General features: G+C 39.0%; 1 protein-coding gene and 1 pseudogene across 1 annotated transcript; one reads left to right on the plus strand and one right to left on the minus strand.

The window, feature by feature from the left end:
* The first annotated feature begins 236 nt into the window (after nucleotides 1-236).
* RGS9 (regulator of G protein signaling 9) lies at nucleotides 237-102,157 on the plus strand. The gene is made up of 17 exons (XM_043999581.1): nucleotides 237-478; nucleotides 18,686-18,782; nucleotides 41,495-41,545; nucleotides 43,338-43,447; nucleotides 43,696-43,747; nucleotides 44,669-44,727; nucleotides 45,493-45,569; nucleotides 49,601-49,682; nucleotides 52,550-52,612; nucleotides 69,708-69,737; nucleotides 70,623-70,684; nucleotides 78,936-79,049; nucleotides 83,152-83,267; nucleotides 86,100-86,187; nucleotides 88,123-88,261; nucleotides 94,298-94,383; nucleotides 98,666-102,157. The coding sequence occupies exons 1-17, from the start codon at nucleotides 422-424 to the stop codon at nucleotides 98,832-98,834; spliced, it is 1,452 nt and encodes a 483-aa protein (XP_043855516.1). The 5' UTR covers nucleotides 237-421; the 3' UTR covers nucleotides 98,835-102,157.
* Nucleotides 32,537-32,890, minus strand: LOC122752699 (annotated as a pseudogene).
* Nucleotides 102,158-144,179: the final 42,022 nt, after the last annotated feature.

The raw sequence follows: 144,179 nt of genomic DNA on the forward strand, positions 1-144,179 counted from the left end.
CTACAAATCCTCTCGTATCCTCAGCTCCTTCCCCCTCCCCCATTACCTCATTGGAATGCTGATGTAGTCTTGACGGGGTACACTCCCTCCCCCTTGTGGCCAGATGGCACAAGTACAGCTCATGCTAATGAACACAGAACCACTTGCTGATTGGGTGGGTGCCTTATTCCACAGCTGCTTTTCAAGCAGCTTGCAGAGAGAGACTAAATCATAGCAGCAGCAGCAGCAGCAGCAACAGCAGCAACAGCAGTAGCAGCAGCAGCCAGGACCATTTACCACCCTACTCTTTATCATTACCTCTCCCTATCCCTAGATGATAAGATTTCTTGTCTTCTAATTTTTTTTTTTTGGTCTTTTAAATTTCTTTTTAACCACCACACCATCACTTACTTACTGGTTCTGAGGCTGTTCAGTTTCCAGGATGACAATCAAACATCAAGGCCAGCAGTACAGGCCAAGAATGGCATTCCTCAGAAAGGTAACCTCTGCCTCTCATAACTTGGTGGGGAAAAGGTGGGAAATAAAACCAACTCTACCTTAGGAGCCAAAGCCTAGACAATACCTACAGGTTTAGAAGTTGTGGGAGGGGGAATAGAGTGAGGAGTAGTTACGGTCCCAGTAAAAAGGTATTTATTTTTAATTGTTACCACTATTGATTTTTGGTAAATGTATTGTAAAGCGGTGTATGTTTATTTGTATGTGTTTAAAGAAAAATCTATTTAGATTTCCAAACTGACTGGGTATACAAAAGAATCAACACACAGAGCTCTTGTTTAGAACAGTGTGTGGATGAAAACAACCTGTTAGATGAGAAAACTGGGTATTAAGGAGCATCTCAGCATATCTGTATTGGGGGAAGGTTTTTCCCTCCTTGTGTAATAGATACTTTACTACCGGAGGCATTTTCTATTGAAACTGGTTGTTCCCTGATCTGAAATACAATATTTGAAAGTTTTTTTTTCATTTACAATACCCTGTATAGGTCATTGCAACAAGGCATTTCACAGGGGCATTGATTATATTTGAATCTGTATATGTCTGTTCTTTTGTGTCAGCAGTGGCTCCCTATACCATTTCTCTCGAATTACAAAGGTGTGTGGGACTAAGCAACCCAGAAACTAAGCATTGTCCAGTTGTATACGTGGGTTTGTTGAGTCCCTTTGAAGGAAGAAGTGTTATGCTTGACCTCATTTTGTTTCAGCTTCTGTTAGAGAGGGGTTTAAGAAAACTGGAGTGGAAAGACTTGAAGGGGATTAGGCATTAATCCAACCTTTCTCCACCTACCCCCTCTCCATGGCTTTTTCTGTGAGTGCTGCTCATCTTCTTAAGCTTATCTTTCAGAACAATATTATCAGAATCCTCTGTGATAGACAACAGCCCCTTGCTTCAGATTGGTGATGGAGTCCCAGTTCCCCAAACAGTCAGTTAGAAAATATGTCCAGCTACTCCAAAAAACTCAGGAACCCATCTCAGCTGGTGAATATAGAAAATTCATCAATGAAGCAAGGTGATCAGACTATTAGTCTATCTACTTATATCTCAGAGATTCTTACATTGTATATTTTAGTATCTTTAATGCAGAAGGAAATCAGTACCCAGCGATTGTTTTTTTGTTTTGTTTTGTGTTTTTTTTTTTTTTTTGGTGAGGCAATTGGGGTTAAGTTGACTTGCCCAGGGTCACACAGCTAGTAAGTGTTAAGTGTCTGAGGCCAGATTTGAACTCAGGTCCTCCTGACTCCAGGGCCAGTGCTCTATCCACTGTGCCACCTAGCTGCCCTCAACCCAGCCATTTTAAAAACCATTTTTGAGGGCTCTATGTGTGTATCTATTATCTTTGTTCTGTTTCCTCCTCATTGAAAATTTCCTTCTCCAGCCCTACCTCCCAGTTGAGACTCAAGATCATCATCCTATCCTTGTACTGAAACCCCAAATTAAAAATTAAAATTCTTGTTTTTAATTCTAACAGGCACATTTTAGCTTCCAATAAGTTATTAAAAAACTGTCATGTGGAAGATGGATTAGACTTAGTGTGCTTGGCCACAGAAGGCAGAACAAGGGGATATAGTTGGGAATTGTAGAAAGGTTAAATCTGCCTATGAACTATGTAAAAGAAAATCTTCCTAGCAATTAGAGCTCTCTAAAAATGGAAGAGCTGCTTTGGGAAGTTGTGATTCTCCCCTCACTGGAAGGCTTTCAGTGATGACTGCATAACCACTTTTTGGGATTGTTATAGAGGCAATTCCTATTTGAGAATAAGTTGGTCTAGCTGCTTTTTGGGATCCCTTTAAAATCTGAGGTTACTTTAATTCTTGTTTGGTTCTTTTGAAATCCTTTGATGAGTTATGATTCTGGGCATGGTATTATCTTATTTGTTCTCTTAGTCCCTGGTTCCTATACTTGTTTCCTAAGCTTTTTCTTTTTTTCTTTTTAAAGAGAGCTTAGCTAAATTGTCAAGGACAAATAATCTTTGCAAAGCACGGAAAGGAGACAAATAGTTTTAAATTTAATTTTTATTATTTTTTCAATTAATAAGCATTTCTTTTCTCTCACTCCAACTTCCAATAGAATAATAGCAAAAAAGAAAAGAAAATTAAAACCCTTGTAACAAATATGTATACTCCAGCAAAGAAACTTCCCCTAATTGTCCATGTACAAAAAAATTTGTATCAATATGAAATCTTTGTCCACTTCCTCTTTGTTCAGAAGATGGATAGCATGTTTCAATATGAGTCCTTTGAAATATTGACTGGCTATGGCATTAATCAGTCTTTCAAAGTTTTTTGGATACATATATTGTTGTGATTGTATAAATTGATCTCCTTGTTTTCCTCACTACACTCTGCATCAATTCATACAAGCCTTCCCAGGTTTCTCTGAAACTTCATCATTTCTTATAGTATAGTAGCATGCTATCACATTCGTATATCATAATTTGTGTATATATTCCCCAATTGATGGGCACCCCCTTAGTTTTCACTTCTTTGCCACCACAAAAACAGCTGATATATATTTGTACATATAGATGCATTTCCTTTTTCTCTGATCTCTTTTCAGTATAGACCTAATAATGGCATCACTATTAGTGATATCACTATCACTGTGTCACAGATTATGTAAGTTAGTAATTTGGAGGAACATAGTTAACAAATTGCTTTCTAGAATAAATAGACCAGTTTCACAACTTCACCAACAGTGTGTTAAAGTACCCGTTTTCCTATAGTCCTTCCAGAATTTGTCATTTCCATTTCTTTGTCAATTTAACAAATCTTATGGGTATGAGGTGGTACCTTAAAGTTGTTTCAATTTGCCTTTCTTTAGTTATTATTGATTTGGAGCATTTTTATATGGCTATTTGGATTGGATTAATTTAATTTTCTGAAAAATATTTGTTCATATTCTTTGACTATTGAGTGGAAATTGGCTCTTATTCTTATAAATTTGAATAAATTCATTATACATCTTAGAAAAATCTTTATAAAGGAAACTTGCTTGTAAATATTAACCCCATTTCCTGTTTCTTCTAACTTTAGCTGAATTGGTTGTTTGTGCAAAAACTTTTTAATTTTATGTAATAAAAATTGTCCATTTTATCTTCTTTAGTTTCTAATCTCTATCCCCTGATTTGTCCCCTGTTCCCCTCTTCATCAATCTGACAAGTGATTTCTTCATTGCTTCTCTGATTTATTTATGTTACTTTGTATGCCTAAATCATGTATTCGTTTGAACTTAACTTGGTAGATAGTGTGAGATGCTGGTTTATATCTAATTTTCTCAATATTCCTAGAAGATTTTGTCAAATAATGAGTACATTTTTACCCCAATAGCTGAGTTCATTGAGTTTGACACTAAACTTGCTCTTTCATTTTAATTTTGTTAATCTTTTCTTTGCCTTTTAAGGCATTTTGATGTGTAATTGGGGTTTTTAATTTGTGGGTCGTCTTGTTTTTTTAGTTGCATGCCCAATTCATCGATCTGTTCTTTCTTTTATAGGTAAAAGTATTTAAAGATATAAATTTTCCTCTAAGGACTGCATTGTCTATAGTCCCCAAATTTTTGTTTGTTGTCTCATTGTGGTCATTATCTTTATTAAAATTAACTATGATTCTATTTTATTTTCTATTATAGTTTTATTGTCTAGTTTTTCTTAGAATTCCTTTAACTTTTCCTTTAAGTACTTAGATGCTATGCCATTCAGTGCATATGTATTAGTATTGACATTAATTCATTGTCTATGCCGTTGTTTCTTAAACTTTTTCCAATTGCAACCCCTTTTTTTTTCTGAGAAATTTTTATGCAACCCTGGGTATATAGGTATATAAAATACTTATACAAATCAAACATTTACTGCCAAATTTTTTTTGCAACCCCCACATTCAGTTATGTGACACCCTGTGGGGTCATGACCCACAGTTTAAGAAACTTTGTTCTATGATAACTTTTTTTTTTTTTTAGCAAACTGTAGTTCTGATTATCTCTTTTAATAAAGTTCATCTTTGCTGTTGCTTTGTTTGAAATCATAATTGCTACCCCTGTCTCTTTAACTTTAGCTAAAGCAAAATATATTTTGTTACTTGTATATTGTTGGATTGTTTTCTAATCCAGTCTCCTGTTCTCTTCCATTTTGTAGGTGAATTCATCCCATTCACACTCATTTCTGATAATTATTGCATACTTACTTCCATTCTATTAGCTTCCCCCCCCTTCTCTTTGTTTACTATCCATTTTTTTTTAGCATGTATTTTTTTTTTTTTGGGTGAGGCAATTGGGGTTAAGTGACTTGCCCAGGGTCACACAGCTAGTAAGTGTTAAGTGTCTGAGGCCGGATTTGAACTCAGGTACTCCTGACTCCAGGTTCAGAGCTCTATCCACTGAACCACCTAGCCATCCCTTATCCATTCTTTATAAAGAAGAGTATGGTGAGAGAGAGATGGAATATGCTTAGCACCCATATTCTAAGTTTGGTATAATCTGCTTCTGTTCCCTTGCCACTCCTCTTTTCTCCCTTGCCTGTAGCTCAATCCTAGGTTCATATCCTTCCTTCCTTCCTTTCTTTTTCTTTCTCTCTTTTTAAAATAAACATTTTTATTTAAAGTTTTGAGTTCCAAATTCCATCCTTCCTTCCCTCCTCCCTCTTTAAGGTGGTAAGCAATCGGATATAGGTTATACATGCACAATTATGTAAAGCATTACAACATTAGTCATTTTGTATAAGAAAACTTGAATAAAAGAAAAAAATGAAAGAAAGTGAAAATAGCATGCTTCAGTCTGTGTTCAATCAATATCATTTCTTTCTTTGGAGGTGGATTGTATTTATTTCATCATTAGTCCTTTCGGATTGTCATGGATTATTGTATTGCTGAGAATAGTTGTCATTCACAGTTCTTCATCAAACAATATTGCAATCAGTATGCATAATGTTCTGTTCACTTCACTATACATCAGTTCACATAAGTCTTTCCAGGCCTTTCTTTTTCTTTTCTTTTTTTAAGTAATAAACATTTTTTATTTATAGTGTTGGGTTCCATTTTTTATCCCTCCTTCCCTCCCTCCCATCCCTCCTCCCTGAGGTGGGAAGCAATCAGATATGAGTTATACGTGTATGATTATGTAAAACATTACCTTGGGGCAGCTAGGTGGCACAGTGGATAGAGCATCAGCCCTGGATTCAGGAGTACCTGAGTTCAAATCCGGCCTCAGACACTTAACACTTACTAGCTGTGTGACCCTGGGCAAGTCACTTAACCCCAATTGCCTCACCAAAAAAAACAAAAACAAAAACATTACTATATTAGTAATTTTGTACAAGAAAACTTGAATAAAAGAAAAAATGTAAGTGAAAAATATCATGCTTTAATCAGTTCCATCAATATCAGTTATTTCTTTGGAGGGGGAGAGTATGTTTCATCAATAGTCCTTTGAAATTGTCTTAGATCATTGTATTGTTAAGAATAGTTAAATCTTCTTAAGTTCTTCATCAAACAACATTTCTGTCTCTGTGCATAATGTTCTCTTGGTTATACATCAGTTCATACAAGTCTTTCCAGGCCTTTCTGAAATCATCCTGCTCGTCATTTCTTATAGCACAATAATATTCCATTACAGCCTTCCAAACAACCACAGCATGTTTAGCCATTCCCCAACTGATGGGCATTCCCTTGATTTTCAATTCTTAGCTACCACAAAGAGATGCTATAAATATTTTTGTATAAATATGTTTCTTTTCGGGGATATCTTTGGGATATAAACCTAGTGGTGTTTCTTTATTTCTTTTTAAACCTCACTTCTCAATATACCTTCTATGCTTAGAGTTTGTTTTGCTTAAGACAAGTTTCTTCCTTAATGTGCCCTCCTTAATGTACTCTCCTCAATTCTCCCCTTTGTCTCCTGTTTTCCTGTTGAAGAATGCTTTTTTCACCCTACTGTGTGAATATTCTTCCCTTCTTTGACTTAGTTTGGATGATAGTGCAATTCAAGTGTCACCTGTTCTTCTTAATCTTTCCTCCATGTTTGTATAGCCTTTTAGTTATGTACTCGTTATGTGAGATAAATCTCCCTCACCCCAGTATATTCCTTTTTTCTTCTCTTTCTTTTCTTCTTGTATTGCCATAAAATCTTTTTTTTTTTTTTTTGCAGGGCAATGGGGATTAAGTGACTTGCCCAGGGTCACACAGCTAGTAAGTGTCAAGTATCTGAGGCCGGATTTGAACTCAGGTACTCCTGAATCCAGAGCCGGTGCTTTATCCACTGTACCACCTAGCCACCCCCAGCCATAAAATCTTAAAAACCAACCAACTAACCAACCAAACAAACATCCAAGATACTCTAAGTCCCTTTATCTTATGAGATTTTCTCTATGACTGTTGATGATAATAGAGTTCTGAGGGAAAACAAGTATCATCTTCCTTATTAGAAAGTAAACAGTTTTTGGGGAAGCTAGGCAGTGCAATGGATAGAGCACTGGCCCTGAATTCAGGAGGACCTGAGTTCAAATCTGGCCTCAGACACTTGACACTTACTAGCTGTGTGACCCTGGGTAAGTCACTTAACCCTCATTGCCCTGAAAAAAAAAAGTAAACAGTTCATGCTTGTTTAGTTCCGTATGACTGTTCACTCATATTTGCTTTTTTGTTCCCCCTTTTAACTCTCTATATTTTGAGGTTTCTATGCAGTTTTCATTTTTTTCTTCATAAAGAATGCTGGGAAGTTCTCTATTTCATTAAAGATTCATTTTTGCCTCTTCTGTGGGATTACTAATTTTGCTTGCTAAGCTATTTTTTTTTTTTTTTTTGCAGGGCAATGAGAGTTAAGTGACTTGCCCAGGGTCACACAGCTAGTAAGTGTCAAGTGTCTGAGGCTGGATTTGAACTCAGGTCCTCCTGACTCCAGGGTCGGTGCTCTATCCACTGTGCCACCTAGCTGCCCCTCCGTGTACTTTTGGAGGAATTGGCTTGGTTGCTCATGGCTCTATTTTCTATTCTGCTGTTGTTTTATTGGGGGTATTGAGTATTAAATTATTCTAGGATCTTGGTCATGGTTAAGGCTGGGAAACTTCATGCTTTCAGGGAAAGCAAAGTCTGAGAGCTGATTTCCTGGCTTGAGCACTACAAGTTTCTGATCTGGATTTGGGTCTGAACAATATAGCTGTGGACTTGGAGCTTCAGTAGATTGCAGCTGGATTCAGTCACTGTCAGTTAGAAAGCTCTTCAACTTCAGAGTGACAGAACTGTAGGCTCCAGTTTGATATGGACTTCCTCCCCTAGTTATTATGCTGCAGGCTTCACACTGAGCTGGGGCTGGATCTGAGAACCTGAACTGTTCCTGAATTCAGAGCCAGACAGTTGCTACTTTCTTCTTTACTTTCTTCTCGATCAGTACACAGCCTAGGATCTGCAATCACTTCTTGCCCTGAATCCTCTTCCCCCCTCCCCAGGCTCAGGTGCAGATCCTTTTCTCAGTCAACACTGAAGCTATGAAACAACACTGAGTAGTAAGTGACAGGGTTGCCAGTTCGCACATGTTCTTACTCCCTGCACAAAGTCAGATGAGATCTGGAACTGTCCTTTGGCCTATTTCACAGCTGCTGCCAATCATCCAAACACAATGAAACAGATAAGTTTGATTAAGGTAATGGTCATGATTAAGGTAAAAAAGTGTTCAATTAAAACAGAAGTTGGCTTTCTTTTCCTCTCATTATCATATCATATGACCCAATAATATTCCAAAACATTTATATCCCATAATTTATTTATCCATTTCCTCACAGGGAGGTGCCACCTTAGTTTCCAGTTCTTTGCCACCACACAGGATATTGCAATAATTTTATTGTAATACATGTGGGCATTTTTTCTTTCTTATAGCTCTTTGGATTATAGGTTTAATAGTGTCATAACAGGGTCAAAAGATATGTCTAGTCAAGTAACTTTTGGGGCATAGTTCGATAACAGTTAAAATTAAGGTAGACTGAGACACAAAGTTCTGAACATAATCAATTTGTTAGTAAAGTGTGAATTTACCAATAAATAGGTTCTCAGCTTCCCCAGGAGAGATAAAACTCTGAATAAGGACAGCAGTCTTTATAGTTTTGGGGAGTACAGAAAATAGCAAGGCTGGCATTGTAGATGGAAGAAAATGTGATTGGGTAGAAATTAGGAATGAGTGCTAGCAACAAGCCCCTCCTCTTCTATGACTAAGAAATGTTCACTGTTAGAGTCCAGCTGCATCTATAAGAACAGAGAGAAAGCAAACCAGACTTCTTTGGATAACAAACCAGACTTGGTTATCCTTGAAGGATAGCTTGGTGGTGTAAAGAGATTGTATACACTATTTAAATTCAATAGTGATAAACATTACCTACCTTTTCAAGGCATGGCATTGAACCAATGTGATGATGCACTGGTCCACTTTAGTTCTTTTGTTCAAAGTGTGGTAGTGTAATGATTAGAATGATGCCACCTACTGGAGACTTGCTGTGGGAAAGCTCCGCCATGAGGAAAATGCCTCAGAGGCATTGTGGCTTTTCCTTGGCGTCAGGAAATGACTTTTACTCATGGGTACTGTCTATCAAGGCTACCAGCCAATCAACTTGAGGAGCCTCCTATTTTCTGGGAGGAGACAGGAAGGAGGAAAGGGAGCCTGCGCGGAGAGCTCTCTCTCTTTTAGGTTCCTGACTTAATGGTGGTGGTGGCAGCAGAGGACTTCACAGGAAATTTGAGGAAAGATAGGAATGCCAGGCTGTTGGAATTCTGTTCTCAATCTTTTTCTTTCTATATTCCAATAAACCCTTAAAAACCTAAACTCGTTTTATCAGTGATTTTAGTCAGTTTCCCCCAAACTGGGGGAACAGATTAGAATCCACATTTAGAATCTTAAATTACACAGTTGTCTATATACATTTATAACTATCCATTCTTTTGGGGCACTATCATTATAGGTGATAGACTGCTGGACTCTGTGATGATGTTATTGGCCATTTAGTTTATTGGTTTGTTAACACCTTATGATTCCATTTTAGGCTTTATGGACTGAGCAGGTGGTCAGAGATCAACTCTTCTACACTGTATGCTGTGCCTCTCTTAATGTATCTTAGAATAACATTAGCTTTGGGGGACTGCCATATTATATTATCGACTCATTTTGAGCCCGAAATCTACTAAATTCCTCATTTTTTTCATAAGGGCTCCTGTCTAGTCATATTTGTTCTGACCTGTATTTGTGCAGTTGTTTTGTAGAACTCAAGTGTAGAACTTAATTTATTCTTATTTTATTTCAGCTTATTTGATTCAGTACTGTTCTAGCTTGGAGTCCCTTAGGCAGTTGGATGTTGGACATCACATCCCTCTGGCAACTCCTGCGGGGGCACTGGTGCCAAAATGTATTGGCTCTGCCTTTCCTTTGGCAATGTTGCGGAGAGGGAAAATCTGCTGCACGGGCAACAGCTTGTTTTCCATATTGATCTGCCCAGGCCAGCGCCCTGGAGAGGGCACTCCAGCTACTCCTCATAGGGTAGATACAACACACAGCCACACTGTGGTCTGTGGCTCTTCAAGGCTCTGATCCATGGTCGTCAGTGACTGGTGGAGGCCTACTACTACTACTACTATTCTAGCTTGTGGAAATCTTTCATGAATAAAGATTCAACCATGCAGTAATGCCATTATTTCTCTAAACTTAATGTTACCTGCAAATTTGACAAATATGCCATCTGGGATTTCATCCACCTTATCATTTATTAATTTATTTTTTGTGGGGCAGTGAAGATTAAGTGACTTTCCCAGGGTCACACAGGTAGTAAGTGTCAAGTGTCTGAGGTCAAATTTGAACTCAGGTCTTCCTGAATCCAGGGCCAGTCCTTTATCCATTGCATCACCTAGCTGTCCCCTCATTCACCTTATTGATAAAATGTTGGACAGATTTATGGGATGCTGCATTAGGGAGTATCCTCCAAGTTGACCCTGATACCTGAATATTTTTTTAATTAATTGATTAATTAATTAATTAATTTTTGTGGGGCAATGACGGTTAAGTGACTTGCCCAGGGTCATACAACTAGTGAGTGTCAAGTGTCTGAGCCTGGGTTTGAACTCAGATCTGCCTGAATGCAGGGCCAGTTCTCTATCCATTGCGCCACCTAGCTGCCCCTGAATAATTATCCTTTGAGAACTGTCCTTTGACCACTTCCAAATGCACCTGTCTCTATTATTATCCAGTCTATATCTTTCCATCTCACCCATAACATAGAAAGAAAGACTTCTTCAAATACTTTGCTAAAACTTAAGCATACTCTGTTTTAGCATTCCATGATCCACCATGTTGATACTCTGTCATAAAAGGAAATGAGAATAGTCTACTGTGACCTGCTATTCATGAAGCTGTGTGTGCTAGAATTTTGCCAAGAATAGAAGGCAAGTTCACTGTGGTATTACTTGCTAAATCAATCTTCTATTCTTTTTTTAACTGAGGAATCATTTGCCCCCTATAATCCTTTCACTTTTTCCCAGCATCTTTCAGAGATGACCAATAATAGCTCAGTAATTACATCTTTCAGTTTTTCATTGCTCTACAATTTAATTTATCCAGGTGTGGTGATTTAAACTCGTTGAAAGCAGCAAGATACCTTTTGATTGTCCTTTTGCTTAACTAAGGTTTATACTCACTTTGCGACATTTCAAACCCCTGATGTTTGGTATATTAGGAACAGATGCACTGAGAGAAAAACTGGATTCCTTTTTAAGCTTGAATAATATACCCTCAATCTCCAGCTTAGGTGGGGCCCTTCTAAGGGCTAATCTAAGTATTATTTATTCATGTCTTCAGAAAAATGTATACAGGCAACTTAACACTTCAGTGAATGGGAATAGGGTTTTCTCTCTCTCCACTATTATGTACATTGGAATTAATGGCTAGATTAGACCATCAAATCCTCCATCTTCATGGACAGGATCTAGTGCAGAAAAAATGTACATTAGACACAAGGAAAATTTTCTTGATAATGAAGGTTGTTAGGTTCTGGAAGGGTGATGTGTAGGAGGCTGTGAAATTTCCTTCTCTGGAGGTCTTAATAAATAAGGTAGATCCTCATTTGTCTGAAATATTCCAGGCATGTTTCTATTTGAAAAGGGATAGTTTAGACCAAAGCTTTTTAAACTGTGGGTGGGGGGTGTGAAAAATTTGGCAACAGTAAAAGGTTATGTATACCCATTTTATATACCTACATACCTGGAGTCATGTAAAAATTTATTGGGTGAAAAGGGGTTGAGGGTGGAAACAGTTTAAGAAGCCCTGGTCTAGATTGTCTTGCAGGTGCTTCCCAGCCTTTGGGACTCTGTGACTTTGATACACCTTGCTTTTTGGAATCCTAAATAGAATTCCTAAGGAATAAAGTTGTAGGAAAAATCTATTAAAGTCCTTATGGGTAGGATCTCTTAACTATTTCTATGCTACCCACTTCTCTTCTACCTCCTTCCCTATGTCAAAATGTGGCACAAATGCTGAAAAGGAAAGCTAATCTCACTTTGTTTTTAAAAGGCTCTTTAGTTCTTAAATATTTTTAAGTTTATAGGAATCTTTAATAAGTGTAATTTTTTTCCTTTTGGAGAGAAAAAAATGAACTCAAGAGTCTAACTCAAAAACCAGGTGCATCTCCCTGTGTCACTATTAACCATTCTCCTCCCTTATGAGCAGAAAGTTGTGGACTCATTAATGTGACTTCTTACCTGGACAGCCGAAGTATATAGTGAGAAGGAGAGATAGATGTGGAAGGTACATGGTGCTGTGGATTACATGATGTGGAAAGAGAACTCGATTTGGAGTTAGAAAACCTTGGTTCAAATTCTGGCTCTGACATTTGTTATTTGCGTGACTTTGGGCACACACATCACCTTCTGGGCCTCAGTTTCCTTATTTGTAATATGAAGGGATTGGACTAGATGGGTTGTAAGGTCCCTGCCAGCTGAGTTCTATCCAATTCCATATATATACATATGTATATGTATATGTATACACATATATCTCTATATAAAATATATATATATATACACATATATCTATATATAAAATAGCTAGTAAACTTGTTCAAATTACAAATTCCCTTAGTGTTTTTAAAAAGACTTATTTGCTTGAAGGGGAGGCTGAACAGTTGGCCTCTCTTGGTAGGAGTGTCTTTTGTATCCAACTTAATTCAACAAGCTTTTGTTAAGCATCTAATATGTACCAGATGCTTGGGACACAAAGGCAAAAATCAAATAGTCTCTGACTTCAAGAAGGTTACTAATTAGAAACAGCACATGCATAGATAAGTAAATGTATGTATGTATATATATATATATAAACAAACTACCCTCCTGACAAACTGGGATGGTCCTGGTCACTTTCTCCTTCACTACCATCCCTGCTCATCATCTTTCCTGGGCCCAGAGATATAAGGGAGGGTCAACCAGTTGAATGCTTTTTCCTGTGGTGACCAAATTCTTAGTCACAGCTCCCCCTGAAACTTGCCCAAACACTAAAAAAAATTATTTTTCAGAGTTGCAACAACAACAATAATGAAAGTAATTTCAGTTGGGGGGGGGAGCACTAATTACTGGGGAAATTAGGAAGTGCCTCTTGTAGAAGGTCCCACTTTAAGCTTAGCCTTGAAGGGCACTAGGGGTGCCAAGAGTCAGAGGAGAGAAAGCATTCCAGGCATATGGGACAGATAAATGCAAAGAGGAAGAAGATGGAGTGTGTGTGTGTGTGTGTGTGTGTGTGTGTGCGCAATAAAAAGGACAGTTTGGATGGACAGGATATAGAGCATGGAGGGGGAATAAATATTATAAGCCTGGAAAGATCAGTTGGAGCCAATTTGTGAAGGACTTTAAATGCCAAAAAAAGGAGTATCTATTGGCAATAAAGAATTCTTGAAGCTGATGAAGCAGAGGAATGACACAGTATCTTAGACTAGCAGCTGGTGCTACCTTCTAGCCTACTCTCCCCTATGGGTATTATCAGTTTGCTTCTTTTCCCTGTGATTGTGTCATTGACCTAGTGGCCTGAAAGTCTGCCAGATCCTGTCATCGAGGAAAGCCAAGGAACAACAGTTTAAAATGGAACTAAATGAATAGTTTTCTGTTCCAACCTCCCTCCTTCCCCTTCCCTGCCCCGCTCCCCATCCCAAAGCTTTGATGAAAACAAAACACATTTCTAAATTAGGAGCCAATGGGAGTTGTCTGGAAGCCAAGAGTGTCTGTTTACATATTAGCTAACTGTCTGTAGCTGTTATCCAGGGAGTGATGAGACAGAGACAAGAAGGGATGTCTTTGCTAGCATTTGTTTACACACCCAGTTACAGTGGCAGAATTCCTAAACTTGTATCATCATTTGTATGGCACTTGATTTGGTTCCAGAGACCCATGTAATAAATCCTATACTCAGCATCTTAAGATCATAAATTTAGAGCTGAAAGGGGACTTCAGAGATTGTTCAACTTCTCCCTCATTTGATAGATAAAGATCCCCAGGACATAATCTAACAGTTTATAAACTCTTGACTTTCCCAGGGTTGCCAATCAAAATAGCAAGTAACAATTTCTTTGAGCTTCAATTTTATCATCTGTAGGGGCAGCTAAGTAGCTCAGTGGATAGAGCACTGGCCCTGGAGGCAAGAGGACCTGAGTTCAAATCTCACCTCAAACACTTACTAGCTATGTGACCCTGGGCAAGTCATTTAACCCCAATTGCCCATCTCCAGTCATTCTGGACCCAGATGGTTCTGGAGGAGAGAGTGAGGTTGGTGACCTTACATAGCTCTGTAAAATGGGGCAGCAATGTAGTACCATAGCACATAGAGTACCAAGCCTGCAGTTAGGAAGACTCTACTTCCTGAGTTAAAATCTGGCATCAGACACCTATTAGCTGTGTGACCTTGGGTAAGTCACTTAACCCTGTTTGCCTCAGTTCCTCATCTATAAAATGGGCTGGAGAAGAAAATGACAAACCACTTTGGTATCTTTGCCAAGAAAACCCCAAATGGGGCCACAAAGGGTCAGACACAACTGAACAACAACAACAACAAAAATGGGGCTAGTAGTAACACATACCTCATTGGGTTGTGATGATCTAATGATAATAAGTGTAAAGAGCTTTGCAAACTTTACAATGCTATATGTAAATATGATAATTTATTGTTAATTAACCCATGCTTTGGCTATTATTTCAGGTTTATTTTTTAAGTATATTTTTAGTAATAAAAGGAGTTGCTTTAAAAATAATCTGAAGAAAAATATTTGTAAATCCTTTACTTCCTTCTAGGCTCAATTCATGTGCTAGCTCCTTCCGTAAGCCTTTCCTGATCCCTCTAGTTATTAATGCTCTAATCTTCTTCAAATTATATTTATTTATTTGAACACTCTTATCTCCTCTTCTTCTCCCACCTCATAAAATGTAGAAAAAACATTTGATAATTTTTCATTTTCTCTCTGTATCACCAGAGAACAGAGTAGTGCCATGAATTGAGCCCACTGGTGATGAATCTGGCTATGCTTCCCTAGACTGGTCTTCAGGAAGCACCCATGGTCTGTTATTGGGACCATTTTTAAAGCATTCCTCCCAGAGAAACCCTCTTAGAGGTTACATGTTGCTGGCTTAGCCTATGGGAATCAAAGATTGCCTCTACACCTGTGTGACATTGGAGTAGACCTATTTGTAGGAGTTATTAAAAATTAATGAACAAAAAATAAGATAATAAACCATTTCCTTATAGATGTAAAAAAAATATGCTTTATTAAAGCCACAAGTAAAAGAAACCTGATTCTGAATATTTGGCATCACACAAAGAAAATATCCTTCCCAAACTCTATGATCTAGCCAAATTGGCCTTCAAACTGTCATGTATTCCTCAAACATAATATACCACCTACCATTTCCATTCCTTTGAAGTGGCCTTTCCTTATCCTTAGAACACACTCCCTCTTCAACCTTTGCCTCATAAAATACCTACATGAAGCCTTCCCTGACTCTCCCCTCATCTACTTTGGATTTTGTTGTTCAGTCATTTTTCAGTTGTGTCTAACCCTTCATCACTGCCTTTGGGGTTTTCTTGGCAAAGATACTGGAGTGGTTTGCCATTTCCTTCTTCAGATCGTTTTACAGAGGAGGAAACTGAGGCAAACAGGGTTAAGTGACTTTCCCAGTGTCACACAGCAAGTAAGTGTCTGAGGCCAGATTTGAACTCATGAAGATGAGTCTCCCTGATTCCAAGACCAGCACTCTATCCATTGTTCCACCTAGATGACCTACTAACTAGCTTCTATTTATTTTGTTTGTTTTCCCCCCAATACATACATAGACCTATAAACATGTGTTGGCTCTTCCAATAGAATGCAAGCCTTTGAGAACAGAGATTGTTTCATTTTATTAATCTGTATCCCCAGTGCCTAGCACATAATAGATGCTTAGTAAATACTGATTTATCTTCTTTTTTTTTTTTTTTTTTTTTTGCAGGGCAATGGGGTTAAGTGACTTGCCCAGGGTCACACAGCTAGTGAGTGTCAAGTGTCTGAGGCTGTGTTTGAACTCAGGTCCTCCTGAATCCAGGGCCAGTGTTTTATCCACTGTGCCACCTAACTGCCCTACTTATTGATTTATTAATGGATAAATCTCAGTTGCACTTTCCCACAAATACATACAGCATCAGCGGGAGTAGACACATATGGATTTCACAAGTAGAGAGGCAAACCTGTAGCCAAAGCACAAATGGGGAGGAACAACTGATATCTCTGATATTGCAGGACTGTTTGAGTCCTTGCACTGGTTTCACGGACTTGGATCTTGCTGATTCGATTGGGTGTGGGTACAGAGTAGTCACCATAGCCTCTTGCTTATGGCTTCTCAGAAATCCTGGTCTAGGGTGCTCCTATCCATTTTCTTCTAGAAAGATCTGCAACTATTACTCTGGAATAAATAGGAGCCTCCATGATTCTGCTTTCTCTGTGTTGACTCTGAGGATTGTCTTCTCTAGGAGGAGCATGGTACAGGGCCCTGGCTCTCCTGGAATTGACAACTGCTCAACTCCAAAGCTTGAATCCTCCAAGTGCTTTTGCTGCAAAATGCCATTGCTGATGAGATGAGAAGAGAAATCCCTGCTTCTCCCAATGTCACTCTGAAAAAAACAACACCAAGGGGCGCAAGGCAAAGGGGGACAAAGTGAACTCTTAACAGCTGTGCCCTTCTCCATAATTGGTTCTCTTCTAAATTCTTACCAAAGATCAAATGTTTTAGAAAGGTCAGTTCTGCCCCTCACCCCACCCCTTCAAAACTTTCAAGTCTCAATCTCCAGCTAAGATTCCTGGTCCTTTTATATGTAAATGTGCCCCTTGGAATGGAGAACTTTTGAAAACTTGAAAATATAGCTTCTTAAAGTCTGAAAGGGGCATACTCAATGTCTCTGTTACCTGTCCTTAACTACTGTAACTTCATCAGGAGGATTATGGGGACTCAGTTGATTAGAGCTTTCCTATTCAATATCTTGCTATAGTTATTAGAGCTTTGAACCTTTACATCTCCCCTGTTGGAGCAGACTCGTTTCCATATTCACTTTCAGCTGACTGCTATCAAAAGCAAGGCTCAGATGGCCTCTAATGCACTCAGGCTTCCTATAAAATAAACTCAGAACTCTTAGTCTATTGCTATCTCACTGTAGAAATGTTTTGATGTTTGGTTAAGTTATACCAAGTCAAGAAGCATTTATTAAGTGCCTACTAGGTGCTAGCTATTATTCTAAGTGCTGGCGATATAAAGAAAGGTAAAAAACAAAACCAGTCTTTGTTCTTAGGGAGCTTACTTCCAGTCTGATGGGGGAAACAATGCAAACAACTATGTACTAAGAAGGTATATAATGGATAAATTGGAGATAATCTCAGAAGGAAGGTACTAAGATTTAAAGGAAGACTGGAAAGGCTTCTTGCAGACAGTAGGACTTTAGCTAAAACTTTTAAAAGTTAGAAACTAGGGGGCAGTGGATAGAGCACTGGTCCTGGAGTCAGGAGGACCTGAGTTCAAATCCCACCTCAGACACTTGACACTAGCTGTGTGACCCTGGGCAAATCACTTAATCCCAATTCACACACACACACACACACACACACACACACACACACACACACACAAAGTTTGAAACTAAGAAATTTCTCCTTACCTCTACCTTATAGAACACCTCCTCTTTCCAGATGCCTCTGAAATATGCTGCTACATGAAGCCTTTCCTAATCTCATCAATGGTTATCTGGTATTTTCCTCTCAAAAGACATTGTATTGTATACTTGGCAGTTAGGTCATTCAGTGCACACCTGAGCTCAAATCCTGCCTCTGACACCAGCTGTATGATGGAGAGCAAGTTCCTTAACTTCTCTCAGCTTTAATTTCTTAATCTGTAAAATGGGAATAACAATAGCACCTGCCTCCCTGGGTTGTTGTGAGGATCAAATGAGTTAATATGTGAAAGGTGCTTTGTAAACCTACATAAATGCTAAGTATTATTACAATTACTAACTACTTTGTATTCGCTTTTAAATATTTACTCTGTATTTACATGTATATACTCCGTATTACATGTATACACACATGCACATGTATATATGTACATGTGTATTTATATACACAGAAACACATATACACCCTTGTTGTCTACTCCCCTTATAATGTAAGTTTCTTGGGAATAGAAATTGTTTTGTTCACAGTATTTGTATTCCTAATGCCTAGACAGTGCCTGACACATAGTAGGTACTTGATAAATACTTGATTGATTGTAGAGAAATTCACTAAAATCCTACTCCCAGGCCTTAACATGCTAGGGGTAACCCTGGTTTCTCCAAGCCTGTGTTGGTAGAGTGTATGCTTTGAGAGGTCCTCCCAAGTTGTCTTCAAGTACAGCTCAAGTGACAGATGATGTCTGTCATCTGAGGACCAGATGAGCTGGTTGGGAAAAAAATTACTAATTCTTTTATTTATGTTTTATTAAAGCCAGAAGTATTCTGGCTATCTGGCATCACACAAATAAAATATCCATATAAGTATGCCAAATATCGAGAATCAGCTTTCTTTTTCTTCTGGCTTTAATAAAACATACACAATTTAAACAAATTAAAATTTGAGTAAATAGACAAGAAATGCTTTGTTGGGATTCATCTTTTGACCTCCCTCCATTCTGTCTTTCAGATTGAATCCTTGGTGAAGGAGATGCAGAACCCAGAGACTGGAATCAGAATGCAAAGCCAGAGGGTCATGATCACTAACATCCCTCATGCAATGACAGGTAAGGACTGGCAAAGACTTGAGGGTATTCTGGAGCTAAGGTGTGTGCCTGGAGCAAAATGTATTCTTGTCACACCAGTTGGATTAAGTCATAAACAGGAAGTGATAGAAGTCAATTCTAAAAAAAGGTTTTGATGTTGTAATTCCCAGTGGTAGGAGTGGAAAGAGATAACTTAAATGTGTCATTTCTTGAAACCACTTTTCCTAGAAGGTCACCATTTAAAAAGAAATTATATTTTATTTAATGCAATTTGTTTTTGTGGCAAAACCACTTTTCAATAATCTGTTAATTCCTTCCTCTTTGCTCTTAGAACAAAACCAAACCATTGACTAAAACTGACTGATGCAGTGATCACAACTGACAGAGAATGTAACACTCTGCATTCATAGTCTTCCACTTAATTTTTTTTACTGAAAAATTATATTGTATTCAAATATCAAATATCTGGAACCAATTCTGATAAATTCTGTTTTCTTTCTGTACTGTCACTTTTTTTTTTTTTGGCGGGGCAATGGGGGTTAAGTGACTTGCCCAGGGTCACACAGCTAGTAAGTGTCAAGTGTCTGAGGCTGGATTTGAACTCAGGTACTCCTGAATCCAGGGCCGGTGCTTTATCCACTGTGCCACCTAGCTGCCCCATGTACTGTCACTTTTAATATTATTGCAACAATGAATATATTGTTTTATTGCTTTTGTTTTTTTAACTCTGCATTCATTCAGGATGTCTTCCTATCTTTCTCTTAATTCTTCATATTCATTGCTCTTTATAACACAGAAATCTTCCACTATATTAATATAACACAATTTGTTCTGTTATCCCCAAATTGAAGAGCACCTACTTTATTTCCAGTTCTTTTACTGACATAAAAATGCTACTATGAATATTTTGTTCTATATGGAATTTTTTTGTTTGTTTCACTGTAGCCATGATAACTAATATTTCATAGCCAGGTTGCTAACTTCTGTAAGGGAGATGAACTTTAAAGAAATACGGTGTACCCCTTTGTGTTTCAGTTGGATTTAAGTCCATGGTTTTTGAGAGCCATGACATGTTGTTTCAAGGTAGAGTCCCACAACACAGGATTAATTTTGGTAGCACCATTTGTGTGTAAGATTTTCTTTGTTAACAAGACCATTAGTGAAGAATTGCTTATGTTTTCCTTCTTAATTTGTTATAATTTTCATTTTTCATTTTTGACATTGGTAATTTGGTTTTTTCTCTTTAAAAAAATACCCTAATGGTTTATGTATTTTGTTAGTTTCCCCTACCCCTCCCCACCCCTCCCCCCCCAAATCCCCAACCCAGCTCCTAGTTTTTTTGTTTTTTAATTAATCTCATTGTTCTTTGTTTTCAGTATTTATATTTGGTTTTCAGGCAATTTTTATACTTAATTAGAATTTCTTGATTTTATAGGTATTTTTAAAAAGTTGTTTGTGCAGTTCATTGATGTTTTTCCTTTCTTTTTTTATTGATGAATGTGTTTAGAAATATGTTTTTCCCTAAAGACTTCATTGACTATTTTCCAATGTTATTTCATTCTTGTAATTTTCTGTTAATAATATTTTATTCTTATAATTTGTCCTTTCACCCACATATTCTTCAAGATTAATTAGTCTTTCTACCTGAATATTTCAAATATCTTTTATTGATTATAATTTTTATTATATTGTGATAAGTAAAGGATATTTAATATTTCTTCTTTTTTGTATTTGCTTATAATGCTGTGTGCTCTAATATATTATCAATTTTTGCAATGGTATCAAAGACACCTTAGAAATGTGTATATTTCTTTTGGTTCCAATTCAGTAATCACTAGAGATCTATCATATATAACTTTGCTAAAATTCTATTAAATAACATTTCCTGTTCATCTTTTTTGTTAGATTTGTTTATATCTGAAAGGGGTGCATTGAGGAACCCAACTATTATTGTTTTGCTATCTATTTCTCTCTATAATTAAAATTCCTTTAAGTACTGTGGTAAAAAAAATATGAAAGTTTTTTAACAGTCGGTTAGGATAACTGAAAGACGCCAGTTTTTTTTTTTTAAGGACCACCCTTTTGGGGAGGAGACCAATGGCATGAACTACGCATGCCAGTCTGCCTGCTGCGCAGGTCAGACTGCCTGCTAGCACTCCACTTCCAGGGTGCGAGCTTAAAAGGCAAGGAGAGAACGGAAGTGGGAGTTTTTTCCTGCTCTGCTGGTCTCCTGACTGCGCTGCACAGACGGTCTCTCTCCCCCCAAAGGTGGCCTTCGGCTTTTTGGTGAGTTTTATACAGAATATAGACTAAGCCTAGACTTAAGACGATTTGTATTGTATTTATACTTTCCTATCCTTCTAATCAACATCACCTTGTGACTACCATAAAAATAAAAGTTCTATCTAGAAAACCAGAAGCTTCTTCCATTTACTAGTCTGGGAGATAAATTAAGGGAAAGGTTAAGTAGGGTAGATTTATGATCTAATATCCAATTTTAATCTCACAGTACTTAGGTCCTATACTATTTAGTGCATATGCATTAAATATTGATTTTATTTCACTATCTATGTTTCCTTAAGCATAATGCAGTATTTTATTTTATTTTTTGCATTTTAAAAACTCCTATTTGTTTTTAGCTGTTAATTTGATTTCTTGATTGCTATGTCAGCTTTAAAAAAAGTAGCTTGGACAATAAATTCTTCTCTAAGCCCTCATTTTAGCTCTGTGTGAATCTTTATGTTTCAAGTGTGTTTCTTGTAACCAATGGATTGTTAGATTGTGCTTTCTAATACATTCTGCTACCCATTTCTATTTTTATGGGTGAGTCTATCCTATTCACAATCACAATTTTGATTGTTAATTGTGTTTTTTCCTCTATCATATCCTTGCATTTCTTTGTTTCTTTTTGCCTCCTTATTTACAAGGAAGAATAAAGTAGGGAAAGAAATGGAATGGGATCATCTCTAGAAATCTGTAATTGAAATGGTGTGTTCTCATTTCTCTCTTCACTTGGCCCAAACTCAAGTCATGGGTTCTTATACTTTTTTCCCCTCTCCACTGAATTTTTCCTTTATGATCAATCCTCCAAAGTTGAAATTTGTTTTGCTTGTAATGATTCCCTCCCAAACTCTGTGCACTCTCTGCACCTGTTTACTTGTTGAATTTATCAAACCCAAATTCTTTGTGTTTTAATGTGTTTGATCCTGATTTGTCCAGGTCAGATGATACTGAGTTTCATCTAATATCCACTCCTCCCTCCTTTTCCTTCTTTTCCCACCTCTATATGCTTTTATTTGGGGGAAACCCAATTATGAGAAGTAATAAGTTCTAACTCTTCATTTCTCATTTATTCTCTAATGTATTCCTTCCCTCCTTCCTTTTCTTTCCTCTCAACATCAAACAATATTAAAAGAAAAAAAAATCCCTTGTCCTGTATTTGCCTTTCTTTACTTTTCATGATTCTTGAAGACAGAGATTCTGAAGAAAAATTTGTCTCCCCCCCATTAGAATGTAAGCACTTGATTATGATTTAGTATGTTCTAGTGACTCAAGTGGAATTCTCTTTCTGGATTTCTTTTGTCTCCTGTGGTTAAGTATATCAGAAGTTCTCCCTAGCTCTGATCTTTTAATCAGGAATTCTTTAAAGTTCTCTATTCTATCCAAGATTCATATCTCTGCTATAGGAAGATACTTTTTAAGACATGTTATTCTTGGCTATGAGTCTTTTTCTTTTTGGAATATTGCACCCTAAATTTTTTTTCTTTCTACTTGTTGCAGTATGGTCTTGTGTGATCTTGACTCTGGTTTCTTGGTAGTTGAATTCTTTTTATTTGAAGTATTGTTTTTTAATCTAGAAGCTCTAGATAGAAATGGTTTGTGTAATTTATGTAAGATTCTTCCCAAAGTAGGCCTTAGTGCATTTAGTCTATCACCATTCTGCATCTCCATGACTAAAAACTATGCATTTAAAATTTAGATCATTAGAATCATACAGCCTAATCATCCCCCAGGGCCCTAAGCTTGGAGAGTACAAATAACACCCAAGACATTCTTTAGCATGACCACCTGTGTATGCTTTTATTTGAGGGACAGAAGCCATATTTTGTGTCCAGCGATAAATTATCTAGACCTTAATTCTAACATAACAAATAAATTACCCAAAGAGAACAGAATATGAGCCATACTGGAAAAAAAAAAAAGGAAATCAGTTAAAACTATAACCATACCTTGAAGTTAGAACAGCTGTGGTGTGACCCGGCCATTAACTGGTGAAATTCACAGTGAAACTTGTGAGTAGGACAGCAATCAGGAGCAGAAAACCAAAACCAGAAGCACTTGAAAAGTCTCTCTGTTTTAAAACATTTGTACAAAATACTAGTTGGAAGCAAAAGACAAAGGTTTATAAACCCCTTGCTTACAATTTTGTCCTTAGCCTGAGATGATATTTACTCTTATCTTGCTCTGCTCTGCTCTGTTCCTTGGTTCCCTGTCAGGGAATTCTCCTCCTAGGTGAGGAGCACCCTCTGGTCCCAGAGTGTAATGATTTCCCAATTTATCTGGGAATTTTATTACCCACTCCCTTACCTATGGTCTAGGGAGAAAGATTAATTGGATAATACACTTTCCCCAGTATCTGTTCTCCCCACTCCCAGCCAAATCCCCTCCATCCTCTCTCATATGATCAGGGTTCACTGCCTCTCTCTCTGCTGCCAAATCCTCTGTAGTTTTCAGGGAGATGACTTTCTCAAACCAGAGAGAAAGATAAACATGAGACAGAGGGGAACATCTTGTATGGTGCTAGAGGGAGAATGGGTCCCTTGCTGAAAGAAAATGATAGTGATGTCTGTCAAGACACAGGCTGTCCACAGAATTAATTTGTCCAGCTGAAGAAATATCTGGTTTAATGGGTAGTGATGTGATCCACCTGAATACATGCCAGCAAAGTTCTACCACTTAATAGTCAAGTGTCTGAGGCTGGATTTGAACTCAGGTCCTCCTTAATCCAGGTCTGGTGCTTTATGTACTGTGTCACCTAGCAAGGGGCTTTTGATAAACTTTCCCCACTGTAATGGACTGGGATGTTGAAACAGCCTAATTTGAGACCAATGTTCATAATTTCAACAAATGTATCTCTACTATACATCCAGGCTGATATATAACCAAAAATAGGGGTACATATACTTTTTGGTTGTCCTCTTGCCTTTATCTTGACAATGGTCTTTGCTTTTTTAAATTAAATTTTCCCTATTACATGTAAAGACAATTTTTAATATTTATTTAAAAAAAATTTGAGTTCCAAATTTTCTCCTTTTCTTCCTCAAAGCCCCCTCCTTGAGACAGTAAGCAACTTGAAAATCATACATGCACAATCATGCAAAACATATTTCCATATTAGTCATTTTTGTGAAAGAAGACAAAGATCAAAAGAAAAAATACCATGAAAAAATAAAGTGAAAAATGGTATGCTTTAATCTGCATTCAGACTCCATCAGTTCTTTCTCTGGATGTAGATGGTATTTTCCATCCTTTGGAATTATCTTGGATTCAGCAGTAGTCTTTGTTCTCCATGTGGTATCTCCCTCCTAAAGCTCTCAGCCCCCATGAAGATTTCTTGTTTAACCTGAATAGGATCCCCAGGGGTGATGGCCACATGACTCTCTGGGTCCAGAAGATCCCTAAAGATCTCAACCCCACCTTCCATACAATAAAACATCCCCCAGGCCTAGGGTCTTTGATACCCTCTGATGTCAAGAACTGAATGGAGAGCTTGACCCCACCCTTGATAATTTTTAAATTCCATCTAGTCAGGGTCCTTGGGAGTTGGTGGGGTCTGACAAGGTGATAGGGCTGAAGGCCTCTTTCTTCTGGTGTTCCCTAACTAGGATACAAAAGAGCTTGTTAACAATTTCTCTCTTATCAAACCCATATTTTAATGACAAAACCTGTAATTCCTTCTTAGATAAGGCTTTTGGTCTCCTTACCCTTTCAAAGGGGCAGCAGACCTGGAGTCTGGAAGCCTTATCTTCCTGAATTAAAATCTGGCTTCAGATATTTACTAGCTGTTTGACATTGGGTGAGTCATTTCACCCTGTTTGCCTCAGTTTTCTCATCTGTCAAATGAGCTGGAGGAGGAAATGGCAAACCACTCCAGTATCTTTGCCAAGAAAACCCCAAATGGGGCCATGAAGAGTCAGACACAACTGAAAATGACTGAACAACAGTAGAACCCTTTCAAAGCAGGCCACCTGAGATGAAGTACCACTCCAGTCTGCTTAACTTCCAGGGGGCTCACCCTTCCTAGAAACTTTAAAAACCTATATGCCCAATCCTGAAGAACAAATGGGGGAAGGCCCTCTGCAAGAGACTGCTTCCATGCAAGAGGAACACCCTTCAAGAGCTTAGCTCTAATGTCTCTGAAGCAGGCTGTTCATGAGGGGACGGGATGGGGGCTTGTTCAGATAATGGGCAATCTTCCTGCTCTGTCTCTAAACCATGATAAGCATGGAGTTTGTCCTTTATGGGCAGTCTGCCTATTCCTTCCTGAACCCTCTGGAACAGAGATACAAGTGTCCTTTCCTGAGGGCATGGGGTATCAAGATGACCTAACAAAGGGGGTACTTGGTTAATCCCCTCAATTTATGAAATTCAGTCTCAGTAAATTAATCCAAAAGAATCAGTCAGGCAAGAGTGTTTGACTGGCTTTCATTTAAAAAGTACACAGGAAGGAGCAGCTAGGTGGCGCAGTGGATGGAGCACCGGCCCTGGAGTCAGGAGTACCTGAGTTCAAATCCGGCCTCAAACACTTAACACTTACTAGCTGTGTGACCCTGGGCAAGTCACTTAACCCCAGTTGCCTCACTAAAATAAAAAAAAAATAGTACACAGGACACTTTTCAATTTAATCTGCATTTTTAACGCTTAATCCACCTTTTTCTTCAGTCTAGAAATCAACAAAACAATAAATCAAGCCCTGATGTGTAGAATTACTCATTTTGGAGGATCAAATGCTCTTGCTGAAAATACAAGAACCAAGATGGTTCTACCGCACTCGGACCCACACCCCCATCCCTGAGTCAGGTCTCTCTCTATAGGCTCTTCCTTCTGGTAATTTTTAGCCTATAAGAAGTTTATCTCCTTCCTTGAATACTCCTTAATCTCTTTCAATCTATAATCCCCTATCAGAATACCCTTGGGGGATAGTGGTTAGAAGTGTCTCAGTCTTGGGGAGTGGGTGGGTTTGAGAGGGGAAAGGTTAGCACTGCAACCAAGCTGGCCAGAGGAACTAATATGGAGGAATTTAACTTATTCCATTCCATTCCTGTGCTTCTCAATTTTATCTCTAATAGCTTGGATTTCCTGAGGTAACCAGGTTAAACTGGGATCATGATTAAGTGGCTGCTTCAATATGGTGTGGGGGGAATAAAACCCTTTCCCCCTTCAACTGGGTTTTCAGAAAATACATAGAGACCATCTGATTTCTGTTTATATACAGATAACTTGGTCTCATTTAATTTCACTTTTGTTAATTGAGTGATAGATTTTTTTTTTTTTTTAGTGAGGCAATTGGGGTTAAGTGACTTGCCCAGGGTCACACAGCTAGTAAGTGTTTGAGGCCGGATTTGAACTCAGGTACTCCTGACTCCAGGGCCGGTGCTCTATCCACTGCGCCACCTAGCTGCCCCGAGTGATAGATTTTTAATAGCAGTAAGGAACAGGTAAGAAATAGTGAAATAGATGATGTTTTTATTCTCTCTTCCTTGCAACCTAACTGGGTCTATAGGGCTGGTTTTGTCTTTTGTCGTGCCAAGAGGATTGCTGGCTTCAGGCTTCTTGAAGGGTTCCCAAGTGTGCATTTATCTGTCTTGTCTCCCTGTATAGTGACTTGCCATTGTCCTCCTCTATGCCCATCTTTGCTTAGAATGCCTCCAGACTTCTACCCTTTGCTTCTTTTTCTTCTTCTTCTTCTTCTTCTTCTTCTTCTTCTTCTTCTTCTTCTTCTTCTTCTTCTTCTTCTTCTTCTTCTTCTTGGGCGATGAGGGTTAAGTGAATTGCCCAGGGTCACACAGCTAGTGTCTGGGGCTGGATTTGAACAAAGGGTTCTCCTCACTCCAAGGCTGGTGCTCCACCCACTGTGCCATCTAGCTACCCTGAAACCTAGTCTTAAAAAAAAAATCATCCTGGAAAGACTTATGAACTGAGATAGAGTAAGCAGTAAGCAGAATCAGGACAACAATAAGTGTTTATATGACTATAACAATATAATTAGAAAGAACAGTAAAATAAAGCTGTATGCTACTAGTGGCCTCACTTTCACTGAAGGTGAAGATAATTCAAGGTTGATTATAATGAGACCATAGATCCATGTAGGACCCCATTATAACAATGGCATCAGGCAAAATGATACACACACAGACACCTAGTACATCCTTTTCATATACATACACACTCATAGTGGTATCAGGGAAAATGATTTACACCCAATACTATTAGATTTCTGGGTTAGTTCTGTTGTATCCAACTCTGTGACCCCATTTGGAGTTTTGTTGACAAAAATACCTGAGTCCTTTGCTGTTTCCTTCTCCAACTCATTTTACAGATGAGGAATTTAAGCAAATAAGATTAAATGACTTGCCTAGGGTCATACAGCTAGTAAGTGTCTGAGGCAGAATTTGAATTTGAGTCCTTTTGACTCCAGGACCTACTCTACTGTATCACTTAGTTGCCCTCTTCTGGGATGAGAAGGATATAGTATAGGGTGGGTCAAAAATTGCAAAGGGGTCTAACTGTTTAAGAACTTTTTGAAAATTATTTTCAAATAATTTATGCCATTTGCAAGATTTTACCTCTTTGTGACTTTTGGCCCATCCTGGCAGTTGCATTAAACCCTAGGCTCAGAGGTTGATTTAAAATCATAACCCCTGAGCTTCCTTACTTTTCTCTGCCTCCAACACCCTGAGGCTTTCTCGTTGCTGCTAAAACAGAAGATACAGGGAATCCATGCTTTCTTTAAATCAGTTTAGGTAAAAGTAAATCATCAAACCTGTTAAATTCTGACTCCTTGGAGTGTAGGCCATCTCTTTTGTATCATGGACACCTTTGATAGTCTGGTATAGCCTATGAACCCCTTCTCAGAATAATGTTTTGAAATACATAAGATTGCAAAGGAAAGCAATTATATTAAAATACAGTTATCAAATTATTCAAACAAATGAGTAAGTTCATAGAACTCTGGTTAAGAACCCCTTTAAGAGATAGGGAAGGGGCAGCTAGGTGGCGCAGTGGATAGAGCACCGGCCCTGGAGTCAGGAGTACCTGAGTTCAAATCCGACCTCAGACACTTAACACACACTTACTAGCTGTGTGACCCTGGGCAAAATTGCCTCACTAAAAAAAAAAAAAAAAAAAAAAAAAAAAGAGATAGGGAAACAAATACATCTTTGAAGGGCCAAGATTGTATATAGAAAACCAGGCAGGCCAGGGGAACCTGAGCCAGCCTGCTGGGCTATGTCTACAGATCAATCTGTCCAGCTGTGAGTGACAGGATAATCTTGTAATTTGATCTATTTCAGGAAGTAGTCAAGTGGGAGAAAAATCCTAGGGCTCCTTGGGTGACATGATGTAATTAGTTTAATGTCAGCAAAGGACACCATAGCAGCCTATCTACTGCCATGTGACATTTATAGAAAGTGACTTGGATTGAGTATACCAAAGCATGGACCCCTGGTATTTTAAGTGGAATTTCAGATGGACAGTTTTCTTTTCTTTTCTTTTCTTTTTTTGTGTGTGAGGCAATTAGGGTTAAGTGACTTGCCGAGGGTCACTCAGCTAGTCAGTATTAAGTGTCTGAGGCTGGATTTGAACTCAGGTCCTCCTGACTCCAGGGCTGGTGCTCTATCTACTGCGCCACCTAGCTGCCCCTTTTATTTATTTATTTATTTTTGTGGGACAATGAGGGTTAAGTGACTTGCCCAGGGTCACACAGCTAGAAAGTGTCAAGTGTCTGAGGCCAGATTTAAACTCAGGTACTTCTGAATTCAGGGCTGGTGCTTTATCCACTGCACCACCTAGCTGCCCCTGGACAGTTTTACACCTATAAAAACAATCATGGCTTCAGAAGGCTAAGAGGAAGAAGAGACAGTGGCATCAACTGGTAAAAACATGTGATAAACATAAGTGAGCTAATCCCAAGGGCTGGACTGGGTTTAGACACAATTCCTTAGAAGATATGATTGAGAAGACATGGACTATCCATGGTAGCACAGTGGAAAGAGCACCAGGTTGGGAGTCAGGAAGATGTGAGTTCAAATCTGGATTCAGACATTTACTTGCTATGTGATCTGGGTAAGTCACTTAATCTTGTTTTCCTCAGTTTCCTCATCTGTAAAATAAACTGGAGAAGGAAATGGCAAACCATTCCAGTATCTTTGCAAAGAAAACTCCAAATAGGGTCATGAAGAGTTGGACACAACTGAAAAATAACAAATCCAAATCTAGACACAATTGTAGATTAGCTTATCAGGCTGAGAGTGTCTGAATCAATCATATTGTTTGATAAGTGCCTTTCCTCCTCAAAGGTATGGAAGGAAATCTTGGTACCATCTTCACTGAAGATGAAAATATTAGATTTAGGGAATGAGTGTTTTACATAGAAACCTCTGCAAGACTACAATTATTGAGAGTATTACGCAACATCACTAAATCCCTGGCAGGTCTTGGCCTCTGGATCTGCTGTTTTACCATGGACATTTCACTGCTATTTTGCATGTTCCTTCCCATGGAGGCAAGGGGAAGGCCTTTAGTCTTTAGAAATGTAGTTGGTTGTTGGAAGATGTGGCCATTTTTTATTATAAGGAATGCTGAATTGGGATGGCTAGTCTCTCCTTTTTTTCTCAAGCTTTCTAGGATGTTCCTTGTTAATCATTGACTTTTTAAAGTCCAGATTTTATTTTTGTGGAAGAGATTCAGAGTTTTGTCTCCGGAGGTGGCATTCTAGTTTCTTGAGGTTGCAGAACGGTGGGAGACATTGTTTCTTCCATGAAGTTTTTCTTGATCCTTTCAAATAGTGCTATCTTCTTTTTTTTCCTCTGAGTATTTTATTTTATTTTTTTCCAATTACATGTAAAGATAGTTTTCCATATTCATTTTTGTATGATTTTGAGTTCCAAATTTTTCTCCTTCCCTCCCTTCCCCCCTCAAAGACAGCAAGCAATCTGATGTAGGTTATACATTATATTAATGTTAAAAATATTTCCATATTAGTCATGCTGTGAGAGAAGAATCAGGATGAAAGGAAAAAAAAACACAAGGGCAGCTAGGTGGCGCAGTGGATAGAGCACCGGCCCTGGAGTCAGGAGTACCTGAGTTCAAATCCGGCCTCAGACACTTGACACTTACTAGCTGTGTGACCCTGGACAAGTCACTTAACCCCAACTGCCTCACTAAAAAAACACAAAAAAACCCCACACACAAGAAAGAAGAAACAACAACTAAAAAACCCAATAGCATAAGTGAAAATTAGTATGCTTCAATCTGCATTCAGATTCTTTTTCTGGATGTGGAGAGCATTTTCTATCATGAATTTTGGCATTGTCTTGGATCGTTGTTTTGCTGAGAAGAGCTAAGTCTATCACAGTTGATCATCACACACTGTTGTTGATAACTGTGTGCAATGTTCTCTTGGTTCTCTGCTTATTTCACTCAGCATCAATTCATGTAAGTCTTTCCAGGTTTTTCTGAAATCTGCCTGCTCATCATTTCTTACAGCATTTCTTACAGTATTCCATTAGATTCATATACCCAAATAGTTCTATCTTCTGATATTTGTAAATATCATGTGTGTGTGTGTGTGTGTGTGTGTGTGTGTGTGTGTGTGTGTGTGTGTGTGTGTGTGTTAAGTTCTAGGGAATATCAGAATCTGGCTCATTTTGCTTTACCTAAAAGGGTCCTCATTTCACCTAGCATCATTTAGGCTTTTAGAAGACATAAAACATAGGCAAGTAAATTCCTAACATTCAGGCATTGGTTTGACTCTCTGTCTTAATTTAAACATATTTATTGTGTTTTTAAAAAATCTAAGTGTGGATTCTAATCTGTTCCCCCACTTTTGGGGTAAACTGGTTAAAATCACTGGTGATAAATTCACCAAGAGTTTAGGCTTTTAAGGATTTTAAAGCTCGGATCAGTAAAGCCAGAGAGACAGAAACCTTTCCTTTCCTAACAGCCCACGTGAAATTCTGCTACCAAGCAGAAAGAGAGAGATTCTGTCCACCAGCCTTCGCTTTCTACTTCCTGTCCTCCTCCCAGAAATGGGAGGTTCTTCAAGTTGATTGGCTGAGAGTCGTCTCCTGTTGATGGCGCAGTCCATAACCTTTGAGAACACACTCTCCTCAGGGTCTCTAGGTTTGCCAATGTTTCTTTAACTATAAAATGGGGAAAATAAGAACATCTATCTTGCAGAGTTGTTGTGAGGATCATGGAATACTTGTACAGGGCTTAGCTCAGTTCCTGGCACATAGTAGGATCTATATAAATGTTTATTCCTTTCCCTTCCCTTCTTTCATTTCTCAGGTGCTCCATTGTTGCTGGTACAAAAGAGTTGTAAATCTGAGCCAGGGAGGGGAAAAGGCCTTTGTAAAAGAATGGAGGTTAAGGTGAATTTCTTTGAATTCAGTTGACTTCTATAGTTTTTGAGTGTTCCCTAAATGCTCAGGTTAAGGATTCTGAATAATATATAAGGCAAAAGGAAGAAACTGGAGATGCTGCATTCCTCTAACCTGTGATAATACCATTTTTGTTTGCTTTAGGTTAACTTTTCAGCTTTCATGGGGCACCTGCTATTTGTAATCATCTTGGTTAGATTCTTCTCCAAGAAATTATGAGAGAGTTTCTGTAGTTTTCCCCTACTATTATGCCCCTTTGTCTCCAATATTGTATACTTCCAAGGGAGCAGGAGAGTGGTCTCTACTGGTAGAGTCACATACGCGTCTCTAGGCTGAATTTAGAACATGGGTCATCACTGACAAGCTCCCAGTGAAGTGATCTGTTTTCAGACTTTGGAGCACAATGACAACATAGTAGGTTGGCAGAGACAGAGACAGAGAGACAAAGAGGAGAGAGTACAGACAGAGACAGAGACAGATATATAGAGAGAGAGAGAGAGAGAGAGAGAGAGAGAGAGAGAGAGAGAGAGAGAGAGAGAGAGAGAGAGAGAGAGAGAGAGAGAGGTGAACACTATCTCTCCCCTATACACATATATGAAGGAAATAGGCTGTTGCCAAATGTCCTATCTGGTTCTTGCTTCTTATGAAACTCTCTTTTTTAATAGATGCACCATAATGGCCAGTTTAGATTATTGCCATTCAGTCATTGTTCAGTCTTGTCCATGTCTTTGTGACCCCATTTGGATTTTTTTTTTTTTGCAGAGTGGTTTGCCATTTCCTTCTTCAGCTCATTTTACAGATGAGGAATTTAGGCAAGCAAAGTTAAATGACTTGCCTAGGGTCACACAAGCTAGTAAATATCTGAGGCTGGATTTGAACTCAGGTCTTCCTGACTCTAGGCCTGGCACTCTATCAACTGTGCCATCTAACAGTTTAGATACAACTATGCTATTACCCATATTTCCTATGCTTATATATTCTACAAGCAAAATTGGTCCAAACATTCAGTAATATGATTTGGAATTATACAATAAAAGTTACTAAACTATTTATCCCCTTTGATTTTTTTAAAACAAACTTTGGCCAATCTATTAAAGAATACTTTTGTACAATTTACTTTTCACTGGTCTGTTCTTGCATGCTTCTAATGATATCAGAATCACCTGGATCAATGATAGCCAGTGAACAAATTCTGTAGTACTTTCCACATTGCTGTACACAATTCAGTGTTGTTGCCACTCTAGTCATGTACACCAGTTTTGGCCAACATAGCGTAATGTTCAATCTCTGATTTCCTCAAGGCTGGGCAGTTGTTGGCAAAGATGACCAGTTTGACTTTGCCTTGTCTCATCATTTTCAGGGTCTGTTTGTAGCCTAGCACGAATTTGCCATTTTTCATCACCAGCTGGAGCCTCGAGTTGATGGACGGACTCTAGTGACTTTTTCTGTCTTCTTTGTGGCCACCATCTTCCTGCCTGTGATGAGGGAGGACCTTCAACTTGGAGCATAGAGAGACAGAGGGGGACATTTAGCATTTGGAACACCCCAACCCATTACCTTCGTGACCCCCAGCACAACGCCATCCCCCTCCCCTTTGATTTTTTTTTTTTTTTAGGGCAATGGGGGTTAAGTGACTTGCTCATGGTCACACAGCTAGTAAGTGTCAAGTGCCTGAGGCTGGATTTGAACTCAGGTACTCCTGAATCCAGGGCCGGTGCTCTATCCACTGAGCCACCTAGCTGCCCCCGCCCCTTTGATTTTTAAAGTGATTTCACTTCTGGATTTATACCCCCAAGGAGATCAAAGAAATATTTATAACAGTACTTTCTGTGGAAGCAAAAAACTGGAAATAAAGCAGGTGCCCATTCATTGGGGAATAGCTAAACAAGTTGTGGTATATGAATGTAATAGAATTTTTTGCATCACATTGGAACAGAAAACCCTCTGTCCCAAGGGGAGGGACACTTAAAAACAAACCATTTGTAGACTGTATTTATATTTACATATATTTATATTACATAGGCATTTGTAGTCACACAGCTCATTTAACATAGAGAGAAGACAAGGGGAAAATAGTTTTTAGCATTCTTACATATTGTAGAAACTCCTTCCAAACCTGTAGGAAAGGGGAATGGTGTTCACCAGGAGACAAGAATGGTATCCCAGTTTCCCAGGCAGCAGATGAAATTTTTCAAAAGTTGTCCCTTTCTCCCTATGTCTTGGATTCACCTCTCTGTTTTGGCCTGTCTGGCTACTACTCTCCAGACCTAGGATACCCTGCTGCACTTTGGTCTCTACTTCAGCTTACAGCCCTCCTGCCACTGCCTCCACGACAGACTTCAATAGTAGTCACAATTCAAAGCTACCACTTGTATCCCTTTCCCCCTTCCCTTTAAAGTTCTTAGTCTCAAGCACCAAAAGCCCTAAAACCCTACAGCGTGTATGTGTGTGTGTGTGTGTGTGTGCGCGCGTGTGCGCGTGCCCAAGCACATTTCTCTCATTCTTTTTCTTATTTTCTCTCTCCTCCATGTGTAGGATGGCTTGGCAGAAAGTCTCTCTAAGGAGCAAAGAAAGAAGGAGAGTTTTCACTACCTATCTCCTATCCAAAAAATTTCTTGTCCAGAACATGAAATTCCTGAGGCAGTAGCACCTCACTGTTCTCAAGCAAAGCGTTGCCCTGCCCTGAGCAGGCATTTAACTCAGTCCTGCTCTTTTCCTGTTAGGGAAAGGGGAAAGCAAGACCATAGTTATCAGTGCTCTCTTCCCCAAACTTCCATCAACTCAGGGCCCTGGGGCAAGTAATAATTTGGAGGAAGGGTAAGAGGGTATGAGAAGCAGTTGTGTATAAAATGAGGGGTTTGGGCTGTATGACTTTTAAGATCCTTTCCAGCTCTAAGTCTATGATCTTATGATTCTACCCTGAGTTTTGAAGGCTATAGTTGACACCCAAACTATTAGTGATACTGAACACACATGCTTCCTCACCTCTGTATCAGACCTTCCTCTTCCTGTCTTACCCCAGTCCAGGTTTAGACTTGTTGAGATAGAGGGAGTTAGACTGGCCTTGGGCTGAACATCTCATTTTCTCCCTGATCCTCTGTCAGGGTCCTCTCCATGACCCTTCACCCCACCCCCATTAGCCCATACAGCCCTGAAGACATGAGTTAAATAAAGTCTTTATCACTTCAAGTCTTACTCCTTTCCCTGAGTTGAGGGAACAGGCTAGGTGCCCCAAGGCTAATCTGTGTTTGAGCTGCTTGATGAGGGACTCACTGATTGCCAAGTCACATAGACTGAAGTGTTCAGCATGTACCTGGTTAGAGAGAGAAAGACTCTGAGAGGTTGAATCAGAAACTGGGAGAGACCAAGAAACCTAAACAGAGAGGCATGGACAGACATATAGACACACACAGACAGAGACAGACAGAAAAAACAGAGAGGCAGAGACACAGAGAGACTGATGCAGAGACTGAAATAAGTCACAGAAAACAGTATCAAGGAGAGATTAGAACAGAATGACAGAAAAAAATATAGAAACATTGAGAGACAAAGAGAGAAAACTGACGGAAGCAATCAGAATTGGACATTGATAATAACAATGAGAGATGGGGAGAGACCCCAAAACAGTTGAAGAAACCCAGAGAACAGGCAATTCCAGGAACTGTCTTATTCCTGTGTGCCATGTCATTCCTTAGGCATCTCAAGGGGCTGCCTAAGTTGAAGGCTACCTCCTCCTTGACTGCCCAGCCCTGTCACACCCTGAGGCTAATTCAACATCCTTTAGAAAGTGGCACACTTGAGATGGCTTTGAAGGGAGTCACTCCCCAGGCTGAACTCAGTGGTATTGGAAGTTGGGGTTGGGGAGGGAACAACCAATAAAATCTGAAATCTTCTCTTTTTGTGCCCCCAGTTGTATTTCTGTCTTTTTCTAAGTCTGTTTCTATTTCTGTCTTTCCTTTTGTCCCTTTCTGTCTCAATGACATAGTCTTCTCTGGGCCTTTGCATGTCTTGCTTTTTTCTTGTATTAGTCTGTCTGTCTAATTATCTACCTCTTAATACTCTTGGTCTTTAGTTTTGCTATCTGAAAAAGTACCAGAGTGAACTGGTGGTGCTGCTGCAGGTGTTGGTGCAATGGATAGCATGCTGGGTCTGGAGTTAGGAAGACCTGAGTTCAAATCCAGGATCAGGCACTAATTAGCTATGTGACTGTTGGCAAATAACTTAGCCCTTGACTGCCTAAGTTTCCTCAACTGTAAAAATAGGGATAATAATAGCACCCATCTCACAGGGTTTCTGTGAGAATCAAATGAGATAATATTTGTAAAACACTTAGTACAGTGCCTGGCACATAGTAGGTACTATATAAATGCTTATTCTCTTCTGCCTTCCTTATTTGTCCAAGAAGTAGATATCTTGTCTTTACCCTCTCAGGGGAAATGGCCTTAAGTAGAGAAAGACAGAGGAGGTAGATTAGGATTATTAATGATTTATTGGGGGATGGAACAATCCTCTCCCAAATACCACTATAGACCCCCAACCTACCCTTTAGCCTAGTTGATTGAGAATAAATAAGGCATCTTTCAATGAAGCAGTCTGTTTCTCCTAGAGGAACTATGGGCCATAGATAGGGAAGAAAGGATTACTGTTTGGTCACCTGTCCTCAGTAGGAAAAAACAAAACCAAAAACAAAACCATAAAGCAGAAGAGGCAGCTAGAGCCTTGAGATCCAGCCTCATTGTCACCTCAACCAGCACATGCTTTTGAAGTGATGTATGAGCATCTCCAGGGGCAGCTATTTGGGGCAGTGGGTAGAGTGCTGGCCCTGGAGTCAAGAGGATCTGAGTTCAAATTTCACCTCAGACACCTGCTAGCTGTGTGACCCCAGACAAAGTCACTTAACCCCAATTGCCTTAAACACCTGGCATCATCTCCAGTTGTCCTGCTGTATGCATATCTTGCTGCTGGACCCAGATGGCCCCAGGAGGAGGGAGTGAGGCTGGTGATCTTGCATAGCCCTCCCTCACTTAAATCCAATTCAGTACAAGTCATGATATTACCCCAATGTCATGCTCCTCTTTGAGCATCTCCAAAGTGGAGTTCTCAGTTTTGAGGCACACATTCAGAAGAAAGAAAGAAGAATGAGAATCGAAGGTGTCTCACTCCTTAAAGTCTCCTGAGTTGGCAGTTCTTGCCCCTCAGAAGTCAGTCCACTTTAATGAAGTCCTTTCTCCCATCCTTTCTGTTGGGAGAGGGGGACAGCATCACATGGGGACCAACTGCAAACTTCCAGTAGAGCATATCTTCTTATTGAGGGGCCCTTTAGAAAGGGCCAGTGCAAATCTGTTACTAGAAGGGTCCAGCTCCAGGGGCATATGTTTCACTAGAAAGGCTCCAGCTTCAGGTATGTTCCCCAAAAGGCAGTTATTGTGCTCCCCTTATTACTCCCATCACAACAAAATAGAATGAATATTGAGGAACCCAGTGAAACTTGGGAAGAATTGTATAAAGTGACATCGTAATTCAATTTAACAAACATTTATTAAGCACATGCTGTGTGTCATGTACTGTGTGCTAGGATACAATCCAAATAGTCCTTGCTCTTGTGGAGTTTATCTCCTACTGGGGAGATAATAATACCAACAAAAACAACAACAACATAATAATAATAATAATGATAAATAGCTAGAATTTATATAGGGCTTTAAGGTTTACAAAGTGTTTTATATTTATTGTTTCATTTGATTCTGACAATAGCCCTTTGAGGTAGATGGTATTATTATTCCCATTTCGCAGATGAAGAAACTGAAGTTGAGAGAGGGCAAGTCACTTATCTAGGCAAGGTCATCCAGCCAATGAGAGTCTAACGTAGGATTCAAATCCTCGGCTTCCTGTTGCCAACTCCAGTGCTCTAGTCATGGCCCTTCCAGATGTGAAGACTGTATAAAAGCAAAGAAGTGGGAGATTGAAGGCAATATATGGAAAATATCTGGCAGGCAAGTGTGACTGGAATAGAAAGTACATGGAGAATAATGGAAAATAAGCCTGGAAACAGAGGCAGGAGTCAGATTGAGGAGGGGTTTTGAGATGTGAGAGGCTAAGGATTTTGCTTTGTGTTATTTACTACTAGTACGACCTTGGGAAAGATACCTGCTCACTCTGGGCCTCAGTTTTCTTATCTATAAAAATGAAGGGGATGGACAAGATGCTAACATTCCTTCTAGTTCCATGTGTAGAATGAAGAAAGTGGAACCAAGAGAACAATAGATACAGTGACTATAATACTGTAAATAAAAACAATACTAAAAAGTAGCTGAACTCAAATCAATTGCCATGAACAGTCCTGGTGCTGGAGAAGATTCAAAGTGCCTTGTGGTTCTATACTCCTAAAACTATGGCTCACAAGTACCTGTTGTTGTGTTTACTTTTAACAGTCATTCAGAAGACTATTAACTAAAAAAAAATTACTGAGATAGCATAGTAATAACAGGAGCTACAAAACATTTTTTCAATAAATTTGGGGCATACTCTCCCATAAATACACATATTATCAGTGGTAAGAATGGGTACACAGAGTACATTAGTAAAGAGGCTGACACTTAGTGAATGTTCATGGTCTCAGCAATTCAGACTTTTGGCACTACAGGGTCCTAGGTCTTTTCTTCTTTCAGGTTATCCTCATGTTGTCCTCCTGGCTATAGAGTCTCTGCTGGGCAGGTCTTTCAGTCAGACTCCTTGTGAAAGTTTATCATAGCACTTCATCTTCAGATAGGGCTAAGTCTTGCTCAACTCAAAGAGATCCTCTGGTTTTGTCTTGCCTGCTCCTTATTGGGTGATGGTGTTTCCTAATGGGGGAGTGATCTCTGTTGCAAGAAGTCCTGGATATTGAGGGAAGAGAGGAGGAGAGAAACTCTGTGTCCTCAGAGGTTGAGGAACATTTGACTGTCAAGGACCACATTCTCTTCTCAACTCAAAAAACTTACATTCTTCAGAGCGTTCTATTTCTTCAACTGACTCCTTAGTATGTCTTGCTTAACTGGGAATGATTTTTCATCCTATAATTTTGGTAAGTGACTGAAGAAGGTTTTCACACTTCTCAAAGAAGTAACTAAAATACCTTTGACACTTCATTTAATGCCTTAAAACCTTCTTATTATACCTAAATACCTTAAAACTCAAATACCTTATTATTTGAGCCTTATATTCTATAATTACATCAACTGAACTGGGGATAGTGGTGAAATATCAATTAATCAAAGGTGCCCTGATCAACTCCTCCCATTACATGAATATTCTTTTTTTTTTCCCAATGAAAATTTATTTTCTCTCCCTCTCACCTTTCCTACCCCCAATTTTACAGATGAGAGGACAAACAAAACCCTCATAACAAATACAAACAGCCAAGCAAAACAAATTCCTATATTGGTCATGTCCAAAATTATATGTCTCCTTCTACATCAAGTCTTTAACTTCTCTGTTAAGAGGTATGTAGCATGTTCCATCATTGGTTCTCTGGAATTGTGATTGGTCAGTGTACTGATCAGAGTTCCTAAGTCTTTTAGAGTTGTTTGTCTTTACAGTGTTGTTGTTATGTATAAATTGTTTTCCTGATTCTGTTAACTTTATTCTGCATCACTTCATATAAATCTTCCCAGGTTTCTCTGAAACTGTCCCTTTTGTTATTTCTTATGGCACAACAATATTCCTTTCTATTATATGTCATAGTTTGTTCAACCATTCCCCAATTTATGGGCAACTTTTTATTTCTAGTTCTTTGATGCTGCAAGAGAGCTAATATAAATATTTTTGTACCCAGGAAAAGTGTGCACTTTCCTCCTCTCTTTGATCTCTTTTGGGGAATAGGGCTAGTATTATAATGGTGTCAAAGAGTATACATAATCTCTATTAGGAAATAGTTCTGAAGTGTTTTGATAATGATCAAGCCATTTACAGTTCTACCAAGAGTAATTAATGTGCCTCTTTTCCCGAAGTCCCTCCAACATTTGTCATTTCCCTTTATGTAATACTTGCCAGTCTTTTTTGATATTAAATTTTAATTTTTAACTAAGAGAAAATTATTTTCTCTTCCTCTTCCTCTTACCTTGTTGGGAAAAACAAACAAATAAAATCCCTGTAATAAATATGTATAGTCAAGCAAAACAAATTCCCTTACTGACCATATGTATCCATCATGATCAAAAAAGATGTCTTATTCTACAACCCAAGTTTGCCACCTTTCTTTAAGAAGGAGAATAGCATACTTCATCATTAATCTTCTAGACTCAGAGTCATTGCTTTGATCAAAAAGTTCTTACTGCTTTCAAAGTTGTTTGTTTTTATGTTGTATTGCATACATGGTTCTTCTAATTTCAATATTCATCAATCTATACAAATCTTCAAAATTGTTTATCTTTATAATGTTGTTATAATATAAACTATTTTTCTGGTTTTGCTATTTACTTTGTATTAATCAAGTTTTTCCACATCTCTGAAATAATATATTTCCTCATTTCTCACAGCATAATTATGTTACATTCATATATTGATTCAATTATTTCTAATTGATGGACGTCCCATTAATTTCCATTTTTTTTTGTAAAAAAACCTACTGACTTAAATATTTTTGCACATTATTTTTCCTTTTTCTTTAATCTTTTTGGGCTATAGGAATAGCAGTACTATTCCAGAATGATTGGACTCATTCATAGGTCCACCAATAATGCATCAATGTTTGCCCACACCCCCTTCAACATTTGTCATTTGGGGAGGGGATCATCTTTGCCAATCTCATGGATGCCAGGTGGAACCTCAAAATCGCTCTAATGTGCATTTCTCCAATAATTAGTGATTTGAACCATTTAAAAGTATTCTTTAGATTTTGGATTTCTTTTCTCCAGAACTGACTATTCATATCCTTAGACCATTTATCAATTGGGGAATTTCTCTTCTTATAAATTTGAATCAGTTCCTTAAATATATTGTAAATGAGACCTTTATCAGAAAAACTTCCTGTGAAGACACCCCCCCCACTTCATTGTTTCCCTTTTAATCTTAGCTTTACTGTATTTGTTTGTGCAAGAGCTTTTTAGTCTTATGTAATCAAAATTATTCATTTTAACATCTATGATCCTCTTTATTGTTTGTTTGGTCATGAACTTTTCTTCTATCCATAAATTTGATGGGAAAGTTTTTCCTTTCTTCTTTAATTTGTTTATGGTGTGACCTATTTTGGTATTAAGTGCATCAATATACTTGTTTTCCTACAGCCCTTCCAACATTTATCTTTTGTTTCTTTGTCATCTTTGTCAATCTGATTTCGTGTGAGGTGAAGCCTGAGAGATGCTTTAATTTGCATTTCTCTATTAGTAACTTAGAACATTTTTTCCAACATTTTATTTTGTTCGATTACTTGTAAAAACAATTTTTAAACTTTTTTAAAGTTTTGAGTTCCAAATTCTCTTTTTCCCTCTCTCCTACTCCCTCCCCTTCAATGAGAAGGCAAACAATTTGTTATAGTTATACATTTGCAGTCATGTAAAACAGAATTTGTTTCAAATGACTATTGAAAGCTTGGATTTCTTTCTTTGAGAAAGAATTACATGCCTGCATACATAGTCCTCTCTTTGGTAGAGAGGTGGTGGACTATGGGTGTAGAATATTGTATATGATGTAAGATGTGACTGCTTTATTTATCAGTTTTACTTAAATGATTTGTGTCTGTTGTAAGGGAAAGTTTGATGGTGTGGGGGTGTACTGGGGAATGACAGACATGTGTGTGTATATACACATATGCATATCTTATTTTAAAAATTAATTTAATTATATATACATATGCTAATAGACACACACAAAATGTATTCATAAAATGCTGGAAATAAATCCCTTACAAACATCAGCCTGACATGGGTGAAAATGTTGGGTTAATTTCCAGTGTGTGTACCACCTATGTTTTTTCCTCTCTGCTAACACCTTTCTCTTAAATGTTCTCCCTTTGGGTGCTGTTAGGAAAGAAGTCTCAGAGCAGCCATTTTGGTCTTCTCTGCCTGGTTTTTGAATGTTTCTTCTGTTTTGTAGGAAATGATATCTTACAATGGATTTCCCAACGACTTTGGATCGGCAACTTAGGTAAGTCCTTTTCCTTCCCTCCCTCCCTCTTTCCCTCCTTTCCTCCATCCCTCCCTCCCTCCCTCCCTTCCTTCTTTCCTTCCTTCCTTCCTTCCTTCCTTCCTTCCTTCCTTCCTTCCTTCCTTCCTTCCTTCCTTCCTTCCTTCCTTCCTTCCTTCCTTCCTTCCTTCCTTCCTTCCTTCCTTCCTTCCTTCCTTCCTTCCTTATCTTTGGCAGGTACTAAAAAAGTAGGAGGCACGGTCCCTCCTTGAAGAGTAGATGTTCTAGATGACGAGACAAAGTATACATTTCTGAAACATTTAGCTCATGGTTATATAGCACAAACAGAATACAAAATATAAGGTAGTGATGTGGAATGTAGTACTTTGAAAGAGGTGATGAATGCATTTTTTGGTTTTGTTTGTTTTGGTGGGGCAATGAGGGTTAAGTGACTTGCCCCGGGTCACAAACTAGCAAGTGTCAAGTGTCTATGGCTGGATTTGAACTCAGGTCCTCCTGAATCCAAGGCCGGTGCTTTATCCACTGTGCCACCTAGCTGCTCCGATGAATGCATATTGATAGAGGGGGACTGGAAGGATATTTTGGGAGGAGGGAATAATGTGATTCAAGTAATGAATTTGTAGTGTGCAAGAAGTGTTTAGGGACAGTAAGAAGATCAACTTAGCAAGAATAGAAGGACTATGTGAAGGAACTATGAGAGGTAAGTGCTCTGAGAGCTAGTGTAGCCTAATGGATGTAATGCTGGGCTTGAAGTTAGTAAGGACTGGGTTCAAATGACACATTAATTATGTTACCCAGGGCAAATTGCTTAACTTCTTTAGGCCTCAGGTAGCTTCTTAGAACTTACCTACTAACTCATAGATGGGTTTAGAACTGTTTTGGCAGAGGAAACCCTGGTATTCATGAATTCACAGAGCCTCTCTATATAAATATATATTTGTATACACACACACACACACACACACACACACACACATCTTGCAGTTGTATAGTGCTTTAATTTTACAAAAACTTTCTTCATGACCACACTGTGGTACAGAGAGTACAAATATCATGTCCCCTATTTTACAAATAAGAGCCTGAGAAGTAAAATAAATTGTCTGTGGTGTCAAAGCTAGAAAATATCTGAAGTTATATTCGATCCTAGGTCTCCTGATTTTTAGTCTAGCATTCTTTCCCTATAATATATATCACACTGCCTCCCTATATTAATGATTTGCATTTATATAAAGCTTTAAAGTTTGCATGGATGTTTCCTTCATAACAATGGTATGAGGTTGGATGGGTATGAGAATACCTTGAAGGTAACTGGAGCCAGTTTGTACAGGCTCAAGAGAGATGATTGTTAAATTTTCAGTGTGTATGTGTATGTGTGTGTGTGTGTGTGTGTGTGTGTGTGTGTGTGTGTGTGTGTGTTGTCTTCCCATTAAAATGTAAGCCCCTTGGGGGCAGCTAGGTGACTCAGTGGATAAAGCACTGGCCCTAGGTTCAGGAGGACATGGATTCAAATTTGACCTCAGACACTTAACACTTATTAGTTGTGTGACCCTGGGCAAGTCTCTTAACCCTCATGGCCCCGCCAAAAAAAAAAAAAAGAATATATATCCCTATGACCTGATTAGCCCTTTTTGTCTTTTGATAGTGCTTGAAAAAGTGAGAGCTCTTTAGGATAAATTTAGTTCTCCACAGTTTGGGTGGTGGTGGAGGAGCAGAGTGCATATGGGAATTTGGCAATAGGATTTCTGAGCACTTGCCTGATCTCAGTCTCTGGGTCTGACCTGCTTCTTTCTAGAGGCACAGAACTTGGGGAATTTCATTGTCAAGTATGGCTACATTTATCCTCTGCAGGACCCCAAGAATCTCATCCTCAAACCTGATAACAACAGTCTTTACCGATTTCAGGTGAGTTGTTCCCTTGGCTAATTTTGCCTGACACTTGCAGTGCCTTTCTATTCTCACTTAAGAAACCACAAGATTGATTTCATTTCTTTACAAGTCAGCATCATTGGGATTTAAATACCAGGGATGGGAGAAAATAAATGGGGGTTGTTAATTTTTTGGACCAATGTGCAAGGCTATTCTCAAGTAATCTGTAAATGAAGAATACCCTGATAAAGCACCAAGCATAGTTTCTCCGATTCATTTTACAGACACCCTATTTCTGGCCTACTCAGCAGTGGTCAGCCGAAGACACGGACTATGGTAAACACTTTTCCTCTCTCCCTCCCCCTCCATCATAGGCAAGTACTTCTTCGCTTATGCTTTGTATGCCATTGCTTTCCTTTCTTTTTTCGGGCAACTGGATCTCTGATTGAATTGGTTTGGGGAATGTCCAATGTGGAAACCCTCTTCGCAGATGCATATCTACAACTCTTCTGTTGATTTATAATTTTAGAGAGGGGCATTGGACCATGGTCACATAGCCAGTATATGTCAGAGGCAAGAATTGAACCAAGGTCTTCTTGAATGCAGGGCTGAGCCTCTTAATTGCAATCAATCAATTAATTAATCTTCATTAGTTTGTCAGCAAGGTGGCATTTATTGAATGCCTACTATGCCTACTATGTTTCAGGCATTGTACTCAGCACAAAGAAAGGTAAAAAACAGTCTTGGCCCCCAAGGAACTCATGGTGTAATAAGGGAGATGACATGCTAACCATCATCTACAAACTAAAGATGTATAATATAAATTGAGAACAGTTTCAGAAGGAAGGCTTCTTTAAAGCCCCTTGCCATCAACTAAGACCTGTTACCTTATTTTATTTCTTCACTGACTTGATATTTGTCCTGTTGCTTTCAATATCAAATAATTACAGAATTACTTAATATTAATATCAAAATACTTAAAATTAAATATTAAACCATATAGAATATCTAGTATATATATTTAAAATATATAAAATATATTAAAAGTTATTTAATATTCTTTTAATATTCTTTTGGTATGATCAGCTGGGTAGTATCAGTTTCAGGAAGTCAGCTCTCAGAGAATAAGAACCATATCTGCTTTAAATTCTTTTTGCAGTCCTAGTATATCACCTCCTAATATCAGCTAATCAGTCCCCAGAGAGGGGCTGAAAAACTACTTTTGGATGATAGAATATAATCCATTTCCTTTTTTAGCCATCTATCTAGCCAAGAGAAATATCAAGAAGAAAGGAATTTTAGAAGAATACGAAAAGGTACAGAGATAATTTAGAACTATGTGTTTTTGTTGGTTGAACATTGGTTCTCAGTAGGTGCTTTTATTATCCCGCATACTCCTACATCTCAGTGCCTTGTAGTTCTTATTTATGTCCCCCTGAGAATCTTCCACAATATAACTCATTACCCAGGTATTCTTTTTGCTGCTGGTACGAAGTGGGGTTAGAGAATGAGGAACTTTTTATTAGCTGCTGTTTTTGAGTCAAAAGCTTTGCTACAGGGCCTGCTTCATACCCTGTTACTTGGTGGTCTTTGTGGTGTGACTTGAAAGCCACTGGGGGACCTTGCTGCTCTGTCCAGATTTCCAGATGAACAAAATCTAACCGTGAAAGGTTGGAATTTTTGATAGATAGTGAAGATAATGCTGTTGCATATATATAGTCAATTGACACCCGGGAGGTTTTGAGTAGCTTTCCCCAAATCACACAGCTAATCTCATCTAAATGGTCTAGACAAATGACTATCAATTTTGAATGACAGTTATTTCATGCTGCAGCTTCCTCCCCACTTCAGTATTTTTATTTTTACGAAGTGGGCAAAAGTTTGTTCTGAAACATTTTGGAGAATTTAGTGATACTCTTTGAGATAAGGTGGTTCTCAAGAGACACCTTGCATCGAAAGCCTAGAGTAAGCAATCCCTGTCTAAATGCACTTCAGTTTAGCTGACTCAGGAGAGTCCCCTACTGTCTTGTCCCATGCAACTTACAGTGTTCTTAGTTCTCATTTTGTACCTCTTGTTCTAGGAAAATTACAGCTTTTTGAACAAAAAGATTAACCATAAATGGGATTTTGTCATCATGCAAGCCAAAGAGCAGTACAAGTGAGTAAAGAAAAAATTTTCTTACCGTTTTCTCCTCCTCCGTTGCCATCTGATTTTGGATAACTCTGTCTAAGCAGGAAGAACCAAGCTATTAGGAAAGGGGAGTAAAGGGGAGATCCATGTTCTTCAGCCTCATTCACCCTAGAAGTTCCACATCTTAAAATTCATCAAACAATTATTAAATGCCTATCACATGAAGATCCCTCTGCTTAGGCAAATGGAAGGAAAATGATTAGATAGCAACCAATGTCTGGCATCATGGAACCTATAATCTAATAGGGAATATGACATAAACATAAACAACCATGGTACAAAATAATACATGGTGAGTACAAAATGCTAGGTGAGGCCCAAGACAGGAAAGGTCAATGGATTATGGAAGCAGAGATAGAATTTGAGTTGGGCTTCAAAGCTTAGGTAGCAATTCAACAGGCTGGTTTGGGCAGGGAAAGGAATGAAGAAACCATTCCATGGAGAGTAAACAATATGAAAAAAAAGCACAGAGGTGGTGGTAAGCTACAGGGCTTGGACAGGGGACAGTGAGCAATCCAGTTTGTTGAGAGCATAAAGGACCTAGGTTGGAGGAATATGAAAAGGCTGGGAATGAAAGGTGACATTAGATTGTGGAGGGCTTTGAATGTTATTAGAAAGAAAGAATATGAGTATTTATTAAACATCTAAGTGCTAAGTGCTTTAAAATATTACCTCATATATGCATGTAAATATATTTGATCCTCACAATAACACAAGGAGATAGGTGCTTTTATCATCCCCATTTATCCCCCCCATTTTACAGTTGAAGAAACTGAGGCAGAGGTCAAGTGACTTTCCCAGGGTCATACAGCTAGTAAATGTCTGAGGCCATATATGAACTCAGGTTTTCCTGACTCCAAGCCCAGTGTTCTATCCACTGTGCTGCTTAGACGTCACCACCTACCATTTCCTTGGTAAGCAATAGGGATCCATAGAAGAATAGGGGGTAGAGAACAGTGACATAACCAGGTTCATGAGGAAAAAAATTAGTTTGGCAGGTGTGTACAAGATGGTTTAGAAGGGGGAAGACCTGTTAGAAATCAATTGTAATAGTGCAGGTAGGTGGTGATGACTATCTGTGCTGGGATAATGGCAGTAGGAATGGAAAATGAAGAAACCAATGCCAGAAATAATGAGTGGTAGAATCAACAGGACTTGAAAACTGTCTGGATAGGAAAAGTGTTCATGACTAGCTGAATATGAGAGGTAAGAGAGAGTCAACAGTCAAAGATCTATCCAAAATGTTTTGCATGTGGGAGACTTTATGAATGGTAGCACCGTAAGATGTTACGTTTGGTGGATTATATTGGACAGGTCTTTCCACTTTTCACATAATGCACTTGCGTGCCTTAAGTAGCATTGCACTTAGGATTCAGTAGAATTACTAGAATTCAGCATACAGGAGGCACTAAATAAATTGACTCATTGACTGATTGAGTGACATTTTATATGGAGTATGTGGGAAAGAGTAATGGGTTTAGGCCTCTTACTCCTCCAGTGGGAAGGATATACGACAAAGATGAATACTGGTTAGGAGCAGGTGCTCATTTTGTGCCTGTTCTCAATTCTCCAGCAGAGAGAATTACAAGTCAAAACCCATTTATTGGGGCAGCTAGATGGTGCAGTGGATAAAGCACCGGCCCTGGATTCAGGAGTACCTGAGTTCAAATCCGGCCTCAGACACTTGACACTTACTAGCTGTGTGACCTTGGGCAAGTCACTTAACCCCCATTGCCCCACAAAATAAAAAAATAAAAAACAACAACAAAAAAACCATTTATTAAATGCTCGCTTTGTGCAAGGCAAAATGTGAGGCACCTGGGATACAAAACCAAAAATGAGACAGTCCTTGCCCTCAAGGACCTTATATTCTGCTGGAATGAATCCACTTACTGGATTTTTCATTGTGGGAAAATTTTCACCCCAGGTTAACTTTTTTTTCTTACCCAGTTTGCTCTTTGATGGTTCCTTTCTTGGTAACTCAGGGAATGCAAAGTTATATAAAAACAACTATTAGCAAGATATAGTTAAGAAGAAAATCTGTTGTAAAAAAACAATCAGAACATGTTGTACAAAAATGACTTTTTGGTTATCTCCTATTTTGGGGTTCATCTACATCACTGTTTCCCCTTCAGTGGCACAGATAATGGAAAACTGAGGATATTGCAAGGCTTCCTTGAATGATAGAAATCCCATGGCTCTTCAGAAGCACCTATTACCCATTCATCCTGCAGCACACACAAACAAGCACACCTAGTGGTAAATACAATTAGCTTAGTTCAGTTATATTGGTGTTAATAGTGGTCTTAAAAAAAAAGAGTTAGAACTATTTACTCACCCTGGCTTTCTGTGTATTATTCATAATGTGTTATATGGTATATAAATTCACTATCTCTGCTTTTCATAGCATACATTCATCACTATGCATTGTGCTTTTGGCCTGTCTGTGAAAATATACATCATAGAGTATAAGCTGAGTGGTGCTATGCCATTTTTGGTAATCAGTTCTGAATTCTGACATGGCAACATTGATCAGCCATTCTTGTAGATTAAGTAGATTTCATTCCCCTGAAGCAGGAAAGCCCAGCATAATTTTCTAATGTTGATGCATGATGGACACAAAGAAAAGTAAAAAGACAAGAATGAAAATCCTTTCAAAATAAAACAAGGCTTCATCCCGGGGAACACAATCCAGTGTGATAGAACAGAACCAACAGACAAGAGGGTAGGCAAGTTCCCAGAGGTTGCCCTCCTTCACCAGAAGTCTGTGGAGCTTGATCTCTTACTGCCAGTCTTACTTAGAATTTGATTATGTAATTTCCATAAGTATATAGTGAGACATCAGGGAAAAATTGAAGTGCCAGAGAATTAGATTTAATGTAGGACTTTCTATAGTATGAAAGCTGAGCTGAATATAGGACAATCAAGACCTCTGGTCTTGCTTCCAGCATGTCCCTCCTCTCCAAATCCATCAACCAGGAAACCTTCCTTTGTGGATAAGGGACATGTCATCCCTGCCACCATCATCACCAACTGCCTACTTACTGCCACCAACGGGGGAGGTAAACCACCCTGACTGGAGCAGCAAGGCATCATAAAGGATTGATAGAGGGCAGAATGTGCAGGGGAAAGAGAGAAGTCAAATGATCATCATCATCTCAACTTCCACCTCTCTTTGGACCCCAGTGGAAACAGCTCCCAAGATACCTGGGAACAACAAGACCATGTGGATCACCAGCCCTGCTTCTGAATTATTGCCCAAAGGAGCAACCATTGTAGAGATATGACTTAGCAACTGCTTCTTTTTCTTTTTTTTTTCACTGGGCAATGAGGGTTAAGTGACTTGCCCACAGTCACACAGCTAGTGAGTGTCAAGTGTCTGAGGCCAGATTTGAACTCAGGTCCTCCTGAATCCAGGGCTGGTGCTTTATCCACTGTGCTATCTAGCTGCTCCATAGCAACTGCTTCTGCAGGAGCTGTGGCCCCTGCTTCCTCAGCAGCCACACTTATTGAATACCCAGAAAATAAGTTCTTATCATCAGAGTTCTTGGCACCATTAAATGGCTCAATGCCAGAAATAGATATGGTTTTATTTATGGAAATGACAAGAAAGAAGATTCCTTACCATTTGATGATACTAGCCCAAAGGACCACTGGCCTTTTCAATCTGATTTGCAGCTGAGACTTCTTGCATTTGTTGCTCCGCCCCCCCCTCCCCATTTGAATGTGAGCTGCCTGAGAGTAGGCTTTCTCTTATTTTACTATTTGTATCCTCAGTGCTTAATGTAGTAGTTTGTACTCAGTAAATGCTTAATAAATACTTCTCATTCATTCAATTCCTGGTGTCAAGATTGAATAATTATTAGCATAAGCTATTTTTGTTGGGCAGGAAGGATGGGAAAGGGAAGGAGGAGGCAGATTATCAGAGATGGGGACCAAAGCTCATCCTAAATGAACAAAAGTGTCATTGGCCTTATACCGTGTTATTGGCTTTGCAGAACTGGAAAGGAAAGGAAGAAAGCAGACAGGTATGCCTTGGACTGTCAAGAAAAAGCTTATTGGCTGGTCCACCGATGTCCTGTGAGTAGATATGTAACTAGACATTATTTTACTTAGGGCAAAAGGGGAGAGGAAGGACAAGTAACTGTATCATGGAGGACAATCTAACTGAAGTTATGGTTGGATCAGGATAGGGAGTTGAGGAGGAAAGGCAGACCTGAGAGAGAGGGGTGCAAAGGTGATAGGGACCTGGGGATGGTAGCTGTGTACATGGTAGTATGGGTCAATAGAGAACCTTTTAGGGAGGGGTTCACATAGTAGTCACCTAAAAGAGAAATAAAGAACTGCTGTAGGTTGGTGTCCTAGGGCAAAGTTCTATTTACCCTCTGCCTATGAATTTCATCCATGGGCTCTACCATCTTTTTCATTCTCCCATGTTCATTCTCCAAGCCTACTCCCAGCCTATCTATGGTTCTGGGCTTATACCAACTGGAAGAGTTACTTGTGACATTTGACTGTCCAGGTATCTCTTTTGGCTGGAAGAGGAAATATGCTTTTTGACTGGAACTTACAGAATAGTAGATATTTTGGTATCATGGGCTATTATACTTGATTAGGGAAAGGACTTGCACAAGCTGCTCTAATTCTACAAGTTTGTTATGAAGAGAGTGACTTTCAGATCATACATGAGTAACCCATGTTGTGGAGAACCCAGAGACTACTATCGATTATAATTCATGAAACTATTACAAACATATTTCCTGACATGTTTTACCCGGGCTTTTCCCACTTCTTGGAACTAGGAGGCCTAGGAGTAGGAAGGGAGTAGTAGCCAACTGAAAAGAACAAATGAAACCAATATTCTTTCCTACTCTTCTGGCATAAACTCTAACCACCACTCTCAAATGAGGGCATTAGTAACTTTTGGCAGAACAGTAAAGGAATACACACAAAAAGCATTGTTGTGTGTCTGGCAGGTGGCAAAGCTTTGATGCCTTTAGGATGTTTTTCCAAGTCTTTCCATCCTTAAAAGAACACAGCCACTGTTATTTCTTCTACCATGGATAGTTTTGGATGTTGTGGGATCCATCTTTATGCCCTGTTTACAAAAGTAGGGATTCAGGCACAGTGTTTTATAAAAATTCACAAAGGCCAAACCTTAGAAGAGACACGAGAATATTAATTGTCATAAAGAGAATGTAAGAAGGTATCAGTGGAGAGCTGTTCTGCTGACAACATGGAACAATCATTGAGTGTTTGAAAGACAGTAAAGTGTTTTTGGCTTCTAGAATTGTAATCAAAGGCATCCTATGATGCTATATACATAGCATACTACCTGAACTATTCCTCCAAATTGCACTCAGACTTTTAGATTTGGTCTCTAGTCAGGGAGCCACCACTATCCTTGGGTTTTAGATACAACCTTGTGATTGGCTACTCATAACCTTCTATCTTGTGAGCTCTCACTGATAGGCTTCCCATCAACAATCATCCAGTAGATTTAATTCCTCTTAGCAAAGACATTTACTTAGAAGGGTAGTAAGAACAATAGATAAGAAATATTCCCTCCATAAATTTGGATCTCACTCTTCCACAGATACACCCAGCTTTCATGGGAAAAGAGGCTCAAACTTTAAGTCTAACAGTGGGGCACACGTGTAGGGCACATATACGTACACATGTGGCGAAGACAATTTATAGCTCTTGTTACCATAGGGACTAGAAGCTTTTTCTTTTTGTAGAGTCCTCACAGAGATCCTCCTGGGTGCAGTATTTCTGCTGGTTGGGGAGCAAGGTCTGCTCCTCTCCAAAGCTCACTCTTGATTTTCAGGGCTACCTCTCTGAAGCTGCTTCCTATCTTAGATGACTATCTCTATGTTTGAAATGCATATCTCTGCTCCCAGCTGGATGCAGTGTCTCCTACTGGTCCAATAGCTCTGATGACATGGCCACTGGGGGAAGGGGAAGAAGAGAGAATTCTCTCCCTTCCCTTACAACCCTCTGGTACAGTATAGGGATGTCTTTATACAGTATACTCTAACTCTTGAATGCAAACTAAAACTTGAATTGGAAAAGAAACAACTTGAACTCAAACTCAAACTTTTCCACTGCTGAATGGTTCACTTCCTTTATATATTTATTATATATATAGTTCTCAAGGAGTATAACTGATTTTCTAGCTAATCAAAAGATGTCTCCTATATGGTGTCACTTGCCTTTATCTGATGGACAAGGCTTGATAATCTTCTCAACTTGATTAAAGAATTTATTAACATATTTTTGTGAGGTTGTAGCAAACCTGCTTTATATTTTGTGCTAACATTCTGGTCCTTCCATGACTACAGTAACTGAGGGGGAGAAGTGAACTCCCTCTTTTATATATAGAATTGTGACTTCTGATGATGTTCATGTTATAATACACCAGATTCTACCTTTAGAGTCAGGAGACAAGCAGGAAGACAGATTTCTGTTAGGAGAAAACATTTCAGAAAGAAATCTACTAGTAATTAACAAGATAATTTGATGATGCCTTGGGAAGTTTGCCTTTAAAATTTTTTTTTCAGACTTTTAGGTATATTCTTCTTCCTAGATGGTTAATTAAAAATATCACTCTCTAAAAAGATTAGTTAACCAATTGCTCAGCAGAGCCCTCAGGGGATAGGGCATTTGCCTCTCCCTATCCTGTGTTTAACCATTAAATTTAACTAGGTTCAGTCCTGGGCATCTGGCCTCTAATAAGAAGGGGCTCTCTTTGATTCAAATTCATTGGCTCAATAACAATCTTAATTATAGCAAATGAGATTGTGGCTCATAAATCTAGGGTTCCTCAGAAAAGGAGGAATGACAGATCTACTCAATGTACAATTTGAATTAGGAATGGGACAGGTGATTTCTTTCTCCTAACAAAAAGGAACTCTAATGGAAGTTATTCTTGATTGTTTCCTTAGCCAGGAACAGACAACATCCTTGACTATGGCTTAAATCGAGTGACCAATCCAAATGAAGTTAAGGTAAACAGGTATGTTTTTGGGCTTTGCACTTTGATAACAATGATAACTAACATTTACATATTACTTTAAGGTTTGCAAAACACTTTCTGTACATAGTATACTTTATAGAGGAGTAAGTTAAGGAAAAAAATGCCTTCTTGTTAGCTCAGGTACCCTTGGATGCTGACTAGAAGAGAAGGGATAAAAGGGTCTATGTTCAGAGTCAGGGAGGACAATGACTAGGGTGCTGGAGAGAGAGTAATTTATCTGGAGTGGGGAAGAGGAGCAGGGAGTGGAAAGCAAAGCAGGATTTACCTAAAGCAATGATTTGGCCAAATTTGAATATACACTTTAATTTCTAGGGTTTTTTTTTATCTGAGCATGGGAAAATCTTGTTCTTTACTCTTCTTTAGGAAGCAGTATGTAGATGGAAATGTAATAGAAAGAGTGCCGGATTTGGGATCAGAGGACTTGAGTTTCAATCCTGGGTCTGACACTTAATACCTTTGTGACTGTGGGCAAGTCATTTACTCTCAGCCTCTGCAAAATGAAGGGTTTGAACTAGATGACCTACACGGTCCCTTCCAGCTCTAAGGCCTATCTTATGAGTCCTTCTTGACTAATGGAAAATTACCTAAGCAAATTTATGCTTTCAAAATAAATTTCTTCACTAATTTAAAGAAAGAGTAGGCACATGTCACAGAATTTGAGTGTTGCAAGGCATCTCAGAGGCCCTAACTGATAAACAAAGAAATATGTCCTATAACATACCTGACAAGTGGTTGTCCAGCCTCTCCTCTTGAGAGAGCCCATTTCACATGACAGCCCTTCAAATAATTGAGGACACCCTTCTATCCCCCCTTTTCTCTCTCTCTCTTTTTTTTTTTTTTTTGGTGAGGCGATTGGGGTTAAGTGACTTGCCTAGGGTCACACAGTTAGTAAGTGTTAAGTGTCTGAGGCCGGATTTGAACTCAGGACCTCCTGACTCCAGGGCTGGTACTCTATCGACTTCACCATCTAGCTGCCCCAATCCCCCCTTTTCTCTAGGCAAAACATGCCCAGTTCATTCAACTGATCCTGATATGACAAAAACTCAATGACTTTCACCATCCTAATTCCTTCCCTCTGGACACTCTCTAGCAGAAGTTTTCTTAAATTGTGGTGTTCAGAGCTGAACACAATGCTTTAGCTGAGGCCTGGCTTAGGTAGAGTTCAGTAAAACTGTCACCCCCCCCCCCCCATTTCTGGAAGCCATTCCTCTTTTTTTTTGCAGGGCAATGAGGGTTAAGTGACTTGCCCAAGGTCACACAACTAGTAAGTGTTAAGTGTATGAGTCCAGATTTGAACTCAGGTCCTCCTGAATCCAGGGCCAGTGCTTTATCCACTGTGTCACTTAGCTGCCCCCAGCTATTCCTCTGTTAAAGAAGCCCAAGACCAAATTAGCTTTTTTGGTGCCATACCACACTGTTGACTCATCAATGTGAGCTTTTAGCAAACATTTATTAAGCACCTACTATGTGCCAGGCACTCTTCTAAGCTCAGGGGATACAAAGACCAAAATCAGTCCCTGCTTTCAAGGAGCTCAAGTTTAATGGGGAGACAACATTCAAACAACTGTAAAAACAAGATATAGACAAGATGAATTACAGATGTTCTCAGAGCGAATGCACCAGCATTAGGGGGAATTAAGAAAGGCTTCTTAAAGATAGAGGGCTTTTAGTCAAGACTTGAAGGAAGTTAGAGACCCCAGGAGACAGAGATGAGAGGAGGCATAGGGAACAGCCAGTGAAAATGCAGTGTGGGAAGAACAGCAAAGAGGCCTGTGTCACTTGATTATAGAGTATATAAATGGAGCAAAGTGTAAGAACACTGGAAAAGTAGGAAGGGACCAGGTTATGAAGGGCTTTAAAAGCCAAACAGAGGATTTTATATTTGATCCTGGAGGTAATAGGGAGCCACTAGGGTTTATTGAGTAGGGGGTGACATGGTCAGACCTGTGTCTTAAGTCAATTGCTTTGAAAGCTGAATGGAGAATGGACTGGAGTGGGGAGAGGGGAACCAACCCTCAGTTTATTGCAAAAGTCTAGGCTTGAGTTAATAAGGGTTTGTACTAGGGTAGTGGCAATGTCAGAGGAGAAAAAGGGATATATACTAGATATTTTATGAAGATAGAATGGACAGGATAGGATATGAGGGATGGTGTAATAGAGAGAGACTTAAGAAATGCAGGATGATGCCTAGGCTACAAGCCTGGGTGGCTGGGAAGATGATGGTGCCATCAACAAAAGTAGAGAAATTAGGAAGAGAAGGGTTTTTTTTTTGGGGGGGGTGGTAGAGATAATTGAGTTCAGTTTTCTTTTCTAGACAAACTACTATCTATCCATGCTTCCCACATCTTGTACTTCTGGTGCTGATTATTTTTTTTGTGCCCAAGTATAAGCCTTGGCATCTTCCCAGCTGAATTTCATCTTATTAGATTCATCTCACTGCTCTAGCCTGTCAAGAGACATCCTTCTGGAATCTGACTCTGTGATCCCCTGTCTTAGCTATCATTCCCATCTTTGTGTCATCTGACAATTTGATGAGCATGCCATCTATCCCTTTATCTAAGTCACTGGTCAAATGTTAAACAGCATAGAGGAAAACAGGGGTATTCCTGCCACAGTGACATGGAACCATTAACAACTATTCTTTGAGCCTGGTCATGTGACCAATTCTGAGTCCATCTGATTCATAATCATTTAATCCATATTTTTCTGTCGTCTTCTCCATATAAACAGTATGAAATGTTCTATAAAAGTTTTGCTAAAATATCAGTGAACTGTATTCTCAAGATTCCTCTCATCTTCTAGTTTAGTGATACTTTCAAAAAAAGGAAATGAGAGTAGATTGGCATGTCCTGTGACCCGTTTTTGATGAAGCCAAGCTAGGTCTTTGTAATCAACATTTCTCTTTCTGTCTGTTCACTTGCCATGTCTTTAATGATCCCTTCTAGAATTTCCCCAGGAGTCAGAATAGAGTTTACCAGTTCATAGTTTGTAGATTGTATTTTTTACCTTTTTTTTTTTTTTACAAACTGGGAAAACACTTGCCCTTTCTTCTATTTTGTACTATCTTTCTTGTTTTTCATGTTATTTTTCAAATATCACTGATAGGAGCTCAGCAATCATATTTGAAAGTTCTGTCAATACCTGAGGATGTAGTTCAACTCCCTTGAATTCATCAAGGGCAGCTAGGAGCTCTCTTATTTATCTTAGGTACCAATTCCCTTTTAGTCATTTTTGTTCTTTCATTTCTAGTCTGAAAGTCATTCTCCTTGGCAGAGAACAGAGATAGAAAGACAAATTTGCTTCCTTGCCATATGACTCCTGGCTCTTCTTGTTTAATGCCTACCCTCTGGGCATTTGTGAATGGGTATTTGAGGCCCTGGGCTTTACTGCTGCCTTCTTTCTTGGATTTTTCTTTCTCCTGTGAAATTCTGACTTTCTCAACTGTTAAACTTCTTCCTTAGCTCTGCATAGTGCCTAGTGCATACCAGGTGCTTAATAAATATTTGTTGATTGATTGATTCTTTTTAGCTCCTTCCTAGGGTATCTAACTTGGGGGATATGCATAAGCAGTCTTATTCCTAAAGCCCTTTTGATTAGATAGGCAAAATACCCAGCAAATACATTCTTGCTAGGTCTTGTTAGGCACCATCCATCTCTGGCCAGGAGCCTCTTAGTTATTGTTTGCAAGGCAAAAATAAAGCCACTATTTCAGTGGATACTATCTCATGAACAGACTCAATACAATTGGGTGTTACCAAAATCTAGTCCTATTTCAGTTATCAAGGTATATAGATAGACACGGAAGGTATGTAGTTATTTCTCTGATGGTGGTGGTAGTAATGTTATTTATTGCATTTATGTAGTGCTTTGAGATTTTTAAAGCATTTAGTCTTGTCCTCATAACAACCCTGTGAGTTAAGGGAAATCATTATCTCTACTTTGCAGATAAGGAAATTGAAGCTGAAAGAGATTAAGTGACTTACTCAGGGTCATATAGCTAGTAAATGTCTAAGGCAGGTTTTAATTTAGGTTTTCTTGAGCTCAAGTTCAACTATCTACTGTGTCATCTGTTGTTTCCATAGCTAGCATTTATAAATCATTTTAAGGTTTGCAAAACACTACAAATATTATCTCATTTTATTCTCACACAACACCCCTGGGAGATGTGTGCTGTTATTATCCCTATTTTACAAATGAGGAAACTGGTTATACAACTTGAGGCTGTATTTGAACTCAGGTCTTTCTGATTCTAGGTATTGTGCTCTCTCCACTGTACCATCCAGCTGCCATACTCTCCATATGTATATACCTTGAAAACTGAAGTGGAACTGGATTTTAGTACCCCCCCCCACTAACTTTATTCAGCCTGCTCATGAGACAGTATCCATTAATGCAGTGGCCCTTGTTTTCACCTTACAAGTAAACACCTCAATTCTTGAATTAGACCAAGGGCCTCTGGACAGACCAGTTATTTTCATGGATTAGATAAGATGGAAATTGAACTGGAGGAGGAAAAATGTAGTAGAAACCTTTTGGACTCAGGAACCAAAGATGATCATTTCTTTGCTCCTCCAAACTATCTCACCATTTCACATCCTGTTTTCATAGCAGCCCTTTGTCAGTGTTCTTTGTCAGATAGCAGATAATTGCTGTGTCCTCGTAAGCTTTGTTGCTATGGAAACCAAAGCAGTGAATAAAATGCTGTACTGGGGTTGAAGTTTTGCTCTTTCATGGATAACTGACAGCTCCGAAGTACTCTCTGGTTTTTTGAGGAGGGGGAGGTCAGGAGGTAGCCATTATAACACTTCTTCCAATAAGATGAATGAGATCAGAGGACCAAGAGATAAAATTTAAAAAAGGTCAAGAACCATAATAATCTGTGTCCATGATGCAATTAAATTAAAATCCCTTGATTTAGCATCTACAGTATGTGAAAAATACTGTGCAGGGCACTGGATGAGATGCAAGGTTTACGTAAAAGACAGTCCTTGCTGTCACATAGGTTTGCTAGGACTATTTTGTGTTTTATATATACAGGCAGTGTGGTGTAGTGGATAGCATACTACAGATAGAAACAAAGAGGACCTGGGTTCAGATCCCATGACCATAGGCAAGTCATTTAATATTCCAGAGCATCAGGTTTCCCAAGTATAAAATTGGGATAATATTTACAGTACCTACCTTACAGAATTGTAAGCATTGTAGGGCATTTGGAGACTAGATTTTGTAGATAGAAGTAAGATTTTCATGTCTGCTTGGGCCTCTGAATATAGTGAGGCTATCCATGGGCCAGAAAAAGACAATCTGTTCTTCTTTGAAGAAAAGGGAGAAGGGAAACCCCCACTAGGAGGAGGTTTGATCTGAGTGGTGGCTTGACAGAGCATGCCCTTTGAGTTCAGGTTTTGCTTTTGGCTTGGTGTTTTATAGGGGTTCAAGAGAAAAGAACTGGAGAACCCCCATGATGCTCAAACATTAAGATGTTGGCAACTCACGATTAAAGATCAAATAAGAAGCATTTGCCCTATCTGTTATCCTACACTGTTTCCAAATACATGATGTAAAAATAATCTAAAATAGTCTTAGAAAAAATTGATGACACCAGGTACTCTTCTGTCGTTTTAAACCATTACCCTTCCTCTAGAATTGCCAGCTTGAACTCTAAATTGCCAAATCAAAAGCAAAACCCAAATACAAAACAACCTGTTTTGCTGTGTGACTGCTCAGTTCATTTTCCCTCTCTCCTTCCTTTAGAATGAGGGAGGAGTGGATTGGTGTTTTCTGGATCAGTGGCACTTTGTTTTTTCCACACTTTTAGAGATAGGCATTGAGAATTTACTTTTACCTAAAGAAGCTTTGTAAATCCTAAGATCTTATGGACATGTGAATTATTAATATTATTACTATTTTTCTATGATTGGAATATAGCATGGCATAGTAGATAGAATCTTGGCCTTAGAGTTAGCAAAACTGGTTCAAGTTCATTTCTCATTTCATTTCATTTTAATTTTACTTTATTTTATTTTTCAATCCCAACTTCTCTCCCTCCCTCCACTTCTTTCCCTACCCATGGAGAAGGCAAGAAATAGGATATCCATTATACATATGTTTTGCATGAATATACAAAACTTATTTCTGTATTGGCCATGTCCCCCCCCCCCCCAAGATCCATAAGGAAAATAACGAAAGGAATAAAAAATACACTTCCATCTGCACTCAGAGATGATCAGTTCTCTGTCTGAGTTTGCATCCTGAGTTTGCAACTCCTTTGGGGTCGTGGTGTGTCACCGTATTGATCAATTACCAACTGTCACATACTAGGCACATCATGTAACTTCCCATTGTTTGAGGAATTTGGGCCCTTGTGTTTTATAAGCATTCACAAAAGCTAAGGCTCAGAAGAGAAGTAAGAGGGTTCTCAAGAAGAGAAGAGAAAATGTCATTGCAGATCTGTTCTGTAAATAGCAAATATTTTTAACTTTTTGAATTAAAGTCAAAATTATCTTATGATATGTATATATGTGTATGACATATATGTCATATATATGACACCCTCTTTGGGATACTCTCCCAATTCTCTATGTGTATGTGTATGTGTATGTGTATGTGTATGTGTATGTGTATATATGCTTATATGTGTGTATGTGTACACACACATATAATACACATGTGGGCATACACATATATGTATGTATGTGTATACCCACAAATGTATATGTATGTGTATGTGTATGTGTATGTGTGTGTGTATGTGTATGTGTATGTGTATGTGTATGTGTATATGTATATGTATATGTATATGTATATGTATATGTATATGTATATGTATATGTATATGTATATATGAGACACTCTCTTTGGGATACTCTCCCAAATCACACTGGAACTTAAGGGTTCATTCCCCAGAGGGCAGTTGTTACCCTTGGGTTTTATATATAATCATTTATTTGGTTACTCCTAACACTAAGGGAATATAGCCCACACTGGTGTTCTCCATTAACAATCAGCCAGTTGTAATTTATTAGTTCTTATCAAAGGCATTTACTGATGGATAGTAAGACTAGTAAATACAAAATGCTCCCTCTGTAAATATGGAGTTCATTCTCACAGAAATACACAAAATTTTCCTGGGGAGAGTTGGCTCAAATTTAGAGTATGATTGCAGTGAGACATGTATCTAGGATAGACACGTGACAAAGGCAACTGACAACTCTTGTCATCACAGGTCCTGGAAGTTCTTTCTCTCTTTTTGTAGAATCTTCACACAGTTCTCCTTGGGTTCAGAATCTCTGCTGGGTGGGCAGGATTCCCAAGATCTACTCTTTTCCATAGATTACTCTTTATTTCAAGTTCTAGTTCCTTGAAGCTTCTTCCTCTCTTGGGTCACTGTCTCTCTGTATCCATGTGGATATTCTGTGTATGTTTCTACTCGAATAGCTCCAATGACATAACTGATGGGGGAGAGTAGGAATTAAGAAAATCTGTTTCCTCTCCTTTCAGTCTTCTAGTGTAGGCCCAGGGATGTCCTCCACAGACTGCTTCAGCGCTTGAACTTTGGATAGTCTTTTACGCAATGCTTCTAGATACCATGCCCCAAGAAGGAAGAGGAGATGAAGAGAGAGAAATCCTTCCTCCCTCCATGCCACCCCAGAGGGTGTCTACAACTCTTCTGAGCTTTGACTGCTTCAAGCTCTTCAGGCCTTAGCTATTTAATGCCCATAGAGACAAGAATAATTTGTTTTCTTCATCAATGATGTGTTCTTTTCTTGACTCAATTAGAAGAATGTTCTCACCTCACCAAGTGATCAGGATGTGGGCACATTTTGGTATGTGCATTGAAACCTCATCATGTGTGATTATATTCTATGACTACATTTACTGAACTGAGGAGGAATTATATTCCTCTCACCTTTATATCAATGAAATCTCAGGTCTAGTCCTAACTATGGTGTTGCTATGATTACTTTGACCCTTGAATCTTCATGCTAGAACTGAACAGAACCCTAAGAAGCCAACTACTCTAGTCTCTTGCTTAGAGAGTTTAAGGGTGTTGCAGAGTGAAAGCAAGGCATTTTCTTGAAGGAAGGCAGCAAGGGTATATTGAAGTATTTTACCTTGGGAAATAAGAGCACAGGAATCTCAGAGAAATGTGGAAAGATGTTATGTGTATTCTGTCCCTCCCCCACTGCTCCCCTTCTCCCTCCCACTGAAGAAGTATACTTCAGTGACAATCATCCACCATCAGGAAAGGATTGCATGTGTATCGGTTAAAAATACTTTCTTCAAAATGACAGTGCTTATTCTCTACTGAATGTTAGAAAATCTGGTTTCTGTGAAGAGAGGCTGAGCTGAGAGCTGCATCAGTTATGCTAATGTTTGACCTGTGACATGTTTTCCTTTTTGTTTAACCCTAATTTTTTCTCTCTCTCTCTCTTTCCCAGCAGCTATTTTTCTCCCATTTCTGTACCGTGACTTCTTGGGATGGCTTCAGTCTGTCATACAGTAGAAGGATGAGAATTATAATTTTACTGCAAGCTGAGTGCCCTCGGTAGTCCTGGAACCTTGCATCCTACCTTCTTTTCATTCTCAGCTTTGGCATGCCTATCAGAAGCAGCCACTAAGGGGAAGTGGGAGATGGACATGACGGTTTATGAAGTGTTTCATTCTATTTGCCACGTCTTAGACTATGATTTGGTTTGACTGTATATCCATACCATGTGGTGCAGTGGAAAGATGACCGGGTTCAAATTATAACTACTTCTGTGACAATGGGCAAGCCATTTTATTCCACTGGGCCTCAGTTTCCTCAATAATTTTTTTAGAGAGTATTGAAGTAGATGAACTCTAAAGCCCTTTCCCTTATGATTCTATGATCTTGCATATCTTTCTCTGTTAAACTATCTTATTGTAAGAAGAAAAGAACATTGGGGAAAACGAAAGATATTTCTGATTAGATCATCCACTAAGACCTCAGTTTCCAGTACATATGAAATAGTTTGATGGTAAGAGAGAGGAAATTCCCAAAAAGAGCAAAAACCTTCGGAGGATGAAATTGTTTCTACTCATCTTTGGGCCCCTTCTGGAAAGAGTCTAGTGAAGCCTGCTAAAGTGGAGGCAGCTAACTAAAAAGAGACAACCACTATAGAAAAAGGAGATCTATAGGATGTCAAATCTTCTGAGGAAGGCCGTTCCTTTACCCTTTTTTAATGGTGATGAGTGTGTATGCCTAATGACTTGGGCCTTGGATATAAATATAAGCCATTGGGAATGGAAGTACACCCAAGATAGCTCAGGGGTTCTTTCTTCTAGGTGAATCTACTTGATCTTGTCTATCAGGAAAAAAATTAGCCCACCTTGGTGCACCCCTTTCTTTTAAACTTCCCTTGATTTCAGTGAGGGTTGATTTGTCAGAAGACTAAATGAATGGGGCATAAGATGTATGAGATAATATATGTTGTTGTTCAGCCGTGTCCAACTCTTTGTGACCCCATTTGGGGTTTTCTTAACAAAGATACTGGAGTGGTTTGCCATTTCCTTCTCCAGATCATTTGACAGATGAGAAAACTGAGGCAAATGGGGTTAAGTGACTTGCCCAGGGTCACACAGCTAGTAAGTGTCTGAGACCAAATTTGAACTTGGGTTTTTCTGACTCTAGGCTTAGCACTCTATCCACTGTGACACCTAGCTGCCCATGAGATGATCTAAAAAGACCTAAATATTAGTAGCAAATAGTATAGTAGGTAGAGAGCTTATCTTGGAGTATGGAAGATCTGAGTTCAAGTACAAACTCAGACATATGCGAGCTGTGTGAACATAGGAAAATCACTCAGTGTCTCAGTACCCTAGGTAACTCTCTAAGATTATAAATTATAATTTATATATTATATACATAGTGAGTGGTCAATTTGAAAAATGGAGGATTTTTCCAGGCTGGGAATTCCTAGCATCAATAAAAATGGATAATGCTGTATTCCTAAATAGGCCAACATCTGGGAGCTGATGTTGGTAGAGTGCATATCTTTAGTCTATCCTGACAGTTTGGTCCGGGAAATGATGGTGTCAGTATGCGTACATAGTTAGCATTACCACTTCCTGTTTATATTGGTGCACTTAGGCAGGAGGTTTTAGAGGCTTTGCCTTATCCCACCTTCTGGAACCTCTTTGAAGAGGAAAACAGATGAGCCTTTAAAGGCCTCTAGAAAATGACTCATTATGGAAGGTGTGTGCATGTGGGTGGAAGTCACATGCTTTAAGGAAGAATATTTGATTCCCAGAACTGAAGTCTTAATTTCTTTTAGCTTGTCATCTTGTGAATACAAATTAAGACAGAGTAATAGTCTCTGATTAACACTGAGGTTTTCTCAGGACAATCTTTTTTAGCTTTAAGTTATGTGGGATGTAACTCTGACAAAGAAAGGGACAATAAACTCTGCACATAAGTTAACATGAAGTTATGAACACAAAGATGACCAGATTTTTTTTTAAGCAAAGAAAGAAACATCAATTACCCAAACTGAGGGAAGGAGGGGAATTGCAAATGATGGACTTGTCTTAACTAAGTATATATTGCAAAGATATGCAGGAGATGTTTGTTAATATAGGACATTTAAAAAAAATCACATTTGTTCAACTACCCCACAAACCCATACCACTCCAAACCAAACAACCCCAGAAGCAGAAGCCTATCAGAGTAACAAAATCACATGAAGTACATGCTGTTTTTTGCTGTTCATTTTTCAAAAGCCTCTGATTAAGGAGACTATGGTCATAGAAGCCAAAGTATTGAGCCAAAGGAAAACCACATGAACTAGAACAAAAAAATATTTTCATTTGATATCACTTGAGACAGTAGTGCTGTTGACTCACAAATGTAGCTGCAGCGTATGTCTATTTAAACTATGGCACATTGAGGATTCACTAAAATATTTGCAGTTCTCTTTTGGTTATAGCATTGTTGATTTATTATTTTTTTGTTGCTGTTGTTGTTGGTTTTTTTTGGTGAGGCAATTGGGGTTAAGTGACTTGCCCAGGGTCACACAGCTAGTACTTGTTAAGTGCCTGAGGCCAGATTTGAACTCAGGTCCTCCTGAATCCAGGGTCGGTGCTCTAACTACTGTGCCACCTAGCTGCCCCTGATTATAGCATTGTTAAAGGAAAAATATATTAATATGAGTGTCATTCTCTGTGATTTAGACTCAAGTCTTCTAGAAACAATTTTATTTAATATCTTCCAAGTAATTTCTAGATTTGAGAGAGAGAGAGATGTCCAAATTGGCATAGTCCCCAGTGCCTACCAGCATGGCTTTCTGCCCCAAAAAGATCTCAGGTAACATCCATTGGAATCTTGAACAAGGAAATGTTAATAATATATTAAAATATAGTTGGGGTTAACATTTCAGAATACTGACCATTAATTTCCTTCTTCTGTCATTTCCCCTTATGAGTTCCTTCTTAAGATCAATATCCTAACCTTGAATTTCAAAAGACAAGACACTATCCTTAGATGGGTCATAGCACCAGTCACCCCAGGTGGGTGAAAAGGTAATGATTCCATTTAGACAAAAGTTAAGTTTGGTTATCACCTTTATTCAAGTTTCAAAGGAAGGCCTTATACTTTGTTCTTACCATTTTCCTAAAGGGGAAGATCTGGAGAAGGTTTTAGTTTGTAGAAATAGTATTTAAAAAAATATTCCTAGAGAAACTAAAAAGGAGGTTAAAAATATACAGATGCTTCTCACCACAGCTCATTCATTTAAGGATAATGCAGGTATTTTTATCTTTGGCATTTTTGTGGGGGTATGTATGAAATTTATACCCCTGGCAGCATATGGTAACTTTTTTCCATAATGGTAATGCTAATCTGAAAGCATTTTCCCTAGTTGCTACTCATATAATTCTTGAGATTCTGGGGTAATAACCACTTTTTCTGTATTTGTTTTTATTGCTTCATAAGAAATAGGATCATTTCATTCCTCAGCATATAAGCTTTTCTTATCTGAGTGAGGAGGAATTCATTTGGAGAAAGAATATTATACTTCTACTTTATCTCTCTAATGGGTCAACATCTAGATCTGTAAAAAATATGGCTCCCCTTTTGAACAGCAGAGAGATCCAAATTCTTACCTGGTTATGACCAATAATACCTTATTAGTAGGATCCAATATCTTTTAAGTTGCTATATCAATCTACTGTAAATATCTGCATTCTTTTCAGCTGGTAAATATTTATTAAATGCTGACTATGTCCTAGGTAAGTGGTTCAGTGGATAGAGCACTGGCACTAGAGTCAGGAGGATCTGAGTTCAAATATAGCCTCAGAGATACTTACTAGCTGTATGACCCAGGGTGAGTCATTTAACCCTGTTTGCCTTAGTTCCTCATCTTTAAAATGAACTAGAAAAGGAAATGGCACTCTAGTATCCTTGCCAAGAAAATCCCAGATTGGATCACAGAGAGTCAGACATGACTAAAAGTTCTCAACAAGATCAACATGTGACAGGTAGTAAGCTAACTGCTGAAACAGGTACATAATAATGAAATTTCCAATGTATAATGATTACAGGTCCTGAGAATCCTAGTAAACTATTTGAATTATTTAGGTAGTATAGGCTAGCCTTGTATATTGTTTTTAAAGAAATTGTTGATGACAAAAAATGTCATCTGGCTTAGTAATTTATGTTGACTCTTCCCACATTCAAATGATTAATCAATCAATCAGAATTCATTAAGCTCCTACTTCATGCCAGGAGCTCTATTAAGTGTTGGAGATATACAAAGAGGCAAAAGACAGTCCCTGCTCTGAAGTCCTTTGCCCTCACAATCTAATGGGGAGACAACAAACTAATATTTACAAACAGGCTATGTGCAGGATACATAGAAAATAATTAACAGAGAGACAGCATTAGGATTAAGAGAGGTTGGGAAAGGCTTCCTGTTGAAGATGGTATTTTAGTTGGGACTTAAAGGAAGCCAGGGGAGGGAGCAAGCAGAGGTGAGGGAGGAGAACATTCTAGGCATGGGGGACAGGCAGAAAAAATTCCTGGAGCCTGGAGATGGGATGTCTTGTTTGTAGAATAGCAAGGATGCCAGTGTCACTGGATTGAAGAGTACATGATAGGAGAAAGATATAAGACTGGAAAGATTGGGCACGGTATGTTATGAAGGACTTTAAATGCCAAGTAGGGTATTTTGTATTTGTTCCTAGAGGCAACAGGGAGCCACTGGAATTTGTTGAGCAGGTGGGTGACTTGATTGGAGCTGTGCTTCAGGTCATGTTAGTGGCTGAATGGAGAATAGATTGGGAATGCTTGGGGCAATCAAACCTACCAGCAGACGATTGCAATAGTCTGTGTGTGAGGTGATAAGAGCCTGTACTAGAGTGGCAGCAGAATCAGAAGAGAGAAGGGGGCATAATTGAACGTTGTTGTAATGGTGAAAATGATAGGCCTTGGCAACATATTGGATATGGGGGGTTATAGATAGTGAGGAGTTGAGAATGATTCCTAGGTTGTGAGCCTGAGGGACTGAGAGGATGGTGTTGCCCTCTAACATAATACAGAAGGCATTGAGTTTAGGGGGAAAGACAATGGGTTCCATTTTGGACATGTTGAGGTTAAGATGTCTACTAGACATCTAGTTCAAGATGTCTGAAAGACAATTGGAGATATGAGACTGGAAGTCAGGAGAGAAGATAGGGCATGATATGTAGATTTGAGAATTATTAGTGTAGAGATGGTAATTAAATCCATGGGAACTGATGAGATTACCAAGTGAAGTAGTATAGTAGTATAGAAAGAGAATAGGGCCCAGGACAGAACCCTCTAGGGAAACCAGTGGTTAGAGGGAGTTATATAGATGAGGATTCAGCAAAGGAGAGAGAGTGATCAAATATGTAGGAGGAGAACCAGGAGAATCTGTTGGAAGAGATGGGATGGAAAGTGATTGCTTGAACAAATAGAGGAGTTAGCCTTGATAAAGAGTAAGGCCACCTCATCTTGTTAGAATTTAGAAGATAGTGGCAGAAGGCATCAGAGTGACAGGGGATGAAGAAGAGGAGAAAAGAGGGAGTTCACAGGAAATTATCTCATTTTTTTCTGTAAAATATGAGGCAAAGCTTTTTGCTGGGAGAGTAGGTGGAGGAGAATCTATGGGAGGTTTGAGGAGGAATAAAGAGGTTTGGAAGGGCCACTTTGGAGAGTGGGTTAATTGATAAGGGAGGTGTGGTAGGATTGCCTAGGAGCACTGAGGGCCCAATTGAGGTATAATATAAACTTGTAGTGGGCATGAAGAATAATTGCATGATTTTGTCCACTTTCATTCAACAGCAAGTGTGTATGTGTATATGTATAAGTGAAGCATATAGTTGCATAAGTGAAAGTGGCAAATGATGGGTATGATCTAAGGCTGAGGCTTGGCAGGGCAAAAATGGCAAAATGATAAGGGGCTAGGAATTCAAGAGACAGTATAAATTTGAATTGGTTCTTTAAGAGGTCAAGGTGGAAAAAAAAGGAGAGAGTAGTTAAGTGCAAGGAAGATAGCCTCAGAGATAATTAAGAGGTCAAGGGATTGGAGGTCACAGTGTGGAAAAAAATAAGGTTTGTAAGGGAATGGAAAGGGAGGGATGAAAAATCAATAGATTATGGTCAGATAAGGGGACTTTAGAATTCTTGAGTGTAGAGGTGGTACATTGGTGGATGATGGTAAGTAAGATTGAGGGTATGATCCTCTTTGTGTGCAGTTGAGGTGGAATGGAAAAGTTGGTCATGGGAAATGAATAGGTTGAGGAACTTAGAGGTTAGGTTATTTCAGAGGGAGTTAATATGTATGTTGAGATCCCAAGTTATAAGGGCAAGACTTGAAGAGGAGAGAAAAATTGCAAGTCAGGTATTGAACTCATTGAGGTATGAAGGGGAATGACCTGGAAGTATCTAAACAATAGCTACCAGGATTTTGATTGGGTGGTAAATATGAATAGCATGATCCCCAAAGGAAGAGAGGTTACTGAGTGATGGAGAGAAAACATGGAAATGGCAGAGGGAAGCAAGGAGTATTCCAGCCCTGACAGCTTGACCAGTAAGCCAAAGGAAATGACTGAAGATGCAGCCTGTAGTGGAAAGGGTGGGCAGGGAGGCTCCTCCACTTTACCCATGACCTCCCCTTCCATCTTCTGCTCTCCCCACCATGTTTCTAGATCAATAACAAATACACAAAGAACTTCTCTTCCCACCTCTCTTCCACCTTTTCCTCGACCAAATCTTATTAAAAACAAAAATGAAATAGAAAAAGTGAGTCTGTTTCATATTTCTTGTTAGAAATAGTTTCTTACTGGTCCTGGACTTGTCCTGGACTAGTACTTATTTTCATGGTTGACAGAATGGGCTAAGCATTTTAAGGACTCTCAGAAGAAGTTATTCATGGCAACTAGAACAATGCTCTTCAGAGTTTTGGTTTTATTACTAGTTAATTACTCAATTGAGAGTTAGGGTAGTATATAGTAAAGAAGTATACCAGACTGTGTCAGGAAAATCTGAATACAAACCTTACCAAGACACTTAGCTTCAGTCAACTCTAAGACTTATCTATTAAATTACAACAGTTTCTAAGAACTAAATTAGTTCTAATAATATAGATATTAGAGTCCCTGAATTTTGAGTCTCATCCTAGAACTTGTGAGTCAAAGCACAGAATTATACCAAAATGAAAAAATATAGGTCTATAAAAATGAGGCTTGAAAGTAAACTTTGTGTTTAATGGGAAAGGGTGACATTGGGCCACCGAGTGGATCAGAAAGAAAGAAGAGGGTGAGAGCCTTCGTTTTTGAGCTAGAGAAGCTCTTTTTTGATTTTAATGGGAGACATAGCTTAGAAGGCTGTTAGTGTCTTTGTAGTTGTCTCTCTCTGAGAAGCCCTAATTTCAACCAAACTGAATTTAGAGTAACCTACTCCACAGTTCTGATGATTCCTACCCAACAGTTGATCCAACCATCTTAAGGCACAAACTGCTTCTGGGGGATAGCACCATCTTGTGGGTGGTATCTAATGCAACTTGAGCTAATTTAAACACAGCTTCAAGATAATGCTTACAGTAGATAGTATGTATTTTTGAGGCTTTAAATTAAAAAGCTTTTTTTGGTGGGGGAAGTAGTTCCCAAATATAGAACCAGTCATTACATATCCCTGAGGAATAAATCTATTATTAAACTCATTCAGTATAGTTAGGTATGTTAAAACACACATCTATTTTGGCAGGGGGAGGAGGGGAGACTTAAGTTTTCATTGGTATAGGGAATTTCCAGTGTGCAAACTCTATCTATCAATTCAGATGAATAATTCACCTGTATTTTATAATCTTAGACTGTTGTCTATGGCACCAATGACTTGCTCATGGTCCCACAGGGTCATGTAGGCAGGAACTGATTGCAGGTTTCTTTTACTCCAAAGTTGGTTCTCTGTCACACTATACTTATCCTCACATATATCTAACAGAGCATAGAATTAAACACATACATATATATGCATATATTTACATAATATATGTACATAGATATAGATAGACAGAGAAATACTAAAAACCTGAGCTCAAAGCTGCTGCTTCTTCTTCTTTTTTACTAGACCAGTTGGTATAAGCACAGGACATAAAAGACAGAAGACTTAAATATGAATGAATCCTGTCACTTACCAGCTGTATTTATTTTGTGTATTCAACCTCTCTGAACCTCAGTTCTCTCATCTAAAATGTGGAGATAGAATTACTGTCATCAAGGTTTAAAGCACTATATAAATGTAAGCTATTATTATTGGTTGTCTCAGTTTTATGTTGTAGGTGCATTTATATACACTGGTAGAATCAAAACAACTCATACCTAATCCTAAGATTCATTTATGGTACCATGAGAGCAACAGAACATGATATTGGCAGATCAGATCCATATCATCTTTTTGTTACCCAGCTCTGCTGTGATTTGGCCAGGGTTGGAGAGATTCAGTTATTCAAGTATGGAAGAAATAAGCTCATATTTTTTGAAGTAAAGTTATTTTGTTAATTGTTTAATGATTTTTTTTTGTTTTACAGAAAACAACGATTTCCTTGGTCAGAAAAGAGGTAATTATACCTCTAATAAACTCCAGTAAGATTAAATTTTGTAAAATGCAACACATTTGATAGACTGAAATTTCTATCATTGGCTTTCCTGTGGGTTTGATTTATAAAGTCTGAACTGGGCTATGCACGGACCTAGGATTTGTTCTTGTGTTTTGTTCATCCTAATGTAGCCCTTGTTCTTTAATCCCCTCTCCCCCATATTCCTCTGTAGGCCCTTTCAGAGATTATATACAGGGTAGAAAATTATTAATGGCCATCCCTGACTCGGAAGTGCTTTCTATAGAGGCATATCATATGTTTTTTTGTGCCTGGGTCAATGTTGGCTAGGGAAGCAGATTGTGCTGATGGGGGCAGAGAAGGGAAAGAGGACAGAGATTCATTGTTTATTATCAACTTTAGAACCAGGAAGTAGTGAGGTATTATCTGTTTCAGGCATTGCTACTTCCTCTCTCTCTTTTTTTTTTCAATCATTGGAGTTTGTCAACAGTATGTGAAGGAAAACTGTTCTAGAGTCTGTTTTTCTATTTCTCTCTTTAAAAATTTCTAAAGCATTTTTCAGTTAGTGTCTTGCCTTTTAAATAAAAAATGATATGTGACCCTGGGCAAGTCACTTAACCCCAACTGCCTCACACACACACACACACATACACACACACACAAAATGAAAGGTTGGTATAAACCATTTATTTTGGGTTTGGGAATCACCCATCAACCACGGAAGAATACCTTCTAGTATTGATGAGGACACATTGGTGGAAGGGGATGATGTGTGTATGAGCCTATGATTTGGGAGGGAACTGCTTGTCTATTAGAGATGATTAAGGAACAGAGACTATCCAGAGAGGTGAGAGGTTGGACATCTTCTCATATTTTTGTCTCTTACAGATCATGTACTACCAACAGGCTTTAATGAGGTCTACTGTGAAATCATCAGTCTCCATTGGAGGGTACGTTACTGACTTTGTAATTCTCAGTGAAATTTTAAACAAATATTGAATGTAAGTTGTTGGGCTACGTATATGTAAAGATAGGGCTGGCCCATGTGTGATATGGATAGATATTTGATCTGGAATCTATTCCACCCCTTCTCCAAGGGAAACTGTAATTTACAGATTTGTGAGGAGCAGGAGGGTAGCCATGTTTGGCTGCAAACTTCTCTCTCTTATCTTTAAGAGAGGTTAGGATTATGTCAGTCTACCACAACTCAGATATCCATAGTCTAGGGGTATGATGCTAAACATTTTAGAATAAAAGGTACCTTTCCTGATCACATAGTTGACTCTTGCTAACTTAACTCACTTTCACCAAATGCTATTACAAAAGGCCATCACAAATAACCGGAGTATTTCTTTATCAAATTAAAAGAAAGTGGAAATTGAGTTGTTATACACTTTAGAATAGCCCAAAGAATATGCAAGAGAGTAAATGAACTCTCTAACTAGTAGTGAAATCAGATCTCAGCTCAACCAAAGACAGAAAATGATCTTATCAAGGGGAGTTCATTCAGCATTCTCTAGGATTGCAGGTGCTAGAAAGCAAGGGACATGGTAGAGAGCTAGATTTCCACATGTCTGGTAGGACAGGGGCTATCCTGTCCACCATTCAAAAGTCTGCTTTTGCTTTTAACAACTGCCTCTTTTCAAGTCTTCCAACCATCTGAAGTACTTTCTCTACTCATAGATATATACCATCACAGCTACTGAGCAATGTTCTCTTAGCCAATCAGGAGTCATGTACCACAACATGTCTATAGTGAATCATGGTCAAAGGGGTGCCTTTAAAGGCACTGACCATCCTTAGTGGGCAGAAGTGTTACATAAGGATGGGATAGAAGATAGGAAATTGGTTCTACTTGGCCTATTACTGATTAGGTAACTTGGAGATCAATCATCTTAAAACTATGGGTCAGAACCTTGGCAGTTTAGTTAGCAACTCTTATCCCAGAGTAGATCCCTAGTGAGCAGTACTACACTAAGATGGTACTTTAAGGAAAATCTAAAATCTCTTTGGAGTCCAACTACATTTCCAGTTTTAATTTTAGGGTGGGTCATCATGATGGGCTATTGGCTACTCTCATTAAACATTTGTAGTCATCCACAAAAGGTACTGAATAATGACTACAGACATTTCAGAATCATAGAACATCAGAGTTGAAAGAGACCTCTAGTTCAACCTATAACTAAAAAGGAAACTCCTCCACAATACACTTAGCAAGTGATTCTCCAACCTCCACTGCCTCCTGTGGCAATCCACAGCACTTTCAGGTTTACAAAGATTTTACATGCATTATCTTATTTTATCTTGATAATAGAACTATGAGTTGATACTATTTTATCCCCATTTTCAGATTAGGAAATAGAAACTCAGAGAGATGAAGTGATGTGTCCATGGTCCCATAGCCAGTGTCAGAAGGGAAAGATTTAGCACAGAATATTTGTGTTGCTGTTACAGGTCCAATTTACATTTAAATGATCACAGCTAAACCTTTAAATCTATATCTCATAGCACTGATAGGTAAGTCTCTTTGATATGGCTGAAACTTTCCTGGTTGTAATCTCCATAGTACCTTTCACATTGTTCTAAGGGATATTACGATTCCCAGTGAGTAAATAATTTAAAAAAAATTAAGTATTCTACTTGACAGATTTTTTCTTAGCTCTGGAAGTTTAAGAACAGATTTTATTTATTCCTGCAGAACCAATCATAAAATGATTAATCAAGTACTCAGAGCATCTTAAAATTTTTTTGGGGGGGTCTAGACGCATGATTTCACTGGCAACTCTTCTATGACTTCTGGTTTTAAAGATACCCACCCAAGTTCTGAGAGGTTCAGAGTAAGTTGACCAGCATCACTGGAATAGTGGGGAGACCCAGGTCTTGCTGATAAAAAGGAACTTACAACGTACAAATCCATTCATCTTCTCAATATTACAGCATTATTAGGAGGAAAAATGGTGATGCTTTCTTTTTGGCATCAAAGTGGGTAAAAAAGCCTTAGACTGGGAAAATCTTAATCTGGCTAATAGTGATAACTGTCTATAAGGAAGTTATATCTTTCTATCCTAGCCTTTCCTTGCACTGATCAGTAACACGAAACAGAAAGCAAATAGGCAAGAGAGAATCTTGTGAATAATTTTTCGACTCATTGTCTGATCTGAAAAAAAAAATCAGGGTTACAGCTTATTTCCTTTATGTTCTTCTCGATTTCATTAGACCTTGAGTAGTAGTTTAGTTCTCGTTTTCTTGATGTTGTTTAAGTGGAAAGAACATTGGATTGGAAGCCTGAAGATAAGGGTTTAAATCTTGGCTTGGCCATTTTAAGGATGTGTGACTTTAGGCAAATCACTTAAATTTCCTGAATGCTCATTTCTTTATATGTAAAATGAAAATGATGACATTTATAATAATCCACCTCACAAGGTGAAGGTCAAATGAGATCATGTGTGTAACACACTACCTAAATATCAGACATTACTATCCTTATTTAACTTAAAGATAAGGTTGAATAATGAGGTACAAACAGAAATAAAGCCAAAGGGGCTAATTCCTGTGGATATATATGATTTACTTTATTTTTTCCCCATCACTACCAGGATTTAAACAAAATAGCATATATAATACCCTAGATAATATTTGATCAAATGAAAAATTCTTAACCAAAACTGCAATAATAATTATAGAAAACATTAGGATATCTTCTTTAGTGTGGTCACATGCCTTGTGATTTACTTCTAAGCCACATCCTGTTTATCAAAATTTTGTGACTTCGGTTATGCATTAGCACTGATCTCCAGTGCAAAAATAATGACTCAGATTTATTTGAAGCCTCATAAGTGCTTTCCTCCCAACACTCCCATGGACTAGGTAGTATAAATATTATTATTCCCATTTTATAGATGAGGAAAGTGAAGTTGCACAAGGTTAAGTGATGTGGGGGGGAGGGTAACACCCCACCCTCCCACATCACTTAACCTTGTGCCCTAATCATACAGTTTGTAAGTGTTGGAACTGAGATTTGAACCTGTCTTCTATGTCCTTTTGCCACCACGCCACACTCAAAATACAGATGACCTCTCCACAACTCATGGAATATGCAATGTGGTTTTAAGCTCTGTGTGGGCTCTAACCCTTTAGGTTAGAGGCACAACCATTTTTTTCCACATGGCCTAGCTACCTGAAAATATGTGTTCATTCAAAACCACTGACCTCATCTAGAAGAAATTTGTTTTTGCACAAAATCCTTGGGTTGGGTTTTTAATCTCAATTCAGTCACAGTGTTTGTATTATTAGTGAAAGTGCCTAAACGTAGGCATTCTTCTTGAGGAATAAGAACTTAATGTAATGCCTGAACTTTAGTTTATCTACTCCCATTATATGATTGCTGTTGGTGCTAGGCTAGGTTCCTGTGACCAATAAAAACTATAATCTTTCACTAGAGATTGCTGGAAAAGCACTTTTTTGCTTACAATTCTTCATAATAAAACACTAATTCTGATAATTTGTACTTTTCCTAACATAGTAACCATGAAATAACCTATAAAATGCGGTACACAAAACTGGTAACCTGAAAAACAATTTTTCTCACTAGCAATTCCTTAGAATTCTGTGACCTTTTGTGCTAACATCTCAATTAAAATTAATTTCAGATGATATTTACTTTTTATAACACATGAAACCTACAGTACCATAAATACTTTCCTCCTTTTTGTGGGTATAACAAATCATTGATTTGTTAACACAAATTCATGATCGAGAGTGGCTGCAGACATAGCACAAAGTTTATGTAACTCCTTTATTTTCTCACTAAGCTGTATCACTGAGCCATGCATTTTCTGATGTGGCCAATATGTGGATTTGTTTTACAGGACTTTATTTGTTATACAGAAGGGCTTTTACTTTTTGGGGAGGAGATGGAGGGTTATAGTGTCACGCAAATTTACCAAAACCAAGTAAAATAATTCATTGTATTGACATATAATAAACCTTACAAATTTTACATCTTTAAAAAGCTTTTAATTTGCAACATTTCCTTTTGCTGTAATCACTTGTTTTACATAATTTGGCATTTAGTCCAGAATACTTACATTACAAGGAAGGGCTTTTATTTGTAGAGGGAAGAGAGAGTTACAGTGGCATGCAAATTAACTAGGACAAAGCAAAATAAATTTATTGACATAATAAACCTTATGGGACAGCTAGGTGGCATAGTAGATAGAGTGCTAAACCTGGAGTCAGGAAGGCTCATCTTCCTGAGTTCAAATCTAGCCTTAGACATTAGCTGTGTGATCCTGGAAAAGTCACTTAATACTGTTTGCTTCAGTTTCCTCATTTTTTTTTTGTTTTGTTTTTTTTAGGGCAATAGGGGTTAAGTGACTTGCCCAGGGTCACACAGCTAGTAAGTGTCAAGTGTCTGAGGCCGGATTTGAACTCCTGAATCCAGGGCTGGTGCTTTATCCACTGTGCCACCTAGCTGCCCCAAGTTTCCTCATTTGTAAAATAAGCCGGAGAAGAAAATGACAATGTCGTCCAATATCTTTGACAAGAAAACTCCAAAATGCAATCATAAAGAATTGGGTAATGACTTAACAAAAAAGCATACTCTTTCATAACTTTAAAAAATTAATTAATATGCGATGTGTCCCTTTTAGTTTTAATCATGTATTTTCCATGATTTGTCATGATTCCACAAGCTTTAGGCGATATTATTTTCATCCTTCATCATGAAAACATTAAGTGTTTTTTTTTTGATGAATAGTCCATTTCCCCAAATCTAATCTTGATTATAGCTAATAATAAGATTTTCAATGGAATTTAAGTAGGGGTATGCTGGAGTCAGCTAAGAGTGACTCCTGAGTATTTAACTGACAGACAACTAGTTAAAAGTGGAGAAATTAGCTGAATTTGGTTTCGTCTGATCAAGATCAAATTCCTGCATCAGTCTGGTGTCAGCAGAAGCACACATACATGAACATTGCCATCACAAAATGAAACCACATCAAAGTTATTGTTCATCTCAATATGTCCAACACTGTAGGTGGGGAGGAAGAGTATGTGTATATGTCAGAGTGACATAAAAAAAGGGAAGAAAAGAAAGAAAAGCATGTTAATGATTGATTTGAAAATATAGAGAGGTAAGCAGAAGAAAGTTCAGAAGAGTGCAAGCAAGGCAATGTTAAAACTACCATGTCATATTTGAAATATACCTTCCTCCAGAAAAAAATCCCCAAGCCCAATCCCAAGCTATGCATAATGAAGATTAAAGATTTCATATACAGTTCTTTTTTTGATTCTGTTCTTGGTACATATAAGGGAATGTTCCTATTTGTTGATGTATGATAAGTTTGTAAAAACAAAAAAGGAATGAAAGAAAAATGAAAGTTGAGCCAGCTGTGAATTTCAAATACGAGAGATTTATTTTTTCCCAAGGGAGGAAAATGTTTAAAAATACACATGAAATATTTGCAAAAGGCACTGGTGGGGGAGGGTGGCTCATCACCTTCTCTGTTTTGTAGGTAATAGGCTCATTCCTTATAATACTTGGCAAACTCAAAGGACTTCAAACCACACTACCAAGAAACAAGCTTTTTCTAGCTGATCTTTCAGTGGTGTATTTGTTATGGGCAAGAACTGAAATCAGGGCATAGTGAGTTTACTTATTCAACAGGGTTTTATTGAACTTCTACACTATTCCTAACATTATGCCAGGAATTGCTACCAGAAATGGTAATACAATTAGCCTTCTTGTTTGTCTAAGCAATCAGGGTCATAGTTAAGGTGAGGTCCACTTATGAGACACTGAATCAACTGTGTTTAAGGGTTCAGTCAGTAGTATTACCATTTAATATTACATGGTGGAAGAGAAGGGAAGAGAATATTTTTATGAAAGAAAATGCTAGGGGCATCTAGGTGGTGCAGTGGATAAAGCACCAGCCCAGGATTCGGGAGGACCTGAGTTCAAATACAACCTCAGACACTTGACACTTACTAGCTGTGTGACCCATGACAAGTCACTTAACCCTCATTGCCCTGCAAAAAAAAAGAAAAAAAAAAGGAAGTAAGGAAATGCTATATGTTGGTTATAAAGTATGTGTGCAACTTAAAACTTTAATAACCTTAGATATAGAAATCATAGAAGCTTAAAATTTTGGGGGGGGAGGTAACATTGATTTTTTTAAAAAAAATTTGAGTTCCAAATTCTCTGCTTCCCCCACCCATTGAAAAGGAAAGCAATATGATACTTATTATATGTGTGGTCATGTAAAACACATTTCCATATTAACCATATTGAAAAAAAAAGCAAGAAGAATAAAGAAATTGAAAAAATATGCACTCAGAGTTTATTGCTTCCTTCTCTTGAAGTAGATAGCATCTTTCATTATGAGTCCTTTGGAATTGTCATGGATCATTGTATTGCCCAGAGTAGCTAAGTCTTTCACTATTGTTGATTGTTACAATATTGCTGTTGCTATGTTCTGGGTCTGCTTACTTCACTTTGCATCAGTTCATATAAGTCTTCCTAGGTTTTTTGAAACCATCATGCCTTGTCATTTCTTATAACACCATAGTGTTCCATCGTGATTAAATAAAAGGTAGATTCTTAAAGTTTGTACATATTAGTATTTTCAATTTAGGTTAGTTAGTTTTTATTTCTTTTCACAAAAGCAATTCATGAAATTACTGAGTAGTGGTTGAATATTGGTTTGAGAAAATGCCTCACAAGTGGTGGCAGTTATATTGAAAGTTAAGAACAAGCTCTATAGCTTTAAAGCTTTAAGATCCCAGCTTTTATATGTCATTCACCATAGGCTTCTATCTTATGTACAACTAAAGTTATTAAAGTTTAAAGTCAGGCAAGGACTTTATAACCACACTATAATTTCTGTGGTTACCAACACTGTAGCCTGCTTTAGAGAGGATACTTATAATGATTTGACCCAGTGTATGTCAACTTCGAAATAGATTGGGATCAAGCTTTCTTAGATCTTGTCTTCCCTTGTGACCAATGGTAGACATTTTCCAGGCAGTTGGCTGGATCAGTGTTATCATCCATGACTTTGGAGGGAAATTCTTCGGGTGAAATTTACTGACCTTTGAAAAGATGTTTTCACCTTCTAAAGTGTAGTGCTCTAAGTTATATCAGTAAATGTTTAACAAGTGGTTCTGGAAAAAAAAAGTATCCATGACGTACTTTTAAGTTTAATGTGGATCATTAACATTTTCTACATCATTTCTTAAGTCTGAACAAACAAAACAGTGCATCAAGACCTGATTTGTAGTATTAGCCAATCTCTAAGTGTAAGTGCTCTCAGTGAAAATTTAAAAACTGACTTTCAAGAGATATTCCCAACTGGGTCCAGCATATACTTGAGTCTAACCAATTGAGAAACTCAGTCACTGGTCTCCAGACCTGTTACAGTCTTATTGTGAGCTTATGTTGATGAAGGGGAAAGAAAAGCAAACAATCAATAAGCATTTATTAAGTGCCTACTATGTGCAAAGCATTGTGCTAAGAGCTGGGGAAATAAAAAGAGGCAAAAGAGACCCTTTGCCTTCAAGGAGCTTAGAATCTAATGGGGGAGATAATATGCAAAGAAGCATATACAAAGCAAGTTATTTACAGGATAAATAGGAAATAATTGACTGTGGGAAGGGATAAGAGTTGAGAGGAGTTAAGAAAGGCTTCCCATAAAAAAATGGGATTTTAGTTGACACTTAAAGGAAACCAAGGAGGGCTTAGGCAGAATTGAGAGGGAAGAGCATTCTAGACATAGCTTCTAGACAGCCAGAGAAAATGATTGAACCAGAGAGAGGGAGTGTTTTGTTTGTGGTAACCAAACACTTTGATAGAGTATTGGTGGAGTCACTTAAATGGTGAATTTATAGGAGAATACATTTATTTTCTTTTTGGAGGCATAACACACACATAGAAAAGTAAGGGTTTTATTGTCTTTTTTTTAATATCAATGTTATCTCCTCAGTTACCTCCTTCCATCTACACTTTGGTCAATAGAACCCTTCCTGGGAATAAAGAATAGTTAAGCAAAATAAACAAGCACATTGGTCATATTTGCTGTTGTGGATGCTTCCTTCCTTACTTCTACCAACTATACTGAGAGGAGGGGGAGGTGTTTCCCTCTTGGATTCCTGAATTTAGGGTGGTTCACTGCATTGATCAATTTCTTTTCATTTTCTTTTCAGAATTGTGAAGTACAGTGAACAGTTCTCTTCCAATGATCCTATCATGTCCGGATGTCTCCCTAGCAACCCCTGGATAACGGATGATACCCAGTTCTGGGAGCTAAATGCCAAATTGTATGTATAGGACATTATTATGAAAAACAAAACTCAAATATTTTTGTTTACTTTGTATATTATTAAGACCAGAGGTTCCCAAACTTTTTCAGGTAATAACTCACTTAGTGTCTCAGTAATTTTTTCATAGAGCCCCTAGGCCAAAAGAAATGCTAACAATTTTGTTTATTTGGTAGGTAAGTTGAAAATTAGAAATATCCCTTGCTGCCCCTATGAGTTTGCTGTCTACCCCAGGGCACCAGGGGGCACAATTTGGGAACCAAGGTTTAGAGGATAAACTTTTGAAAAGCAGGGACTGCCTTACTTCAGTAGTTTTCCTAATCAATTCATTGGGTTCACAGTTTCATAGATTTAGAACTGTAAGGAGCCTCAGAAGTCATCCCACTCATTTTGCAGAAGGGGAAACTATGCCCCAGAAAAGTTATGACTCGCCCAAGATCACTCTGGTAGTTCTTATGGTCCTATTAGTATTTTTCAAATTAGTATGATTTTGTGTTAATCGTCACATCACCGTTTATTATTATATACATTATTGAATGGTACCGTGGCATAGAGAACAGAAAGACCGCATTGGAATCACATATACCTGGGCTCAAGCCCTACATTTTGACTGTGTGATTCTGGGCAAGTCACTTAACCACACAATGCCCCAGGCAAATTTCTAAGACTTAAATCACAGTACAGTTGCTAGTATGCATTGATGGAGGAAGTTTCCATACTAGAAGTTTGTTACAGGGATAAAATCCCAGGACCAATCAACATATACATCTATATGATCTATTATGTTATAATATTATTGTAATCATTATTATTATACAGAATCCATTGAAGAGGTAGTAGGGTGCAGCAGAAAGAGCATTAGCTCTGGAATCACAGGGCCTACATTCAAATCCTGCTTGGGATGCTATCTGTATGACTGTGGAAAGTCACTCAACTTGTCTTCAGTTTCCTTATAGATAAAATGAGGAGATTGGATTAGAAGGACTATGAGGTCCCTTCTAGTTCGAGGTCCTATGTTCTTACTAACCTATTGCTTCATATGATGGTAAAGGTATGGAAGGGAAGAGAACTCACTCACTCAATCAATAAATATTGATTAAGCATTTAAATCTGGACTCAGACACTCACTAGCTATGTGACTCTGGGAAAGTCACTTAATTTCTATTTGCCTTAATCCACTAGAGAAGGAAATGACAAACCACTTCAGTATCTTTGCCAAGAAAACCCCATGAACCATATGGTCCATGGGGTCAAGAAAGAATCCCTTCTCTCAAGGAACTTACTTCTTAAAGGGGAAAAAAACAAGGACATATATAATTATATACAGAATAAATATAAAGAGAATAAAAATAAAGTAGCTAAATACAAGGTAGTTTGAGAAGGACAGGCCTAGAAGATGGAGGGAATCAGAAAAGGCTTCATGTAGGAGATGTTTAAGCTTAATCTTTTAAAAATGTAGATTTTTATTAATATATTTTTATATCTCTGTAATTTCCCCTTGTATCCCTCCCCCTCCCCCTCATAGAGCACCATCGCTTATGCTAGAGAACTGAGTTGCTTTTTGAAGGAAGTGGAGTAGAGACAAACACCAATGAAACAAATATCCATTAAGTGCCTTTGCTGTTTAATTGTTTCAGTTGTGTCTGACTTATCATGACCCCCTTTGGGTCTTCTTGGCAAAGATACTGGAGTAGTTTGCCATTTCCTTCTCCAGCTCATTTTATAGATGATGAAACTGAGGCAAATAGGGTGAAATGACTTCCCCAGGGTCACACAGCTAGTGTCGGAGGCCAGATTTGAACTCAGGAAGATGAGTCTTCCTGACTCAGGCCCCACACTCTATGCACTATGGCGCCTCCTAGCTATCCCCCTATTAAGTGTCTCTTACATACAACATACTGTGCTAGGCAATAAGGTTACAACGATAAAACATTCTCTATCAAGGACAAGATATTTATAAATAGATTTGCTACTAGTTAGGAAAAAAAAACCAACCCAACCCTTAAACATCAACTTGAAGCATCAATAAGAGATTGGAGTGGAAATTACTATACAAGAATAAAGGCCTACATGTTGTAGGCACCTCCAATTCCAATTGAGTGTGCTTTTTAACGATGGAATTTATAGAAGGGACTCATGATTTGTGTAGAAGTTGAACAAGATGATATCTAGGGGCAGCTAGGTGGCACAGTGGATAGAACACCAGCCCTGGAGTCAGGAGGACCTGAGTTCAAATCCGGTCTCAGACACTTGACACTAGCTGTGTGACCCTGGGCAAGTCACTTAACCCCAATTGCCTCACCCCCCCCCCAAAAAAAGATGATATCTGAGGTTCTTACACACTCATTTCCCTCATCTACAAAATGAGGGGGTTAGATTAGTTAATCTCCAAAGGCTCTTATATTCCCAAATTTTAGGAACTCAGAGATTCTTTGACACTTTCAGTCTTCTAAGGACTATCTGTGATGGACAGTATACTATGTGCCTCCTGAACTCTTCAGCCATAAAAAGCAAATTGTATTGGGAAAAGCTCTCAGTGCTATATGTTACTTCACTAGTGGTCAGTTGATGGGAATAGGAGCTGCATTCACAGATCTTGTAACTTGGATATGATAATTTGCCTCCACAATAAATGACTATATGACATCAAGTTGGCCAAATAGTTTGCTTTCAGTTAGGTGAGGTTTTGGGGATGGCTGAAATCCATGGAAAAATGCTCATCTTACTTCAATAGAGCCACAACAGGCAACACATTTTTTTTTTTAACTTGTTGATAAAAGCACAAGTTGAAATTGCAGAACATGAGGAATTCCCCAGGGCAGTGATTTTTATTTTTGTACTGATTCAAGTATCTAGCACCTGCACATTGCACATAGTAAGTGCTTAATAACTATTTCTTGAATTGGATTCAATCGAATATCTGCCTTTGGTGCAAGTTAGTAGTTGGCTCACCGTTAGCCATCATCTGCAATTGCTTGGGGGGAAAATAAAAATACCTTCTTGGTAGGTGAACATAAACTGATCAAAGTAATCCCTAAGCATATTGTTAACAAAGTGATGAAAGACAATAGAGACACTGAAGCATCCCAAAGGAAATGTGCATATCTACCCTAGGTCACAGATTCCTTCCCATTTCTCCTCCACACCAGGGTGAAACTTTGGTTCCTTGGAGATTCGATTTTGTAAGCTACCAAAGGAATAGCTTACAGGAATAGATTTGCAGTTTTATGTGCAATCATATTTTTTATTATGTGATGTTATGGAAATACTTGTTTTATTCCACAGATTAAAAATAAGATAAATTTTAGAAGAAAATGAAAGGAAAAAATAAAGAAAAAAAGAGAAGAGAAAAAGAAAGAAAGAAAGAAAGAAAGAAAGAAAGAAAGAAAGAAAGAAAGAAAGAAAGAAAGAAAGAAAAAAGGGGAAAAGCCATTTGCAAGGTGTTTGAAAAGCTCTAGGATAAAAGGGAATGAGGGTGGTAATCCATAAAGCTTAGTTCAGCATGGAGTGCCTATCTTCTAGGAACAAAGTGATAGTGATCTTCATGGAGAGACTGATGATAAGGTTAGTACAACTTTGAGTGGACAGGTTTGGAAAAGGTGGAAGCAGTGTTTGATGAAGCTGTCAGTGTCCAGAGAACAGTGGTATACACCCTCTAGAGGACTGGCTATATAATAGAGGTATGTGAGACACTGTGCATGCCGATGTCCTTACTTGTTTTTAGGTTCTTATTCTTTCAGTTCAAATTTATTTTGGGTCAGGAAGAGCCTTTCTCCAGGACTAGAGATCACAAGACCATTGTTCTAGAAATGGAGTGGCCCTTAAAGATAATCTCATTTAATTCTGTCGTTTTCCAGAAGAAACTGAGTCCCAGGGAGGTTGTGACTTTCCTGAGTTCTTGTGGGTAGTAAGCAACAGAGGCAGGGTTTGAATCTCCGTGCTTTGACTTCTGATTCAGCATTATTTCCACTAGCCCATCCTATTTCTGCTGTTCTGTGAAGGTTGGGGTGGAGAGGGCACCAAAAGTTGATGCTATAGTGCTTTATCTCTATTTCTGAGTCCGTATGTATATGTGGTATAGGTGTCTTCCCTCCTCTTTCAGGGTGGACATCCCAACCAAAATGAGGGTGGAACGCTGGGCCTTTAACTTCAGCGAACTGATCCGAGATCCCAAGGGAAGACAGAGCTTCCAGTTTTTTCTGAAGAAAGAATTCAGTGGTGTGTTTGACTTCTATCTCCCTTATACACCCTCTTCTTTATGCCTCTTGGGAGGTTCTCAGGAAAGTAGAAGCACTTTCCTGGATGTTCTCACAGTTTTATTTGTTTTGTGCTCACCCTATTACTGTATTTCCTTTTAAAGCTTTCAGAAATATTTGCCAGTCCTGGTAATAGCTGACATTTATATAGGCCTTTTAAGTTTGCAGAGTGTTTTACATAATTTATCTCATTTGAGCCTCACAACAACCCTGTGGGGGGTAGTTACAGTAGGAATTATTATCCACAATTTGCAGGTGAGGAAACTGAGACTCAGAGAGGTTAAGTGAGTCATAATCACATAGTTAGCAAGTGACAGAGGGGGAGCTCGAGCCCCAGGTCTTCCTTATTTCATGCCATGTTGGCTGTAGTAACAAATAATCTTTGGGGTGGAGATGTTTAACAAAGTCTCTGTTAACCTTGGCCATGGGTCCCAGTACTACTTTCACTTTTTTCCTTTGCCCACGTCCTCCCCTGCCTTGTCACTTAGCTCATCAGGCAAAGGGCTGTTCTGCGACGCATATCCTTGAAGTTCTTTCTCACTTCTTAAACATAAATTCTGAGACAAACATAGAAGGGGAATGGATGGAAAAGCTAAGTGTATTAACTTCTTTAATGTCCAACTTCCTGATTCCCTTTGGCTATTGTTTTTTTTCCCCTCTTTGTCATATACTATTTGTCCTGACTGGGCAGGATCAACTTTGATGTCCAAACTCAGGAAAAATAAAAGTCTCCTCAAATTGTTTACTCATGCATCCATAAATATGAAATGATGTCTGAGAAATAGCTGGCCAAATCAGGAAGCTATGTCAGAGGGCAAAAACAACACACACACACACACACACACACACACACACACACACACACACACTCAAACCCTTCCTTCCTTCCTTGGGCAGAGGGTCAAACTGCTCGTGTGAGCTTAGTTGAAAGTTATCTCCTCATCATTTCCTGTCTCCAAACCCATCTCTTAGGGAGAGCTAACTCTTTGAGGTCTGATACTCAAGTTGCCTACATAAGAACTAGACGGGTCCCTATTTCCCTTCTAACTGAGATTGTTACTCATCTGTAGGATGCATTATGTAATTCTCATTGACATACCAATAACCTGTCTGACAGCCTCTTGTAGAATATTATTTTATGATATGGTTTGTTAAAAATCTCTCTCTGTAATACAGCCCAATTATAGTAATAAAACCCAGATCAAGAGACAAGCATTCAGTTTCACAGAAAACCAAGTGGCCAGATGAGTACAGTTCCATCTAGTGGTCCAAGTGACAAAATACAGCTGCTGACAATTCACTCCTGGTTTATCATTACCCACAGTTCTATTAACTATAACAAGAATTCTCTGTAACAATCCTTCTGTTATTTCTGTGTTTTCTGTGGCTCGTCTCCTCTGTTAGGCAATATGAAGGCTTCAGGTATGAATGAGGCAGATAAATTGTTAGCTTTCCAGCTTAATGTTACTCACATTACCTAATTGCCCCCCCCACCCCCAAACAAGAATTTCTGTTGTACTTAATCTAATAGAGTCATGTTCACCATCTAGGTTTTTACAGACTGGTTCCCATATAATGACAATCAATATCCTAATTAGTAGTATGCATGGTTTTGGAGACTGGCCTAGATTATCTCTAAGATCCTTTCCAATTTTAAAATTTTGACTTCCTGTAGTTTCTGCTGAACAGGGTATATTTCTCCTTAGAATCCTAGGGTTGCAATCATACTCCAATTGTCAATTAGTCTGGTGTTTCCCATCTTTTCTCTGTGACATCTCCAAGAACTTGCCTACACAGAAGGATGAAGAGAGAGCTTCCTGCCATCTTCCAACCTATACCCATCACCCTCTGTTTTACACTCCTATTACCACATTATTTATATAATTATTCCCCACTGGTAATTCTCCCTTTATTCTCCACCTTAGTTTTCAACTGAAGAATGTCAAGATAAGGAAGCTCATGGACTTTTTGGCAGTATACCAAAGTGTGATAAGGCGCTAACTTGGTTGAGAAAGAAATGAAGGGTTGTTGGGAGTTCTGTTTTCTGTATCTTTCTTCAAAAATGTACTGATCCTTCAAGTTAAAGTAGCTTGTCCTTGCCACGCAAATAGTCACTTAGTTGGATTTTAATTACTCTGTCAGTCAATTCATCAAAACTATTAAGTGAAGTTTTAAATTCTGCTTTCTGTGACTATTGGATGAGGAGGGAGGAATATACAAAAGACATAGAGGTTACTTTTTTTTTTTTTGCCCAAATCCAGTTGGAGAAATGGGATACACACACACACACACACACACACACACACGCACACACAAGCATGCATGCATGCATATACATAAATACTTCCCTTGGAATAACTGGTGATAATAAATCCTATTATAATCTGCCCAAAGTGGCAGATTAGTTAAATTTAAATTAAAGAAAAGATTTCTAAGCCTCAGTTATAGGTCAGCTTGTTTCAAACAATATTTGCTACAATCAAATTCGAATACAATAAAGGAACAGCAGATGATCTCATGGAATTTGTTGTAATGGGATTTGATCTGTGTACTTCAATAGATGGAAAGCCTGGCACTAAGCCCAGGGTAATTATTCACCATGAACCATTTGAAGATAGGAGAGTTTTGCAGAATTCAGACAGCAAGTAGCAGCCCAATGAATTTATAAGGAGGTAGTAAATAATGAATGAAATTTTGATCAACCTCTGCTGTCCTGTTCCTTTTTTTCTTCTCCTCTCCTGCAACTCATTTCTCTTTTGGTTCTTGTCTGTCTGGTCCCTCTTAACTTCTTTAGGGGAGAATCTGGGATTCTGGGAAGCTTGTGAAGATTTGAAGTATGGAGATCAGTCCAAGGTCAAAGAGAAGGCCCAGGAAATTTACAAGTGAGCGTTGGAAAGATTGATGTTTTGTGAAAATCTTTCCCTCGGCTTCTTCTTCCACCACCCTGTGCATTACCATCCTTTTGTGAATAGCTGAGCAAATCTGTGTCGTGTGAACTTGTATTGCCTATAAATTAGTTATGGTCATATGTACTGGCAAGAAAACAGGGAGACCTTGCTTTCCCTGACTTGGGAAAATTTGTAAAGTTTTCAGGCTCCTTGTCCATCTAAAGCCATCCAGTCAGGAGTACACAATGGAAGACCAGAAAGCAAAATCTCATCTCCTCAGTTGTGTTTGTGTTTGTTTCGGTAAATGTATGTGTGGTATGTATCCAAGTGTGCAAGGCTTTGCGTGTTTCTCTTGTCAATTAAGATGAGATGTGATCCTGGTAATTCAAATGTTTCTTTCCTTCTCATGATATTTTTTTTCTGGGACTTCTTTGAAGATAGTCTATGAGGTTTCTGTAACTTCTTCCTCACTAAGAAAATACTTAAACCCAGTAAAGATGACAGATTAGTTACTTTCTGTATATCACTTCAGGTCTACAACTCTCCAGAAAAAAGGAATTTTGCACCATATTTGATTAACCTGAACTAGATCCACAGGAGAAAGAAGACAGCTCAACCCCATATGGCAACATCATTATGGATTAATAACAAAGGACTCTAATTGTTAAAATACTCACTTAGCACCTTTCCCCAATCAGTCTCCAAGTGGCAGGAGCATAAATTAACTAACAGGATTTTGCAGAGGCCACCTGCTGGTAAAGATGCTTTGCTGTTGTTCCACAGCCCCCACTCACTGCACCCTGCCTCCATGATGGGAAAGGGATGGAAGCCCTGCTGGGAACAGTCCTGTTGCTCAAGGTTGCTATTGAGAGCAGGGACCCAGATAGAGAGAATCCCGTATCTTTCAGGAGGCTGAGACAGCCTTAAAACTTGGCTTAACAAATAGGATACAAAGGAAAGTTAATGAATTTTCTATGAAATGAAAACTCCTGAATTCTTCAAGGAGAAAAGGGAACAACAACAAGAAGAAACTCTACAATAGCTACAATAAAAAAATGAAACCCATAGAAGAAATTAGGAAGGAACACCGGTCAGAACTTAGAGCTCTTACTATAGAATTTAAATACTCAGAAGATTAGGAAAAAATTAATTTATATTGAAGGATCTCTTAAAATAAGTGTAAAGATAGGTGAACAGATTTAGAACATGAAAATACTGAAATGGAGTAAATGTGATAGAAGAAAAACAAATAGCAATTCTATTGAGAATTTACGAATTCCATATAAGACAAAGTGACTGACCTTGAAAAAAAGATATTCAGTGATAATTTAAGGTTCATAGATCTCCAAGAAGTACATGGCAAATTAAAAAAACAAACAAACAAACCAGGAAATAATACCAGAAAACTGCTCAGAACTTTTAAATATAGACCATCACACATCAATAGAGCGAATCCATGGATTGTCTCCAAACACACACACACACACACACACACACACACTTATAAGAGGGCAGGGAGGCCTTTACAGTTTGGAAGAACATGAAAGTACTTCTGGATAATGTGGTTCTTGAACTGAGTTTTGAAGGAAACTAGGTAATGGGAAGAGAATGGTCCCTCTGGTTTATGTATTGGTACCTAGTCTGATGAGGAATCTGTGTTTTCATGAGATTTAGCTTTTAGGCCTAAAGGATTATAAGACTATTTCAGCTCAAATTTGTTGAGGACCCTCACCAAACACAAATCTATACTATGCCAAAGAGAGTAATGACTAAGCTGGATACCTATTATGGTCTCCTTGGCCTGGTTTCTGTTTGGGGCTACAGATTCTGTAGATGAAGGTAATGAGCTACAGGTGCCATCTTAGTCCAAACCACTTTGACTCAGAAGGTTTAATATCTCTTGCTAATAATTTCCCATTGACCCCCTAGGCTTTTTCTGGCTCCAGGAGCAAGGCGGTGGATTAATATAGATGGCAAAACCATGGACATCACAGTCAAGGGGTTGAAACACCCTCATCGTTATGTCCTTGATGCTGCTCAAACTCACATCTATATGCTCATGAAAAAGGTTTGTTCTTTCTTTCCTTCCTTCCTTCCTTCCTAACTTAGAGCTCATAAACACCCATAATCATTACCTATGTTAATTGTCCTGATAGCTATTCCTGGATTCAACATTCTATTTCCTGACTCCATTCCTTTTTAAGGGCTATTCCCCATATCTTGAACGTATTCCCTCTTCACCTCCACCTCTTAGACATCTTAGTTTCCTTCAAGGCTCAGTTAAGAAGGTAAAAGAAGTTAAGTTAAAAGAGAGTAAGCCTTTCCTGATCCCTGCAGTTGTCAATTATCATCTTCCTCATTAAATTATCTTGTATTTATAGTATTTATTTGCTGAGGATCATGTAGTTTAGTGTAAAGAGTGCTGGATTTGGAGTTAGAGGATCTGGGATCATATCCTGTTTCTGCCATATAGGTGTGGGATTCTAGGTAAATCACATCCTCTCCCTGGGCTTCGGTATCCTCCTCTTTAAAATGAAGGGGGTCACTTGACAACCTCAAAATTCCCTTCTAGCTCTCAACCTATGATCTTATGATCCTATATTGTATCCCCCAGTAGAATGTAAGTTCCTTGAGGGTAAGGGAATATTTGTGCTTAATTGTTTTTTGTATTTTCAGAGTCTAGCATATGTCACACATGTAGTAGGTGCTTAATAAATGCTTGTTGGATTAAATTGGTTTTGTGTGTGTGTGTCTACAAAGGACCCCATTCCTTCCTAGAGAAAGCTGGAGAATTAATGAGTTTGGAAAAGAAAAGGAAATTTTGTTTGGTTAGCAGTCTGATTTTTGTTTGAGGGAGACCCTATACAAGTAATTCTGCTGCCACTGAACTAAGATCTCCCTGTATCTAAACTGTTTAGAGCTCTAAGGGAGGCCCTTTTGAAAACTATTCTTTCAGGCTGATAAGGTGCAATTCAATTCAATAAAAATTTATGTGCCTTCTATATTTGCTATACATCTGCTAGGCACTGAGGATACAAAGAGGAAAAAAAAGCCAGCCTCACTATATTATAATCTAGTATATCTGTGACTTCTTCCTATTTTCCTTGGAGAGGTGGAGGACTATGGATGTAGAATATTGCATTTGCAGTCAGTTTTGATCCCTATATCAGTCAGTTGGCTTAACTATTTTTATTTATTATAAAAGGGAAGATGGGTTCGGAGACATGGCAGTAATGGTAGTCTATCCAGAAATGACTGCAAGGTAAAATTAAAAGCCCGAATAAAATGTCAGCAAAAACCCTTCAAAAACAAACCCCCCCCAACTGTACTAGTATAGGTGTACCCTATACTATATATTCTATATGTTAAAAGAGAACTTATAAAACCTATAAATTTTAACAGGTTAAATAAAATCTCACTAATTTGGGCCATATACACTTAGTTTATGATACTTTTGATAGTTTACTTGATCCTGATTGTTTATTAAGCAGTTTACAAACTGTTTTCCTTATACTATCCTTGGAAAATTAATACAAGTATTTCCCAATTTACTGGTGAAGACATGGAAGGAACAATGAATTTGGAATCAGAGGACCTAGGTTCAAACACTGGATGTTACTTTGGACACATCATCTGACCTCACTTTCCTCATTTGTAAATGAGGTTATTATTAGAGTTGATGACCTTTGAGGTACCTTTCAGCAATTTCCTATAACTTGCCAGAGGTCATCTAGCCAGTTAAATTGTTAGGGCCAGAGCTTAAAGTCAACTCTAGTAGGGACCTGACTCAAGTTTCCTCAACTGCAAAATGAAGTATTTACTATATAGCCCTGAGGGTCCCTTTAATCTCCTAATCTATGATCAATGACTTGAAAGATCATTTAGTCTTGGGATCCTAACCTGGGCTCATGGATTCCCAAGGGATCTGTGGATAGATTTCAGGATGTGAAAAAAAAAATTACCTTTTTTCCATTAACCTTTAACTGAAATTTAACATTTCCTTCAATTATGAACATTGGCAACAGACATTATTCTGAGAAAGGATTCGTAGAGCTGGGACTGGATCCCATGTTTTTTTTTATTCTAATACCAGTATTCTTTCCCTCACCAGATTGTCTCTGTTCTTGTGAATAAAGCAGGAAATTTCTTTTTCTATGAATTTTCATGGTGTTAAAAGCAAGAGGAACTCAATATAAAAACAGCAGTTTCTTCAAATTTGGGACTCAAGAAATCAATTCCTTCCACATGCATTTAATTTTCCATCTCAGCAATAAATTCTTTAAAATTAATAAATTAATAAGTAAATAAACAAATAAGTTAAATAAATTCTTTTAAAATTCATTATTTATTACGCAGTTTAGGTTGCTCGTACCTGCCAAAATTGCTAACTCATCTCATCTTGCTTATTTGCACTATTTTAATATTTTAGTCTGATGACATGTATTTTGCTTGGAGATAATGGAAAACCCATGACTCAGGGACCAGGTGTATTCCTATCCATTGAAGGGATCTAGATTTGGGCTCACATGAACTGGATTCCGTCTGGGGGTGACCCCAAAAGAAGACATCAGACTTTTCCTTAAACTATATTGCTTATTACACCACACCTTAGATCCCCAATGCAAATTACTTAAATAGAGCATAGGTGTGGCTCATGCCTAGGATCTCCCCTGAAAGGATTAACTAGCACAGTGATTTATTTCCTCTGTCACAAAAGAAATGTCTAAAACATAAAAAACTCAACAAACACATTGACAAACACTTAAAACATGATATGGTAACACATTACATATTATATTTTCCAAAGGAGGTTAATACTTAGAGCATGAAAGACTTTGAGAAACTGATAAACAGGCATTTCATTTTGATCTGGTATCTTCAGTGTCCATGTAACTGAAGGTCCATATCTTTTGGTTTATTCTCTCATTGCTTATCTTCTCCGAAAAGTACTGTAATTAGCAGAAAACATCTCTTGTTTTCTAATCAGTACCTGGATCTAGGAGCTTCTGACCTCTTGAGCTCATGAGAGGGTCTAAAAACATCCATCTCAGGAGAGGCAGCCAGGGACTTTTCAAAGTCCAGTTTTTGTCCAGATAGATATGTAGATCAGTAGATGTGCTCACTAGCATGAACAAGCATTTGGCATTGCTGCAGGGGTGGGGAGAAGAGAAAAAAAAATAGCTCTTTCCTCCACTGGAAGTCTGAGGGAGAGCTTGAAGAGTTCTGACATGCCTGACCGACGGAAAGAAGTTAGGGAGGGAGGGGGAGAGGGAGGTAGGGAGGAACAGAGACAGAGATAGAGACAGAAACACAGAAAGACAAAGAGACAGACAGGAGAAAGAGAAACAAGAGGAGTGAAAGATAGATACAGAAAGAGAAAGGGAGCAGAGTCACTTCTCTCAAAGTCTACTGAGTTTGTAGTTCTCCCCATTTCAGTGTATTGTAATGATTGGAATGACGCCACCTGCTGGAAAGCTACTGTAGGAAAACTCTGCCATGAGGAAAAGGTGTCTGAGGGCAAGCCATGTGGTCAAGGTCCTTGGTGTCAGGAAGTGACGTTTGCTTGTGGGTACTGTCTATCAAAACTACCAACCAATCAACTTGAGGAGCCTCCCATTTCTGGGAGGACATGAAGTAGGAAGCGGACGTTGGCAGAGGAGTTCTTTTTTTTTTTTTTTTTTTGGTTCCTGACCTTGCCATGGCGGGTTGGATGATGGGGTCTCTTAGAAATAGTTAGATTACCTTTTTCTCTGATCCTAATGCTATTTAACAAATACATAAACACTTAAATACTCTTGCTAAATCTTATAATTTATTGGCGACCACTCATTAGATTTTAGATGGTATAGCTAGAATTTTAGCCCCTTACAGTATATACCTTCCCCACTTCCCATTCCCCTATCTGGGGACCATGGGACTAGTAAAGGATTTCTGAATCATTCCCAAGTGCTAAGTCATTCAGTGCTGAGAAAGGGGACTGTCTCACTAGAGGTAGCCCAGGTACAGGTCCAGCTCCATCTATAGATTGTCCCCTGAAGTCCATCTCAGCACATTCTCTAGGTAACATGCTTCAATCCAATCCCTTGCGACAGTAATAAAATTTAATTCCTTTAAAACATTCGATCACATTTTCACTGAGTGAGATTGGTCTTTCTCTCTCCTACCCCACTAAAAAAATTAGTAAAATTTAACTAGGTTCACCTTACAGAAGGATTTCTTTAAATTTCAGTATTTCTTTAAAAAGTAACTATCCCTAGTATATTAAAATATTATTTGGTTTATGGAAAATTCCATCTGCAAACAAGTTTTCAGCTAAAGTGAGTAATGCCTTTAATATTAGTGACCAGGATCTGTTCAGTTTACAGTTAAGGATTCACAATGTCAACCAAGAAATATCTTTATAATATAGAGATACTCTCAACTCTTTTCCTAAGGCAAATCCCATATCATCAAGCACCATTATGGTCAGAGGATGAACAGCTTGTTCTTTGCCTCCAGGGCATTGAAATTTAGAGTCTTGACAGCATTTATACTTTTTCAGTATCATGAAATGGACTGGGTTTAGCATCTAGTTAGGAAAAATAATCAGAATTTACCAAATGGCTCATTTTTCCCTTGAACCTGCTATTTCTTTCCTACCCTCACCCCTTCTCCAATGGCTGTATCCCAATTGAACTCCACAATGGACAGCTAGGTGGCCAAGAAAATAGAGTAGTGGACTTGAAGTCAGGAATACTTGAGTCTGAATCCTGCTTCAGATATTTTATGATCCTGGGGTTAAGTGACTTGCCCAGGGTCACACAGCTAGTAAGTGTTAAGTGTCTGAGGCCGGATTTGAACTCAGGTACTCCTGAATCCAGGGCCGGTGCTCTATCTACTGCGCCATCTAGCTGCCCCGGTCACATAGATTCAAATTTCACTTTTGATGATTATTTATGATTGTAGGTAAGTCATTTCTTAGGGCCACAGTTTCTTCATCAAATGATGAGGTTGAAATAAATGGTCTCTATTTTCCTTCTAACCCTAATTCTATGATTCTCTTAAGTGACTATGTAAAGACACTTAGAATACAAAGACAACGATGAAATGGTGCCTGCCTTCAATGAGTTTACATTCTACATGACAGAATCAATACATCATCAGTGATGCTATCACTCTATTTCTTTTTTTTTTTTAATGGAATTTTATTTTCCAAAATATATGTAAAGGGGGTAGCTAGGTGGCGCAGTGGATAAAGTATAGTATGGGAAGGGTACTGGATCTGAAGTCACTGGACAGGTTCTAATCCTTACTTTGCTGCTTGTTATTTATATGACATTAGTCAAATCAACTAGCCTCTCTATTAAAAAAAAAGAGAGAGAGTTGTACTAGACTGCCTCTGATGCACCTTCCCCCTCTTTATTCATGGGATCCTATAATATCTTCATGAATTTGCAGATGTTTATGATCCTATAATTTATTATTATTGTTATTGTTATTATTATTAGTCTTATTACAAAGTCTCAAATCCTGATCACTAAGCTTCAGTGGTCTGAACCTTCCCTGAAGCTCTGAGAAACATTCAGGGAAATAGAACTTGGTGATTGTTTCTTTTTTTTTTTTTTTTGGTGAGGCAATTGGGGTTAAGTGACTTGCCCAGGGTCACACAGCTAGTAAGTGTTAAGTGTCTGAGGCCGGATTTGAACTCAGGTCCTCCTGAATCCAGGGCTGGTGCTCTATCCACTGCACCACCTAGCTGCCCTGGTAATTGTTTCTTTATCACTCATTTCTTATTTTTCTCCCATAACCTGAGCCTGAAAAGTAAGGGCCTTTTGTGAAAAGACTTAGAAGACTGTGTTCAGGGCTCATTTCTAGCACTTTCCTTTCTAGGGGATGCATTGTGTAGAGAAGACTGTCTATAGGGGGTCTCTCTTGTGATAAAATCTCTTTGAGGGAGGACTGCCACCTGGATTGCAGTACACAGATTTATACATCATATGTGGAAGAGAACAATTCTTTAGCTTTATTATTTTCTGCCTTGCAATAACTTGAAAACCACAGGCATTTTCCTTTTTATTTGGCTCATTCTCTCTCATAATTACTCTTTTGCTTTTGTTCCTACCAGGATTCTTATGCTCGATACTTAAAGTCTCCAATCTACAAGGAAATGCTTGCCAAAGCCATTGAACCTCAGGAGACATCCAAGAGAAGGCAAGTAGAATTGCCCTAACCGGTGGTTGTAAGCAGCCAACTTTTTGTTGTACAAAGGCACAAAGGAGGAAAAGGGAATATCTCTTCCCACCAAATGACAGGGTATTGAAATATTTGCATGTTTCCAGGAGATCAATACTTTGTAATTCATGAGGTTTAACCATCAATATTTTTCTGAGCAATCACTTTCAGTAAGTTTTTCTACCTGATAGTGTTTTAGAAGGATTTGGTTATATTTTGACTCAATAATTTTCATAGCATGAACTCATTGGATTTAAATAGATATTCCTTCTTACTCCTAACAACTGGAGAATTGCTTAGGAATTAACATGTCTTTACTTTTCATTGTTCTCCTTTAGTATCCTTCTTTACTTAAATTTTTAGTTCTTTTTTAGTTATGTGTGATGTATGGGAGAATGTTTTGAACTCTTTAGAATTGGGACTATAGGAACCAAAAGCTTTATTAATATTATAAGTAGTCACTGAATTGCTTAAAACAAAATAGATGCAGGGCTTTGGCGAGAACCTTTGCAAGATCAAATAGGTCTTTGAAACAGCCACCAACTCTCCTACCCCTGCCAACACAATTCTTTTTAACACTGGCAAATACATTTGCATTTGTATTTGCAGGTAGTTGGTTCATCTCATGACAGCTCTCTACTAGAATGTATCTTCAGGCAATCCAAAGAGGGAGAGGAAAAGAGATCAGAGGCACACATCAAAGGAAGCTCAAAAACAAAAACAAAAAACTTGATTTCATTGTTAAGAATAATTGGCCTATAATAAAAAGAGGAAGAAGGAAATCTATGTGTTCCTTCTACCTTGTCCACTTTTAAGTCATTGAGCATCCAAAGGACAGGAAAGCTTCTTCTTTGGGCAGCAAGAAAGGACCTTGATAGTTTTATACACCCTGCCAATAAAGTAGGAGGAAAGGGACTGGTACCTTCAGATCACTTGTTATTGGTGTGGTGTGACAAAGTGATTGAGATCTTCTTTGGGTAAGGAAATGGGCTCTGTGACCATTGATGTTTTGGATGATTTTTATACGTAGGGCAGTATTAGACTGGTGGAAAGAATTAAGGAATAAGTACCAAGAATCAAGGAAGTACCTCCAAATCCCTGATTGATCAGAATTTAGGAAGAGATGGTTATTTTCTTCAATCCAATCCCACGAACACTTATTATGTGTTTACTATGTGCCAAACACTGTGCTAGGCAGGGTCTATGCAAAGACAAAACTGAAACCCCTGCCCTCAAGGAGTTTACATTCTATTGGGAGTTATAATAAGTATACAGATAAGTATACCATAAGTTATATAGATAAGTATGATATAATTTAGGGTTTTATGGGAATGAAAGAGCAATTCTGAGAAAGTATTGTTGGAAAGCGTGAGGAGGGAGGGAAGGAAGAAGAGAGAAAAAGAGGGAGGGAGAAAGAAAGAGAGGGTGGGAGGGGGCAACTAGGTGGCAGGGGGCAGCTAGGTGGCGCAGTGGCGCAGTGGATAAAGCACCGGCCCTGGATTCAGGAGGACCTGAGTTCAAATGTGGCCTCAGACACTTGACACTTACTAGCTGTGTGACCCTGGGCAAGTCATTTAATCCTCATTGCCCCACGAAAGAAAGAAAGAAAGAAAGAAAGAAAGAAAGAAAGAAAGAGAGGGTGGGAAAGAAGGAAGTTGAAAGAGAGAGAGGGAGGCACACCCACTTTCTTTCAGTTAGAGGAAACATAGGGACTTATTAATGTCACAACATGCATATAACATGATGGTGGCAGTGCATTTGGCAGGGAGCTCCAACTCTTCCCAAAGCATCTATTCATTCTTCCTCTCCCTCCTCCTTCTTCTCCTTCTAAAGTTTTGTCCCTGCTTGTAGCACAATGGGGCCATTTAGTCAGAGGAGGACATTTGCTCCTAAGGTGCTTGGGTGTAGTCCCTCATCAGAGATCAGCTGCCATTCCCTGATTGGAGGGCAAGCTTGACTTTTTTTTTTTTTTTAGTGAGGCAATTGGGGTTAAGTGACTAGCCTAGGGTCACACAGCTAGTAAGTGTTAAGTGTCTGAGGTTGAATTAGAACTCAGGTACTCCTGACTCCAGGGCTGGTGCTCTATCCACTGCGCCATCTAGCTGTCCCTCAAGCTTGACTTTTACCAAGTAATTAGGCTTCATAGGGTGCATGGCTATAATGAGGCTGGGATGACCAGGGCTTTTTCCTAATCTGCCAAATTAGGGGGCCCCATATTACAAGGGCACTAATAGCATTTACAATGCTTTGGTGCATGAGGTGGTGAGTTCATTCCCCATACTGACACCCCCCCCCCCCGCCCAGTTACTGAGGCAGCTTCTTTAGCAGTGGCCTTAAATCCCAGGATTTTTGTTCCCCCTACCACAGGGTGGTGTTTTCCTTACTTCCCAACTGAGGGAACTTCTTTTTGTGTGTGCATGCATGCATGCATGCATGTATGTGCATGCTCATGTGTTCATTCCAGGGGCAAAAATTCCTAGTTATGGCTGTGATTTGGCATCTGGAGCTCCTGGTCATGTTATCTGTAATTCTGGAGAGAGATTCTAGATGCGAAGACCAGGCCACAGCCAATTGGAATTTGCTTGGTTTCCTTACTGCTGCTTAGTACATAAAGCAGATAGTTGGTTCATGGTACATGGCTTCTTCAGCATAGAGTGGCCTATAACATGAGATTCTAAGAGGGTAAGACATAGCCCACACCTTTCAACAAGTCTTTTATCTGACTAAACTGATACTGAGACTGTCACATGTACACATTTCAGGTCTCCATTTAGTTCTGCTCCTTAACTATTCCTTTTTTTTTGTCTTTTTGGTAGGGCAATGAGGGTTAAGTGACTTGCCCACAGTCACACAGCTAATAAGTGTCAAGTGTCTGAGGCCAGATTTGAACTCAGGTCCTCCTGAATCCAGGGCTGGTGCTTTATCCACTGCACCACCTAGCTGCCCCAACTATTCCTTTTAAAAGATCACTAGAGAAAAGGAGCCTATCACTATCGTTTTCAAAAAGACTGCCCTAGAAAAGGAGGCTTGGCAAATAGCCTCTGTGTAAAGAACAGAGTTCTTTCTTAAGTCCAACTGAAAGCATCCACATTTTATATCTACTTCCTAATAATAGCTAACATATACAAAGTTTTAGGGTTAACATAGAGATTTACTCACAGTAGCCCTATAAGGTAGGCACTAAAAGATATTGTTATGGTTTTACAGGTGAAGAAATTGAGAGTTCAAATGACTTGTCAAAAATCAAATTAGAACTGTCACTCAAACCTCAATCTCTTGCCTCTATCCAGGTCCTCTTTCTCTACTTCAGTTTTCCCAAAAAATTGATTGATTAACAAGAATTATTATGTGTTTATTTTGTGCTAGGCACTGACTGTGATAAATTTAGTAGAAACACATTAAAAAGGGAGATAGTCCTTGCCTTGTGGAGCTTATATTCTAGTGAAGGATACAAAATGTCATTGATAATAAATACAAGAAATACATAGAATATGTCCACAGTCATTTGGTGAGGGATACTGGTAGTGGGGAGAATCAAGGAAGGTTTCTTGAAGGAGGTGACAGTTGAATCAAGTCTTGAACAGAGCCAGAGGTTCCATGAGGCAAATGTGAAGAGAGAAAGAGAGAGAGACACAGAGAGAGAGAGAGACAGAGACAGAAAGAGACAGAGACAGACACAGACAGACAGAGACAGAGAGACAGAGAGAGGAGGGAAAAAAAAGAAAGGAAGGAAGGAAGGAAGGAAGGAAGGAAGGAAGGAAAAAACGAGGATGTTATGTAGAGGAAACAGCAAGAAGGCCAGTTTGACCAGTAGTGTGGGTGAAAGTCAGTAATATGTCATTGCCTTGGAAAGACAGACCAGAACTAGACTGTGAGTCTGCATGTTGTTCTACAGGCAATGGGGAGTCCCTGAAGCTTCTTGAGCAGGGAGTGCCCTAATAATACCTGTACTTAAGGAGTATCAGTTTGGAAACTGTGTGAAGGACAGTTTGTGGAAGGGATTGGTTGGTTGTAGGGAGAAAAGTTAGGAGATTATTGAAATAGTTTATGTGAAACTCGAGGGCCTGACGTAGAAATAGGGTGGTTATTTTGGGTGGAAAACAGAGAAGCTATGATTGGAATGGAAGGATGAGCTGAGCAAATCCAGTTTTGTTTTCTTTCCTCAGTATCTTTGCTGGGCAATCAATGTGCTTTCTCCCATGCATCACTCTAATTAATTCTGCCCCCTGCCTCTCTTATTGTCTTTCATTTTCGGTAACAGTCTCCCCTTCAGGCGGCGTCATCTCAAGTCCAGCCCAAGCCCTGTCATCCTTCGGCAGCTGGAGGAAGAGGCCAAAGCTCGAGAGGCAGCCAATACAGTGGACATCACCCAGGTCATGAGCAAACTGGACCGGAGAAGCCAACTCAAAAAGGAAATTCCTCCTAAATAAACTAATAATCATAGAAGGGGAAGGGGTATTCAAAGGGGCAGGGAAACTAAACAAAGTCACTGACCTGAAATCCCTGGTGCACATTATTCCACTTCCCATGCTCAGTGGGTTCTCTTCCTTTCCAGGTCCTTCCTCTCCCATTGGCCATGGACCACCACTAGTATTACTAGGGCAACCAAAGCTAACTTCCCCACCCTTATTTCATAAAGTAGCAGAATTAGAGGGTAAAAAGCTTGGACATGGGAGAGACATCTGACTCACAATCACCATGTAACAGCTTATGTTAAGTTCTGGAATGTAGGAAGTAAGAGAAAAGGGATACTTTGAGTAGTATTTCAACTAGAGAAACATAGAATTGGAATCTTCCCTTCTCTTAAGCTAAGCTATCTTAGGCACATCAGTTAAAAGGTAAACCTGAAATGTCCCTCACTCCTCCTATCATTCCACTTGGGCTACTCAAATGAGATTACTAGAATAATTTAGGGGTAAGGTGGGGGTAGTTGAGAGGTTCAGCATTTGCTTTCTTTTCTGCTCCCACCTGCTCAGGGCTATTTAACCCCTCCAGTTCTAGATGAGCCACTTCTTTTCTACACTGTTCTTAATTCATTTCAACAAGCATCTGTTAAAGATTTACCGTATGCAAGGGAGGCAGGCAGGGAGGAAGGGAACAAGCATTTATGTAGCACCTGCTACATGCCAAGCAAGTGCTAGGTGCTTTGCAAATATTATCTCATTCGATCCTCACAACAACCCTGCAAGATTGGTGCTGTCATTATCTTCATTTTATAGTTGAGGGAACCAAGAAAAATAGAGGTTAAGTGACTTGCCCAGGGTCACCCAGCTAGGAAGTGTCTGAGGCTGAATTTGAACTCAGTCCTTCCTGACTTCAGGTCCAGTGCCCTATTCACCATGGCACCTACTTGCCTCATAGTGCAAGTCACTATGCTAAATGCTGGGGATGCAAAGACAATTGCTATTAAGGAGCCTGCATTCTACCATACACAATTTTAGGGTCAAAAACATTTGCAAGGAGTTATTGGGAGTTTGTCTTCAGCACAAAACAGCTTGTATGAAGTGTCCATAGTTGTCAAGGCTAAATTAATACCCTCCCCCCTTTTTGTATTTAGCAGCAACTTCTAGGCCATTGAACAAAGGCATGTTTTTACCTTCTTACCCAAAAGTAAGAGTTTTAGTAATTCTTAAAATGGACTGTTCTCTAGGATAATAACATCCTGTGGATCTAGACTTAGTCCAAGCAATCAGAAGAGTGAAAAGTGAAATGAACATGCACAACAATTAAAGAAATATCATCTTTAAAGGCTTCTTAGTAATTGACACTGGGCAGGGCTATGTAGCAATGACTTTGCTGAAGATTCAGGTAGATGGATGACAGGAAAAAAGTAGGTTGATTGAATGAATCCTCTAATTATAGTTAGTGATAATCCCAATAGACCAGCATTAGCCAAACCAGAATATAGGTAATTCTTTTGATCTTTTTAAGCTTAACTATGATTTTATCCTTCTGGTTTTTCCCCTGCTGTACCTTTAGTGCTTATGCTAATTGTCAGGTGAGAAAGGAAGGTAACCCAACTTTCATGACTGGAAGGCTAATGCCAAGAATGAGCTAATAATTTCTACAAGGACACTAAGAAGGCAAATTAAAAAGTTGAGAATGGGGTCAACCTTTTTATATGTGTGTGGCCATTGGTTTCATGATGATGAAATGTCCCCAGACATTGCTCACCTCACTTTTATCAAAGTATTCTTTTCTTAGAAAACACTGATGAGTGGACACTGATGGGTGCTGGCAGCCCAGCAGTAATCCCTGCTACTGAGGATGCTGAGCCTACTGGATCTCTTGAGCTTGTGGATTAATCTGATTGGTATCTGGGAATAAATCCAGCTTCAATATGGTGAGCTCTCTGAAACTGGGGACCACCAGTTGCTCAAGAACGGGTTAATCAGATCTAAAAATGGAGCAGTAGTGAGATTGGGCCTGTGAGTGGCCCTTGAACTTTCAGCCTGGGCAAAATGAGGAGATCAAATCTTTAAAAAAAAAAAAAGAAAAGAAAAAACCTCTAAAATGTATAGCTAGATAAGTTCTATTCTCCTCTCCTGTGAAGAACAAGGAAGTTCTCATGCAAACTGATACTGTCCTCATTTATGACAGCTTTTTGGACTTGTGATTTATATTCATCAAAAACTTCTAGAGAAAAAATTCCTTCTACCAATTCCAAAGGTATTTGTAGTATGGTATCATATGGTACCATATGGATAGATAGATAGATAGATATAGATATAGATATAGATATAGATATAGATATAGATATAGATATAGATATAGATATAGATATAGATATAGATATAGTACCATAGTATTATACTACCACAATTTTTCTGCAATTTATAGTCTTAATAAGTATCCTGGAGGCACCAAAATGGTATAGATATCCTATGTGCCCATGATAGCACAGCTCCAGAATTTGAACTCAAGACTTCATGACCCTAAGCCTAGTTCTCTCTATATCATGTTGCCTCTCATGACAGCTTTACCCCCAGATGATTCCTGGTCCTGAATTTATGCAGTTAGCAAAATAGGGGAGAATCAAGCTTATTGTCTAAATACTAGAAATCTGAAGAAGAGTGTTTGGACTGTAGTCTAGAACTGTAAGAAAGAAGAGAAAAAGGTTCCTATCTCTTTATTCATACTCTTGTTACCTACAGATTTTTTTTTTGTAGGGTAAGGGTGAGAATCTGTGCTTGGAAGGAATAGGAGGCCAATCCTATGAATTCTGTTTCCATGAATTCAAGAAACCATTTTTAGGCAGCCATTAAAATTTTAGCCAATTGTGTCTCTGGGAGAGACCCGGGAGTATCCATGGAGATTACAGGAAAGGCTTAACTCTAGAAACTTTGGTCTCTGAATATTGCTTTTGATAGTGAGCTTTTAGAAATACATTATCGGGGCAGCTAGGTAGCACAGTGGATAAAGCACCAGCCCTGGATTCAGGAGTACCTGAGTTCAAATCCGGCCACAGACACTAGCTGTGTGACCTTGGGCAAGTCACTGAACCCCCATTGCTCCGCAACCCCCCCCCAAAAACAAACAAAAAAAAGAAATACATTATCTATTGCCTTCTGGTTAGCTTATTTTCTGTTACTTTTAACCCAATAAGTGTTTATTGAGCACCTCTTAAGTGCAAAGCACTGTGCAAAGTTGTGGGCATATAAAATCAAAATTAAAACCAGTCCCTTCTCATGAGGGGCTTAAATTCTACTGGGGTAGGATCAATGTAGCAAAATGTACACACACACACACACACACACACACACACACACACACACACACACACACATACATGGACAATTCTACAAGGATATTAGTCACCCAGACTGAGAGCACAAACATGATATCCACTTTTATTCCATTGAAATTACCAGGACTTTCTCAAACTAGTTTTCACTACCAAGTCCCAAGTTATCTTCCATCCCCACTTTTAGATGTGTAGCTTGTAGGGATCAGGATACGGCACTTGTTGGGCATGACTCTATAGGAGATTTGATGATTATTTATAGGTTTTCAGGCAACAGTACCCATTTATTCTGCCCAGCTCTTCCTAACCAGGGACAAAGATAGTGGTGAAGATGGTCACTAAATCAGCCTAGATCATTCCCCATTGAAAAACTCCAGCTCTTTTCTTACCATTTTAGGGCCTAACTATTTGAATTATTCTCTCAATCCCTTACCTTTCCATGTACATGTAGACACTAGATTACTTACATTTTCACTGTGCTGAAGCTCTCAAGTGAAATCCTAGACCTAGTTTGCAGAGCCAATGGATATTCAAATAAGGAAAATTGATCTTAATTTTAGCCTGAGAGAAATAGAGACAGTGTGGTATGGTGGATAGGGTAAGGAAGACCTGGATTCATGTCCTGTTTCCAGATATATACCAGCTGTGTGACCCTAGGCAAATAATTTATCAGTGTTCCCAGGCAACTCTCTAAGAGTATAGATTAAGAAAAGTTGCTGATTTGCGTTGGTGGAGTTCCATACCAGGGAGTTATCTAAATTTATGAAATTAGAGATCTGCATTTCCCTCTCCATCCTGTCTTCCCACCCTAATGGCAAACTAGAACCATAAGTCAAATTCTGAGAGGTATTATAGTGCAGTAGAAAAAAAAGAAAGGAGTGTGGGAGGAGAATTAATCTTGGAGTCAGAAGGCTTGAATTTGGGTCATGGCTACTTTGCTCACTAGCTATGGGAACATGTGCAAATGATTTTATTTCTCTACATTTTAGTTTTCTTATCTGGAAAACAAAGGGCTTGAACTAGATGCATTCTGAAGCCCCTTCCTTAGATGCCTAGTAGCCTACATTCAGTGATTCTATGCTACTATAGAGGAGAAAAGAAACCTCAAAACCTTAGGTATCCATCATTTTTAATAAACTCATGTTATAGAATTTCAAATGTATGTGCTAAGAAATGGGGTGCACAAACTTCTTTTGTAGAAACAGAAACTTCTGACCTAATGCAATGTATGCTAGAAAGTGGCATCCATGGGAGAAGTGTTGGGACCTAATTCTTTGAAGAATTGTTTAGAGCCCCTCATTAAAGGACAATGAAAGGAGTTAAGTTAGAGGAGTTGGAAGTATAAAGCTGGGTATATCCGGACAGGAAAAAATGACTTATTAAAAAAGAAGATGTGGGCAGCTAGATGGCACAGTGAATTGAGCACTGGCCCTGGAGTCAGGAGTACCTGAGTCCAAATCCAGCCTCAGACGATTGACACTTACTAGCTGTGTGACCCTGGGCAAGTCACTTTACCCTGATTGCCTCACCAAAAACCAAAACCAAAACAAAACAAAAAAAAGGAAGGTGTAAGGTTGGCAATGACAGGACCAGAATCTCTAAGATTCCATAGGCCTTACTGCCATTTTAACTTATTTATGGGAGATTTTTCCACTCCATGGCAATATACACCCTATTTTAGAATGAAAGTAAATGGCAGCCGGGGTGGGGGGAGGAGTGGGGGAGCTAGGTGGCACAGTGGATAAAGCACTGGCCCTGGATTCAGGAGGACCTGAGTTCATATTCTGCCTCAGACACTTGACACTTACTAGCTGTGTGACCCTGGACAAGTCCCTTAACCCTCATTGCCCTGCAAAACAAAGTAAATGGGAAAAAAGAATCTACTTAATCTTATTTTACAGTCAAGTTTGCTTTAAAATAGATTTGCTTTAACATTGCATTTCTGAAAAACAAGGGATACCTATAACACATGCCATAGTTCAAGAAAAGTTGTCTTGGGGTTACCTGTGTTTCTGGAAAAACTAAGCCATTGTGCTCTTAAATTAGTGCAGATAATCAAGGTCTCACTTTATAGTACAGATGTTGAATCACAGAAGACACACTTTTATATTCTTTCCTTCACTGTCAAATGTATGCAGTGCTCCATTATACTTTTTTTTCTTCCTCAGTTATACAGCTTCCTAACTAAGATCAAAGAATCATAGAATTTTAATTAACAAGCATTTACTAAGCACACACTATGTGCCAGGTACCATGCAATGTTACAAGTGGCCTCAGAGGTCATCTGGTTCATTCCCTACACAACTGCAATACATGGAAGTTTTCTTTCAGATGCATTGTAGGGCCCGTAGCCAATCTACACAGATTCAAACCCAATGTAAATAAATTTAGGGTCAGTCTCTTATTCTTCCCTCATTTATCCTCTTGCAATATTCCCCATGGTGTGTTTGAAGCCGTTAATATCTCCCCAATTGCCCATGTCAGCTGAAATGACTATCTTTTCTCAATGCCTAGCAAAGAGTCCCCATTCCCAATGTTACTAGAATAATACACACACATTTGGGGTAAAGGCAAGTTGCCAATATCATTTCAGTCACCTGACCTACTTAGGAATGCAAGCTAAGAACCTCTGGTCCTTCTACCCTCCAACTGAACTTTCTTTTACGTGTCATTTTCCCCAATTTTAGTTTAAGCTTCTAGGGAGAAAGGACCATCTCATTTTTTTCCTATTTGTATTCCCAGCACTTAACCTAGTGCTTAATAATTTTTCTCATTCATTCATTCATTCATTCATTCATTCATTCATTCATTCATGACCTTCTCATGAAAGGGTGTACTGTGGAGCTGGTGCCATGCTTGGTCAATCTAGTGATCTTCATATTCATGTCTTTGGAAAAATAAGGTGCTATGTGTCATTTCTGGCTAGGAAAGTGGGGGGTGCAGGAGAGGTGTCCAAATAAGAGCCACTGGTCGAAGAAAAGAAAAATTTACTGCTTAGGATCAGCTACATTTGAGGCTGTATCTCACATCTGTTTGCTTATTGATTGGGAAATTCTGGGGTAAGGGGGAATGGAGTGGTGTAGGGACTAAAGTGGGGAGTACATCTGTACTGCAGTTCTGGTAGCTGGACATGGGACTGGAACCTAGGTCCCAGGTTGCTCCGAAGATGGGTTCAGCTTTCTATGCTAAGTTCTGCCTGGGGAAACTAAAGGAAACATTTACAAGGTCCTCATTTACTTTGTCTTCCATGTGAATTTGTTGTCTACTAATGTCATCTCACCTTCTCTATCCCATGCTCACTCTTCTTTGCATTTCTTATACAATAAAACTCAGCTCAACCAAAAAACCCTTTTTCTGGTTTATATCATTACCTATTTCCTATCTTTCCATTATGCTGTTTTTGTTGCCACACATGTTCTTTGTGCCACTATCTTCATGCTGCTGGAGGGAGAGATTTGGTGTAAAACGAAGGAAATCAGTCCCACAACATAGAATTGAACTGAGCTCAAAGCTAAGGATCACCAGCTACCCTGGCAGAAGGGAAGAAATTTACCCAGTGCAGAGTTTTTGTAGCTAAAGGGCTAATACCCGTTTGCCCAGAAGAAGAATAATTAAGGTCAGGTAAGTGGAGAGGTTGGGCAGCTGGGTGGGTATAATAGATAGAGCACTGGACCTAGAGTAAACAAGACCTGAGTTTCAAATCTAGCCTCAGACACTTACTAGCTATGTGACCCTGGACAGGTCACTGAACACTCTTTGCCTTGGTTTCCTCATCTGTTAAATAAGTTGGAGAAGGAAATGCTAAATCACTCTATTATTTTTGCCAAGAAAGCCGCCAAATGGGGTAATGGAGAGTCAGACACAACTGAAATGACTGAAAGGGAGAAGTAGGAATGATTAAACTTCCTGTAGTCTTTCTTTGGGGTGTGTGTGGGTGGGGGGTGGGGGTGTGCGTGTGAGAGAGAGAGAGAGAGGATTATTTAACCTATAATCATGGGGTGGAGAGGAAAGAAAAGATAGTTTAAATTAATAAGAAGTTAGAATTATATATTTAGTGAGGAGATGGGAGCAACAAAAGCATTTTTTTCTACTTTCACATACATATAGTAACCAGGATTGGCTAACGAATTCTTGACAAATTGAGGTCCTTTTAGACTTGTTTCTAAACTAGTTTCAAGTCTCTAAAAAGTCTACTTTCTGAAGTCAGATAATAATTTACCTCTAATCATCTTGGGTTGAATTTCCTTGCCAAATCTTTTTTTTTTCTTCCATTGACCCATACACAGACAACCTTCAGCTCCGTGGCTGATCGGAGGAATACAAATTCATATTAATGGAATTGAAGGCAGTGTTAGTGTAACTCAAAATTTCAATAAATTGGACTTTATCCTTTATACCTTTGCACCATTCATACCACTTCCCAGCCCCCATCTCCTATGTACCCTCCTCCCTAAGACAGAGCTGGAACTATTAATTTTGGTGCTCTGTACAAGCGCCAATAAATTATGATGTTAGAATAAGAAGTAATTAAGAACATTTCAACTCAATTTAATTCAACAAGCAATATATTAAATCCCTCCTGTGCTATACAGAAACAACCAGGAAATAGTTTCTATCCTAGACAGGGTGGGGAGATATACTATGTAAATAAATACAAAATAATCCAGAAAAGGGAAGGAAAAGAGCCCTATTTAGCTTAGGAGGGTGAAAACTACTACAGTGGTTTAGAGACTCACATTATTAAGGACAGGGGCAGGGGGAAGGGGGAAGGATGGATGAGTGGGGGAGGGATTATGGTAGCTTCCTATTTTGACTAATTATTCTTGCTACTCAGATACTAAACTCAGCTCCTTCTAAGGAGGAACATGGTGTATTATTTTTTGAACCCTCTAAATGTCAGCATCCAAGGATCTAAAGCCCTTGAGAGAGGGGCTCTGGTCTACTCTGCCCTTGAGGTTCTTTTCTATGTTTTTGGAAAACCTTGGTGTTATCTAATAAGAGACTGAAGTGTATGTAACCCTTTTTCAGGTATTTGCTTTTTAATAGGTGAGATTTCCCCTTAAGTTCAAAGGAGACTATCCCATATTGGCCTAAAGTTCTTTTACTAGACTTACCTGTAAGCCCCTCCTTAGGGACCCGTTGAAGTGAAATTTATACTCTTAGACACCTGTTAGCCTGAAACACTGGGCCTGGCTTGGCCTGTGCTGTTACATGTAGTAATCCTAGCTGTGTTTTGCCCTCCTTACTGTATTATAATATGAACAATGATAGCCCCAGAGCGGGATAGAATCAAGGGATTCTGGGCCATATTGCTTATACCCAGAAAGCCAAAGGCCACATGGAACAAAGAATGAAATCTTCCTGAAGTCCAAGTGGTTGTTGGGAGGGTTCGGGGAGATCTAAACTGCTCTCCTTATTCTCTCACAGTTTTCTTTTTAGGAATAGCTCTCTTAGCATTTCAAGTTGGTTTCAAGCAGAAGGGATGTGATCTGAAGACAGACTCATTCCATGCAGAAGAAAACAGCTGTCAACAGGGTCACTATGAAGTCCCCAGGCTGGCTGGGTGGCATTTACAAAGGTTAGAGTTTATTCTATTAGGGATTTCTTTTTCACTTCTCTCCAGGCGCTGTGGCAGATTTCATTGTTGAAGACATTGCAGCCAACAGCATATGACTAAACCGACCATCCAGTTTCATTCTCTAGTCTCATTCCTCTTACCACTTTAATGTGGGGGCACTTTGGAGGAGGAAGGGCTTCTGTACGGAAGTGGTTGGAGGAAAGGGGACTGCCAAGTAGATTGAAGGAAGGAAGAAAAGAGATCTATAAGGAAGATGTTTCTGAGTTTTCCAAAGAGACAACAGTAGACAGGGTCTGTGAAAAATCAATTTGCATTTCCCTCATCTTTGGTCAGTTGGGACAAAGCACTTTGATCTGTTGGATTCCTAATGTTAAAGATTTCAGTGAATCATTATTCCTTGCAAAATGCTTTAAAAAGCACTTAAGATTCTTGGAGCCGTTATGGTTCGGAGCCATCTCAGTGCCTTCTTTTGATTTCTCAGCTTTTATTAGCTCTAGACTCAAAAGCTAGTGATTTCATTAATACAGGGTACTTCTAGGTAAAGGAAACTTACTTTAGAATGCAGGCCTGCTCTTTCTTTGCAACCTTGTAGTATTTTTTTTTTTTTAGTGAGGCAATTGGGGTTAAGTGACTTGCCCAGGGTCACACAGCTAGTAAGTGTTAAGTGTCTGAGGTCAGATTTGAACCCAGGTCCTCCTGACTCCAGAGCTGGTGCTCTATCCACTGTGCCACCTAGCTGCCCCTCAACCTTGTAGTCTTAAAGAGTTGCCTAGAGCACTGAAAGGTTAAGTAGTTTTCCCAAGAATATGTTAGAAGCAGGTTTTGAACCCAGGTCTTGCTGTCTCCAAGACCAGCTTTTTATCCACTATACTATATTGCCTCTTGTGTAATTATATAGAGCCACAACTAGCCATTTGTGTACCTATGGAAACACAAACTGCAAGTGGGGGCTAGGAGCATGTTATTGTTCAGTCGTTTCAGTCCAGTCTGACTTTTCAGAGTTCCATTTCTGGTTTTCTTGGCAAAGACACTAGAATGTTTTGCCAATTCCATCTCCTGTTCATTTTACAGATAAGAAAACTGAGGCAAACAGGATTAAATGACTTCAGCAGGGTCACACAGCTAGTAAGTATGAGGTCAGATTTGAACTCAGGAAGATCAGTCTCCATGATTTCAGGCCCAGCACTCTCTCCACTGCACCACCTAGTGGTCCTAGGGGTGCCATACAGGGCTAAATCAAAGATGCAGCCAATTACTCCTAAAATACAAGGTTTAGTTACTCCTCAAGTGCAAAGCAACCATACAGAGATTAGAATCTCTGCTGATCCTTCAATTATTCAATTGAAATTATTTTAAATGTCTATAACTCTGTGGGATTGTGTGTTGCGTGTGTTGAAGGATGAACAGGACAAAATCCTAGAATTTGGAACCCAAGTGTAGACACGGGGTTTGTTCAAGAACAAGGTCTTGCCAACATGCAAGCATTCGGGCATGCTTCTCCCTTGTGAGCCACTCTACTTGCTGTGGAATGTGATTCTGCTCACAGGTTTCAAGTGGATTCCCAAGCCTCCAGGAAGGCTTTACCCACCACAAAACCTCCTTTCCTTCCCTACAGTTTTGTCCACAGCCTGGCTGTGCACTCTGGAGCCTGTGCTACTCCTTTTTTCACAAGCCCAGTCTTTTCCTGGGCAATGCTACTATTACTGTAACCATATCATCCCTACTCTCCCAGAAGCCCTGACTGTCCCTTGCCTAGCATAGTGGAAAGCCCCCTGCAGCCCAGAGGGACTCAATATTTGGAGCAGTGGTAAGAAGAAAAAGAACCAGATGATGTATGAAAGAAAGCAATTAAAAAACATCCTGGATGCAGCCTGGGACATATGTAACAATCAGATACTTAGAATCATAGAGCTTTGGGAAAGAACCTTAAAGATTTTCTAGTCCAAGAGCTCTTAACCTTTGTTCATGTCATGGATTCCTTTGGCAGGTCAGTGAAGCTAATGACCTCTTCTTGGCATAATTTAAAATGCATAAAATAAAATATACAAATTGAAATACAGCTATCAAAATATGGGGAAAAAACAACAAATTCACAACCCCCTGAAAATGAACCTCTAATCTATTCTAGCCTTCCCATTTAACCAATAATGAAGTGGAGGCCCAGATGTAACTTGGCATATAGTTAGTTCTGAATAAATGCTTGTTGACTTGAGAAGTGAAATGACTTAATCACAGTCATGGGGTATAGTCAGACCTGGAATTGGCCATCTAATCTCCTGACTCCCATATAAACCTCCTTCTACTATACTTAAAGATGATTATATGATTTTACACCTGGACCTTAGAGGTCACCCAGTTTAACTTAATTTTATAGGTAAGAAAAGAGTTCAGGACATACAACTAGTAAATGACAGAGAACCAGGATTTAAACCCACATCTTGTGACTCCAAATAGAATGTTGTTTCTGCTGTGGTACAATACTTTCTAACTACTTGAAGCAAAGGGAAAATAGGGTTGGTACTGGAGTTGAGGGGTAGCCAGGTGGCACAGTGGATAGAGCACTGGGCTTAGAATCAGGAAGACTCATCTTCATGAGTTCAAATCCAGTCTCAGACACTTAATAGCTATGTGACTTTGGGGCAAGTCACTTAACCTTGTTTGCCTCAGTTCCTCATTTGTAAAATGAGCTAGAGAAGGAAATAGCAAACCACTCTAGTATCTCTGCCAAAAAAATTCTAAATGGGGTCATAAAGAGTCAGATATGACTGAACAACAACAGCAACTTGAGATTGAACTAAAAATACATATGAACACACAGACTACATACCAAGAACCACTTTAGAATTAATCATAATGCCTGTAAGTAACCACTACTACTGGGGAGGTAGAGGCTGATTAAAACTTTGAGCTTCCAAGTTGTAGTAGGAATAAAAGCAGCTAGGTGTCTGTCCTAAGCTCAGCACAAATTTGTTGAACCTCTTCTCTCCTTCCCCCTACCCCCTCTCCAAAGGGAGCTCAAGGCTGCTAAAGGAGTGGTGAATTAGCCCAGGTTGGAAACAGAACACGTCAAAGCTCCCATGATGATCAGTAGTGGAATTGGATGTGGGAGTGGCTACTGTACTTCTAGCCTGAGAGAGATAGGAAACCCAGTCTTAAAAAAAGGAGAGAGAGAGAGAGAGAGAGAGAGAGAGAGAGAGAGAGAGAGAGAGAGAAACAGAGAGAGACACACAGAGACAGACAGACACAGACACAGACACAGAGAAAGAGAGAGACAGAGAGACAAAGAGGGAGACAGAGAGAGAATTAGTGGGAAATGAAAATAAATAATCACTTCAGGAACTGATGATTTAAGTCAACAGGAAAATGGCATGCCTGATTGGCAAAACTGTAACTTAAAGACATTCTTTGGGAAAAGTGGCTTTAGTGCAAATCCTGCCCTGGAATGGGGAGGGGTAGAGATGGGGAGAATCTTAAGACCAAGATCCTCATTCATCTAGTCACCATCCTCCTGCAATCCAACTCTTGCCTGTGGCCCCAAGAAACTGTAGCATGGGCAGTGCCCACACCCTGGTAAAACTGTCTTGACAGAGGGGCTAAATTAGACCAGATTGAGGGTAACCAAACATATTGGTGAGTTAGGGGGATGTCTACCCCAAGCATGTGAAGACTTTCCCTAGGAGAATAGGTGGATGGGAACAATTTGTTCCAATAGCCATGAAGGTGGCTGAAGCAGGCATTGTGGAGCTCTTATAACTTGGTCAGATATGAAGATGCCAAGTTCATCCACTGCATCCTGGGTCATCTACAGCCATGCTGATGTTTGTCTTGCCACTGGATGTTGATGACTCTGAAAGAGAGAGTAATGTTGATTTTGTACAACTCTGATTCACTTAAATCCAATTCACATGCAAGGCAAGACATCACCCTGTGATGTCATTGATGCACTTTGAAAACAAAGGATGAACAACAACTTTCCTGCAGTGGTTGATTTTCTTTTGCAAACAAAGTTTTATCCAGATCAAAGTGGACATTCATCTGGAGAGTAAGAAATGCCTGATGAACTTTGAGGAGAAGGTCTAGGGTAGATCATTTGGTCATCCAGGCCTTGGAGAAAGACATCATTTGCCCTTGGGAGAATTTAGATGAAAGGAAAGCAGGATAAACTGGAGACACAGGAGAACCAACACATCCTGTTGACAAGGAGGAATGCTAAGACTCAGATTCTGGGAAGGTGATTCTGCAAAGAGGGGACCAAGGATGACTGTTGTTCTTCATCCAAAATACATTAAAATCATGATTTTAAGATGGGGAGGCAGAGAGAGGAAGTCTGATGGGAAAGGGTCTCTTATCTGTTTTGTTTTTTGCTTTTAAAATTCTTTCCTTTGATACTTATCTTCCCTTTCTTAGGAAATAAAAAAAACTCTACTGTTAGAGACTTTCTGATCAGATGATAATCCTTGCTACCTTCAAACCTATAAAAGGTTTCTTTTGAGATATGCTTCTACTACTGTTTTATTGTATGGCTTCTGGTGTATTTTCCACATAGCACAATGAATACCGAGCATACTTTTAAGACACCTTGCCCTCTCCATGCCTCTCTGAATTGATTCATAGGACCATAGACTTAGAACTGGAAGTAATTCTGAAGATCATTTAGTCTGATCCTCTTATTTTCCAGATAAGAATATTAATGTGGGAGGAAGGAAAAGTGCCATGCTTGAGGGCACAGTACTACTTAGAGAACGGATCTTTAAGGGAAGCAGGAAACAAGGAAAATTTTTTTATATCATGTTCTCTGATAAAGGCTGCATTTTGCCAAATATGTAGGGAACTGAGTCAAATTTTTGAAAATCTGAATCATTCCCCCATTGATATGTCAATATCAACTGATTATCAAAATATCATGAGAGACTCACTTTCTGGTGAGTCTTCCATTATTGACATATGTCAAAGGATATGAATAGGCAGCTTTCAGAAGAAGAACTCAAAGCTATCTATAGTCATATGAAAAAATGCTCTAAATCACTATTGATTAGAGAAATGCAAATTAAAACAACTCTAAGGCCCCACCTCACACATATCAGATTGGCTTATATGACAAAAACGTAAAAAGACAAATGTTGGAGAGAATATGGAAAAATAGGGACACTAATGCACTGTTGGTAGAATTGTAAACTGGTCCAAGCATTCTGGAGAATGATTTGGAACTATCCCCAAAGGATATAAAACTGAGCATACCCCTTGACCTAGAAATGCCACCACTAGGTCTGCATTGCAAAGAGATCAAAGAAGGGAAACACCCTATGTGAACAAAAATATTTATGGCATCTCTTTTTGTGGTGGTAGAGAATTGGAAATTGAGGGGATGCTCATCAGTTAGGGAATGACTGAACAAATTGTTACATATGATTGTGATGGAATACTATTGAGCTATAAGAAATGATGAGCAGGATGGTTTCAGAAAAACCTGGGAAGACATATATGAATTCATGCAAAGTGAAGTGAGCAGAAACAGGAGAACATTGTACACAGTAACATAATAATATGATGATCAACTGTGAAGCTATTCTCATCAACACAATTCTAAAGTACTTATGTTGAAAATATAATTCACCTCCAGAGAGAGAACTGATGAAGTCTGAGTGTAGATTGAATCAACATTTTTTCACTTTCTTTATTCTTCTTGCCTTTTTTGTTTTGTAACATGGCTAATATGGAAATTTGTTTTGCAAGATTTCCCATGTATAATTGATATCACATTTCTTGCCTTTTCAATGGGTGGGGGAGGGGCAGGAAGGAGGGGAAGAATCTAAAACTCAAAAATAAAAAATTATGACTGTTCAAGATAAATAAATAAATAAATAATGAAAAAAAAAGAGAAGAAAACAGACGTAAGTCTCCTAAGTTTTATTCCAATGCTCTTCAGTTCAAGTAGATTTCCCTAGAGAGGGTGAGAGGTATCTCCAAAAATTCAGCGTTCTTCCCACCTTTTCCTCCCTTTTTAAAAAAATCCATTTTATTGATGTCTTTTATTATGTCATTTTCAGAAATTAGGAAAATTTCCTAATCATGAGAGACTCACTTTCTGGTGAGTCTTCCATTATTAACAAAGACAATTAAAACCAAATGATGTGCTGACCCAGTCTGACAGTGTATGCGATGTTTTGAACTTGTAGTAGAAGCAAGATTTGCCATGTGGGCAGATTTTTTTTCCCTCTTAGTTTTTCTTTTTCCTGTAGTCTTAAGAGTCTTTAAAAACCAATCTTCCAGTCCTCATTTTTTCAGGGGGCTATGGTTTATAGGTCCCTGGTGACCCAAGTACAAAAAGTCAGCACTGAAGAGCCAGCAGCTCCTTCCTAAGTCCTAGCATGGCAAATACAGAAGCAGGTAAGCCACTCCCCAACTGAATCAATGCTATATCCTTTCTGGATATGTTTTTGTCAACAGTCAGAAGTTCTCTGAGTGTCTCATTTCAGTCTTATCCTGAAATTGAGCTACCTTACTAGCCACAGTCAGGTTCCCTCCAGGGTTGATAATGAGCCCTCCCTAAGGACTGGAATTTGGGGATTGTCTAAAAACTGTGCTAAAGGAACTACTTTGGGATCTTTTTATCCAACATTTGAGAGGCCACTGGGAACTATACCATATGGACTTGTTTGGGACTCTTTGGTACATGACATTAGAGCTTTCTAGAATGGGGCTGTGGAAAATTTGTCAAACGTACACTAGCTCATTTGTTGAGGGGGAAGGTAGACAATCAATTTTTAAAAATGTAAAAGTAGAAACAGCTTCCACTCTTAGTCTTATGAACGGAATCTCTCTCTCTCTCTCTCTCTCTCTCTCTCTCTCTCTCTCTCTCTTTCTCTCTCTCTCCTTCCCTCTCTCCCTCCCTCTGTCTCTGTCTCTCCCTCCCTTCCCCCCTTTTCCAATGTAAGGTATTTTTTTTCAGAGTAGCCTCAGTATAGGGGTCTGTCCAGCACCTATATGGCAAAGCTTAATCAGGTACAGTGGGACATCCACAGCAGCCTCTATGGCCAGACCCTAGAATTAGCAGTGCCTGAAGTAGCATAGGAATGGAGCACTTTATCAGGCCTTGGCATAAGGGGACAGTCCTTAGACCCCATAACAAGAGGGAGTTTTAGGTTCTACCTCAGAGGGGCAGTGCTTGGTTCCAGAAGCATAAGCAGTGTGTGTGTTTGTGTATGTGAGTGTGTTTGTTCGCACACATGCACATGCACACAGTGGGCAGCTGAGCAGTCAATAGTGCAGGTGCCAGGAGAGTGGGCACTGGTATAGGCAGCAGGAAAGATAGGTCAAAGACAATCCTTTGCTTATCTTAATCTGAAATTTATGGGCCCCTCTAAACATTGTTCCCAGGAGGACCAAATGGCTGGACATTATTGGGAGATGGCTTATTTTCTGGTGACAAAAAGGCAGGCAAAATTATCTATTTAGGCCATGTTAGAAGAGGACTCGAAAGGAACAGATATTTGGCATCCAACAAACTCCCCCTTGTCTTCCACCCCCATGATGATCCTAGGGGTGGGGAGATTCTGGTGAGAATACCAGGTGGTGGCATAGAGTGACTCTTGGCATCAACCTGGGCACTGGGGGTTGGGAGTGGACAGGTTACATGCAAGAAGGTTATGCTTTCTTAGTTAACTTACTATAAATGACCTCGACCTGTTCCTGGTGCTGTTTCTGCTTATCATCACTGATTTCCTTTGGGAAATCCATTGTGAACTATAGATTTGGCATCATTTACCACTGTGAGATTTAAAATTGGATATTAGATCATAAATCTCCCCTACTTAACCTTTCCCTTAATTTATCTCCCAGACTAGTAAATGGAAGAAACTTCTGGTTTTCTAGTTAGAGCTTTTATTGTATGGTAGTCACAAGGTGATGTTGATTAGAAGGATAGGAAAGTAGAAACACAATACAAATCGTCTTAAGTCTAGGCTTAGTCTATATTCCATATAAAACTCACCAAAACCCAAGGCCACCTTTGGGGAGAGAGAGAGAGACCGAGTCAAGCGCGTGCTGTTAACCGAGAGCCGGGCCGAGTCGAACTCCAGTCAGCGTCTGTCTGTGCAGCGCAGCCAGGAGACCAGCGGAGCAGGAAAAAAGGCCCCACTTCCGTTCTCTCCTTGCCTTTTAAGCTCGCACCCCGGAAGTCGAGTGCTCAGCAGGCAATCTGGTGTGCGTGGCAGGCGGACTGGTGTGCGTAGCTCATGCTGTTGGTCTCCTCCCCAAAAGGGTGGTCCTAAAAAAAACTGGCGTCTCTCCATTATCTAACCGACTGTTAAAACTTTTTACCACACCACACAGAACAAATCATTAAGTTCTAATACTCAGTCCTTTTGAAGGGGAAGGAGGCAAATCCAAAGATTTCTGGTCTTTGTTCTTCTCAACATTCCATCACTTCTTCAGAGGACCATTACATTGCTTATTAAAACTGTTGGGTTTGGGGGCGGCTAGATAGCACAGTGGATAGAGCACCGGCCCTGGATTCAGGAGTGCCTGAGTTCAGATCCGGCCTCAGACACTTGACAGTTACTGGCTGTGTGACCCTGGGCAAGTCACTTAATCCCCATTGCCCCGCAAAAAAAAAAAACCAAAAAACAAAAACTGTTGGGTTTAGGTTTCATCTTATTGTTATTGTTGTTATCTTTATGTTTTCTTTTCTTTTTTCTTTTTCCTTCTTTAGTGCTGCCTATTACAGTCATCTCATATCCTTGAGATTAAGATTGTTCAATAATGGTTTTGGAGTAATTTAACTGGCAGAAGGTCCTTTAGAAGAAATTTAGGACTGCCACCAAGAGTCATGGTGTGGCAGGAGCAACATCTGCCACAGAAGCTGGGATAGTTTTTTCCTCAAAAGGTATTTAAACCATTCTTGAAACTTCATTGGCTCAGGGGTCTAAAGCTCAGATGATTGGTGTGGCTTCTAGAGCCCAAGTACAAAGAGCCAGCATGAAGGAATCACCAGTTCCTACTTTAAGCCATAGGGCAGATAGGTGGCACAGTGGATAGAGTTCTGAGCCTGGAAAAAAGAAGACTCATCTTCTTGAGTTCAAATCCAGCCTCAGACACTTATTTACTATGCGACCCTGGGCAAGTCACTTAACCCTGTTTACCCCAGTTTCAAAAATGAGCTAGAGAAGGAAATGGCAAAACACTCCAGTACCTTTGCCAAGAAAACCCCAAATGGGGTCATGAGAGTTGGACACGACTGAACAAGAACAAAACCTTAAAGCTGCAGATTAGTGGCCTAGGATGGTCAAAACAAAGGCAGGAAAATTTTATCTATTGGATTGAATACTGTATCCTTGCTGAGTATAATTTTCCTATTAAGCAAACCTCCTTTTGTTACCTGTTAAGTGATTTATGAATGTTTCATTTTGTTCCAATTCCAAGTCTGAAGCACCAGACGAAGTCTGAGTCAGGCCTGATCTGCAAGAGAACCCATGCTTCCCTACTTAGGAAGGGAAGGTGGTGCATTTGTTTATTTTTTCTGAGGTGTCAAGATAGATCATTATAATCACATATTAGTTTTTAGTGTGCTTTTTGGGGGAGGGGGCGGGGCAATGAGGATTAAGTGACTTGCCCAGGGTCACACAGCTAGTAAGTGTCAAGTGTCTGAGACAGCTTTGAACTCGGGTCCTCCTGAATCCAGGGCCGGTGCTTCATCCACTGTGCCACCTAGCTGCTCCTCATGTTTCTTTTAATTTCTCATGCTCATTTCTTATGGCATGACTTGAGAGTATTCCATGACATTCATAAAGCAGACACGACTGAACAACTATATACATATATATATATATGTATATATATATATGTGTGTGTGTATATATATACACATATATACACATATACACACATATACACATATATACACATATACACACACATATACACATATACATACACATATACACATATACATATATACACATATACATATATACACATATATACACACATATATACATATATACACACATATACACATATATACACATATATACATATATACACACACACACACACACACACACACATATATATATATATATACACACATATATACATATACATTTTTAAGTGAGGCATTTGGGGTTAAGTGATTTGCCCAGCTAGTAAGTGTTAAGTGTATGAGACCGGATTTGAACTCAGGTACTCCTGACTCCAGGGCCGGTGCTCTATCCACTGTACCACCTAGCTGCCCCACAACAATATATTTCTATATCTAGTGTGCTTTGGTTCTTCACCATCTCAGAGTCAGAATGCTACATTCCCTCTCCCATTAGAGTTCTAGAGGTACCCTTGAGGGGCTTGTTTGTCTCTTCTCTAATACTATTCTCTCAATCCCCCTTTGGTTGTATTGCCCAACCATGACTCCCGCCTCCCACTTATGCCATCTTCCCACTGTTAGGCACCAATGGCTACACCTCTAGATTCATTTAATCAATTAACAGCAATTGAATCTTACAAAGATATATCAATAACAAAAGTATTTTGAGGGCATGTTCTCTCATAAAGTATCCTTTGTCTCTGAGGGACAGTGGGCTCAGACTTAGCTCAGGTTTTTACATCCAGATACAACACGACTGTCAGATTAATCCTTATCCCAGCCACTAATGGGCTGGGGCCTGAAGGTCACTCCTCATTCCTCAGTGCATTGATGGACTGATTACAAAACATAGCATGGACTTGGACTCTGAGATAACACCATGAGCAAACTATATAGATAGAAAAGTACAGGGAATGTTCAGAGCACAGAGAATAGGAATGGAATGGAATAGGCATTTATTAAGTGCCTACTATGTGCTAGTATTTTAGAAATGCTATTTTATTTGATCTTCACAACAATCCTGTGATGTAGCTGCTATGATTACCTCCATTTTATAGTTGAGAATATTGAGGCAGATAGGCTAAGTAATTTGCCCAGGGTCACTTAGTGTGTGAGGTCAGATTTGAACTCAGATCTTTCTGACTTCAGGCAATATGTCACCTAGCTGCCTCTGATATATATAGAATAATTCAGTTTAACAGGAGTATAGAATTTGTTGTTGTTGTTCTTCAACTCATTTCAGTTGTGTCCAACTCTTTGTGACCTCATTTGGGTATTTCTTGGCAAAGACCCTGGAATGGCTTGCCATTTTCTTCTCTATCTCATTTTACAGATGAGGAAACTGAGGCAGACAGGGTTAAGTGACTTGCCCAGGGTTATCGAGCTAGTAAGCATCTGAGGTCAGGTTTTGAACTCACAAAGATGAACTTTTCTCACTCTATCCACTGTGCCACCTAGATGAATATAAGGGAGTATTAGGAGCTAAGACTTGTAGAATGAGCAAACTTAGTTACCATTCCTGATAGAGAAAATGCAAGATATTTGCTGTCTGGTTCCAATTTAACACATGGAATTATGAGGAACTGCTTTCTGACCAAGATTTGTTGAGAGGCTGATATGGAATGATTAAAAGTGTTCTAAAACATGGAAGAACAGATAACTTATGAGGTACTAAACTGGATGAGTTTGTATACAAAAGGGATGACCAGCTGATCTCTCATTCTCTTTTTCCTTCTTGGAATGAGAGAGCAGAACTGATCTGAATTACTGGGCAAGAGGAAGGGCAGTTACCATTCCTTTACCTGGCTGCCACAGGATCATGAATGCATAAAGTCTCTGTTTCTTTTGTTTTTATTCATTCTTGATCTTAGGGGAACTCTGTCCAGAGACAGAACATCTCAGTGATGACCTTGTGTATTCAGAATATCTTGAGGTTTCATCAGAGCCATCAGAAGAAACCTCAACATCTACCAGAGGCAATAGTCCCATGGAACATAAGTAACCAATGACAGGGGAGGTATTTGAAGACAGATAAGGAAAAACAGTTCCTTGAGGACAGAGTCAGTCAGTCAATAAGCATTAATTAATTAATTGATCAACTAATTAATCAATTAATTTAAGTATTAAAACCTATTGATGTTATTATGTAAGGATGTTAATATGAGCTATTCAGATAAAGTATAGGTAGAACAGGGTTTCTTAAACTTTTTCTGCTCATGACCCCTTTTAGCCCAAACATTTTTTATACAATCCCAGGTATATAAGTATATAAAATAAGTACACATAGCCTTGGGGGCAGCTAGGTGGTGCAGAGGATAGAGCATGGGCCCTGGAGTCAGGAGGACCTGAGTTCAAATCTGGTCTCAGACACTTGACACTTACTAGCTGTGTGACCCTGGGCAAGTCACTTAACCCCAATTGCCTCACCAAAAAAAAAACCAAAAACCAAAAAAAGTATACACAACCTTTTATGATTGCCAAATTTTTTGTGACCCTACATTTAGTTATGTGACCCCATATGGGGTCAATGACCCAAAGTTTAAGAAGCTTTGGTCTAGAGCACAGGGGTTTAGTTATTCAGATAGAGTTACAAAAAAGGGAATACCACCTGACCTAAGAAATAAAGATATTTGAGGCTATTTTGCAAGATGCTATTGAAAATGTAGGGAAATGTGAAGTATTAAGAGAGATAAGGAAAAGGCAATAGTGCCCTATTTTCCATGAATTACATGAGGATGTGGGCACTCTTTAAACTCCTATAAAAATAAGAGTTTCAGAAAGTAATTGGAGTCTGATTGCCAAACCTCTCACAGAGGAAGAGAGGACATTTCATACTGTTGAATTGATGTTAATTAAGGAGAGCATATATGCAGATAAATTATTCAAATTCTCCTGGAATAAAAAACATCTGAAATACTAGGAATAGCTACAGATATGAATAGGCTTCTCCCACACCATAGTTTATAATATTATATCACAATGAATAGCAGACCAGACCTTACCACTTATTATAACCAGAGACCAAAGGACTAAAAGGCCTGATGCTTGATGGAAGATTAGTCCACGACAAAAAAATTAGTAGCAGAGGTAGTTTTTGTTATACTTGGACATATGAGTGAGACATGTGCTGGGATGAAGCTTTACTATATAATTTTAGTACATGTGCTGCCGAAGCGAGCACAAGCTTTACTATATAAAAAGGTAAATTTCAAAGAGTTAACTTCAGGAAATGAAGACAGGGCAAAGGACAGGGGCAAAGGCAGTAGTAGAACAGTGAAGGAATTTCTGTTGGAGGAACCATCCGGAGGATAAATTCTGGTACTCAGTCTCTTGGAAATAAGGTCAGATTTTCAATTTGAGTTCTGGATCAAAACTCCTGAAGGAGCAACCACATTTTCTAAGTGTTAGAAGAACAGCAAAGAAAAATCCCAATGGGGAGGAATAAATCTTGAGTTGGGCAACTAGGTAGTGTAATAGATAGAATGCTGGGCCTGGAGCCAGGAGCCAGGAGCCAGGAAGACTCATCTTCCTGAGTTCAAATCTGACCTCAGATACTTACTAGCTGTGTGATCCTAGGCATGTTGCTTGACCCTCTTTGCCTCAGTTTCTTCATCTGTAAAATGATTTGTAAAAAGAAATGGCAAACCAATATAGTATCTTTGCCAAGAAGACCTCAAATGGGGTCACAAAGAGTTGGACATGACTGAAATGACTCAACAACAAGTTTTGAATTTACCCTCTACTTTTACCAAATCAGGAGAACTGTACAAGTTCAATTCCAGAGGGGAGGACAGGTAGAAGGTTTGCTCCTAAGCAACTTCAAGGATTTATACCCTCCTTCAGACATCACTATAATATAGCTCTCTAGAAAGTTCCAGATAAAAGAGGACAAGGTAATAAAGTACTTAAATATTTTAACTGTTTTAGCCTACAGGCTAGATCAATATCTAGATCAATGACATACTGGCATAATGAGGGTACTTCCAAATTCGAGAATGAAAACACTATCAGTGATCTTTGACAAATCATGGAAAACAGAAGTGTTGGAAAAGGTCTGATTTTTAGCAAGGAAAAAGATGAAATACTATAGGTTGATAAATTTTGAAAACCAATTATGAATTAAATGATTTCTAATCATTAAGAAATAAAGAGGGGCAGCTAGGTGGCGCAGTGGATAGAGCGCCGGCCCTGGAGTCAGGAGTACCTGGGTTCGGATCCGGCCTCAGACACTTAACACTTACTAGCTGTGTGACCCTGGGCAAGTCACTTGACCCCAATTGCCTCATAAAAAAAAAAAAAAAGAAATAAAGAGGCCAACATAATTTAACTAAGAATAAGTAATGCTAAAATATACTGGACTATTTTAATAATTTTCCAAAAGATTTTCCTTTCAATAACTTTTCATAATACTACCAGAATTACCTTTTTTGTGCATCATTCCGACCATGTCACTTTTCTCAAAAAATTGCTGTGGCTGTCCATTGCCCAGTAAAGAAAATTCAAAATCCTTTTCTTGGAAACTATACCTTCACCATATCTTTCTAGTCTTATTTCTCATATTATTTCATTCTACACACTCTATATACTCCACTCAAATTATTACTGTGCTTTCCTGTCCCATAAATTTTCTTATGGTATTCCCTATTCCTGGATTTTTCTTCACCTTTTTGACTCTTCAGGTCAAACATCCTTCAAAGCCAAACTCAGTTGGTCCTTGTTCCAGGATGCTTTTTCTGACTCTCTTACTACTGGCAATGACCTTCCTCTTTATTCCTAACATGGTACTTGTTACTCTCCATTGTACTTATATGATATTGCATATGACCACTATCTTATATTTCTACTAGACTATAAGCTCCATGAGGACAGGTCTGTAAAGTCTTTTAAGCCTTGTATGGATCTCAGGACCTAAGAGAGTCCTGGGTACATAATAGAACCCTAGTAAATATTGAGTGAATTAATGAACTAATTTAATTTCTTTTCTTTAAAAAATCTAACATGTTTAGATGGCTTCAGATGAATTAGTATAAATCCATGCTGAAAACCCTGGGACTTGTAGTCTTCTTCCTTGTTCTTATGCTAGGAAAAGATTAAAATTTTGAGCAATTTGGACTTGACTGGAACAGGCTTGTGCTGCCCATGGGAAGCCTTGAGCTGTTTTAAAGAAGTAACAGGGTGAGAGTGAAGCAGCAGCAAATGCAAAGGAGCTAGGGAACTATGGAATTTAGTAGCTGCTATAGTGACCAGGATTATGGGTTGAGCAGAAAGCAAAAGGAATTTAGAATGTTTGTTGCCAGGAAATGACAGTCCCCACTCCAAGAAGCTCAGGAAGGTCAATAAAGTTTCTCTCCCTCTCCAACTTTCCCCTCAGGCGTTGCCTGGTGTCCACTCCTGATGTGTTTCTTTGAAATGCTTTGTTATTCCTTCAATCTGACTCCATTTTCATTTTCACATTAAATTATGGTTGACAATGAAAGCTATGTCTGCACGTTTGTAGGTTGCTGAACGAGAGTGTTAAGGGGAGATAGAGTGGCTAACAGAAATTTACACAAGATAGGGTAGAGATTCCAAGATTTCTAAGTGGGGCTGTGCTAAACTGTTATGGTTTTTATTAATTCATGCAGTTGGACAAATAACCTAACAGGCAGAACTTTAAACTTAATTAAGGGTTTTTCTTTTGCCTCTATAATAATGAGCCTATGCTTGTAATAAAGTATGTATGATAAAAACTCTAGAACTCTAATGAGACAAAAGAAAGGAAAGGGTAGGAAAGTATAATGCACGGACCTCTTAGGCAAGATCTCCACCCCTTTACCAGAAGGGATAGTGAAGGACAAAGAGAAGGAAGGTCCCAGAAGAGAAAGTACTGCCTTGGAAGCAACCTGTAGGTGGAGACAGGAGTGGTCTGGGAGGCTTTGACTCTTACTCCCAGAAGGGAGAAGGGAGAAAAGAACCTCAGTCAGCTGGCTGGCCAGTTGTCTTCCTCAGTGATACCTGCAGTTACAATAGGAATAACAGGTTGATAAATCAGGACAATGGCATATACATATTGCATCTTGATTGATGAAGGATGTGACAAGTCTAATGATATCTTTGTTGATAAAAACCAATAATTAAACATTAATTAAATCACCTATTATGCACCAAGCACTGTTCTAAGATTCAGGGATGCAAAAAGAGGCAAAAGACAGTCTTTGTCCTTGTCAAGAAGCTTATAGTCTAATAGGCGAAACAAGGGTCAAACAAATATATGCAAAGCAAGCTATATACAGGATAAATAAAAAATAATAGGGGGGCCTCACTAGAATTAAGGGAAGGCTTCCTGTAGAAGATGAGATGTTAGTTGGGAATTTAAAGGCAGTCAGGAGGGTAAGTAGGTGGAGATGAGGAAGGAGAACATTCCAGGGTGACAACCAGAGAAAATGCCCAGAGACAAGAGATAAAGAGTCTTGTTCATGGAACAATAAGGAGGCCAGTGTCACTGGATCAAAGAGTACCTGTTGGAAAGCGAGGTAGAAGAATACTAAACAAGTAGGAGGGTGTTATATTACGAAGAGTTTTGAAGACCAAGCAGAAGAGTCTGTATTTGATCCTTGAGGAAATAGGGAGCCACTAGACTTTGTTGATCAGGGGAGGTGACATGATCAGCCCTGCGCTTCAGGAAAATCACTTTAGTGGCTGAAAGAAGGATGGATTGGAATGTGAAGAGACTTGAGGTAGGCAAACCCACACTCAAGCTGTTGCAATAGTACATGTAAGAGGTGATAAGGCCCTGCAGAAGAGCGGTGTCAGTGTCAGAGGAGAGGTTTGTATTTGAGAGATGTAGCACAAGTGAAATCAAGAGGCCTTGGCAACAGATTGGATATGGGAAGTGAGAGTGAGAAGTCCCAGATGACTCTTAGGTTGTGAGCTTAAGGAACTACTGGGACGATGTTGTTGCCCTCTGATAGGGAGGAGGGCAAGGTTCAGGGGGGGAAATGATGAGTTCTGTTTTGGACATGTTTATTCTAAGATGTCTACTGGATATCCAATTCAAGATGTCTAAAAGACTGTTAGAGATGCAAGATTGGAGGTCAGCACAGTTTGGAGCAAGAAAGACAGATGTGAGAATTATCAGTGTGGAGCTAATAATTAAATCCACGGTAGCTGATAAGATCATCAAGTGAAGAATTATAGAGGGAGAAGAAGCCCAAGAATAGAACCCTGAGAGACACCTATAGTTAGAGGGGATAGAGGAGACAGAGAAGGAGCAGTCAGATAGGCAAGAGGAGACAGGAGAGAATGTTGCCCAGAAAATCTAGAGAGGAGCAAAGAATGATCAACAGTGTCAAAGGCTACAGAGAGGTCAAAGAGAATGAGGACTGAGAAAAGGCCATTTATTTGATTTGACAACTAAGAGATCATCGACAACTTTGGAGAGAGCAGTTTCAGTAAGATGATCAGGTCAGAAATCAGATTTTAAAGGGTTAAGAAAGAACTGAGAGGAGGGTAAAGTAGAGACACCTAATATAGATGGCATTTTCAAGAAGTTCAGCTAGGATGATAGTTAACAAGGATGGAAGGATCAAGTGAGGGTTTTTTTCAGGATGGGGAAGACATGAGCATGTTTGTAGGCAGTAGAGAATGAGCCAGGAGTCAGGGAGAGATTGAAAATAAGTGAAAGAATGGGGATGACAGAGGGGTCAATCTCTTGGAGGAGATGAGATGAAATGTGCTTGCTTGAACAAAACTTGATAAAGAATAAGGTCATCTTGCCTTATGAGACAGGGATATAGGGGATAGTGGCAGAAGGCATCTGAGTTATAGGAGATGAAGAAGAGGGGAAAAGAGGGAGCTCACAGCAAACAGTCTCATTTTTTCCTGCAAAATATGAAGCAAGATTCTCCTTGAGTTAAGAGAGTCAATGGAAGAGAAGCTATGGGAGGTTTGAGGATGGATGAAAAGGTTTGGAAGAGCTAATGTGGAGAATGGGTTAGTAAATTGATAAGGAAGGTATAGTAGGATTCCGTAGCATTGGTGAGTGTCCAGATGAGGTTGTGTAATATAAATCTGTAATGGACCCAGTCCGAATGGTTGCATGATTTTCTCCATCTTTGTTCGGCTGCATGTCTGTAGCAATGAAAGTGGTGAATGGTGTGAGTGACCCACGGCTGACGGGTGAAATCAACAATATGATAAGGCTAGGGAATCAAGAAAGGAGGACAGTGTAGGGTTCTAGATGGGGAAAAAAAGGAGAGATTGACTAATGTAGGAGAGATTGAGTGGGAGACATTTGAATGGTCAAGGAATTAGAGGTCATGGTGTGAAAAAAAGGGTTTTGTAAGGAAAGGCAAAAAGTCAATAGATTGTGGTTTTAGACTTCTTGGTATGTTTTTGGGTGATGGCAAGACCAAGGGTATGAACATCTTCATGTGTGGTTGAGTTGGAGTGGAGGAGTAGCTCATCAGAACTGAATAGGTTGAGGAACTGAGTAGTTAGTGTTTAAGGGAGAGTAGATATATATGTTGATGTTCCTTAGTGTGAGGGCAGGAATTTGGGAGCATAGAAAAAATTTGAGCCAGGTACTGGTCTCATTAAAAAATGAAAGGGGTGGGGCAGCTAGGTGGCCCAGTGGATAGAACACTGGACCTCGATTCAGGAAGACCTGAATTCAAATCCAGCCTCAAACACTTAACACTTACTAGCTGTGTGACCCTGGGCAAGTCACTTAACCCCAATTGCCTCAACAACAACAACAACAACAAATGAAGGGAAGTGTCCCAGGGGAATCCATATACAACAGCTAGCAGGACTGATTGGGTAGTACATATGAATAGCATGAATTTCAAAGAAGAGAGGTTACTCAGTGAAGGAAGAAGGAGGAGAACCTGAAAGTGGCAATGTGGGCTAGACTGTGGTATAGACAGATAAATGCATAGCTGGTTGAATATATATAATCTGAAAGGTGATTATAGTATCATAGATTTAGAGCCAGAAGGGATCTTAGTGGTCATTTAGTCCAATACTTTCATTTTACAGATAAGGACACTGAAGCCATCCACATGTCTATTCCTAATAAATAGAAGGTAAATGAATATCTTCTGATCTGTAATGTTGTATTCAGTTAGGAATGATATTCATTGGGTTGCCTTTAGGAAGAAAACCAAGATGGTGAAGGGCTTCAAGTTTGTGCCATAGAAATGTAATGTTCAGGAGTATCATTGTGGAATTTCAAGTTAACCATGTGATAGTTGATCCATCCCGGTCTGTGATAAAGGTCTTTCCTCTCTCTTCCTTGGGAGTAGTTTAGAGTGATCTTTTTTTCCCCTCAGGTATCTATCCCCATTCTCTCTGTAGATTTGCATCAAAAATCAAGATATAGGAAACATTAGGTAAAAGGAACAAGCAGAGTATATTGCAATATCTGTTACTGGACAGTCACAGGAAGGGGAAGTTAATGAAAGAGCAGGGACTTCTTTTGGAACTTCCCTGAATTCTTTTTTTTTTAAATTTTATTTTTACTTCCCTGAATTCTTGAAGAGGTGGGTACACTTGGTAGCTTCAGTCTGAGGCCTGCTTCAAGATGCCTGTAGGGGCCTGATGGCTCTCTTCAATCTTTCTCTTCTTTGCTCTAGCAAAGGGCTTCTTTTACTTTCTCCTCAGTCTCTCCTTTCAGTTTCTTCTTTCGATTGTTGCTCTTGTGAAACTCATTCTTTCTGACTCATCTCATTAAGTACACCGCAGGGCTGGGGATATTTTTCCCCCTACTGCTGATGCTTAGCTCTCCAAGTCCCCATTTCTTCCTTGCAGTTGTTTTCTTGTAGGCTCTGTGTGTTCCTTTTAAAAACTCCTGGCTGGGACTTGTCTGCCTTTTGCTTCAAAGATTTTGTCAGTCCTGATAATACCCAAATTACTCTTAGGACTAGGAGGGGACACTTATTGCTCTGAAGTATGACTCTCAGGATGCCGATCAATTTTTAAACTCCTACTAGACAAAAATCAGTTAAAGCAACTGAGAATGTTTTGCCTGGAGAAGACTTGGGTGGGAGGAGGCTGAGGGCATGATGAGACTGCTTTCAAGTATCTGAAAGGCTGTTTCTAGGAAGAGGGATCCTACTTTGCCCTCCTTGGCCTCAAAGGACAAAACTAGGAGGAACAGATAGAAATTGCAAAGAACTAAGTTTTGCTTTGATTTAAAACAAACTGCCTACAATTAGAGCTATCCAAAAGTGCAACAGGGTGTCTTGAGAAGGAGTAGGTTACAGTCCTTGATGATCCTTTCTTTGTCAGGTGGGTTTTTGGGGGAATTGTAGGTAGGAACCAGTTGAAATAGGTGGCTAAATTCCCTTCTAATTCTGAAAATTATTTGATAATAATGAGGATGGTTAAGCAAGATGGTTCCTCTTGAGATTGTCCATCTCTGAGGATATTGATAAAAATCTGGTTTATAAATCTGAAAAGCTGAAGATCAGACTTTGGACCATGGTAGCAACCAAAAGGTGAAATCTTTCTATGAGGAATAGTAACTTGCAGTTCTTCTTTTACTACAACCAGCAAACAGATGCTCTTAAGACATTAACTATATCCAAAAGCTTGCCTGCTGTAACTGGTCTTGTGAGGCTATAGGACAAAACCCATTTTAAAATTTCTTCTGTTTCAATCATTGAATGGTGGCCTTAAGTGATCTATGCATAGACTCTAAAGAGTGAGAAACTAGAAGTGGTACGTTCACAGTTTGTAAAGGAAATGTAAATGTTTCTTTGCTCTTTTAGGAGGTATGAAGAAATTCCTCAGTCAGACTTGATGGAATTGTAGTCTGGCTAGCCCTACAAGCCACGGGACTTGCAGAAGGATCAGCTACATCCTTGGTGGCCTTTGAAATGCGAGTTAGATAGCTCTGTGGTCAGTGGAATAAAAAGTTAGCCAAGAGAGTCTATTGAGCTGTGAAGAGTAGCAGGCATAGGGAGCCCAGAACAGAGACACGCCCAAAGAACTTTTTGTCTAAAGAAGAGAAGAGATATCAGGGCTCTGAAATCCCGGAGGTATGAGTTACTTTGGTCATATATGTTCCTGCTCATGTGTCTCTCTTTACTATTGCCCACATGTATATTTGTGGGAGAGTGAATCGTAGGTTTAGAAGGAAAATGTTACTATTACTTTTCAGTAAATGCTTTTGTTTTGAGCTAATTGCATCAACTTGTTTACTTAAAGATAAACACACTGATTTTTAAAAAATAAACGAAAGGATACAATCACTTGAGTCCAAGAGGAGCAAAACTTTAATGTCTTGTCTCTGTTGCCTCTGCCCTTTACATCCTGTAATTTTATCATAGGGAATGGAGGAGACTCGATTGATCAGGGTCCTATTATCAAACACTGCCTTTTCATTGACTTTTGCCTCTTTTTGTATCTTCATGGTTTTGCATAGTCCCTGACGTATAGTAGGTACTTAATAAATGTTTATTGACTGACTACCTCCCCCTATCTCATTGTAGTTAATGGTCCCTGCCCTCAAATAGAGAACTTCTAGGGACAATTCTAAACTATGGGGAAAGTTAATAAAATTAGAAAGACAGCTAATACTATAATAATTCAACTGTCAATTATCCCTGACTCCTACTAAGCAGGTTAGACAAAATAGAATCCCTTTGTAATCTGTTCTAACTTTACCTCGCCATTCCTTGCCAACTGGTGCCAGCCCAGTCAACTTCCTTCAATTCTCTTCCAGAAAGCCAGAATCATTTGAGTAATGCTTTGCTAATGCTTTCCCCTTTGTATGTCTGTTAACTTCAAACCTATTCATTCTCATAGGCCCAGCTCAAATCCTGATTCCCCCCTGAAACCTTAGTGTGATGTGCTAGAAATACTAATGTCCATGGAGTTAGAGGACCTGGGCTCCGATCTTTGTTACTTACTCACTATGTCACTTTGAACAAATTACTTCCCTTCTCTTGACCTTATTTACTCCTTCCTTTTTTTGTTTTGTTTTGTGAGACAATTGGGGTTAAGTGACTTGCCCAGGGTCACACAGCTAGTAAGTGTCAAGGGTCTGAGGTCAGATTTGAACTCAGGTCCTCCTGAATCCAGGGCTGGTGCTCTATCCACTGCGCCACCTAGCTGCCCCTACTCCTTCCTTAACATGGATTTTTAAAATGGAATACTAAAGTCTCCTATGAGAAAACATGGAACTCCCCAAAAGATGGTAAAGCAGCCCATCCAGTTTTATTGAGGGGAGATACAAAATGAAGGACAGTCAAATGAGAATGATGGAAACAGGTCAGGTCTTCTGGGTCCCCTGAATGGAACTGAACATCCTGCTGGTATCTCAATCAATCAATCAATCAATCAATCAATCAATCAACACATATCCCAGAGGGAATAGGGTACCCTCTCCTTCCAGACCAGTAGAATCTAATGGGTTTTTATAAGATTCTTATCTGGATCAGCCCAGGAATTGGGGGAAGGGATCAAGGAACATAGAACTGGGGCTTGGTGAAATGATTCATACTAGTGATGAGGAGGGAAGATTCCTGGGGATTTTGAGGTAAGCTGAAAGGGGCTTTGGGTCATTACTTTTGGTTTTAATCTGACAAGATAACTCAGAGTTTTTGCTACTGTTCTTGTTTAACTTTCCCAGGGGCTTCTGCAGAGGACACTACTATATCCCTTACAACTCTTTTATAAAATGAAAGAGTTGGGAGCAGCTAGGTGGTGCAGTGGATAGAGCACCGACCCTGGAGGCAGGAGTACCTGAGTTCAAGTCCGGCCTCAGACGCTTAACACACTTAATAGCTGTGTGACCCTGGGCAAGTCACTTAACCCCAATTGCCTCATTAAAAAAAAACAATAAAAAAAAACGAAAGGGTTGGACTATATTATTTGTAATGTCACTTCCATCTTTGTACTATGTGATCCTATTTCAATTCTATATTATAACAGTCAATGCTTTACAGTCTTGGCCCATGTATGTAAATCCTAACTCACTAGATTGTAAACTCCTTGAAGGCTTGACTGAGATTATACACACATGGGTATGTATATACACATACATGTACATATATCATATATAATATAAAATTATATAGATTATGCATGTATACATATGTATGTATGTATGTATATACAAAGTTATTACCACAGTGAAAGTCACAAGGTAGATGCACAGGAAGCAACAATAAATATTTGTTGGATTGCAAGGTATTGGGCTAGGTGCTAGGGACATAAGACACAATTAAATAGTCCCTATCCTCAAGAAGCTTCATTCTCTATGCCCAAAGGGCAATAAAGCTGTCCATACCCTTTGACGCAGCAATACCACTTTTGGGTCTTTTTCCCCAAAGAAATCACGGAAAGGGGAAAGGGACCCACATGTACAAAAATATTTATAGCTGCTCTTTATGTGGTGGCAAGGAATTGGAAGTTGAGGGGATGCCCATCAATTGGGGAATGGCTGGACGAGTTGTGGTATATGAATACAATGGAATACTATTGTGCTGTAAGAAATGATGAGCAGGAGGAGTTCAGAGAAACCTGGAGGGTCTTGCGTGGGCTGATGATGAGTGAGATAAGCAGAACCAGAAGAACATTGTACACAGTATCATCAACATTGAGTGTTGATCTACTGTGATGGACTATATTCTTCTCTCCAATGCAATGGTACAGAAGAGTTCCAGGGAACTCATGATAGAAGAGGATCTCCAAATCCAAGAAAAAAAAAGAACTGTGGAGTATAGATGCTGAATGAACCATACTATTTCTTTTGTTTTTGGTGCTGTTGTTTTTTCTATTTTGAGTTTTTTCATCATTGCTCTGATTTTTCTCTTATAACATGACTAATGTAGAAATAGGATTAATGTTATTATGTATATATATATGTGTATATATATATATATATATATATATATATATATATATATAACCTATATCAGATTACTTGCTGTCTAGGGGAGGGGGGAGGGAGGGGAGGGAGGGAGAAAAATCTGAAATTGCAAAGCTTGTATAAACAAAAGTTGAGAACTATCTTTACATGTAATGGAAAAAAAAAAAGAAGCTCCATTCCCTTGGGTGGGTTACATTTAAATATAAGAGTTTGATCAGGAGAGTCCTTGATGAGTTTTCCAATCAACTGGAACTTATATGATATGTAAGACTTTTGAGGGAGTGATTTGAAGAACACTTCCCAGTGGAACATGGTCATACTCTTCCCACTGGTAATTTGATGAGAGGATACAGAACTACCGAATAGGTGTCAGAGACTGGTGTTGTCTCTAAGATGACTGACTTCCTGATGTTCAGAAGTATGGACTCTTGTGGGAGAAGCTACCCTCTGACTTAAAAGCTGACAGACCAGCTCTCTCTCTCTCTCTCTCTCTCTCTCTCCCTCTCTCTCTTTCTCTCTCTCTCTCTCTCTCTCTCTCTCTCTCTCTCTCTCTCTCTCTCTCTCTCTCTCTCTCTCTCTCTCTCTCTCTCTCTCTCTCTCCTCTTGTATTTGTTTGTTTTTGTCTTCCCGTATTCAGAAGACAGGCTAGCACAGAACAGCCTGTGTTCTGTATTCTGTATAGAGGATGTCAGAGTAATCTGTCTATTTGCAGTTTCCTCCCTACCAGGAAATGGAAACGGTTGCCTTCAGGCAGAGACATAAGACTTGTAGTCCAGATGTGTTTATATGTAGCCAGAATGGAGAGATCTGAGAACTGACTTTTCCAGAGATGGTAGCATCTAGGATCTGAGAGCGCTTCTGTAGAAGTGAATGGCAGAAGCAGAGATGTATGTGCCTTGGCTCAAGAAAGGACTGAGGGTTAGCCTATATTTGAGAGTTTCCAATTTAGAGAGTTTGAGAATTGGACCTGCTGGAGAGAAAAGAGGATTGATTTCCTGGTGTATTTAGAAAAAAGAATGGGATCACACACATAGTTCCTGAGCAGCATACAACTTGGACAGAAAAGCCAGTGAATTACTTGGACAATGCATGATCAGCTGTGAATGATTTAGCTATTCTTGGCAATACAAGGATCCAAGACAACTCTGAAGGACTTATGAAAAATGCAATCCATCTCCAGAGAAAGGACTGATGGTGTCCGAATACAGATTGAAGCATATTTTTTTTAGTTTCTTTCCTTAAGCTTTTTTTGGTCTGTTTTCTTTAACAAATTGACTAATATGGAAATGTCTTGCATGACTACACATGTATAACTTAAATCGAATTGCTTGCATTCATGGTGGGGGGAGGGAGGGAGAACGAGAGGAGAGTTTGGAACAAAAAGTTTTTAAAATGGACATTGAAAATTGTTTTAATATGTAATTTGGGAAAATAAAATTCTAAAAAATGGAAAAAAGAACAACTTTGAGTAACTAAATCATTTTGACTATTATAAATACCCAGATTAAATACAAAGGACATATGAAGGAAGACACTGTCTTCATCCAGAGAAAGAACTGATAAATAGAAGTATTTGTAGAATGGTTTCACATATATGTGTGTGTGCATATATGCACAAATTTGTGTCTAATTGTGGCTATCTTGGGTGGGGGAAGAAAAAAGAAACAAAAGATAGTTACATGATAACTTTATCATATATTTCAAAGGAATAGCAAGTCATACATAATAGATATTCAGTTTCATGTACAATCATCTTTTTTTCTATTCTACTATGTAATGGAAATGATTGTCTTATTTCTTAAATTCAGAATAAAAGATATACTTTTTTTTCAAAAAGAAGTATTTACTAAGCACCTACTATGTGCCAGGCACTATGCTAAGCTATGAAGATACTAAGAAAGGTGAAAGACATCCCTGCTCTCAAGGAGCTCATAGTCTAACAGGATAGACGACATGCAAACAACAAATAAGTTATATATAGTATAAATTGGAAATTATCAACAGAGGGAAGGCACTTGAAGAACCAGGGGAGAACATTAGAGAAGGGGATACTGTAGAAGAAGAACCAGGGGAAAGCCTAGAGAAGGGGAGACAGTATGTAGAAGGAAGGAATGGTCAAAAGTGTCTAAAAATCAGAGAGGTCAAGAAAGATAAAGACAATACTCTTTTGCTTGACCAGTTAGGGATGACCAAATAGTACTTAACAGTAGAAAACAAGGTCCAGGAATAAGTTACCATGTAGGCTCTGAAGAGGGTTTTGAAGTTATAATATCATAAATTTAGAGGTTAAAAAAACACTTTAGAGATCATCTAATCCAACCTCTGTTTTATAGATGAGGAAACTGAAGTTAGGTGACTTACTAAGGGTAAGTCCCCTTATTTTATAGATGAGGTTAAGTGACTTTTTCAAGGTCACACAGCTAGTGTCAGGAATTTGAACAGGTCTTCCTGTTTCCAAGTCTAACACTCTATCCACTACAGCACATTATCTCTCAAACATGGGCACTTCCTTCAAGTCCTTATAGAATAGGTCAAGATGGTGGATAACTTGTATCTCTCTCTTTATTAGACAATGAAGAAATGAGTGGCAAAGAGAAGGAGGGGCACTTGGATGAGGAGAAGAATGGAGATTTGAGAAAAAGGAGGAAAGAAGGGAAGGAAACACTTATTAAGTACCTACTATGTACCAGGCACTATGTTAAGCACTTTAAAAATATTATCTCATTTGATAGAAGATCAACTTGCTAATCAAACCATATCTCTAGAAATACAACGAACAACTTCTTCCATGTTCTGCAGACTCCCTTGGTTCATCATATTTAAAAACCAAAATTTCTTATTTTAAGGGCCACTTCATTAGCCTCTGCTGATCATTTTGGCCAGTAGACAATGCCCCCTTTCTTTCTGGTTAATCTTTTATGTCAGCTGGGAGAAGACGTGAGCTTGAGGGTAGAGGAGGGTATGTGTGTGTGTGAGAGGGGATGTGGAGAGCAGATTTGCAAAAGGTCAGCTGGCTTACCATTAGTGTAGGGAGAGAGATTTATTCCAAGTGCTTTTCTCGTGACAGGAAAGGAAAAAAAACACCGAACCCAGAACTCCCAGGTGGGGTAAAAGTTGAAGAATACTTTAATTTAGCAGGAAAAGGGTCTGCATAATTGATGGAGCCACCATGCCAAAGGTAATTTCTACTGCTCCCTCTATCTCACAAAGACATTTAGTATTGATGGAGATCAAAGTATCAGAAAACCCCTGCTGGGGAGCTGAAAGGCAAAGCTTCCAACCGCTTTTTCTCCAGCTCTAATAATATCGTCTTTATGTAGTTAATAAACTGCACACTTCAGTCAAACTATACCATTACAGAAGACTTAGGCAGCTAATAATTTAAGAGCAAAGAATTGCCTCTGTTCTTCTCTTTGAACTAAACAACAGTCTGTTGAATGAGGGGGACATCAAAGTCTTGTCACTATTACCAGTGTGGCTGGCTTGAGCCGAAGGGCACACAGAGTGGGGACTTCAGTCATCAAGGAAAAAAAAAGATTAAAGATATTGGCTTATCAACCCAAAGGTGGTACCAGGTGCTTGATTGTTTCTTTTTCTTTTTCTTTTTTTCCTTCAACTATACAAACTACCAGCCAGGGTGCTTATCACTGAGATATTTATTGTTACCTGATTTAGGGAGCCTGTACATGGTAACTCTGTGAACTTTGGCTTCCTATACCTCCCTATTCAGTTCTGGTTATGCTCCTCACCTCTCCCTACAACCTTCCATTTTGTTTTCTTCTTTCCTGGCTGGGTCTCTTCCTAGGGCAGCACTGCCTTGACTAGAACTTCCATGTTTGGTGTATTGGCTTGTGTGGGCCTGCTCACCTGCTTTGTCATCCTTCCTTCCTTCCTTCCTTCCTTCCTTCCTTCCTTCCTTCCTTCCTTCCTTCCTTCCTTCCTTCCTTCCTTCCTTCCTTCCTTCCTTCCTTCCTTCCTTCCTTCCTTCCTTCCTTTCTTTTTTTAAGTGTTTTATACTATATTATTTTTTTTTGTAGGGCAATTAGGATTAAGTGACTTACCCAGGGTCACACAGCTAATGTGTCTGAGGCTGGATTTAAGCTCAGGTCCTCCTGAATCCAGGGTCTGCGCTTTATTCACAGCGCCACCTAGCTGCCTCCCTGCTTTGTCTTTCACAGACGTCATGGCCAGATGGTTATTGTTTAAAAATATCCATTTGTATTATCATGAATTTGACAAACATACTACAAAGAAGAACAGAAAGAGAGGATTGTATATGAAAGTAAAAGTTACATAGCTTTTTAAAAAGCATAAATTGGTACTTTATCTGACAAAATAATGAACACTGAGGAATCAAGTCCAGCTGGAGGAATGGAATTCTTTGGTATTAAGGAATGAAGAGGGGCTGTGTCTTAAAGGGATAGTGTGGGTTTTTTTCCCCCTACCCTTCAAAAGGCAGAGATTCTCATGAGAAACTGCATGTGTTTAGGCACAGAGGGTTGGCCAGAGTTCCTCCATGTGGCAGGAATATAAATTGCATGCAAGGGCAGCAGTACAGGCTTTACTTTTGCCTGGGAATACAAATGGAAAGGGAAATTGGGAATTGATTCTGTGGCTGTGGAGGGGTCACTATTGCAGCTTTGGGTATATGCCTCCACCTTCAGTAGTCATGTGGGATAACCTGAAGCTCCACAGAGGGACTGTCTGGGCTACCCAGGTGGCTGGATTTCCAATTAAGAGAATAAGTATCAGATAGTGTGAGTGTCTGTCTACTTTCTCCCTTTCTCTATCTGTAAGAGCAGAGGTTGAGTTCAAGATTTTCCTGTTCTTTGAAGTTGATTTATGCTTCCTATTTTAATTAGTACCTACCACAGGTGACTTAGATCAAGGCTTCTTAAACTTTTTCCATTCATGACCCCTTTTTGATAGAGAAATTTTTATTCTATTCCAGGTATACAGATATATAAAATAGGTATACAAATCAAACATTTACTGACAATTTTTTCATGACCCCCCACATTCAGTTATTCGATCCCATATGGGATCTCGATGCACAGTTTAAGAAGCTTTGACTCAGACAAAGAATTAGTTGATCATAACTGCTTTGGTGACATGTATTATTATTTGTGATTGGGGAGCAGGAAAAGAGAGAGGAGTGGCAGGTATTTACATAAAAAGACAGAGAACAGATGATCTTGATCTGTTTGAGTCATTGGGCAGTGGGTTTTTCTCTTCTTGCCTTCTATACCCCACTCATCAACTGGGGGATCAGCAGATGAATGAGAGAAATTCTTATTGATGTAGATTTCTTATTGTAACAGGGAGACTGATTTAATCCTTCACATGGAAGAGCCTGGGGAGCCTGTTTGATGATGTATAATGGACATGCCTTGCTCCCCAATTTGGAGTATTCCCAGATGTTTTGTAGCTGGTTTCAGTCTGCTAACCATGTGATGAGAATATGGTCTGTTGATTGACTTCATAGCTAGAAACAAGGTCTATTTAAAAAAAAATGCACTAACCAGCCAGTGCCTGGTTGGTCTTTTTTCCTGTCTGGATGTAAGATCTGGTAAAAAGAAGTCAAGCTATAAGTGGAGAAGCCTCAGGCCCTCCTCATTCTAGGCTAACATGTGGCATATGAATATGGGCCTTTGTTCTTTGCTTCAATTTGTGCTTATTCTTTCTTGTTTTAGTTGAAGGAAATCAGGAATGGTGGAAACTTTGAGAGCTTTGAAAGGTTGGGAGAGCATGCCACCACTGGTCTGTGGGCAGAGTACATGCTGGGATTTTCCTGAAGTCAAAGAATGAGGATCAAAGTCCTGGGGTACCAATCCAGCCCAATCCATCAGCAGCAGAGATGCAGACCCAGACGCCCAGTGACCATGCTAAATTTAGAAGGAAAATAGGTGGGTCAAATGCTTTGTAAAAACTGCATTAAGTTTGAGCCCAGTTTCTTCAGGGATCTAGCAAAGCTTTTTTAAAAATAATAATAAACCTTTTTATTTAAAGTTTTGGATTCCAAATTCTATCCCTCTGTCCCTCCCTCTCCTCTCCCTTTCCTGAGGCAGTTAGCAGATATAGGTTAAACATGTATGATTATGTAAAACATTACCATATTAATCATTTTGTACAAGAAAACTTGAATAAAAGAAAAAAATGAAAGAAATAAAGTGAAAAATAGCATGCTTCAGTTTGTTCAATCAATATCTGTTCTTTCTTTGGAGGTGAATAGCATGCTTCATCATAAGTCCTTTGCGACTGTCTTGGATCATTGTATTGCTGAGAATAGTTAAGTCATTCACAGTTCTTTGTCAAACAACATTTCTGTCTCTGTGCACAATGTTATCCTGGTTCTGCTCACTTCACTATACATCAGTTCATACAAGTCTTTCCAGGTCTTTCTGAAATTGTCCTGTTTATCATTTCTTATAGTACAATAATATTACATCACAATCACATACCACAATTTTTTAGCCATTCCCCAATTGATGGGCATTCCTTAGATTTACAATTCTTAGCTACTACAAAAAGAGTTGCTAGAAATATTTTTTTTTGCAAATAGGTCTTTTTTTCTTTTCAGGGATATCTTTGGGATATAAACCTAGCAGTGGTATTGCCGGATCAAAGGGTATGCACAAAAAAGAAGGCATGGGTAGTTTAATAACTCTTTGGGCATAGTTCCAAATCAGCAAAGTTTCTTAAACTGTGGGTCACAACCCCATATGGGGTCATGTAACTGAATGTGGGGGTTGCAAAAAATTTGGGAGCCAATGTTTAATTTGTATACCTATATACCCATGGTTGTAAAAATTTCTCTGTTGAAAAGGGGTTGTGACTGGAAAAAGTTTAAGAAGTCCTGATCTAGAGTGTGCCCCAAGCTTTAGGAGAGAGGGTGTGATGTTTGTACTTCCTCTTTATTGTTGTAGTTGTTATAACTTCAAAGTAAATATCTCTTTGTAAAAGCTAACGATGTGAATTGGTTCAATTGACCTGGACTCTAATGACTGGCAGGTAACAATGGGTAGAACATACCAGAATGGGGCAGCATTAGAGAAAGAAACCTTCTGACCCCTCAGGGGTGCTCCTAGAGGTACAACTGGCATTGCTCTTGGAGAGTGAGTCTAGAATAGCATGAAATTATTTTTACAAATTTCTTGAAGTGGAATAAGCACAGATTTGGATCTTCTGCCTTAAGAGCTAAAAATAGCAGATGGCTTCCTGGTTGGGGAAGGGTGGGAATGGGGGGCTGGGCATCAGTGTGGTCATATTGCCTTCTTCATTCTCTATGCATATACAGAGAAAGCCCTTTGTAGGGGTGGAGCTGAAGGTGGCAACTAAAGAGTAAGTCACTGTTGGCAGGAGGGTAAGAGGAGTGACTGCACTAGGCTGGTGGGACCTGAGGAGATGGAATGAGATTTCTGCTCCTTCTCCCTTCAGCAGTTCAAAAAGTAGTTTTTTTTTTCTTTGAGTAAACAAACCTGATAGATACCTGACTACATGTGGGAATTCTTTCTGGGATTTTCTGCTTTGGGAGTTTAAATACCATTGTAAATTATTCCTTTCTGATTCTTTAAAAGCAGCATTTGCAGCATTATTGAATCAGAGATATTTGTATTGCAAAAATTTAACTGATCTTTTTCTGAATTTTCATTTCTTTTACTGTCTCTTTTTGAAGAGTTTTGTTTTCTTTTATATTGTTTTTAAAAAAAATTCTGGGGCAGCTAGGTGGCACAGTGGATAGAGCACTGGCCCTGGAGTCAGGAAGACCTGAGTTCAAATCTAGCCTCAGACACTTGACACTTAACTAACTATGTGACCCTGGGCAGGTCACTTAACTCCAATTGCCTCACCACAAAAACAAAAACAAAACAAAACAAAAAATTTCCTTCTCACTGAAGTTTTCGGTTGTTTTTTTGTTTTGAATGCAGTTTTTCATGTCCCCCATTTAAATGAAGTATACTCCCACTAATGGTGAGGCTTGATCATTTTAATGATACTAGCAATTCACATTTAGTTAGCCCTTAGTTTTGAAGACAAAGGATGAAATGAGATAATATCTGTAAAGTGCTCTGCAAACCTTAAAGCATTATGTAAATGACAGCTACCATTAGGCTTCCACCAGTCAGGGGACAACCATGGATCAGCACCTTGAAGAGCCACAAGCCACAGTGTGGCTGTGTAGTCCCATACGGGAGCCGAAGCTCCTGCCGCAATGAGGATATCAGAAAACTGCACTCTCTGTTGCTAGTCGGTTCCTGCGTCTCATTCGTTTTTCTTCCTCCCGAGCTTGAAAGGCCCATCTCAGCTGTGTGCAAGCTGCTCCTGAGTACTGAACTCCATCCAGGGCGTTCCTTGCCGATGTCTATTCCCAGAGCCCTCAAGTCTCACATACATCTCTGCAGCGAAGTTGGGGGCATCCAGCAAGTCTTTGGCCTGAGGCTAACTCGCCATAGAGTAGGTCTTTAGGAATGTGCCTGTCTTGCATGCGGTGCACATGACCAAGCCAGCGCAGCCATCTTTGTTTCAGTAGCATGTAGATGCTCGGATGTTGAGTGTGTTAGAGCACTTCTGTGTTGGTGATCCTATCTGACCAAGATATGCCAAGGATGGGCCGAAGGCAGCACATGTGGAAACTGTTAAGCTTTTTCTCTTGTCTAGTATACGTAGTCCATGTTTTGCTGCCATATAGTAAGGCACTCAGGACATATGCTCTATAGACAGCAAATTTGGTTTGTCTTATCAGTTTACTGTTTGTCCAGACATGCTTGGCAAGCTTAGCCGTGGTTGAAGTAGCTTTCCCAATCCTCTGATCTCAAAATCAAGTGACAAATTGTCACTGACAATAGAGCCAAGATACGAGAATTGGCTTATAACATCTAACTGGTAGCTACTGATGTGTATCAATGGAGGTGACATAGCACTCTGACACATGACTTTCATGTTTTTAAGATTTATGGTTAGGCCAAAGTCCACGCAAGCTTGGGAGAAGCAATCCATCAAGGCCTGACAGCTACTATTAATGTAAGTTTATTGGGGAATCAGTTGTTAAGTCTTACAGATTCTACTTCCACAATATATCTCAGATCTGTCCCCTTCCCTTCACCTTCATGGCCATTATTCCAATTCAGTTCCTTATCATCTTTCACCCGGATCATTGCAATACCCTCCAAGTGTTTCCCTACTCTAACCTGTTACCAACCTCCACCTGTCACCCAACTCTCACCAGTGGCTATCATGTGTAGTCGTCACACCTCAGTAAAAACGTTTTGGCAGACAGGCTAAACCAGAACAGGTTGAGGGGAACTGACAGGTCTCAAACCCATTGGTGAATTAAGGGGATGTCTAGCCCAAGCATGTGAAGACTCCATGCAGTGGAATGGGTGGATGAGAGCAATTTGTTCCAATAGCCACGATGAAGGTGGATGAGGTCGACCTTGTGAAGCTCTAAGAGCTTGCTCAGACACTGAAGATGCCAAAGTCATCCACTGCACCCTGGGCCATCTCTAGTTGTCTTGACTTTTGTCTTGCCACTGGACTTCTGTGACTCTGGAAGAGAAAGTGAGGATGATGACATTGTGTAATTCTGCCTCTCTTAAATCCAATTCATGTATAAGTCAAGACATCAACTTGTGATGTCATTGATTCTCTTTGAAAACAAAGGACCACCACTACCAACAATCTGATTTGACCTTTTTTTTTTCTTTTGGGCAGGGGAATGAGGGTTAAGTGACTTGCTCAGGGTCACACAGCTAGTAAGTGTCAAGTGTTTGAGGCCAGATTTGAACTCAGGTCCTCCTGAATCCAGGACCAGTGCTTTATCCACTGTGCCACCTCGCTGCCCCCTTGACCTACTTTCAAGACCTAGTTCATATTCCCCTCTTCATGTACTCTGCCATTCCTGTCATTTCTACTGACTCCATGACTTTTCTTAGGCCCTCCTCCCTGACACAGACACAGACCTTGCCTACAATACATTCTTTCATTCTGGTCTCTTAGAATCTTGAGTTTCCTTCAAGGTTTATGTCAGGTGCCACCTCTTAGGTGAAGGTGTTAATGACTCCTCTCAGTTATTTATTTCTCTAAATTATCTTACGTAAATCATAGCCTCTATTCCCCCACCCAATTCACATATGTTGAGTCTTTTAGGGGATGATTATTCTAGGGTCAGGGTGCTCTGTGGGTCAGTATTTCTTAACTCATCACATGCCCTCACCAGAGCATTCACCTTTATTAGTCAGCCAAATGACCCAATGAATTTAAAGCAAAGGCATTTGTTGAAATGGCTTAGTTAGAACTACACTAAATCTAGCAGGGAAATGGAGGAGTAGCAAATAGGCAGCATGGCGTGAAAGAAAGAACATGAGATTTATAGTTAGCTGACTTGGATTTAAAACTACTAGTTGCTTTGGCAAGTTGCTTAGCTTTGCTGGCCCTCACCTTCCTCATTTGTAAAAGAAGGTATTAGACTAGATGAACTCTCAGGCCCTCTCTGGCTCTGAATCTATGAGCTCTTGCTTTGCAATTTTGTCTCTGGTTGGCCTTATTTGCTGTTAGGACTGAATCCCTAGGATTCATCAGTGCGTAGATTCAGACAGTGATGGCAATAATTTTGTCATTAAACAGCAAGATACTGGTTGTTCAACTGAGTCTCTAGAAAGGCTACATACAGACCCAGCAAAAAGTCCATTCACTTAGCAAGACCAAGTTCTTATTGAACAGAACTCATTCCTTGCAAAGAGTTCTAAATTCACAATCAGTCCTGGTCTTTTGTCATTGATGTTTGCCATATGAAATTATTTAGAGCAGATATTCATATCTCTAATTTCTATTTTGAGCAACTGAGGCATAAGGAAAAAGAGACTTCTCTGGAATCATGGCAAGGTAAGAAACAAAAGAAGAAATGAAACGAAAACTTCCTTAGTTCTCCTGATCTGGGTAATTCTTGATCTGGGCTGATGTCTCTGGTGAAAGTTCAGTTCTAACGCCCTTTCTTCAGGTTCTGTAATTCACTTGCTAGAGAAAACTCTCCTTGTCTCAAGGCTTGGGTTCCAGCCTCTTTACAGAGTGGAAATGTAAAAATCCAGAAATAATGGCTTATTTCAAAGAAACATGTCTTTCTTGTCTTTTGAGATACCAGGTTCATTGAAGACTCCTTTACACACCTTCCTAAGTCTTTATTATTCATAGAAGCAGAACTGATTTGGATCTAACAGACCTTATTTCAGTAAATGATTTTTTGATTTCCATGTCAGAAAGCCAAGATGTAACAGGAACAATCTGAGCATCCTTTATGACCAACATGTGATTTCTTGAGAAGTAGCATTTCAGTTATTCTTTAAAATATCTTGCAAATTTCACTACATTTCAGAACAAAAATGAAAGTCTTAGTGCAGCTTTGAGCTTTAATAGCTTAAAACTATATTAAGACTCAAAGGCTTAAGATTTAAAGCTGGGGGCGGCTAGGTGGCGTAGTGGATAAAGCACTGGCCCTGGATTCAAGAGTTCCTGAGTTCAAATCCGGCCTCAGACACTTGACACTTACTAGCTGTGTGACCCTGGGCAAGTCACTTAACCCCCATTGCCCTGCAAAAAAAAAAAAAAGATTTAAAGCTGTACAAGGCTAAGCTATTAGAACTTTAAACTGCACTAAGACTTTGGGGACATTTTGTTTCAATCTATTAAAGCTTAATACTGGGGCAGCTAGGTGGTGCAGTGAATAAAGCACCAGCCCTGGATTCAGGAGGACCTGAGTTCAAATTCAGCCTCAGACACTTGACACTTACTAGCTGTGTGACCCTGGGCAAGTCACTTAACCCCAATTGCCCTGCAAAAAAAAAAAAAAGCTTAATACTACTAAGGTTTTTAGGAAATGGTATATATGTATAAGACTATTTATATTATAGATTGTGTTATATTTTGGTGGTTAGGTGGCACACAGGATAAAACACTGGACCTGGAGCCAGGAAGACCTGAGATCAAAACCAACTTCAGATACTTCCTAGCTGTGTGGCCCTGGGCAAGTCTCTGTTTGCCTCAGTTTCTTCATCTGTAAAAGGGGCAAAAAAATATTACCTACTGCCCAGGTTATTAAAAGTAAGACAAAGCACTCAGCAAAAAGCCTGACATATACTAAGCACTATATAAAGTTAGCCATTATTATCATTATACCTCAACAAATCTAGATATCACTCTATATAGTACAGACAGAACCATTTGGAGTTTGTGTATATAAGACATTAAATTTTTAGGCAACGTTGTATTTCTCATCCTGCAAAGAGAGATGTTTGTCCCATTAATGAAAAGCTATGTATGGTGAAAACTGCATAGGATTTGTGATATTAAGACTGGGGTTCTTATTCTCCTTTAATGCTAGTGTCTTCCTTCTGAGATGACTTCCAATTTATCTAGTATATATCTTATTTCTACATGGTTGTTTGCAAACAGCTCTCTCATTAGACTGTGACTACCTTGAGAACAAAGATTGCTTTGGCTTTTCTTTGTATTCTTAACACTTAACATAGTAGGTGCTTAATAAATGTTTGATGACTTGTCTTGAATTCAAGGCCCAATTTCAACATTTAAATAGTTCTGTGATCTTAATAACCTTTCTGCACTCAGTTTCTTAACCTGTAAAATGGAAATAATACTTAAATGTTTATTATGAGTCTAGCAATGGTGTGACAAATGTGTATAGTAGATGCTATTGGGTTCTAATGAGAGATGTAATTGCCCCCTCTTG

This window comes from Dromiciops gliroides, chromosome 4 (assembly GCF_019393635.1).
Source record: "Dromiciops gliroides isolate mDroGli1 chromosome 4, mDroGli1.pri, whole genome shotgun sequence".
NCBI lineage: Eukaryota > Metazoa > Chordata > Mammalia > Microbiotheria > Microbiotheriidae > Dromiciops > Dromiciops gliroides.

Bases quoted from the DNA above. Each gene is read 5' to 3' on its own strand.
- RGS9 (XM_043999581.1), top strand. From the start codon at position 422: ATGACAATCAAACATCAAGGCCAGCAGTACAGGCCAAGAATGGCATTC. The intron at 18,783-41,494 runs GTAAGGACTGGC...TCTGTTTTGTAG, and splicing joins CATCCCTCATGCAATGACAG to GAAATGATATCTTACAATGG. The intron at 88,262-94,297 runs GTTTGTTCTTTC...TGTTCCTACCAG, and splicing joins TCTATATGCTCATGAAAAAG to GATTCTTATGCTCGATACTT.